Source organism: Esox lucius, chromosome 10, assembly GCF_011004845.1.
Source record: "Esox lucius isolate fEsoLuc1 chromosome 10, fEsoLuc1.pri, whole genome shotgun sequence".
NCBI lineage: Eukaryota > Metazoa > Chordata > Actinopteri > Esociformes > Esocidae > Esox > Esox lucius.
Window position 1 is genome coordinate 20,819,639 of NC_047578.1, and position 127,068 is coordinate 20,946,706.

The 127,068-nt window shown below is 45.0% G+C and overlaps 4 protein-coding genes and 1 long non-coding RNA gene across 11 annotated transcripts; 4 read left to right on the forward strand and 1 right to left on the reverse strand.

Moving 5' to 3' along the window:
• The first annotated feature begins 7,460 nt into the window (after window positions 1–7,460).
• erf (Ets2 repressor factor) lies at window positions 7,461–27,348 on the forward strand. Its single transcript, XM_010903260.5, has 5 exons — window positions 7,461–8,027; window positions 19,741–19,975; window positions 21,542–21,654; window positions 22,582–23,486; window positions 23,625–27,348. The coding sequence occupies exons 1-5, from the start codon at window positions 8,006–8,008 to the stop codon at window positions 24,237–24,239; spliced, it is 1,890 nt and encodes a 629-aa protein (XP_010901562.4). The 5' UTR covers window positions 7,461–8,005; the 3' UTR covers window positions 24,240–27,348.
• Window positions 27,349–29,892: 2,544 nt separating this feature from the next.
• Window positions 29,893–37,868, reverse strand: LOC117595011. The gene is made up of 2 exons (XR_004576294.1): window positions 37,790–37,868; window positions 29,893–30,255 (listed from the first exon to the last, which is right to left on the reverse strand). It is a non-coding gene; the product is annotated as an uncharacterized LOC117595011 (long non-coding RNA).
• A 229-nt stretch (window positions 37,869–38,097) lies between these two features.
• Window positions 38,098–67,509, forward strand: cica (capicua transcriptional repressor a). Of its 3 annotated transcripts, none has more exons than XM_010903261.5 (20): window positions 38,098–38,286; window positions 41,771–45,705; window positions 51,426–51,557; window positions 52,826–52,985; window positions 53,468–53,567; window positions 53,836–54,018; window positions 54,469–54,601; window positions 54,802–54,977; window positions 56,614–56,752; window positions 57,193–57,275; window positions 57,539–58,340; window positions 60,217–60,356; window positions 60,639–60,760; window positions 61,011–61,558; window positions 61,716–61,885; window positions 62,098–62,246; window positions 62,492–62,643; window positions 63,118–63,252; window positions 63,839–63,961; window positions 64,684–67,509. In XM_010903261.5, exons 2-20 carry the CDS (start codon window positions 41,931–41,933, stop codon window positions 64,959–64,961), a joined length of 7,500 nt encoding a protein of 2,499 aa, XP_010901563.4. In that variant the 5' UTR covers window positions 38,098–38,286; window positions 41,771–41,930; the 3' UTR covers window positions 64,962–67,509. The 3 variants fall into 3 exon arrangements, with proteins under 3 accessions (XP_010901563.4, XP_010901564.4, XP_010901565.4); XM_010903262.5 differs by having other exon boundaries at window positions 61,719–61,885; XM_010903263.5 differs by having other exon boundaries at window positions 57,539–57,977.
• A 6,154-nt stretch (window positions 67,510–73,663) lies between these two features.
• Window positions 73,664–92,497, forward strand: gsk3aa (glycogen synthase kinase 3 alpha a). 2 transcript variants are annotated; one of them, XM_010903264.5, is made up of 10 exons: window positions 73,664–74,029; window positions 78,914–79,101; window positions 79,570–79,653; window positions 80,659–80,769; window positions 80,939–81,069; window positions 82,502–82,706; window positions 82,834–82,929; window positions 83,182–83,368; window positions 86,565–86,636; window positions 89,533–92,497. In XM_010903264.5, the coding sequence occupies exons 1-10, from the start codon at window positions 73,855–73,857 to the stop codon at window positions 89,598–89,600; spliced, it is 1,317 nt and encodes a 438-aa protein (XP_010901566.1). In that variant the 5' UTR covers window positions 73,664–73,854; the 3' UTR covers window positions 89,601–92,497. The 2 variants fall into 2 exon arrangements, with proteins under 2 accessions (XP_010901566.1, XP_010901567.1); XM_010903265.5 differs by having other exon boundaries at window positions 73,667–74,029; window positions 89,536–92,497.
• Window positions 92,498–94,250: 1,753 nt separating this feature from the next.
• On the forward strand, window positions 94,251–105,921 carry LOC105029760 (zinc finger protein 574). 4 transcript variants are annotated; one of them, XM_010903268.4, is made up of 8 exons: window positions 94,251–94,339; window positions 95,282–95,370; window positions 97,774–97,907; window positions 98,610–99,360; window positions 99,480–99,951; window positions 101,394–101,491; window positions 104,364–104,758; window positions 105,256–105,921. In XM_010903268.4, the coding sequence occupies exons 3-8, from the start codon at window positions 97,782–97,784 to the stop codon at window positions 105,736–105,738; spliced, it is 2,325 nt and encodes a 774-aa protein (XP_010901570.2). In that variant the 5' UTR covers window positions 94,251–94,339; window positions 95,282–95,370; window positions 97,774–97,781; the 3' UTR covers window positions 105,739–105,921. The 4 variants fall into 4 exon arrangements, with proteins under 4 accessions (XP_010901570.2, XP_010901568.2, XP_010901572.2 ...); XM_010903266.5 differs by having other exon boundaries at window positions 94,273–94,587; XM_010903270.5 differs by having other exon boundaries at window positions 94,273–94,587; window positions 104,367–104,758.
• Window positions 105,922–127,068: the final 21,147 nt, after the last annotated feature.

Consider the following 127,068-nt stretch of genomic DNA (forward strand, 5'->3'; position numbering starts at 1 on the left):
AGGTTACACGTGTAGGGTGTACATTGTTTTAAAGTCGGAATTAAGGATATTTCACAGATCATTCTTTCATCTTACATGATTCAAATACTTATACATTGAGATTATTATGGCTGCTTTCCAGAATCATGGTAGAACATCATCTGTCAAAACATTTAGTACATCTCCCACACACCCCACTAATGGAAATACGATTAATGGCAATTGGATCACTGTCAAAGATGTGCATGTTCAATGTTCCAGATACTCTGGAGTTAGAAAGATGTGCATGTTCAGTGTTCCAGATACTCTGGAGTTAGAAAGATGTGCATGTTCAGTGTTCCAGATACTCAGGAGTTAGAAAGATGTGCATGTTCAATGTTCCAGATACTCTGGAGTTAGAAAGATGTGCATGTTCAGTGTTCCAGATACTCAGGAGTTAGAAAGATGTGCATGTTCAGTGTTCCAGATACTCAGGAGTTAGAAAGATGTGCATGTTCAGTGTTCCAGATACTCTGGAGTTAGAAAGATGTGCATGTTCAATGTTCCAGATACTCAGGAGTTGGAAAGATGTGCATGTTCAGTGTTCCAGATACTCTGGAGTTAGAAAGATGTGCATGTTCAGTGTTCCAGATACTCAGGAGTTAGAAAGATGGGCATGTTCAATGTTCCAGATACTCAGGAGTTAGAATCTAATTTTAAGAACACAAATGGTAGAAATAGGTTGGGTGTATGACTTAGTGGCTCTAGATGCTTGCGATGACTACAGGGTATGGGGGAATAAACAGTCCTCTCCCACTCATCCCATCATCCCTGCTCCAGGGCTGTGGAATTGCGTTCTAAGCTGGTTCCATCATTGGCCTGCCTGGACAGAGAAGAGCTTTGAATGGGCCGTGCTGGATCTCCCCTCCCATACGGTCAGGACAATCAGGAGACCCGAGGTGGCAGAGGTTTCCAATGCAGCTCAGTTGGTAGAGAATGGAGCGTGCAATACCAGGTTTGTTGGTTGGATTCTCATGCATCCCCGCATAAAAATGTATTCTGGTAAAGACAATCTGCTACATCCCCTTAAATGTACATGCAGAATGAAAAGCTCCTTATTTTGGGGTAATCAAACGGGTGTGTGTTGTAGTCAGATGTTTCTCTTTCCTGTCTTTGGTTAAGCTTGGCCAAAAAGCGGATACAACAGTGACGCTACCGGTGACGCATTTCCCATTTCCGATACACGCTCCATCCCAACTGGCACTGGTACTTCAACAGATGTGTGAACTGGAGCATTGGTACACTGCCGGAAGGTACCAGTCTGTCTGGAGACGAGACTATGGAGTTTAAGAAAAACTCAGAAAACAAATGTGGTGTCCCTCATGGGATGAATGAAAGAATCCCATAACTCTTTTCCCTGCTGTGAGATTACCAAATAACTAAAACCAAATGGACACTTGCGTCATCTTAATATGAGTGACAACACTCATTTTAAAATGATTCTTCTGCGAGGCTCTGCGTGGTGTCTGAGTGTAGCTGCTGGTAACAAACTCCTGATGTTATTGGTCTGGTGTGGTAGATCTGGGTGGCCTAGTGCTGTGGGAGTATGGGAGGAGTGTGTGTGTGTGTATGCGGGGCGGGGGGAGGCAGGGGGTACCGACGAGGGATCTTTCCAGTCAGTCCCTGCCCAGTCCTTACTCTCTTCTGGGAAATCTTGTTTATCCTACATGTGTTAACCAAGGAATCCATCAAGGGTTAGTTGCGAGTCAAACGAGAGCCTGCCAAGCTGTTGCAGTGGGTGTCTGTGTGTGTCTGCTATTGACACACCGATACCAATGCCTGGCAAGTGAGAATATTACCCCCCCCACACCCACGCCCCGTTCACTGACCATGAATAACCCTCTCTTTTCAAGCCCTAACATATTCTGCCACCCAGAGCCGAATGATATAGGGGTGCAATATAACAGAAACCACATTTGGATACTACAAGGACAACAAATTCAGTGGTCATAGTTTAGGTTGCTCATATGCGCATAGTGGAATAGCATAATATTTCTCCTCTAATGTTTATTGCGGTCTAAAATTCACCACCAGACACCACACACAGAGCTGTGTGGACCACATCCATGCCCAACCTGGTCCATTTAAATATCGAATGAAGCATGGAATGGTCCGACAAACTCCATGTTGTCATTGGCCTGCGCCTTGGTGCCTGATATGTTGCTGGCACTAACCATAACCACCACTAGATGGACACCTCTACTGTAGGTGGCCTGCGTCTAGGACTGGCAGTAAATCGTGTACTGCTGTCGCTTTTACACAAAAATGTTTTAATGTATGATTTTAAAGGGTACCTCATTGAAAGACACACTTACCGAGTCTTTTATTCACTCCTATATAGACTGGGGAATAAACATTTAAATAAATCACAGCAGTGCCTTCAGAATTACAAAGATTTTTGTCAAATATTTACGGTTTAACTGTCCATGTAGCAATAAAACCCGTAGAGACGCTTCATGCTGGTTTATACTTTGAATACATTTTTGAATTTAGGCAAACAAGTAGTTGTGCGGGTTAATGTGTACTCAGTAGGTAAATAACTGGGTTGCTTTCACTTTTCCATGGCAAATATGCGCCAATGTATATAGTGCCCAGATTACATTTAACCACAAAAGAAATTGCCCCATGTTTCCCGTTTGAAAGATATAATGCGGCTGCATTGTGCTAATAAATGAATCACGTCTTTGTGTAGTAAGTGTCATTGTAATAATGAATTAATCACATGCGTGGGTAGACCTATATTGACATCTAACCCACTTCATTCCGACCCGTCACATGAACTATCACGAAAATTATTGAATTATTATAGTAATTATTTACACAGTTGAGTCAGTAAGTTACCGTAGGCACACTCCCTACCATGGCATGAGGACACAGTAAAAATGAACCCTTCTACACAAAAGCTCAGGGCTTCAGTATAAACTGCGGTTATATGTGTGCTGAGTTTTTCCTTTCACTGAACAGGATGAAAACATTTATGCCCTAGCATGAGCTACTGTTAGTCTTTTGACGACCGTTATTGCAGACACTCGTAGTCCCGGTGACGCGACCGTCTGTCTGCTCAGTGTGCGGCCGCACGTGGTTGAGGTTGGCGCTTGCCTCTGGACCGCTGGCTGGCGGGGTCTCTGCTCCGCGAATCCTGGCACCTTCTGCCCACCGCCATGCCCCTTTTCTTTATGTGCCCGAAGGGAGCTGTAGCATGTAGACTCCACCCTAGCATAAGAAAGACAAAAATTACCAGAGGTGCAATTTAAGTTTGAGGCAAGAGTTTCTGTTCCACAGTCATGGGTTTCCTCCAATGGAAATAGTGGTGTGCTGAAATGCAGCCTGATTTCAGTGCTAGTTTACAAAAAGCAAGAGATGGAGTGTAAACTACAGACACTGGGAAAGAGCAGATAGAGAGGAGTTGGAGGGAGTAGTGGGAAGTGGTGCACATGGTGCCAATAGCAATAGGAAGGGAAAGTTCCTTGGTTAGATACAGGAGACCCTGTCAACACACACACTGTGCTCAATATAGACTGACACCGTTCCATGCATACCTCTGACTGCTGCCTCTCACTCTCCCTCACTCTCCCCTTTCTTCAGCCTTCTCTCTTTCACACACTTTCCCGTCACTTTTTCCCTCAGCTCCTCCCTCCCATTACTCTATAGCATAAACTTTCCCTTCCATTCTTGCCTGTCTCTTTCTCACTCTCTCAACTGTGTATATACTTCAGTACAGTATAGACTTGGCAGACAGCCGATTATAGATCAAATATAACTTTCACATTCCTCTCCGCAGTCTCTCTTCCTCAAGGATTCATTGTGGCCTCCCTCTCCTCTCTGAACTTACGCAATGCTTTATTTACATTTAATTGGGAGGTCTTGGTTTCGTATCTTTGATATTTGTGCCCCTTAGAAAAGTTTAGTCTACCAGAGCAAAAGGGAAGGTTTGCTGGACAGATAATTCACACAAATATATATATATATATATATATATATATACACATATATAAAATATTATATACACTGGGCTAGAGATTCCCTTGTAAAAATATAAACTTTCCTTCCATGAGCCTCCTGCAGTCTATTAACACACTTTGCATTGGGTCATTCTAGGCCCAATGTCTTTGTATTTTCTTTCAAGAATTGATACTTTTGTTTTCCTTGTCATCAACCCCTCCTCAACCTTCCCTTTCTAACCTCCCCACCCCCACCTCCCCCGTCTCTTCTCCTCCACGGCCTCACCATCCCCTCGTCTTTCCTCCATTCTGGGTCCCCTCTTTCCCCACTGCAAGAGTGTGGTAATCCCATTACACATGTGTGAATACCAGCTGGGAGAGAGAGGGAAGGAGCGCGGGAGAGAGGATGAAATGAACAGTGTGTGAGTGTTGGGAGTGTGCGTGTCAATGTCCCCCCCGATTTAAAGTACTTCATGTAACGTTAGGACGTGTTCCGATGCTGGCTGAGATGTGATCGGTCATGGGCCGGCCCAGTGAGGGGTAGGGGAGGGTTTGTAAGGTGAGGACGCTCGAAAGCAGAGACAGACCCGATGTGTTTCCTGAAGAGTTCAAGCGCCAAGAAAATAAACAAGCCTTTTGATCACAAAGGCCCCATTCACTCCCTCTCCCCGCGTCTCCCCCTCCCCCCTCTCTGTTCAGGGCCCTCCACTTAGCCTTGCTACTCTCACCATTAAATATCCACTCTCCCCCTCTCCCGCCCTGCCCGCTCTGACCCTTCTCTCTGTTTAATCCCCTCTGCTCCTTTAAAACCCTAACTCCCTCTCTTCCCTCCACTTTAACCCCTCTTTACCGCAGGCGCTGTGCCTCAGCTGTGTGTCTGTCACTTGGATGACTTGTCTATGGCTTTCAAGAAGTTCTGAAAATATGAGGGGGCCTAGATCCTGACATGGGGGAGGGGAGCCGCAAATTGTCCAGGAGCTCTTGAATATTGAAAATATCTTCGCCATCACACCCACAGGTAGCGGCAACAAACGCTGTCCTCGTGTGTGTGTGTGTTTTTAGTGAATGCACGAATGTCTGTGTGAATGGCCCTCTCTCCACATCAGTGTTGGCCCTTGTGTGTTCTGTTGTTCCGTGTGGGAGGTCACCTTGGGTGTGGTTCCTCATTCCATTCAACACCTAGAAATGTCCTCTTTACAAAGCAGCCTGAAATGAGAAAAACGCAAACAAATTAAATACATTTGAAGTAACCTCTGTAACCTCTAAGCATGACTTTTCAATCGTAGCCAGGTAGGCAGCTCACTCTATGTCAGCAATCCCACAGTATGGATAGGCTTACATTGCATAACACTTACTCTATTCATCATGAATGACTGATCACTACAGCTTAACGATGACGTGTCAAGTCGGTAATGAATAAGCCTTATGATCAATAAACCTCCATCACTTAAGAACTTAAGAAACTAGGCTCCCCATCTAGCTTTTGTTTACATTTCTTTTCATATGCGAACAGCTTCCCCTTGTATGGTATGAAGCCCTTATCAAGACCCTGTTGTGGAAACTATTTTCCTTGGGCTGTAAATTAATTAGGCATCAGTGGTTGTAATTTCCCTAAAGTTCCATGACTGCATTAAGGCCGGTTGTAAAACTAGTAAGCTGTGACAAACACAAGACCGGACAGAGAACATGCTAGCCTAGCAGTTAGATCGTTGGCCCTGTAACCAAAAGGTGACGAGCCAAGGGAGAAAACTGTCACTACACCCTTCAGCAAGGCACTTTGCCCCAAGTGACACAGAGTCAATGGGGAAACTTCTATTTCACACAGAAGTTTACCACTGACCACAGGATAAATAGAAGCGCCGTCCAAACTACCATCAATATTGAGTAAAGGCTTATTCAACACAGACGATTTGGAGAGTATAGTATGATGTTCAGGTCCTGAAAAAAATGCTCAGTCTCTCCATCTCCCCACCCTAACCCCTCCAGTGTCTGTCTGTCACTCTGATTAGGGACGCCAAGGTCTCTTCACAAAGGGAAAGAACCGTTAACATTCTGATCAAATGCCTCGCACCACACCTAAGACGGCTAACTACGACTTGATCGTAGAGATCAGAATAGGTTTTATGGAGGGACCAGTACTACTTGTCAATCGATGGCTCAGGATAAATGAGCTAAAGCACAGCAAAGCTGTTGGCTCAACAAAGAGGAGTTGGCTAAAGAGTGTCACGGTATCTATTGAGAGTCAATGATAAAAACAATAACCAGTTTGGATTAAAATGTTTATAAGTAATAGGAACATGGAAAAACAAGTGATGCCGATGGCTGGTAGCAGAAAGGACAGAGCGCTGGAGGAGCTACACTGGCACTGTTCTGTTACTCTGGCGCTTGTGTGTGACAACCTAGGAAATGTCATCTACTGCTCTTCAGTTTCCACAGACAACCTCTCAGGGGAAACAAGAGCTGTGTAGGGAGAGACAGACGGAGTTGAAGCGATGCAAACGAGAGCGAATAGTGGGTGAGAGGAAAGAGAGAAGGCCACCTACGATCCCCTCTCATGTTCTCCACTTCCCTCCATCTGATTCTACGACTCCACACATTTCATCTCCTCTCCAATGTTCCCCTTAGGCATCATCATCTTTTTATTTCTCCAGTAACCTCATTTGTCCTCTCTCCCTGATCTTTAAATGAATAGCCAACTCTATCTATACTTCATCAGACCGAATAGAATGAGGAGTGCAATTAGTGCATGGAACCCATCCAAGCAGCACTGGAGACCATAGACTGAAGATTATAACAGGCCATGTTTGGTGATGCCTTAACATTCATATTGTGGCCATAGTGTATAGTACCATCAACACACACCTGAAACTCTGCCTTCCACTATGAAATTGGGAGGGGGCTGCAGATTTCTGTTCATCCACATGCATGTACCAGATGATATCTCAGATACCATCGGCCCAATACTGATGAAACGGGTGTATGATGCATGCTAAAGTTAAGAATCTGCATTTAAACGACTAATAAACCATCAGAGTGGTTTGGTTATAACCCATGTTGCAAGACACAACATATGAAAAAACATTCCCATCAACCACATGGTGGCAAAATAACTGGTACATATCTCTTTGATCTGTTTGACTAATCACTGATTACATCTGGTACAGATGTTCAGGGAAATTAGTCTAGCTAACCAACTCCAAATCTCAGACCCCACTGGACGAAGGGGCTGTGATTATGCTGATATGTACCATTTCTAAACCATGTATCTGCTTTTCCAATAAGTACAAAGACTCAAAAGCCTAATACTGCGGTTATTTGATGCGATTAGATGTTCGCGACAAAATAGGATACATCAATTCCCCAGCGGCACCGGGTCTCCACAGCAACGCCGCGTGGTGTACTGACGCCAACCAGGCGAACCTCCTTCCCTCCCTCCCAGGTCCGCGTGGGCGGCCCCGTGTGGTAGGGAGAACGAAACACGACACCCCGAGAGGAAGGGGGGCCGGGGGTTGAGAATACGGTGTGAGTGGAAAAAGAAAAGTCTGTAGAAAGAGAAAGAAAAAAACGTAGTTACATACTCGATTTAGAGTTTTTCTTGAGATGTTTTGACTGCTGAAATGATGATGTGGAAGATTCGACCATGCAACATTGTAACGCGGGTAAACTGATTAGAGAATTGGAACCGAGTGTTACGAGGCATTCCCCCACTCTATCGGCACGACGGACTCAAAGTTCTACGCCATTCAGAGCAGACAAGAGTGGATTTATCTGAGGCCAGGGCAACATTATTAGTCTCAAACATTTGTGAAAAAGACCAGGAAAAAATAAAGCTGGAAGCTCAAAAGTAACTAGTGGACAATAGGGGGGCTGGGGTTTAGATCGCATGAAAATAGGGGTTTAGGCTGAGCTTAGAAACGGAAAAGTTTTAAGCCAACGAGGAGTTAGCGATTTTAATTTGCAACGTATCAAGAAGAACAACGAAGACTGAGTGTCGGATACCAACCCAAGAAACCAAAGAAAAACTGTCTGAATTGACCAGAGTCACCATGAAAACCCCGGGGGACACGGGTAAGTTATGATAATGCTTTCGGACAGGGACAAACTATTTTCGGAATGGAACTGTCTGTGTTCTGGTTGTTGTCCACGGGAAAGTGCATGATAAATTATGGCGCTCGACTGGCACTTGTTATTGTTTCACGTAACAACGCAATTTAATTCTCACATAGATATTTGTAATTACACAATTGATTAATGTACCTTTATGTGATACCAATGGCTACTGACTATCGTACAAAAAACTACTAGTAAGAAGAACTCGGCGTAACGAGACTTTGAAAACAAGCTAGGCTAGTAGCTACTGTAGCAAATACATTGCCGCAATTTCCTACTTGAGTCCAAGCAGAGTAGCTACCTAGCTAATGTAACTCGTCGGGGAAAGTTAATGAAATAACCATAGAAAACCCCTTTCTTACACATCACGGTCTATTGGTCAGTAAACTGTTTCCTGTCTATAGTCGTGTCTAAAAACTACGTTTCTTTTTATATTAGTCAAGCTAGTTTACTCTTACCAACTTCAAAACTTTCACATTGACTGGCTAGCTAGATAGCTAATTCGTCCAAAATGGACATTCCTGGCGAGTAGCGTCAGCAAGCTAACTAGTTAGCTACCGTGCTTACGCCATCAAACGTGCACGGACCTGTTGATAAACATGTCGTTCATATTATTTGTTTTAAGCATTTGTTAACTGGGTTGGCAGTTGGACATTGCGTGAAAATCTTTAAACATTTAACTTGTGTACGTTCGTTTGCTTTTCCTTGGTATTTTGTTGAACACTAACCCCTTCTTACGTGTATCAGATAAATGCCTGGTGAATGTGCTCCACATTTGTGGAATGTTTCAGTTAATAAAAAATCTAGTTATGTCAGCTTACGTTATACTAAGCAAAGGCGAGTTGAAAAGTAGATAATTGTTTTATTACTTATTGAGTAGCTTGGCATTAGTTCCATTTATTAGCGTATTACATCCTTTGTTTTCATGTGCACTGAATAGTTTGGTCCATAGTAGCGACCCTCAGCGTGGTTTTGATTTTGCCAAGGACCTCAACTCGTGAGATCTCAAGTTGATGAATGATCAGTGTTAGCGGGATTTGCTAACAACAACAACTTTAAGTCAACAGCAGACGAATCTTTTTAATCTGTCAATTCTGAAAACGCTTACATGTTTGTCCTGTTCATCCACCGTCCTTCAAGATGGTCCTCTATTTAATACATTATTTATATTATAATTATTTCATATATTAAATAATACATCCATAAGAATTTGCTCTCAGTTTCACTGTACACACATTTTATAATAAATTCACAGCTTATACGGTGCCTCCGAAAATGTATGCATCATCGGTTGATGGGCATAGTTGAGGAACAAAAAAATTGTAGAAGTCACTGTTTGTTGTATTCAATACATTTTATTTTATTAAAAGTATAAATTAAAGGGCTCTTTGATGGACAAAAGCTCTAGATGAAACCTTATTACATGTAATAATTTCTCTCAGTTTACATCTATCCTAGCGTCAGCGGTTGATGACTGCGTTGTTGCAACCAAATCCTGCACACATTGATAATTCCTCTACTCAAGATCAAAGAACAAGCTGAAGTAATCCACTAGTTTGGCTCCTGCCTGAGTAGCTAGGTGGTGTGGGCAAAACCAATCCTCGTTTTGGTTTATAATTTTATAATTTAATAAGTTGGTCGCCAGTGAAGTCATATTCACATGCATTAAAACATTAGCTGATTATTCCATTCCCCTCCCTCTAGCAGTCTCTTATACACTCGCACTAAGTAGCCTAACTTATTAAGGGTATGGAAATGTTTTCCATTTGGGAGTCAAGGAATGTCTACTCTAAATTGGTAGAGGTTTTCTTTTCTCCCAGCACAGCTAAATCTCTGGACATGGCCTCTGATTTGTTGTCTTGCATTCACAAAAACACGTACCGTTTATCCATAAACAAAACTATACCCCTTTAAATTTGAGTTGTCTCTTAAGAACCAACAAACCTGAAAATTGTGGGATTTAAGTTATAATTATTTGGAATTCCGGGAGACACCTTTTCACGTTTGCCTTAACACAGACATAAAGGATGATGGACTGTGTTAATCAGGTTGTACCAACATATGGGCTGAGGGAACAGAGGATCTGATGATCAAAAGGGGATTTTGTTTTCAGCCACCTTAATGGTATTGTGCCCTTGGGCCTTCAGTCAGCACCAAACCCTGGATCCTCTAACATGCAGGAATCCAGCTATCTCTTACGTCTTGTGGAAAGAGAGTTCGTTAGATGAGCAGTTGTACATCCCCAGGCCTGATTCTGTGTTCATAGTAGTAGGCAGGTCAAACCTGTTTTGGTGATATGTTATCATAGGAAAAATGTCCATCAGCGCACATTTTTGGACTCCACAGATGAGGTATAATGCCATTGGAAATGTGATGTTAAAAGTTGAATTTACATTCCTAACACTGAAGTAGAAACATTTTGGTGCTTTGTATGGACACAACATTTTGATAAATATCCTAATGTCAAAACAGTTTTGACATGGACAAATCAATCAACAATATGCAGAAAGTGATGTGTATAATAAACCAAAACAAAGAAAGTAGTCTTTACTATGTGTAACGGTAGTAGTATAACTTCTTTTTAAAAGCCCTGTGTAAATTGCACATAAACCAAAAACAAGCAGCTATAAATCAAGGCTTGCCACAATATTCAACTCTCCCAAATTTGTTTGGGATGCCACAGTTGTAAAGGGATGTTTGGAAATTGTTAGAATAGGAGGGGGAAAATTAATAAACATCCATTTGGTTCCCCCAGTTCAAATTGGTCAAAACATGATTTAGGCTACTTTATACTATTCCGTTTTAAAGGGATCCTATGTTGTGTTGAGATTTTGGTTGCCTGTGGATGCCAATTTTATTTACTCGGTTAGATTTGTAGTCTCTTGTTACATTAGCTAGCATTCAGAGACCCATGAGTTTGGATTCCTCTAAGTTGAAAAAAAGCTAACTCATTAATATTTGAATGTAGACTTGTGACAACATTCCGGCATAAAATCCACTGATATTTTTCTATGTCAAATGGCCATGGTGTTCAGGCACATGACTTGGAAACTATAGAATGACATGCATGTCATTAAAAATGAATGTCTTCGTTGACCTACAACATGTCTGTCCTGTGGGGCAACATTGCTTACAGTCTGCAGACCCCAGCCCAGGTGAAATAGCTCAAAGGTGCCGGGGCATCTGTCAACTGCACTGGGAGTCCAGTTATATGGGTCACACTCCACTCACATCCTACCAGGAAGTAAGCAGTCTGGCCCGCTAACTCCAATTTTCCACTTGTGTTACTCATTATATCAACAACCCGCCACATGCGAGACGTCACAGCTGTAGCCGGGCACATTTCGTCTTCTCCCGTGTACCAAGTAAAAGGACCCATACATGACAAATGGGCCAGCGCAAAGACCTCACCGGCCATGCTGCTTTATCACCAGTGGGAATGTTAAACACAGTTCCGGTCTGCATTCAAACAACATGAGTGGAGGGAAGCAAATCTGTCCATACAGTAGATTTAATTGTTTCTTGGCTTTGAAAGAGAAGCCTTCTTACCAGCATATCCTCAATATTTTGGCTAGGCCTAGATGACCAAAGTAAGGTGAAAGCTTGTGTCTGTGTTGACAAGTCTGTGTCGTCAAGGACTAAAAAGAAAAGTCGCCAGACTTAAATCGTCTAACTGGAAACCCGCTTGATCGCACGCGACCCTGTACTCTGACCCATGATGAGAGCGCACAGGAAGATCTTTTTTTTCTCCCTTTTCCTGGAAAGGGGCTTTGGCTGTGACCCCTACAGCGCGGAGAGAAAACCCCCGCCAGGCCCAGGTAACGCTTGTCAAGCAAAGGCACGCGCCGTAGTTCATTACCCACTGGCCAACTACAGTAAGCTATTCACTACTTCTATAGTGCTGCTCCCCCAACCGGCTCCTTGGTTGAATGGGCTCCTGCAGTGTAGATGAAACGCCAGGGTAGCTCAAGTGGAACCAAGAAATAGCTGGGCCGCTGAGCAGATAACATGTCAGGGCCTCTATCTGTGAGCACCTGACAGGATACAGAGGTTCCGCCTTTTACACAGGTTCACAAAGTTGGGGAAGGAGCTTCATTTGATCAACTGATTCATGTCGACGTGGGTCTGTTTTACTCTCTGAAATAAGCTTTTCTTCTCAGGATGTCCCTTAATGCATAGGCTGTTATAATGGGCTTTTTCCTCCTTTTTAATGTGTTGGACAATAGATTTTCTTTGACAGTTTTGCTCTTACATCTAGTTATTTTGTCTCCTGGTGACATTTGGGGTTTTCAAAATTTTCTAAATCATATCCCCAATCTGAAATACAGAATGACCAACAAAACCAGTTATTACAAGGTTATTACATTTCTTTTTAAGGAAAAGGCCCTGCAAAATGAAACATCACGTCATTCAACCTTAGCAGTCTGTGTCCCAGCGTTTAGCCAAGCTGTCAAAAGTGCAGGTTGCTCTGTCCTGTGGCTGTCTGTGGCTTGTGGACGGAGAACAGCAGCCTGGGTGTTTTGTCTGCTCCAGCCCTGGGTTTGGTGGGAACCCTGAGGTTTTGTCTCGCCTGTGTCTGTCAGAATTCGCCCTGGTTCCATGCGGCTTTGGCTTTTCTGTCTGTGTGTGTGTGTGTGTGTGTGTGTGTGTGGTTAGTGTGTTTTATTTCAAACTAATGTTTGTGTTAGTGGTGTACTTTCAGTAAGATTCTAAAGCGCATCTCCTTAAACATGAGCCTGTGTGTGAAGGCTGAACTTGTGAGAACATAGCAGTGCGGACCCCTCCTTTCTCACGCTACTTCACACAGTCCTGCCAGCTTGCACCCAATCCTTCACCAGAGTGAGATCAAAGCAGGTAAGGTGTGAGGAAAAAGAAAGCAGGAGGAGGGGCGGCCGCTTTACAGGCCGCGTTTGAGCAGAAGGGAATATCGGCCTTGTTCCTGTTGGCCATCAAATGGTTCCAATGTATTATAGGTGTTTTCAAACTTTTAGTTTAGTGTTTCTGTCATCTACTCTCCAGTTGGTAGGCTTTTCAGACATAAACCACAGCTCAGAGTTAATTAAGCTACAAGTTCATTCTTTTCCCTGCCTCAACAGAGAAAATCCCCATAACGTCACCACAGCTTATGTTTTAAAAGATCAATTGTAGAACTTCTATTAGACCGTCTGTACTTACGAGATATAGAGTATGTATAATGACGATGTACTCTGCATTTGTGCTGTTCTCTCACACACACAATCTCAAACTCCAACATGGTTTATTAGGGTGCCCAGACCCCACACAAACCAGTTAAACTGCTGATGTCTGTGTTGCATTAGACACACAAACACACAAGCACATGCAACACAGACTAACACACTCTTTCCCAGTTCTCACGCTTGGGCTCATGCTGGTTCCATCTTTGTGGGGACGCCACATTGGCTCCCGCTTTTTTATGTTTTTATCTAACCAATTTAGTCTCGGATGAGGATCCAGCTTTACTGTAATAAGGATTGGATTAAAACGAATGAGGAAAATGTGCACGCTAAGATGTTTCTCAAAGTGTCTGGGTACCAAATCTGTGGCTAGTGGATTCGACGGTATGGCCTTTAAATTTTAAAGCACCCTTGAGAATATGGGTTAACATCAGAAGTTTATAGGAACATCAAATTGGGTGTGTGAAGTAAATGCTAAGTCTATCTTTGTTTAATGAACTCAGAGATAAATTGTTGGAAAATGTTTTTTTTTTTTATTTTTTTTAAAGACTCTTCTAAGTGTATGAGAAATAGACCAAAATACAATACTTTTGAAGTAAAGACCTTCCCTACTTAGTTTTGAAGAAATCGTTTGCCTTTGAGATGAAAAATGTTTTGTGATCCTGTTGAGGGTCATGTTAAACAGTGATTCAACACTGACGTCAGTTATAGTGGTTACAGTGATTTTACAAATCATTTTTGTTTCTGAGTAGTTTACTGATTAATCTAAGTCTTCTTCTTTGACCAGGTCTTACCATGTTCTACCAAAAAAATTACCTCTTTTCCTTCTGAGTTTGACCTGGAACCTCCGTGATTGTGCTGTAAGCTTAATGACTGAAATGTAAATGATAATACACTACAGTAGATCACGCAAGTTTTATAGTATTGTTCTGAGCTATACTCTTCTATATTTCTATGTGCCGTACTAAACTGAGTACTAACCCCAATGATTACGGAGACACTTTGTCTCTATGGAAAGATGATAAATTAGAGCTGCATTAGCTGTCAGTGAGGGTATTGGCAACGTCAGCTTTGACTGATTCATCTGGTTCCCTTGGTTTGGTGGTTTATTCTGGGCTGTGGTGACAGCCGTCGGTTGGGGGACGGAGCCCTGATGTCGACTGTTCGCTAATCCCACAGCTGGAGCCACAAAGTTGTTTTCGGTCGCTGTTTGTATGCGTGTGTGTGTGGAGAAAAATGAAAGCAAAGACTGTCTAAGACCTAACCACAATACAAAACGTTGTAAATGGGGCAATTTATCGTTTGCATACCCCTGTCCCTCTATCTCCAGACCCCTTTTTAGCTCCCCTGGTCCACTTTTTATTTTATCTTTAGGGTTTCTCCTGAGCTTTTGCTCTGTCTAATCTTGATCTTTCTCTCACTGGCTTTCCTAATGTCTCAGTGCCCCGGTTTGCTCTCTTCCATTTCACTTTTTTCAGTCTTTCTTCCTTGCTTTTGGATGTTTTGTGAACTCACAAACCTGCGATTTCATACCTCGCTGAGCGAAGTGTGTAGCACGGCCCGTCTGATGAATCGAAGAGACAGAATTGGCTTAGAAAAAGCCAGACCGCTCTTGCCTACAGATGCCAAAGCCCTGTCTGGCTCCGACGGAGCACAGGCCAGACCTCTAATCGGCACTGCCTGGATGCCCCTGAGTTCAGAAACAGATATTAGTGCATCCTCGCCCTCCCTCGTAGAATGATACAGAAGACGACTAAGAAGACAGCCCGTCGATAAAAGGAGTGGCTCGAATCGGAGAACAAATAACTGATGCGAACAGCTGACAGTGGGCGCTTCTTCGCGGTTCTCCCGGCGTAACGCTTGTGATCCCCACTCTGCCTTGAATATCCTTCCCCAGAAGCCCGGCGCCTCCACGGCCACCAATGACCTGGGGCCCAGACGTCTGTCTCTGTCTCTGGCCACCCTCGGGGCTGTGAAAGGGCCAGCTATGCGAACAGACCCATCTGGTTCCACCCCACTGGGAGGCTGGCTATGCAGACTGGTGAGCGCCGACGTTCATCCCATTGCCTTCTGCAGAGGCCTATCCCCATTCACAGTAGGGGGCTAGTCTAAGGAAAAAGGCCAATCAGAGCTGATGACTTTCAGCCTCATTCCCCACCATGTCTGTGGATGTAGGATCTTGACCACCTCTCAAAACCAGGCTAGAGCATGATGGCGAAATGTCTGCCCTGAGCCAGGCTCTCTCAGCGTGACCCCCCCCCCCCCCCAATGGCTCCTTGGTCCTGCCCAGGTCACCGGCTCGCCCCCCTAGTTAGCCTGGATCACAGTTGTTTTAGTGGATGGGATGATAAGGATTAGATTAAGTGTGTGCAAATACCTCAAGGGATTTTTATGCGATTTCACTAGCCGCTCAGGGGCCTAACCTGATCGAGGAAATGCCACGGAAGTCTTCAGATTGGTCCATGCTTACAGAAGATCATAGCAAATACTTCATAGAGAAATTGAGTGCTGTGTTGGTTGTGAGTAACACACACAAACGCATGCGCGCGCGCACAAATCAATTTATTACGGTTATAAACACAACTCTGTTTCCTAACCCCAGGCCTCCGAGAGTGGTATTTAGGAAGTCTGTCCTGGGGATCTACTGCTGAGCGTGTAGACAGTGCAGGGCCTGTACAGGCATGCTCATAAACACTGGCTCTGGGTCGTCTCTGCACGGGACGAGGCCTGCACTCATACTCTGCAGCCCTCACATAACCGGAAAATTGGCGCAAACACGCGCCTCGTCTAACCATCTAGGGCTGATTTTAATCACCGCTTGCACCGCGCGGAACTCCCCAAGACACGTCTGGTTTCTGTCTGGGACGAGTTGGCCGGGGCCACACCTCAGAATCCGTTATGCCGCCACAGTCCGGCGCTGCCACCGCTCCGACTTGCTTTCATCTCGGCACCGACGACGGCGGTTGGCGTGAAGATTAGCTTGGCACATAGTGGCGCCGTCCTACGCTGGTGGCGTGTTTTTGGGACGTGAACCCCATGGCCGAACCACTTCTCCCGTTAAGCTACTGTCTGTCTCCCCCCTCTGGTTTCTCTCACTGTGCTTTGCGCTGATCTAGTTACCTGTCGCGCTCCCTCTGTCCAATGTGAGTGTCTTCCCGGATCATGTGGCGGCTGAAGGTTTGTATTGCACCCCCGCCGCTGAGACTTTCCTCTTTGATGCAGGTGCTTTTCTTAATAAACGTAATACTTTTAATACTCTTACACTTTGACCTCTCTTGTTTTTTGACCGTCTCTAATTTCTGGTGTTCTCCATGTACTCCGTTGGCTAACATGTTAGAATTCACTTTTCTGTATGAAAGTTTTAACCCGACTTTCAAAGTGTTCAGCCGAGTTAGTGTTCACTGTCTTGCAGTGTAACCAACCATTTGAATCAAGGCAGTGCTCTGTGGCTATCCCCCGTTCAAAGTCAGCTGAGGTTAGTCCAGTGGTGAAGGCCATCCGCCCTCGTTCCCTCTACTACCCCTTTGCGGCCGCGCAGCCATCATTAGCAGATGGAGGCCGACCTTTTCCTCCAGCTAAATATAGAGCCACCAAAGAATTGAAGGAAGGGAGGGAAAAGGGGGGGGATTGATGGAGGGAACAGGGTGAAAAAGAGAGGAGACGGAGCCCCTGTTTAGTCTCGGACCAGCAGGCCTTTAGGACAATGCTCACAATGATGGCTATCTGTTATTAAAGCTGCTATTATAAACACATGATGTCACAGACCAGCTAATAAAAGCAGCTGTATTGAAAGGCTCACATGATAATAGTTCTCATGTCGAGATCCTGTTTTCTGTTGGAAAGGTAATTCGGGTGCCTCAGATAATGATTTCACTCTGCTTGCCGCCCTAAAAATACTGTGGTTGTTGTTTTGCCACTGTTCTTTTAGTTGTTTCTGTTCTAGACAGAGGGGTAATTGTTGAATAACCAGGCCAATGGGGCCTCCTTTTGAAAAAGTTCAAAGGTTATGGTGGAGAGAGTGACAGTACAGGAAAATGCTCTCGTATAAAACGACTTTCTCCACCTGCGCTTCATTGAGGTAATTACCTTTATAGGGGTGGATACTAAAATAAACGTGTCAAGTGATTTAAACAACTTGTGTAGCGTACTACTGACGCATTCTTTTCTCAGGAAAAAACATGGGTATTTAAAGGGGTTTGCAGATTTCAAAACGTTTCATTATGCAGATCCACATTGACATGTATTAAACGGGAGTATATCTCCTTGACCACTTCCTTCGAAAGGTCTCCGGCTCGAGTTGGAAAGTGGATTTAGGATAAACCTTGACGTTCTGAGACAATGCCTGACTTACCGTCCCTCTAGACCAGGGGTTTCCAAACTTTTTTTGTCCGATGACCCCCTTTTGATGTCTAAAAATGATTGCGACCCCCAACCATCGTAATTTTTTTTATTTGAGTCAGTTGTAAAACATTCTCCCCCGACCCCTTTTTCATATCCGGTGACCCCGCATGGGGTTGCGACCCCTAGTTAGAGAACCTCTGCTCTAGACATTGTTGGTCGGATCATGGTGGCCTACTGTAAGCTGGCATCCGCCCATCACACCGTGAAGAGATTCACACTAGTCACTCGGCAGTTACATTTATCCACAAAGAATTCCAGTAGCGAGTGCCCACATCTAATATACTTTTCCCTACTGGCCCATCATAGGAATTTTACCCGGAACCCTGGCGTTGTACGCTATGTGTTCTACCAGCTGATCCACGCGGGACCGTAGTCCATAGACCCAAGTGATATCTGGGTTATTATGGCGCCTGACCATTAGTGTGTTTATCTGCGTGTGTTATTCCTTTCATAGTTACTGTCACCCGTAGGACCGGCGACGGTCCCAGCGGCACCACAGGTAGTTAGCACCATTAGAGCCGAAAACAGCCCGTAATGGCTGTTACACTGCACGCCTGTGTGTCTGTCTGGCGAGGGGCAGCAATGTCAGCGTTTGAGGCTTGTCGTATTGGTCTGAAACGCAGTCTGTGTGTGGTTTCCAAAGGCAGCCTAAAGCGCCGGCGGAACGGTGAACTTTCATATCAGCTTAACCACAGATGAAAAGTCACTCTTTCCTTTTGACGTCTCGCTTACCTCTTTATCGTGTTGTTTTTCTGACTACTTTCTGAACCTGCGGCAAAAAAAACATTTGGGGGGGGGGCATTTTAATTGAATTAGTTTTTATGTTCTGCGTGTTTCTGGTGTTTATTTATAGCCAATATGTCCTGTTGCTAGGCGACAGTGTCTGCGAGAGGGAAAGAAAGGGATGGCAGCGTGGAGGGGAAAGGCGTGCTCCATGTGAACAGGCCATGAGTCAGCACTGACGCAGACACAGTGGGCACTGCCGCTGTTCCTGCTGTGTGGGCTCCACTCGCTCACGTGTCTTCGTTCCTCGCGGCCCCGTTGAGCCAGGGCTGTACGTGTCGACACCGGCTCCAGGTGATGCGGACACTCTGGCAGGCCCGTTGGTCCTGAGGGGGGGGGGGGTGGCGGGGTAGTCTCCCGACATGCAAATCGTAGGCCCATCCTTCGGCCGCCGTTTAGTTTCAGGTGACGGTCCGGACGGGCCCGGGCGTATTAGGTGGGCGTAACGGCCCGGCCCTATCCTGTTACTTAATGAGTCACTTAGCGGTGTCCGTGGCTGTTCTACTGGGCCGGATCTGATCTTCCTTCACGGTGCCAATGCGTAGGCTTTCAAAGACCTTCAGTGACAATGGCTGTGACCGCATCGCCCAGGGGGCTGCCGTTTCAATAGCAGGAAGTAAAGGAGATTTACAGGGACTAATGTGGACTTGGGCCCCAGATGGGGGCTACCAGTCGCCCGTATTGCTGTGAGTGTTCACAAGTGTTTAGCACATGCAAGGACATAAAAGCCGTTAATGGCGACGTCCATGGGAACGTCGGCACCTCCTCTCCTTGTGCGTTGTATTGTGCCCATGTGTTTCTACAAGAGCCGTTTCTCAGCCTGATTGCCGGAGCACATCTGGTTCTAATGGGTTGTGTGTGTGCCTGCACGTGCGCGCTCGCCAGTCGGCCTGGCCTTGTTAAAGTGGTGTTGAGTTCTTAAGCACGGCCCCAATCTCCAACACACACTCCTGACTGTTCTCATGTTCTGTGTTTCTAAAAGCTGTTTTATCTTTATTTAGTCTTCCTACTGAAGGCTGCGTGGCTTGCCATGAATGACAAACCGATATGAAAGAGCCTATCCCTGTACAGCTTTGTTTGCGAACTCCCCTGGCTTTAACCCAAAACAATCCCAAGGACCTTAGTGGTCTACTTGTGACCCGCCACATCAAATGACGATCATCAGACAGACAGAGTAGTTTTGTGATCTATTCTTCTGCCTTTCTTAGCCAAATGCGCCATCAACCCCAGCATATGAACCTCCTATGCTAACCACCTAACACCCCCCCCCCCACCCCTCCGTCCTCCCCCAGGGTTTGCCTTCCCCGACTGGGCCTACAAGCCGGAGTCAAGCCCCGGATCGCGACAAATCCAGCTGTGGCACTTCATCCTGGAGTTGTTGCGGAAGGAGGAGTACCAGGAGGTCATTGCCTGGCAGGGGGACTACGGAGAGTTTGTCATCAAGGACCCTGACGAGGTGGCCCGGCTGTGGGGCGCCCGCAAATGCAAACCTCAAATGAACTACGACAAGCTGAGCAGAGCGCTCAGGTAAGAAAGGGTAACCACTTTCCTTGGATTGTGGGTAATATTGGATGGAGAATGAACTGGCCTCAGATTTTGTTCCATTGTGTCATTTGGGAGAATTTGCCCCTAGACCTTGGATAGAGGCATTTGGGGCGGGGGGGGAATACGTGGGGAATTGATGGCAGTCTTACCCGCAGAGCGACATGAGACCAGCTGGAATGAGGACGGTCGTCTCACTCCTCTGTGGAGAGAGGGGGAGGAGAGTGAAGAAGAAAGTCAGTGTGGTTCATCGCGACTTGTTGATCTCCGATGTGCGTGAAGATCCCTCGTTTAATATGCTCATTTTGATAACGCAGTCCTAAGAAACGAGCGCGCACACACCGGCTGCCGCACACACCGGCTGCCGCACACACCGGCTGCCGCACACACCGGCTGCCGCACACACTCTTAGCAGCCGGCGGTGGTCACACACTAGACAGCAACACCTCAAGAGTCGTAGGCTGGTGTGGGTCAGCTAGTGCTCATCCGCCCCGACGACTCGTCACAGCCCAGTCACTCAGCCTGCTCCGTCAGTCCTCCTCCGTCAGTCCTCCTCCTACCCATCTGTGTCCTGTTCGGTTTCTATGGTGAACCCGCCTCCTGAAACGGGCTCCTGTCATGAAGCTCTCGGATGAAAGAAGCATTCAATTCTGAAGCCATTGAAAGAAGGCAATGTTCTTTCCTTGTAAGAGTTTAGTATTGAGTTAGGGGGCTGCTTGGGTTTGGAAGTGTGCGCGTGTTAAGAATGTGTGTTCAGAATGTGCTCCTTTTAATGTGGCGTGCCGGCAGTAATAAGGTTAGCTATTTCTGCTTTGTTTGAAGTGTGATCAGATATTCTTCAAAGCATCGCGGAACCAACTCTGAGCCCTTTTGTGTCGCTGCATGTTTCGCCCAGCTCTCCGCCTGGGCACTTCTGTGTGTTTGTGAAGGCGCTCGCCATATATCACTTGGTGTTTTGCATGTGTTGGGGTATGCCCCCCCCCCCCCCCAAACACACACACACACACCTGTGCTCTCCTCTGTGCTCTCATGTTCTTCTTGTCTATGAACATCATGCTCAAGTCCAAACCCCCTGTCTCCACTTCACATTGTCTGTATCAAAGCATTCACCGGGCAGCATCCTTCTACCGCCATTTAGCGTGTGTATGTGGGCGGCCACTTTTCTCTCAATGCCAGCCGCTGTGGAAGAGGACGAGATCATTCATTGTTTGGTGTCCGAGCGAGAGGTTCAGCTGTGAACGAGCCTGAGCTAGCCACCTTTTGGGTTCTGGCTCTCTCGAGGGCTTCCTCCCACACAGTGTGCGAAAGAAGTTCTCAAGGCTACGTCTCCGTGTTTACTTAACCGATGTTTATGAAGGATTGTTTCATTGATTAAACTGCTTCATGAACGAGACCTGGCCATTTCTTCTGTTCTCTCATTCAGTGACGCCCCTGAATAAATGACTGGGGAACCACAGAGATACAGATACCAGTTCTATGAGATGTTTAACCCTGAATTTAACTGTGTAAGTTGGCCGACGGGTGAGTAACCATTCCGCTGTCATTCACCAGATACTACTACAACAAGAGGATCCTCCATAAGACCAAAGGCAAGAGGTTCACCTACAAGTTCAACTTCAACAAGCTGGTGCTGGTCAACTACCCATTCATAGACATGGGCTCCGGTGAGTGCTGCGCCTCGTCTGTTTACCGATACATCCAATGGGTATCTGTCCAAGTCCCTGTGTATCCTGACCATACTGAAACCATACTGTAAGAATACTGCCCCCGCCTGCTTGGTTAATCCACTGTTGCGCCATTTTGTCCCGGAAACACTTACGCCGACCGACAAGCGATGGCATGTGGACTAAACGCTCCAAACACTAATCTGTCCCTGTTGGGTTTCACACAGTGTAGTAATGTATACATATTACATACGTGTGTTTATCCTCTTTGTACAGAGGGTTCCCCTTGTCTAAATCCCCTCTAGCCGTAATCACAACCTCCCAGTATAAATAGGGTCCACTGGAAGCCTGATACTGTGTGACATAGCTGTAGCATGACGTTTTTATTATAGCCCATTTGTGATGTGGCCCGCAGGCTGACATGTGTTTTGATATGATGGTCGCACACGCCCATGCCTCTCCGACGTTAACTCACTCGGCGGTTCTGGGAAAATACGGCAACCCGACCCCTTGTTTGGTATGGCAAAAAGAACCACTTTCCAATATTTAATTTTGGCACGGGCGAGGACGCCAAGAATTTATAGTGTGCCACAATTTGGCAGCGCGGCGCAGGAAAGTAGAGTGTAACGTGGCTAGTGTGAGCAGCAATCTGTTCTCTCTCTCTTTCCTTCTCTACTGCAACTTTTACTCCCACCTGCTTTTTCTGTCTGGGTCTCACACCCTTTGTTCTGTTACCCTCCTCACACTTTTTTCTACTATACTGTTTCCTCTCTTTCTCTTTCTAATTTTCTTTTCATCTCTACCTAACTCACTTTCCCTCTCCTCCTCAATCTCCGCCTCTCTCTCCGCCCCCCTTTCCCTCGCTCCTCCTCTCTCTCATTACTGTTTCCCTCTCTAACTCCCTTGTCCTCTCCTCCCTCTGTCCAGCTAGGGGAGTCCCTCAGAGCGCCCCACCAGTGCCAACCGGGGGCAGCCACTTCCGTTTCCCCCCGTCCACCCCATCCGAGGTACTCTCCCCCAGCGAAGACCTGCGCAGCCCGGGCGTGTTCAGCAGCGTGGGACGCCGCCTGGCCCGGGGCTCCGTGTCTGACTGCAGCGACGGCACCTCCACCAACTCAGAGCTGGAGGAAGGGGTGGGCGTGGAAGACCGTGGCGGCCCCGGCCCCGAACGGGCCTTCCGAGGCCTCCTCCATCCCCGCCTCTCCCACGACTCGCTGTTCCGTGCCTATGGGGGTCCCGGCGGCCTAGGGCGCCCCCCGCCCGGCCACAGGGTGCACGGCGACCCTCTGTCACCCTTCCCCGTGTCGCCACTACCAGGGCCCGGGGGCCTCCTGGGCCCCACCCTCTCCCCGGCCCTGTCCATGACCCCGGGCTCCCACCTGCCCTACACTCCCTCCCCCTCCCTCTCCCCCATGCTGGGCTCCCACTTCTCTTTCAACCCGGAGGACATGAAGCGCTACCTGCAGGCCCACCACCAGAGTGTCTATAACTACCACCTCAGCCCCAGAGCCTTCTTCCACTACCCCAACATAGTGGTCCCCCAGCCCCACCGGCCCTCAGCGGCCCCCGACAAGCCCCCAGCAGCCCACCACCCGTCCCACCACCACGCCCCCCTCATGCCCACTCATTCCCATTCGCTGCACCATCACCAAGGGGAGGAGCATCAGCACCCTTCGCCCTTCAAGTTCAAGTTGCAGCCACCCCCGCTGGGGCGGAAACAGCGTGATGGGTCCGCCTCCTCGACCGGTGGCTCCACCTCCAGCATGGGCTCCTCCTATGCCGCCTCAGGGCTGCTTACAAACTCCTCCTCCGCCGGCCCTCCCAAAATCAAGGTGAGCAGGGCACTGATGAATGTGCTTGTTTTAGTTTGGGTGGATGATATGATTCTTGGAGATGGTCATTGTCCTGAACGGCCATTGGTTAGGTGTCACCTGTCTTGGCGCCTGATTATGTTGTCTCTTCTCGTCCAGGTGGAGCCCATCTCTGACATGGAGTCCGAGGAGGAGGTGGAGGTGACCGACATCAGCGAGGAGGAAGAGCTGCTTGACGAAGAGGGCGACGTTTTCGCCCCTCTTTACCCGACCAACGGGAGCGCCCCTTCCACTGTCACCAACGGCGCCCTGGGAGCCATCGCTGAGGACGACCTGGACGAGGACGTGTTCAAGACCCCTGCCGCCCCTCCCATGGGCCCCCTGACCCCCACCCTGCTGGGCTTGAAGTGCGAGCCGGCCCCTCCCATGGGCCCACTGACCCCCACCCTGCAGGGCCTGAAGAGTGATCTGGCCCCTCCCATCAGCCCCGGCGGCACCCTCTGCATCCCCCTCAAGCTGCGCTTTAAGCGCCGCTGGAGCGAGGACCAGAAGATGGAAGCCGATGGCGAGCGCGAAGACGCAGAGGACAAGAAGGTGCGGGCGGAAAAAGACGAGGCAGAACCAGCCGGGAGGGAGCCAGAAAATGGGGAGGGGCTCCGGAAAAGCCCCTCCCTGAATCTGGGATGTCCTCCCCCGCCGGCCCAGCGCAGAGCCAGCTCAGAGCTGCAGAGAGCGACGGCCCAGCTGTCCCTGGAGAACCACGGAGCCTGCTGAGGCAGGGACACACCGTAGACACACACGACATGGCCACACATTTCCCCTCACATAGCCAAGCACATAGACTAAAGTACTGGTGCGGAAGGCCTCTTTACTCCCAGTTTGAACCCATTGAATACTCAAACGCACAGCTCAACACGCTGCGACCCAGACACTAAGCACGGCCGTACACTGTATATATTGACATGTATGAATACTGACATCTAGTGTAAACCAGACCTGAACAACGCCTTAAGGGGCCTCCGTCTCCTCGCTGTTACCCAGAGCTCCTTAGCCTTTCAGGGATGCATTAACACCAACGGGAGAAGATCCCTGTTTAGACCCCGCCTCTCCCGGCGGGCCGCCCCGCGTTCTCTGGCGTCGGGGCGGTCGTGTCGCCTGCGCGCTTTGGGTCTTCGGCGACTGACCTGAAACGGGATTACAGAAGTGCCTGTATGTACGCACGATTGTTTACAAAGCGGAGGGGCCTCGCCGCCAACTTTTGTCAACCGCTCGGTCGCCTTTCGACGGCCGGAGAAGGATCTCCGGAGTCATCAACCAAGAGACCTCCCGGCTGCTGCCGCGTAATCCCGGCACCTTCCAGGGACTGACTCAGATTTAAAGACTGAGCGTGGGCCTAAGTGAGCACACTTTCTTTCACTTTGAAAATTGTCTCAAGATGTTTGCGCAGATCTAAATGTCATGTGGATGTATCTGGATCTGTAGAGGATGTGGATATACTGGCAGGCCAGACTTGAGACTCAGGGTTGCCTCTCATGGCCTCCCTGTCACTCAAGTGCTGATTGACAGTTCCCATGGCATCAATGCAGTAACCAACCAGGCCTTAATGGACAGCTTGTTTACTGTACAGGGTCCAATAAAGGGGAGAAGCGGAAGCCCCAAAAAAGATGGGACTACAAACTGGGACCCTACATTTTGGGGACCCTACATGACTGTTTGCACAATCTTATAAGGAGAGTGGAGATAATCTTTCAGCGTCATACCAAGAGTATGGATCAAGAGTATCTCAAAGATGTCCTCCTTTTCCCTAATTTAAGCCGCTCCTCTTTTTTTCCACGAGCGTGCCTCAAAAAGAGACAGTGTTTAGGAGAAGCAGTTAAGCGGTTTGCAGTGAAGGGCGGTTTAGATGTACTGTTATATGTGCTTAAACTGAGGTTGAATGAATTTAATTGACCCCCCCCCCCCCCCGCATAAAAAAAACAATGATACCTTGAAATGAATGTGAGAACCCAAGTAAACTCAGGCAAACCTTCACAAAGCCTTTTACATTTTAACAACTTTTGTCTAAAGAAAAGCCAATTTTAACAAAATGAGATTGTGCCTTTTAAAACTGACAGGTGACCTAAAATGACCCCGGCCAAAAAAGATCCTCATAGATACTCACACACGTGCGTACCCACACACACTCACACACATGCGTACACACACGAACACACACACACTTGTTTCCCTGAAATGCCTCCCCTATCACCACGCACACAGAAGAAGCTTCAAGAGCATACCGTTCTTTGATGAGATTTGTGGTATGGGCCCTTCATACACTGCCACTTTGCCTTCTTTTTATACCTTAAGATGCTAAAGAACTGAAACCAATACTACACATATACTATTTTATTTGAATATATTAAAATGCAAATGTTATATTTCCAAAAATATATAATTTGATATGAATCAGGAAATGCTATTTTTAATGATAAATATTTGACGGGCTTATATTTTGAGGGAGTCTCCTCTCTGACTTGTTGTACTGTTGAGCTGCATTGAAAAGGGCCCTTCTGCAAAAGAGTAATCAGAACACCTTGCTGTTAGTAGTGGGGGGGAAATGAGTCGGGAGGGGTGAGGGTTGAGAATGGGCCGAAAAACGAACAAAAAATGGGTCACCAAAATGTTCTCACCGTCACTGGAAAAACCCAACCCAGCCGATGTCGTCCCAAACTATATGACCAGCCTCAACCCCTCAGCCGCCCAGAAGTACCAGAAAACACAAGGACTGTTGAGGTCTACTGAAGCCACCTGAAAACACCATGACGTGTATTAGTGGCCCTCCTCAGCTACCCCCCTGAATGTGCCTATGTGAGAGAGACTGGGTCTGAGGGGCAGGGGTGTAGTAAAGCCTATGTGTGGCTACAGCAGGGTAAAAGGAGGGTGACCTCACTAATAATATAATCCTCCACTCGTACTCATCCCTCGTAACCAGATAAAACACCCATGCCCACGCAGGATATGACATCATATAACCTCCACGCGGAAAGGGACTTCCCGTAAGTTGAGAAGACACTGCGGGTGCCGTCTGGGCCCCTCCAGCCAGCTAACGCAACCAGAGCCTAGGGGAAATGTAAGACGCCCCCATAGTTTGTAATGTTGGTGTGGTGCGAGTGGTGTTGGAGTTGCTTTGACCACCGAGCTGTTCTTCTGTACCACCTCGCGTTGTGACGGACAGCTACCTGACTGGTTGCTTCGAAAAGAAAATCACCATACGTTTTCTACCATGTTAAAACTTGTTACTCCATATCACCATTGCTGTTTATTCTTTTTCAAGAATTATTACTGTCATTATTATTATTGTTATTATTAACATTATTTACTGATTATTTTCTACCCCTCAGGGCCAACCTCTTTTCCATGGCTATTTTGATCTCATATGAGTTTAGCTTAAGTTTTCAGTTTGTATTTTCCAGACAGCTACAACGTCTCTATCTTACTATTAGCTGAAATAAAATAGTAGTTTCAACTGAGCTGGTTGTATTTGTTATTATGGACAGACACATGGAAAAGAGGGGCTCACATAATCCTATCACATTACCGTTGTTTTGAAATACTCTCTTTTCTGGTCTTGTGTATGTATATATATATAATTTTCCTTTTTGGGGGACTATGAAAAATACATTGTATTGTTTTGATGTTATTATTTGAAAGGTGTCAATCTCTTTCTCACTCTCCTCTTATGTATTCTTTCTCTCCTTTCACTCCTCAGTGGTTACTTAACACTCAAAAGGAGAGATGACGATTCTTACCTTGAAACATTTATACCTTCTGTTTCTCTTGTATCCCCCCCCCATTTGTAATTAAATTGTAATCAGGGTTTATTAAAACAGGTAAAAAAGGACAAGTGTCTGTTTCTGAATGGGTTTGTTGTCAGTCAATTCTGGACAATGCCAGTTTACGTTGACGTTGTTGAGCAGACACTCTTCCTCCTTAGCTGGACTGTAGGAGCAAGGTTGTTACCTGGACATCTTTACTGCATTATGATTATGAATGTTTTTATATATACACCACCATTCAAAGGTTTGCATGAAAACATATGAAATGACTGAATAGAAAATATTAATAGGAAATAGTCAATGACAAGTTTAGACATTATATTTTATATGAAATAATTGTGTCCTTCAAACGTTGCTTTCGTCAAAGAATCCTCCATTTGCAGCAATTACAGCCTGGCAGGCCTTTGGCATTCTAGCTGTCAATTTGTTGAGGTAATCCGAAGCGATTTCACCCCATGCTTCCTGTAGGGCTTCCCACAGGTTTTGGAGCTTTTGAAACGGCACATGGGGACACAAGGATTGGCTTGATGAGCACTTCTTATGTACCATACAGTGAAGCTGTTCTCACAACAGCTCAATAGGGTAGAGATCCGGTGACTGTGCTGGCCACTCCATTATAGACAGAAAACCAGCTGACTTCTACTTCCCTAAATAGTTCTTGTATAGTTTGGAGCTGTGCTTTGGATCATTGTCCTGTTGTAGGAGGAAACTGGCTCCAATCAAGCGCTGTCCACAGGGTATAGCATGGGGTTGCAAAATGAAGTGATAGCCTTCTTCAAGATTCCTTTCACCCTGTGCAAATCTCCCACCTAACCACCACCAAAGCACCCCCAGACCATCACATTTCCTCCACCATGCTTGACCGATGGCGTTAAACACTCATCCTGCTTCTTTTCATTTGGTCTGCGTCTCACGAATGTTCTTTGTGATCTGAATAGCTCAAACGTAGATTTCGGTCCATAACACTTTTGCCCCCCAATCTTCCTCTCTAATGTCTGTGTTCTTATGTCCATTCTTAATCTTTTCTATTTATTGACCAGTCTTAGATGTTTTTTTCTTTGCTACTCTGCCTAGAAGGCCAGCATTCCGGAGTCGCCTCTTCCCTGTTGATGTTGAGACTAGTGTATTGTGGGTTTTATTTAATGAAGCTTCCAGTGGAGGACCTGTGAGGTGACTGTTTTTGAAATTAGACCATAATGTATTTGTCCTCTTGCTCACTTGGGCACCAGGGCCTCCCAGTCCTCTTTCTATTCTGGTTAGAGCCAGTTTGCTCGGTTCTGTGAAGGGAGTAGTACACTGCGTTGTATGAGAGCATCAGTTTCTTGGCATTTTCTCGCATGGAATAGCCTTCATTTTGAGTTAACCTTTTAAAATGATAAACTTGGATTAGCTAACACAATGTGCCATTAGAACACAGGACTGATGGTTTCTGACAATGGGCCTCTGTATGCCTATGTATATATTCCATTAGAAATCAGCCATTTGCAGTTACAATAGTCATTTACAATATTAACCATGTCTACACTGTATTTATGATAAAAAAACAAGGACATTTCTAAGTGACCTCAAACTTCTGAACGGTAGTGTGTGCATATATATATTTCTATGGTGTTAAATAGCGTCACTTCTCTGAACAATACCTCTTCTCATGTTGAGGTCTGTGCTATCACTCGTATACTGAATGTTTTGTAAGAACATTCTTTGTAGGACACATTCTCAATCTTTTTTCCCCCAGAATGTTTCACAAAGGACACCAAATTATTCCTGAGAACCGAATGAAAAGTATCCTTGAACAAGGAATTTAGTTATTGTAATGGAAATACACATGCAGTAGGAATTGTGTGTAGTAGTTAAGTGGTTCTTTTTAAGAATGTAACTGTCTGTTGAAATCATTTCTTCCATATATCTTAATGAGTGTCTATTCACTGTTCATTATCCTTGGATCCTTGTCCTCAAACATCTCATTGTGGACCCCCAGACATCTTACAGTTTAGTTGTAGGCCTGAACCAAGAAGTCAAGAGCTTGATAATTAGTTGACAATTTGATTCAGGTGTGCTAGCTCTGGAGTATAGTAACACAAAATGGCTGGGAGATCTCAGAAACGATTTGAAAGTTACTGCTCTAACCCATCCAATCATGAATAGATTTTAATCGCTGTGCTAAAATGCATCATACTTAAAAGCTAGCAAATATCATGACAAACTAGCTCTCCTCAGTGAAGGCCAGTAAAAATCTCATCCAACCAATTGTTCATAACAATAGATATGCATGCTGCACTGAAAGATACAGTAACTGGTCTAGGATTTATTTCCTGTAACATCAACTTGTCGACTGCTGCCCTCTGCTGGTCGTGTAAGGTACTGTTTTAAGATTAGTTCAGTTTTGTATTTCATCAGTGTCTAACCAGTAATGTCATACAGAAGGAGATATCACACCAATATAATGGTGTATAAACTAATATGTAGTTGTTTTACCCATTATTTTGCCTTGTATTTACATGACAGCACTTTAAAACATCCACTTTTTTGTTTCTTTCCTAAGAGGAATATGTATCCTTTTAGATTGGCATGTTACTTTAGCTTCACAAAATATAATCAAGTCTGGGATATACCATTGGGCATTTGGGAACATTTAATAGGTTGAAAGAAATCTAAAAAAATATGCATATTTGCCAAATGTTATCACTGTATAGGTTTTGTGAAGCAAGAACTGATGTTATTCACTTAATAAGCCTCCCAGACGAGCTCAACACATTCTACGTTCACTTGAAGCAGACAATACTAGGCAAATGAGGAAGGCTGTTGCTGCTCTGGGTGACCAGGTGTTCTTGCTCTGGGAGTGTGACGTCAGGAACCTTCATTGGAGTGAATGGTCACAGTTACCAGCCCGGGTGTCATTCCTGGTGGCGTCCTTAGTGTTGGTGCCAATCAGCTGGGAGGCATCTACATGGACCTCTCCAACCAGTCTCTGGCTGTAAGGGGATCAGTTACCAAGAAAACCCAAGTTAATTAATACTCATAACATTCCCCCCGATCACTCCCCAAGCACTTCAAAATGCCTTGTCATGGCCCACATTAAAGGCAGTTGGCCAGGATCACTGGACCCACTACCATGTGCCTGCCGCCTCAGCAGGTCAAAGTTAGACGCCATTTCCACTGCTAACTCACCAGGACAGGAACAACATCTCACTGACAACACTGAGCCCACACTGCACCCAGATCTGCTTCAGCAGAGCAACCTTGGCGGCAGACACTGAGTTCCTCTGCGTTCGCGTAGCGGAGGACTAGTGTTGACGGCAATCTTGTCAAGCGAGTGCAAGAGCTCCCTAAAGTACCTGAAAACGTTTTGGCTTGACACCCCGTATTCACCAACCAGCTAATGGCTGGCCTACACCGCACATGACCGCAAGGCCCTACAGGCACTAAGTAACTATGGCACAGCAAAGGCAAAAGTTAGGCTCAACCTGTGCCCTTTCCCATTGACAATGAATGCCCATCTCTCCACGACACCCTCCCCACGCACACTGATGGGCATGCATTATCCGTCTTTTCACTCAAAGTGGATTCGCCCCTTTAATCTGTTTTCATCCTTAGATTTCTCTTCACACTACATTTATCAATATTGTGTCTTTAATAAAATAATTTTCTATGTTACACTGTCGTGAGGGAAACGGCAACAAGGCATTTCGTTGAGTAACTTGGGTATCTTTGCCCATGAGACGTTTATATGCCCATGAGAAAAACACCCGAACAAACACAGGTACTCATTCTTGAATAAAAAGGCTACCTCACGGTTTGAGACTGTTGGTGAAAACACTACAGTGAATTGCCTCACATCAGAGCACTGTTAAGTGGCCAGGGTCTTACCGTTCTATTTTGACTAAAAGTACAAACTTGGTTGTGAATCAGCAGTGTTTATCTTGTACGTCAGTCACTGTATTAGCTGACAATTAGCCATGTCCAGCTTTCTTAACTGATATACAGCTAATACCTTGCACAATAACTGCACAGTGGTCCTGGACTCGGTAGTGCCCACAAGCATTTTGTCTGTCATTCTCACTCTGTGATCATATTAACATTGCATAAGTCAGGGGTTCACCATTCTTTTGGTCCATGAACCCTATTTGTTTGATAACCCCACTGTGTAATAAAAGGGATGTGTTCAATAACTGTTTACTTTAATATGTTTTTTTGGACTGAGTTGTAATAATATTTCATTTGAAGGAAGTAAGATTTGAAATGTATCAGAGAGCTTTGGAAACTGAGGACAATAACAAGGAAAAAATTGAGGCGATAACTATGATCTTTTGTGTAGAAAATATAATTAATGATGTTCTTTCTCCCCCAATCTGATTCACTGCCTAAAGGTCATGTCCACTCTGCTCTAAGGGAAACACCAATGTTTTTTAATCTACGTTATCAGGAATAGGGTCAAAGTATTGCAGAGTTAGTGACACTATTGTACTCACCCTGGGTTCTGTGCAGTATATTTTTCCAGGTTCTCCTGTAGTGGGGCAGTGCCAACTGAACGTTTTCTTTTTATTTATTTCAACAGACATCCAGTAGTAACCTGGCTGGTTTATTATAATAACTAACCTCAAAATATGGTGAACTGTAACAGGCTATGGATCCTGAATAGGATATCTTTATTCTTCAGTTTTGTCATTTCCCCTATGTGCCGTTTCAAAAGCTCCAAATGACACTGTCTAATTCAATGAGCTGTGAAAAGATTCCTATCAAATTCCTGCTTGTGTTTATCAATTCTTAAATGGTAGCCTTTGTCTAGCTGTGTTGCAACATGAGCTTTTGCAGAGATGTGGTCAGTCCCACAGCCATGCTTTTTTTCCTACCAGGTTTGCAATAAGTTAGGAAGATGTGGTTTTCCTCCTTTGACAGTTGGTTAATGCAGATTTGAAGTTCCATGTCTTTTATGAAATGTTCTAAACAAAATTGTTAGTTTTTCAAATCATATTCAAATCACAAGTGAATCTATGCCGTGGTAGGGACCACGATGATTCGACTAATTTAGAATATCTTTTTTAGAAGTCAATTACAACTTAGTCTGTAGCGCCATCTGTTGAGTACCTGACATAGAGACCAGGATGTTCATTTAAATGCCGAAATGTGGTCCAGTTATCTAACACACTAAGTGTTGGTTTCAGCGACAGATTAAGCTGAGTCCTCAACCAAAAATCTCATGGCTTCAGCCCCATTCAACATCATTCAATACCAAGCAATGGTTTTTGCAGTTCTACCGCTTGGTGTCCTACTCAGCACACAGAGCCTCTGCTGGCACAGTAGGCTACTGAAAATATATTTTTGAAAATACTATAAAACTGAATACAGATTTAACTTAGAAAACATGTAACGATGCATACATTCAAAAAGTACTATTCATGCTGTATATACACTGGCAAACGTAATAGGAAACTGGATTGAATTGGAGAAAACGCTTTAAAGCTGCAGCATTTTTTCTACGCCTATGGCTATGGTAAATATGTAGAACTGCACTACAATGTTTTTCCTCAAGGTATGGGGCCCCCACCAACTTGCGCCTCTAGCTTCAGGACCAGTTTGAACCACACGTAACCGTATCTCCTCTCTCCTTTCTGCTTTTATCTCTCTCATTGTCTCATTGCTCACTGTCACCTCTCATTGGAGCGAGATTTCAACAGGTGATCTCTCCCTGCTCTACATTTGCCTATCTTTCTCTCAGCCAATCGTATACAGAGCACCTCACAGGGTTGCGTCTCACAAAGGTTGATTGACGGGCCGCTTCGAGCTGCCCGCTGGGAGGGATTGTCACCCGGCCCTGGGGTGAGGTCAGAGGTCAACGTCTTGAGAAGAGTTAAAGGCCAGAGAATAAGACAACAAAGACTGCTAATTATCCTCTATTGTGAGTCTCTACGCTGAAAGAAAACAATATAACAGTCTCCCCTCCAGACTCTTTCTTACAAACAACACACAGACCTAGTGGGAATAAAAAACACTTAAAATGTATTTATTTATTAATGTTGCTTCGTGTGCATCAAGTTGTTGATATGCGAATTTTGCTGTGATTGAGCAAACTGTCAATAATTTGCTAAAAGCATATTTTAAAATTGTCTTCAGAGGTGGCAACTCCATTATGGTAACAACACAATATAGATTGATTTATATGTAGTGCAATAGAAAACAAGTTATTCACATAACATTGATGGAACATGGATGGGTTAAAACAGTGATTAACCTTTGAACATCATAATAAATATTCTCCTTCATGTGCTATAAAATAGAACATAGTTCATTGTCAACTTTGTGCAGGTCTCTAGGCTTCCGATTCGTTTCTACACAATAAACCTCCAGTCAATAGCGCACTTTCATCCTTGCATTTGTTGACATTCGTTCACGTAACATATTTGGTTCTGTGCTATTTTATAGCAGAATCACAGGTGCGTTTGCTATCTGACAACATCCAGTATAAAACATTTTTAAACAATATTGGGGCCAGTTCTCCTCAACGTCAAGTTTCCAGTGAATGTACTTTTAATTCGGGGTCCAGGGCAACCAAATGGCATCAGGTCCCTTCAGTCAACAGAAACTCAAAGCCCCAGAGTGTTGGCTGGTGCCAGGAGAGTATGCACGTGTGCTTGTGGGCATGCATCTGTGGGAGCACGCTTGCAGGTGTGCCTGTGGGCATGCATCTGTGGGAGCACGCTTGGAGGTGTGCTTGCGGGCATGCATCTGTGGGAGCACGCTTGCAGGTGTGCTTGCGGGCATGCATCTGTGGGAGCACGCTTGCAGGTGTGCTTGCGGGCATGCATCTGTGGGAGCACGCTTGCAGGTGTGCTTGCGGGCATGCATCTGTGGGAGCACGCTTGCAGGTGTGCTTGCGGGCATGCATCTGTGGGAGCACGTTGCAGGTGTGCTTGCGGGCATGCATCTGTGGGAGCACGTTGCAGGTGTGCTTGCGGGCATGCATCTGTGGGAGCACGCTTGCAGGTGTGCTTGTGGGCATGCATCTGTGGGAGCACGCTTGCAGGTGTGCTTGCGGGCATGCATCTGTGGGAGCACGCTTGCAGGTGTGCTTGCGGGCATGCATCTGTGGGAGCACGTTGCAGGTGTGCGTGCACTGTATGTGTGGGTGTATGTGCGTTGGTGTGGGTGTAGTTAGGGAGATGGATTGGCCTGGACAGCGTGTGATCCCTGTAATTAGGATCATGGGATCTCTGTAATTGGGATCATTACCATCATGTCATGTGAATAGAGCTGCTTCTCTGTCCTGGTCAGACTCATCACTGGAACAGCGCTAACACTAGCCTAGTTGGCTGCCTGTCAGTGCATGCTATATCTGCTCTGTGTCCACACAGAAATCCTCTGTGACTGCAGATCACAGAGAGTTGTTGCTTTTCCACAAAGCTGTGTATTTATGTAACATAGCTATAGGATCGGCACTTCCCTACATTCAATGTCATGCTTGTGGGATGAAAGCCCCACATAGATTAGGTGTAATTGTTAAAATTAACTTCTGGTGGTGTATTATTTGCTTCCCCTAACCTGGTAACAATAGCTGGTATGTGCTATTTGATTACACTCATAATTATTGCTTAACTAATCAATCTGATCATTTTAAAATCGAGACGACATTCTTTGTAATTTAGATTATTCTTTTGAATTAACCTTCAATGTAATTGTCTCCGGAAACAATACCCGCACACGTAACTTCCCTTTCAGAAACGTAATGTGCATCCCTGAGCTAAGATTTGACCCAGTGAATTGGGCACCGTGTGAAATATTGCCAGTATTGGCTTGTTGGACTTCACCGTCAATAATTGCATAACAGCAGTCTCTAGACAGATGCACTCAAGAGTATCTGGGAATGCGCTCTGGTCTACCCTACCAGATATAGCCGGATGTATTTATGTTTTGATATGACATAATAATGACATGTAATGGAGACAGATTTAAAGGTACAGGGATTCAGGATTCATTTTGTCTTCTTCCCCGCGGGGTGGAGTGGGATAAAAGCCTGTACTACATTTGGTGCGTTCTTAATCTCCTCCCGTACTACCAGTTCACCCACGACGGCGTGGCCGCAGACGATTCCGACACCATCGCCAAGTCTGCTGACGGCACAACATGTGTCAGGCCTAATCACAGATGAAAACGAGATGGCCTACAGAGAGGAGGTCAGGGACCCTGCAGTGTGATGCCAAGACAACAATCTCTCCATCTACAGGACAATCTTCTGTCCGTCAACAGCCGGCGTTGACAAAGAAGCTGATTGTGGAGTCGCGGAAAAAGAGGGATGAGCACGCCCCCCCCCCCCCCCCCCATCCACTTTGACAGGCCTGAAAGGGTTGAGAGCATTATCTTTGTACTTATCACTTGGAAATGAACCTGGTTTTAACACACATGCAGAGTTGTAAAGACAGCACTTTCGTGCCTCTTCATTCTCGGCAGGCTGAAACTATTTTTTTTTTCAGATACATTTTAAAACGTTTATGCTGTATTTATAGAGACCATGGGGGAAAGAGAGAGTTTTTCGTGAAAGCGCTATGGGCTGAATTCCAAACAATGCTGCAGTAGACTAGACCACTGGCCACCACTGGCCACACGCTGAAAGCATCTCGACTGGCACAGCTTCTACCCCCAAGCCATAAATCCGCTAAACATGACTTAAAAAATAAGACTCCATGTCTACCCAGACTATCTGCATGGTCCACTATTTTAGCTCATGGTCTTTATGCACACATACACTCACGCTCATTCCAACGTAACGCATACACAATCACTTTTGATCTCTGAGTACATTTACACCTACTCGGCTTACTGAAGCTGCATACAAACCTACCCCTTACACTCATCACACGCTTATCACATATGCTGCTGCTACTAAATGCTATCTGTCCTGTTGCCTAGTCACCTTACCCCAACGTAGATATTGACATGGTACTGGCACTGTATATAGACATGCTATTTTCATTGGTTGCTGTTGTTCATGAACTATTTTTTTTTCTCAATCCCTATCTCTTTCTGTAACTTTTTAACTCTACATTGTTGAAAGAATTATAAGTACTGTTTTGTTGTTAGTTTGCATCTGTTGTTTACAAAGCATGTGCCAAACACATTTCAATTTGCCTGGATATAATTAAGCAATAATGCATGAGGGGCTGTGGTATAGAACCAATATACCATGGCCTGTATATTAGGCCTAATGCATCGCGGAGTGCTTGGACACAGCGCTTATCCATGGTATATTGGCAATATACTTCCAACCCCCAATATGCCATATTGCTATTATAAACTGGTTACAAATGCAATTTGAGCAAGTAAAAATTGATCGGATGACATAATCGTGGCATAAGGTCTCATATACCACAGCTATCAGTGACTTCATATTCAAAGCACCCGGTTTATAAATAGTTATAACACATGCTTAGACTTGCTTGTATAGCATGTATAGCTCCTTGGTCATAATTCTGACTAAGTTGAAGGCATTTTTAATTAGTTGCATTTCATGAAGTTTCACTCGTAATCTGTTGTCCTACACTTCTGATGATACGTTGGTGCTGTGAATCAATGCCCATGGTTGAGAGACTGCAGTGCCCTACCCATCAGGACGTGGAACAGTGAGACGAATGAGAGAATGTGTGTGTGTGTGTATATATGTGTATAGTAATACCAACGTATGTGTGTGTGTGTGTGTTCACTTTCACACTGAAAGGTTGCAAAACACCTTTGCATGTTATAACTGCATGCTGCGTGCATGAATAACACACTGCAATGCCGCAGAATGCTTCACTATAGTGTTGACCACAACCCTTCGCTTGGCCATCTGTATGCAGTGAAAAGTGTCACACTGCTACTAGTAAACAACCCAAGCAGGCTATGTGTCATTATTATGAAATGTTTAACTTAAAACTGCCTATACAGGGATGTGTATGGGCCATTCCCTCAGGAATAGTAATCCTTGTTTAAGACTAATTTACTCTGGACCCTTCCTGTTTGGCTCAGCTGATGGCAACAAGCATGATGACCTCATCACAGTACTTGGTCATTGGCCTAGAGACCCTCTATCATTTGGCCAATCGCAGATTGATTTGGTGACGTTAGCTTTAAAATCTAGTCAGGTTAGATGGGGAGGCCGGCTCAAGCACGCGCTGACGTCAAGGATAGTCTATAGAGCGATGTGATTGGCTGAAATTGGTAATGTAAAGGATAAAAGGAAAATATCCAAAGAATGCAATAGGCTGGGAACAACAACAGATACCAAAAATGTTTTCAATATGAATAACAAACTATTATATTGTCTAATGTTACCTGCTTGAGCTTATTGATCAAGGCAAAGCTCTAAACTTTTATGTCCCTCTGTTTATTCACTTGCTTGCTGGTTTAACTTCATGGGGGCTACCTCCTCTTCTATGGTCTACTCATGTAAGCTACAGGTTAAATGTCGTTACAAAAGATGTCCGTATTACCTCAACGGCAAACCCATGCGTTAATGAACATAAAATACCAAATTACCCTTTTTAACGAGCTGATATCTCCGGTGTCAGTGCCGCTATACACGTTTGTAGATTGGTGAGTGCTTATTTTTCTTCCATTTGCCCGCCTACTCCCTGTCACCAGACCGCCCATAAAACCCTATTGGATGCCGCAGCCCAGGTCCCAAACAGCTGTTTGGTGTTTTCCCACAGCGCGATTCGACTAAACATGATGTCAATCAAATATACATTGACATACAACTCCTCCTCTGGTGTTGGATTCATGCAATCTACTGGCTACTGTATTCAAATGTGCACTGTGATTGGCTAAACGGACTAGTTGTCAGGGCTTTGGGCTTCATTCACCATTTTGCGACGGTAGTGTAGAATGTACAGAGCAGTAGTTTTTCCTCCTTTAAGTTGCTTTACAGAAGAAAAATAATGTGACAGTCCGTTAATAGTCAACCCTGGATTTCCGACTATACTATCAATTCTGCTACTGACTCGATTAAAATCTGCATTTACATTTTTTTGGTGGTGAGTAAAACCTACAAATCTTTCTTCTGCAGCACTGCAGTAACCTGTTTTGCTTTTGTCGATCTGCTACGTTGTACGTTGCCTTTAATAAACACTAGCGATACTAATGGCATTTTAGTATTTTATAATAATCCGCGGAGAGACATAAAGAGCAGATTGCACACTTAAATGAAAAGGGAGGATTGTCACTCTCAGCCTAAAACTTTTCCCCCAGAAAATATTCAACGCCATAACTACCATTAAGAGTGAGACTTCCTAGAAGTGTTTATCTTCCGTTGCAATTCAAGGCAGAAAACTGAAGCCATCTGCCTCTTTTATAAACAGTTAGTTTTTCTTTTCTCTTCATTGCTGATACAAAATGTATTTTTGAATTGGTTTTTCGCCGGGGCTTGTGGGCCTCGTCGCTACTTTGTGTCCACAATTATGACTTTAATTTTAACTTAGTAGACTACAATGTTGCAGTTTGCAGTCGCAGGGAAATATGATACTAAGTTAGGCCTAAATCCAGTAGCCTAATGGTAACATTTTACCACAAATGTCACGAATGAATTCGCAACATTAATACTTTGCTTGCTCTGTATTAGCGCGATTAAATTATCTAGATTTTAGTAGACATGTTCGTATGACCTTTTTAATAGTTTTTCTACAATAGTTTGTCATATTTATGAAAATAGGCCTTCAAATTGTTTATTTTCCCGTGTAAATGTTGCACGAAGAAGATTTTTCTTAGCGGCCTTGTATTGCAAGGCCTGCGTCACTGTACTTGTCGGCCCTGTTGTGTAGTAAGCTGATAGTAATCGCAAAGCACTACGACCAATAAGAGGGCTTCGTTGACATAAATATGGTACTATTCAGTAAGGTGTGACGACATTCTCACCATCGTTTGATTTTAACAGTAAGCCTACTTAAGGGTTATGGTTTATAAAATCTACATTTAGCCTTAGTACTTTAGGAGGTAGTCTACGTGAAGTTAGCCGTAATTGCACTGTCCATATTCTCGACCAGTTTTCTTTTTTAAAGTTGTGTATGTTGATACATTGTGACGATATTTTATATGTTCTTATTTATAAAACTGTTCTCACATTGCATATAAATTCTATAAAATAACAATACAGCTTGCTATATATAATAAAATATTAATATCGCAACAATAAACTAACAGTGATACTACACGTCATGAAACATTGGTGCAATATTTGTAAATGGATGGTGCTCATAAGGGAAATGTGGTGTGGCTTTTCTCGAAATTGTTATCGTTATGACACTCACCCACATACTTGCTGGTGTTCATAGTGCAATGTTGAGTAAACAATTTGCACACTACCAACTTAAAAACATCTAGGCAATATATAATTTTATAATGACAGTTCTTTGAATGTAATCTCAAATCTCCCGAATTGTATTTGCATGCTACAGATATTGGGTTGTTAGTGAACTGTGTGTATTATCAAATAGCTGTTTACATTGTGAGTTCACACAACATTACAGGTCTGTATTCTCGCAAAAAAAAAAAACAGAGAACTGAACTTAGGACATCACTTGAGCTACATTAGATTGTAACAGCTTAAGACTACATACATATTTCCCCAGGTATGTTGTAGCCTACACATCTCAAACGTGTGGCATGTAGCTGTGACATTAAATCTCATGTGACTACAGCACTACAAAAACTCCACAGCATAATTTCGAGTCTAGACTTTGATAACTGTCTTTGGTCATGCTTTGTTAGATCATTAGGATTTACTATCTGTTGAATCATTATGTTGTGTGGTCTGAATGTTTGAGGCTAATGGAAACTGTATGTGGGAACCAACAACCCATAATGCAAGCATGATGGGTCTACAACTTGGAGCAGTCTGTTTCAATGAGAAACCAAAACAAACCGTTGGTTTTCACAAAATGTTGGTCATTCACATAGGTCAGCAATCACTAACATGGATGTTTACTGTGGCAGTGAAACTAAGTGGTGGTGGTTGGTATGAAATGTAAGAAGAAATAGAGAAGTTATTGATGTAGCAGGAAGTTAAGTAATGCACAAAGAAATGCTGGACTAAGTATAATGAAATGTGGGTTATTTAGTTACCCAGCACTGGTTAAATAGTGGACAGACCACGTGTTGGATCATTTTGACTCAGCCAGCTGGGTTGGTTTTAATAGCCCAATATGTTGGGCAATTGGGATTACCCAAACATGGGTTAGTTGAATCATCAATTGGGAATTTCTTTAACTTTCATTCAGGGTTGGCCTAGCAGTTGGGTCCTTTTGAATGTAATGCTTAGGTTATTTCCAGGAGGAGGGACCTATTAGGGCCAAAGCCTTTGTGATAGATCCCATCCACCACCCACAAGAGAACATTTTATTCCTGTTCATCAAGGTACATTGGTATACTGCAAATATAACATTTTCTAAAATATGTTTATGTATGTTATTTTAACTGAATTTTAGTATCCCAGTACTGTGGATAATTATTTGTACATGTATAATTTCCATATCCCAACATTGAAATGTTTATATAGGCTGTTTAAAAACATGAGTAAGACTTATAGTGTTCAGTGATAACAATATAGCAGAACATATGTACTGGAATGACAATTGATATTACAGGTGTCCAAAAATAACTATGTGAAAGCCACACCTCTACTAAGCCATACCCCCAGAATTCTGATTTGACCAAGTGGGTAATAGTATCTGAATAACACAACATGAGCAACTCAGCACTAAGCATTAACTACCCCGCAGTTTTGAAAGAAAAAGAAATCAACGAAGTGACCCTACGCCTGCAACCTAGCATTTTTTAAAGTGCGGTCCATGACAGGATGTGCGGATTGTAGGGGCGGACTGCTCAGCTACGAAATAAAGGTCACCACCAAGAACGAGTGAGAGATAGAGAATGAGAATGAGAGATTGAGAAGGAGAGAAAAGCAAGTGAAGAAGGAATTCCCCCGCCTCCACTGCCCCAGCCAAGAAAGCAGAGAGAAAGACAGAGAGAGAGAAAGATAGAAAGACACAGAGAAAGAGTGAGAGGTAGTGTGTGTGTGTGTGTATACTTGTCTGGGCAAGCACTTCCAAATTAGTTAAAAAGATTTCTGCTATGCTATATTTTTGCATTGCTTCCTTCTGTTTTATTATATATTCACACACTGTGCTTAGATGTATAATTATATGTAATTTAGGCCATATTATGTAAGGCAGGCTTAGGCTATGCATTATATATTCATGTGTAATCATTTTGTAATGAAATAGTAATACCCATTACTTCTTCAGTTGGATGCTATATCATATAATCATTCATGTATCACCAAGGATGCAAAATAAATGGTTTTATAGAATGTATTTGCATTCCTTTTGAAAAACTGGGCCCAGTTTGGCATTGACATCCACTTCACACCACTGCTACCTTGTCCAGTGAATGGGCTTTGTGTAATGTCACAATGCGTTAGCCACATGAGTTACCCAGCCGTCGTTCTGCTCTGCTCTGTTTCAGGGTCTGGAATAAGGTGGAAAGAGCTGGAGTAACAGAAAGAAGAAAGAGGCGGGATGAGAAAGAGAGGACCTGGAAGAGCAGTGACATAGACGGAGTGAGAGACTGGGAGGATCTGGACTCTCCAGGACTGTAAATAGTTAAGAAAAAAACCAATGCAAAGATGAAGCCGATAAAAAAGCAAGGAAGGCGCTCGCCCCCGTCGACCCGAGCCAAAGGGGGGAAGAGACGGGGGGTGGGGGACAGTGGATCTCCAGACGGGGAGAAACGAGACTCGGATGAGAACAGGGACTGCTCCCCCAGAAGTCAGTCCTCACCGCAGACTTCATCACGCTCTGAATCCTCTCCAGAGGAGTCGATGACACTCATGGTGAAGGAAACGCCGGAGAAGGATGGCCAGAGACAGGGGCCCCGGCTCGCAGAGGCCTTAATGGCAGAGTCCCCCCCCGGGAAGTCGGAGGACTCCCGACCAGGGAGCGTCAAGTCATTAGGCGCCCACAGCACAGACAGCAGCAGCAGCGTGGCCAGCACCGCCAACAGCCCCAACCCCTCGTCCAACCGCAAGACGGCAACCTTCAAGGCCCGTGTCCCAAAGAAAAAGTACACCTCTGAGCACTGTGCCGCAGCTGCCGCTGCCGCTGCCGCCAATGCCGCCGCCAACGCCGCCGCCAACAGCGCCAACCACTCTAACCACGGCAACCCTGGCACGCCTCCACTGAATAGCAGTAGTGTTCATGGTGGCGTCAACATTCAGCTGTCGGGGTCCTCGTTGGGGCCTGGGTCGACAGCGAGTGAAGGCGGCTCACTCACGGACATCAACGGTCAGATCAGGAGAACGGCGGAGGACAACAATATGACCAGAGCTCTGCCTCGGGACAGGGAGAGCACGGCCCTTGCCGGAGGGGACAGAGACAGGAGAGGTCCAGAGGGAGGCCGAGAGATTTCCCCCAGCCCCGTCCGCTGCTCCTCCACAGACACTGCGAGTGAACACGATCTGGAAGTGAGTGAGCCGCGCCTCCCTGAGTCCCGTCACGGGGACTCCCGCCACTCCGACTCCGGCGAGGAGGCGCACGCCTTGGGCTCTGCGCCGCACAGCAGCCCGCGCATCCTCACCCAGCAGAGTCTACCCGACACGCTGGCTGACGCCCTGGCCAAGGGCCTAAAGAACCAGCGGGTCCTGGCCCGGCAGGCCAGGAGGAGGAGTGGCGGCGAAGTGGGAGAGGAGAACGGAGGAAGCGGCGGGGGGAGGGACAACATGGACTCTGTGTTCCGGGCGGGCGTGGTGAGGAGGGTTAGCGGTGAGCACGGCAGCCTGGAAGTGCAGCTCAATGGTGAGAAGGAGCTGTACCGCTACCCATTTCGTGAGGGCGCCCAGGGTCCGGTGGACATAATCATGGATGCCCCGCCACCCGGTTCGAAGCCCGTGGCCATTGGCACTCCCGTGTGCGTACCATTCGGGGGCAATGAGGGCGTCGATAGCACAGAGGCACAGCGCCAGTGGTACAGAGAAGGCCTGGTCACTCAGGTGGACTCTCATCCAGCCGTGTCCAACCCTTACAGGGTGCTGTTGGAGGATAGAGCTCCCCTGATGGACGAGGAGGGGGAAGGCAGGGCGGGCAACCCGACAGCCGTCTGGGTGTCCCGTCAGAGCCTCCGCCTGTTGGTGCCCCCTTGGGACCTGGACCTAGGACCCCCTGGAGGGGGCAGAGAGGAGAGCGAGGCCGCGGGGAGGGAGGAGATGGAGGTGGATCAGGAGCTGTGTCGACTCAACCATGGTCTGGGGCTCGGCACGCCGGCCGCCGGGTCCACGATCGGAATGCCCGTATACCCCGGCACTGCCCCGGCCTCCTCGTCCTCCTCCACCGTCAGCTCCCCTGTCACCCCTGGGTCTGTGCTCAGCCTGGGGCCTGGGAGAGACTGGGAGAGGGATAAGGACCTGGTGGAAAGAGAGAGAGAGATCCAGAGGAAACAAGAGAGGGAGAACCGTGAGCGTGCCAAGCAGCACCATCCATTTATGCCCCTGACCCCCGAGGAGGACATGGAGGTGTCCCACTTTAGCATGGTGCCCATGGGGGCAGTGACGGCGGGGGGCACCAAGAACCTGGCCGTATCCCAGCACAGGCACATCCTCTCCAAGCCACCCCCAGGATACATCAACTCCCACCTGTCTGTGGTCCGGGCCATGGGAGGTCCCCCTCTAGCGGGACCCCACCTGACCCTTAACCCACACCCCCCTCCGTCTCCCACAGTGCTGCTAGGCCTGGATCCCGGAGCTATGTCAGTGGGGACGGCTGTCATTGCCACGCCTCAGCTCCCTCCCCTGCCCCCCATGTCGTCCTCGTCCTCCCGTAGCTCCCTGGATAAGCCGGCCTCGTCAAGCTCCAGCGGCACGCCCAGTGGGGGCGGGGGCTCTGCGCCATCGTCGCGCTCCCGCACCCCGCTCACGGCGGCCCAGCAGAAATACAAGAAGGGCGACGTGGTGTGTACCCCCACGGGCATTCGGAAGAAGTTCAACGGCAAGCAGTGGAGACGGCTGTGCTCCCGAGAAGGTTGCTCCAAGGAGTCCCAGCGGAGAGGCTACTGCTCGCGTCATCTCTCCATGAGAACCAAAGAGATGGAGGCCAGCGGAGGGGCTAGAGACCGCGGGGGTGCAAGCAGCACGGGAACCCTGACCCCATCGGACCTGAGACTGGGCGGCGGCCGGACCAGTTCGGAGTTCGACTGGGATGATACGTCTCGAGACAGCAGCGAAGCGAGCAGCAGGGGAGGCGATTCCCGCCCACGCCTGGTCCTGCCCTCGCTCCTGCCCCAGGACCTTGCTCGCTTTGACTTTGACGAGTGCGAGGCGGCCACCATGCTGGTGTCCCTCGGCAGTTCCCGCTCCGGCACTCCCTCCTACTCGCCCATTTCCAACCAGTCTCCCTTCTCGCCCACGCCGTCACCCTCGCCTTCGCCACTGTTCTTCCGCCCGGCCACCTTCAGCCCCATCACGGCCCCACCCTCGCTCCCATCACGCCGCCACCGCCACCTGAGCGGCACCAAGATGGTCGCAATGGGCTCAGAGCGGGAGCGGGAGCGCCACCTGTCAGGCATCGTGCCCACGTTCCAGACCAACCTCACCTTCACCGTACCCATGAGCCCGAGCAAGAGGAAACTGGAAGCCCCTCCTCCTCCGCTGCCCCACTCTGCCCAGGATTATGCCAAGCCCGACCAGCAGCTAGGGGAGGCTGTAGGCCTTAGCCCGGGCGGCTTCAGGGTGCTCTCCCCTCAGAGCCAGCCAAACACCCCCTCCTCCCTGTCCTTCCCCAGGCCCCGGAGTACCACCAGCCGCCCCCCGTCCTCTGCCACCTCCACTCCCCCGCCCATGCTGGTGTCACCCACCCCTCCTTCGCCCCTGCCCCAGGATCCCAGCCCCCGTCGAATCGTTCCCCTGCGAGACTCCCCTGTCATCGTGCGGAATCCCGACGTCCCCCTGGCAAAGTTCACAGAGGGACCTCTGGGAAGGAGGGGAGTGGGGGGGCGCAGAGAGCATAGCCAGCCACAGCACCTTGCCACCGGCCTGCAAGCACCCGTGCCCATCAATGGCGCCACCACCAACGGGGCGGTCCTGTTGCGAAACCCGGCCTCCACCCTGGTCCTTGTAACCTCCTCCCAGTCCTTGACCCCAGCTGTCGCTGGACGCCCCGCTCAATCCAGCCCCGCCCCTAGTAGTGGCCCCTCCTCCATATCTTCTACTGGCTCCGCCCTCTCCAGCTCTGGATCAGACGGTAGGGAGCGGGAGAGGAAGCCCGGGGGGCATCAGGAGGCCATTGGAGGGGCTTTGCCCCAGCCGGTAGCCTGCCACCCCTCACCCACCGCCCTGCTTCCCCTTATTCTACCAGCAGACTCCCCTCACCCTGTACCCCGCAAGGACATCATCATGGGCCGACCCGGGACAGGTAAAACTAGTCATTACTGGCATAGATGTGGGTCATTACTGTTTAGAAAGTCACAGCACTTTTTACTGCTGTAATTATGTTAGAAACTGTTTCATATGTGCAAAATGGCATCTCGGGGGTTTGTGATGTATTGCTAATATACCACTGCTAAGTGTCCAGGGACTCCGTACTTCATCATGCTTAAGAACAGCTGTTAGCTGGGGTATATTGGCCATGACTTATTGCTTACATATAGTATATCCTCTACATCATTTAAGGAGCAGATTTCTTACATGGCCTGAAATTGACAATGCCTTTTGATCTATAAATAAAATATAATTTGTAAAAAAAAACTTGGACAAAGTAAAATAGTACAACATTAATACAGTAAGAGTGGACTTAAGAGAGTTCAAGTAAATGTTGACCTCTGAATGGAATTAATTATATAAATATGCAGGGCTCTACAGTGTGAACATTTATTTGCGTGACCTTATAAAGTTGCAAATCTACCCAATAAACTAACTGGGCTGGTGTTTCATTTTACCCTGCAAGTATCATACACTGCAGGTGTCCAGCTACTGTCTAATCAAAGTAAAACCTACCAATATACAGTGGGGCAAAAAAGTATTTAGTCAGCCACCAATTGTGCAAGTTCTCCCACTTAAAAAGATGATAGAGGCCTGTAATTCTCATCATACAAAATTAGGAAAAGAAATCCTGAAAATCACATTGTAGGATTTTTTATGAATTTATTGGTAAATTATGGTGGAAAATAAGTATTTGGTCAGTAACAAAAGTTAATCTCAATACCTTGTTATATACCCTTTTTTGGCAATGACAGAGGTCAAATGTTTTCTGTAAGTTTTCACAAGGTTTTCACACACTTGCTGGTATTTTGGCCCATTCCTCCATGCAGATCTCCTCTAGATCAGTGATGTTTTGGGGCTGTCGCTGGGCAACAGACTTTCAACTCCCTCCAAAGATTTTCTATGGGGTTGAGATCTGGTGACTGGCTAGGCCACTACAGGACCTTGAAATGCTTTTAACGAAGCCACTCCTTCGTTGCCCGGGCGGTGTGTTTGGGATCATTGTCATGCTGAAAGACCCAGCCACGTTTCATCTTCAATACCCTTGCTGATGGAAGGAGGTTTTCACTCAAAATCTCACGATACATGGCCCCATTAATTCTTTCCTTTACACGGATCAGTCGTCCTGGTCCCTTTGCAGAAAAACAGCCCCAAAGCATGATGTTTCCACCCCATGCTTCACAGTAGGTATGGTGTTCTTTGGATGCAACTCAGCATTCTTTCTCCCCCAAACACGACAAGTTGAGTTTTTACCAAAAAGTTCTATTTTGGTTTCATCTGACCATATGACATTCTCCCAATCCTCTTCTGGACCATCCAAATGCTCTCTAGCAAATCTCAGACGGGCCTGGACATGTATTGGTTTAAGCAGGGGGACACGTCTGCCACTGCAGGATTTGAGTCCCTGGCGGCGTAGTATGTTACTGATGGTAGCCTTTGTTACTTTGGTCCCAGCTCTCTGCAGGTCATTCACTAGGTCCCCCCGTGTGGTTCTGGGATTTTTTTGTGATCATTTTGACCCCACGGGTGAGATCTTTTGTGGAACCCCGGATCTAGGGAGATTATCAGTGGTCTTGTATGTCTTCCATTTTCTTATAATTGCTCCCACAGTTGATTTCTTCACACCAAGCTGCTTACCTATTACAGATTCAGTCGTCCCAGCCTGGTGCAGGTCTACAATTTTGTTTCTGGTGTCCTTTGACAGCCCTTTGGTCATGGCCAGAGTGGAGTTTGGAGTGTGACTGGTTGTGGTTGTGGACAGGTGTCTTTTACACTGATAACAAGTTCAAATAGGTGGCATTAATACAGGTAACGAGAGGAGGACAGAGGAGCCTCTTAAAGAAGAAGTTAGAGGTCTGTGAGAGCCAGAAACCTTGCTTGTTTGTAGGTGACCAAATATTTATTTTACTGAGGAATTTACCAGTGAATTCATAAAAAATCCTACAATGTGATTTTCTGGATTTTGTTTCTCATTTTGTCTCTCATAGTTGAAGTGTACCTATGATGAAAATTACTGGCCTCTCTCATCTTTTTAAGTGGGAGAACTTGCATAACTGGTGGCTGACTAAATACTTTTTTGCCCCACTGTATGTGGCAAATTATTTTCGGCATGTTGCGAATGCTTCTCCTGTCTATTGTTTTATTATCAAATAATCAGAGCTACCAGGCTTACCTGTGCACAATCCATACATTTTACCTCAGTAGAGCAGTTATACAGTAGAGTTGTACAACATTTAGATCTATTTGTTATTTGTATAAAATAGCAACAGCAGTTGGCTACATTTGTGATGACACACTTGTCTTTAGCTAGAAGCAATAGACAATTACAGTCCTTGAAAAAATATGTATGTTTTTCCAGACCTAAATTATTTTATTCTGATGTTATTGAATCATTACAAGTGTCTCCCATTTCATTTAAATATAACAGATTTTATGGACACCTCTTAAACAAAGTTGATTTATTCTTATTTCACAGGGTATATTGACAGAAAAGTTATTGAAGTACTTTGTCTGGTACAATAAAGACCTACTGTAGGGGACAGTTGGTGAGGAGATAAGAATGTGTGATATTCTAAGCCAAAAAAAGAGAGCGTACCCTCATTTCTGAAAAGGTTTGAGATTCCGCATGCGATAGATATTAATGTACAGTATGTTTTTAGCTCTCTGTTAAAATGTGTTACAATTCTCCTCCAAACAAAATGACTCCATATAGCCCTGATCTAGTATGACTAAGAACCACAATATGTGTACAAACATGTTTCTATAAATTACTGTATTATGATCAGTAATATACCATATAAACTAAATACAGTAAATCAACATCAATTACACTGCATTCTGTGGAGATGTTCTTTTATATGTATATACTTTTGACATTACTATAAAGTATAATGTAAAACACAATAACAGTTCACATACTGTATGTGTAAATATTCATGGAAGAATGCCACAAAATGCCTACTGGCTATAAAATCTAAGTACGTCCTTTGAGCAAACATGGACTTTTAAATTAGACGTAATATACCATTCCTACTTAAATGATACCTGCGTGGTTTTTATAATTGCATTGCTGTGTTTGGTTCCATGGGATTTTACAATATAAAATAAATGTACAATCAGAAAAGCACATAATAAAATGTCATTGTTAAATGTCAACCAACCACATATGTGATCCAGTACATGTAAAAAGCAGGCCCTAATGGAAATTAGACAGCAACGCTCCCCCTCCCCACCCCACCATTCACTATTGTTTTCCATGACAGACAACATGACAGTAACTGTGTTTGTACCATGCGATGCATTACAGTACTCGTAAGGGTACAGTCAGTGGATGACAGTAACGGCAATGGTGTTTTTTGAAACGTTCACTTACTGGCAGACACTTATTTGTAACAGATGTATTTTTCCAACCCATTTTCCACTGCACAATGTAGAATGATGGAATTATTTTGAGGGTATACAAATGTACACGGGTAGCCAACAATAGCACCATTTCAAGTGAGTGTTTGATAGTCAGATGAAAAGACCATGTCTGGTCATGTTTATCCCACAATACAAGGTAATTCATGAGAATTAGGCATTATAAATACATCATACATAGGCCTGTATTCCCATTTCATTTAGGAACTTATGTATGTCTATCATAACTTGATTCTAGTTGTATTATTATACCAATAACATGTTTTTATATATGAGCAACATGATATGGTCTCATATTGGTAACCTGTGCCTGTAGGTTACTTTACAATGACAACTCATAGGTTTTCAAAAAATAATTCACGTTCCATAATTTATTAATTTTGTGCTACACCAAAACACATTTAAAAAAAATCTCATTACAATCTTTTGGTAAGATCTATAAAACATTTTGTGTAACAAATAATTACCAATCATATTATTATCAATCATTAGTATTTTCAAAATACAGAACAATAGCCGTTATTATGCTAAATATTATATGTAGTATTAATATTAATTATATTATTTAGTATAAGTATTATATTTGTATAAAAGTAACTGTAATATGTTTTCCATTGACTAAAGTAAATTATTTATTATTTGTTTAAATTAGTAAGAAAAATATGACTGGAGTATAAATAGTCTACTAAATGAGTTGATTATGAGTAGTCTGGTGGTTGTTAAATGTCTGTATTACCAAATGTCTGTATTAACAGAGATGGACAATGGAGTGTGGTGAAATGGTATAACATGGCTGCTAGAATGCAGTGTCAGACATACTGTAACGTAGTACGCAGACATATATAATGTTTGTGATTCAGTCAGTCTGGAATGTCTTTCAGTGTGTGTGAGGGTGTGCCTGTCTATGTGTGTGCGAGTGCTTGTGTGTGTGTTGTTGTGCGTGTGTGTGTGGCAGGGTCAACGAGTGTGTGATAAGGGGTGTTGGTCTGTGTGCTAAAGTTTCAGTGAAACTTTTAAAGGGACATGTCTAGACATGCAACTCTATTGAAAGTGGACAGATGCATACACACACACACACACATACACACACACTGCTCATTATAGCAGACAATACACAACCTCAGGCAGAGCACCAAGGGCAAGACCAGTGGGTATTTTTTTTTTTTACAGAACAGAAAAGAGTTATCGTATTGCAGTGTTGTCATGGATACATTGTGTCTCGAAAGAATTAGTTCAGTTATGTGGAGAGTTTGAGCTGCTGATTGGATCGTGCTTCTCTTAGCTTTTCGATCAGTTATTCTCTTTGGGGCATTTCCTGAGTTTTAAATGGGCTGTATTGGAGAGCATTATGTATAAAATTAGTGTGTGTGTGTGGGGGGGGGGGTGTTCAGGGGGATTCACCCGTATAGCTTAACCCCTAACTTCTTTCCATGTTATAAAAGTCTATATACACCAGTCATGTTGACTGTATTGTTTTCAACGCTTCACACCCCACATTAATAATCAGACCCAGTTCAAAGCCATGCTCGTCCAGACCTGCAATCTCAACGTGTCTGTGTGTCTGTGTGAAATAACACGCTCTCCCATCATCACCTGACTTTCCCTCATGTCATGAGATTATCCAGGGAAGGGTCGCAGCAGTTCACTTTACTCGTGCAAGGAAACCGTCTTTCTCCTTTAACACAAATCATTTGCCTTGCTCATGCAGAGCCTCTCACCTGACCAACATCAAGGCTCCCTCGAAAATGAGGAGTCAGTCTCACTGTGATTCAAACGTCTTGAGAGGCTGCAAAGTTTAAGTAATATAGTTTGTATAGTTTAAGTAATTACGACCAACTAGGTTGTAACTTTAAAAGCGAACTCGTTATCAAGTAGCTAAATATTGGATTAGAAATAATTTTTTAACATATGCTAACCAAAACGATTAGTTCGAATTCTTCCTTTATACATTTGTGTTGGTTTTCACTATGTCTGTTCACCAGCGTGTTTTCTAAAATGGTGGGTCAATTCCCAGTAGGGCCGAGAGCGAGGGTCCTGTCGAAGGACTGGGCTCAGGCAGGAAATGTGTTGTTTTTCTCGAAGGTCACAAGGGAGTTTGTATGGCGGAGAATTCAGTATGGTCAGAGCACAAAGATGTTTGGGAACTATTGCAGTTAACCCTAATTATTTGAGAGTTTTTTTTCTGACCAACTATTCATAATATTTTCCTTGCCCCTTTCATTCTTCCTCCCACAGTATGGACCAATGTGGAGCCCCGGTCAGTGCCAGTGTTTCCTTGGCATTCATTGGTCCCTTTCCTGGAGCCCAGCCAATCGAGTACCGTTGCCCAGCCCGGTGATGGCCAACAGCTTGTCAATCAGAGCAAAGGTGAGGATTTGTTTAAACACATTTCTGGTGTGTTACAATACATGGGCTTATTCTAGCCTGGTTACATATGCAAATAATGTGATTTACTTACATATTTCGTGAACATATTTATTGGAAATGTGTACACTGCACCGTATTGCATTTTAAATTATTTGCACAAACACTTATTAAATATCCTTTGTATTACAAATAATAATTTTGTTTACAGTTGCATTACACAGTAATTATCGAAACACCCCATCTGTGAAAAATGTCCACATCATCTACTAATTACATTGCCATAGGAGACCTTGCCCTTGCTATAAAAAAAATACTTACAAATAATTACAAAGACTAAGTAGGGGATTCCTTTTTTCACATATAAGATGACACACACTAAGGTAAACATATAGTAAAGACATCAAAAAAGTGTAGATACCATAAAACAAAAAAACACAAAATGTTCTTCCACACACCCCCGCAATTTCCCAAATACGCACCAACCCCCATTGGGCCATTATTATGAGTCATTTCTCATGAAGGATGCTATCATACTATTTGTCTCGAGAGGGGGGGGAAATGTTTGCCATATTAGCTAACCCTGAATACACGTTAGCGGTACAGTTCAGTTGGCCTGCGGTGTGGGATCAACTCTTCACATCGGCCATTTGCACTTTTTTTTTCTTGTGCAGACCAAAAGCAGTAAGGTTAGCTAGTGTGACATCAGTTATCATGTTAATCAGTGTGAAACCCAGATTATTTAACATTACATGCTAGTTGTCCCTCAGCCCACTGAAGTGAGCCTGACTTCTTTTATCATTTTCTCTGTGCACGGCTGTTATTGACAGCAAACTAGCAGTGGCTATCGTTATAAGCTGTATCTCTCGTTCATGGGATACTCCACCCTGTTAGAGGAAACACAGGAGTTTGTAGGAGTTGACTCGGCCAGACAATGAACGTCAGCACAATTAAAGCTAGATTTCCAAACTCATTGTTTTGTAACGCGACACTTGTGTATGCCAGTGTGACAGTCTCTGCTATTTACTACTGAAAGCAAAAGCAACAAAACAACCGGATTAAACGGGTGAAGTATTTAATCACATTGATTGAAATTCCTCAATTTAACCACATTAACCGACTGTTAAAAAGATAGTCAACCAGGGGCTGTGCGTCTTACTGAAAACTGTGCATGCCCTGAAGATGATTGCATTGGCAGGTGGTCAAGTAAAAATAACGAGGCCGTTATTGGGGATTAAACCTTGATTCACAAACCCTCTCCCTTGTCTCAGAGCCTCGCTGTGGGGTGGCCCTGGTGAGTGACGGACGGACGGGCCCAGCAGACGCCGAGCGCTGGTCTCCATCCCGGCCACCCTCCTCCTCCATCGAAAACAACCCCCCGGCAGGAAGAGGCGGAGCGGACAGTGAGACGGAGAGCGATGCAGACGACCCGTACGTTTCCTGTTGGTTTGTTGGTTGCTTGAACGTCTGCCACCTGTTTTGCAGGTGACACTACGAGTTGGATGTTAAAGGAAAGAATGCTGACTGGTATATCTGAAAGCAAGCCAAAGGTTTTCTCTGATGGTGCTTTACAAAGGCGTGAATTGTAGTTGAATACAGGAAAGAGTGCTTTTCATTCAATTGCCTGTAACATTATTGATTGTTGTAACAAATTTATTGGAGGTTGGAGACCTACACAGGTTTTTGTTTTTGTTGAATTTACCAGTAGCACAAAATAAGCTTAGAATTCAAGTAATTCAAGGATGTAAGCGTTTTGCTCTCCCTCAACCTTTCCTTGTCCGGATGGGATTCTAAGGTCATGTTCTTCTGAAGAAAAAGCCATTAGCACAGAATTATTGAAGACAGGAAAACCTTCCCGTTTTAGCTGGGCCACATTAGTACGTTTCTTTCCCTTCACATTTCATTTGTTGCAGGTTCTTTCCGGGTGTTGCGAATGATCCTGCCCCATCCACGGGTCCTATCAAAAGGCGAACTCAGTCCCTCAGCGCCCTTCCCAAAGACGGAGAGAGGAAGGTGAGTTCTCCGCTTGTCTGCCTCGTGTCTCTATGAACCCAAAGCCGTTCAATAAAGGCACAGGTTTCCTTCATCTACAATCAGACGAGCCTACATCCAATTCTAACCATTCAGGGAGAGTAAAAACACGGCTGAAATCTATTACTGTGGTCTCAGCGCCTCTCTCACAGCCTCTCTCAGCGCCTCTCTCACAGGCTCTCTCACCGCCTCTCTCAGCGCCTCTCTCACTGCCTCTCTCACTGCCTCTCTCACTGCCTTGCCTCTGCAGAGGGAGAAGGATCACATCCGGCGTCCCATGAACGCGTTCATGATCTTCAGCAAGCGTCACCGGGCGCTGGTGCACCAGAGGCACCCCAACCAGGACAACCGCACGGTCAGCAAGATCCTGGGGGAGTGGTGGTATGCCCTTGGCTCCACTGAGAAGAAGAAGTACCATGACCTGGCCTTCCAGGTAAACACCCCGACACCGCCCACACAGATCAGTGACCAGAGAATATTCCCGTTTCTCTACATCCGTCCCTCTGTCCTTCTCAATGTTACGACTCCTCATCCATTGCTCTCAATTCGATTCAATGAACGCTTTATATGCACTAATGTTGTCGTTTTTTTACAATGTCGCTAATGCAATTCATACAGCTCTGCATAAAAAGCTATTCAATACAAAAACAACTATTGGCTCTGTTGTATAATGACAGGTCAGGACATAATCAGACACAGGATCTACTGTCTCTATGTTTTCTCCACAAAAAAAATGCTGATTTTCTCCTCAACAAGCAGTACAAGATATCCTGCAATTCTTGCTTCAAGTTTCAGAAGATACTAATCTGTCAACGGCCCTCCCTCCCTCCTTCACACCTCACTGTCTCCTTCTGCCCCCTCTCTCTGTCTCTCCCTCTGCCAGGTGAAGGAGGCCCACTTCAGGGCCCATCCCGACTGGAAGTGGTGCAACAAGGATCGGAGGAAGTCTCTCTCAGAGGGCCGAGGGACCCCGGGGTCCAAAGAGGCGCGGGAGAGGAGCGTGTCTGAGAGCACAGGTGCTTCACATGTCGTGTCTTGAAGTTTTCTGCCTATAAGTTTATTTCTTGGTTTCCTGGATACCAGACAAAACAGCAAGCCCTATGAGACTATGAGAACACCACCAAACATGCTTTTTAGTCCAGGTGTATGCTTAGGTTGCAGCCCTTTATGTTTTTACCTTGTTTGTGATTTCTTTCTATCTGCCACCCAACGACAGAGCCCGAGTCATTGTCTCAAGGCATGGACGTGAAGGGGGCAGAAGGCTCTGTCTGGGCGGGGGGCTCTGAGCGTGGCGTGGGGGCCTACAGTGGTCAGCTGCTCCGGCCCCGGGCCTTCTCCCAGAGTGCGGTTCACAGCCTGGAGAGGAGAGAGCGGGCCAGGGACCTGGAGAAGGTACAGAACCCTGATACAGTATGGCTATGTTTACACTGGCAGTTCCACTCTGATCTTCGGCCCAGTTGGTAAAAACACAGGTCGGATTCGTCAAAAGACAGATTTGGGCTGCCTGTATAAGCGCAGCCTTTGTAGCATAGGCGCCGATTTATGTTTTCCTCCGTGGGTGCTCATAGGCGCACGCCATTTACATATATATATATATATATATATATATATATATATACACACCTATATATACCTATATATACACACCTATATATACCTATATATACACCTATATATACATATATAAACGCACTACGCAGACCTATTATTAATAAAGCCGTAAAGTAGATCTTTCAAAATTGACCACTTATCACAAATACAGGATTGGAGATGAAAAGTTTAACTGACACGTAGGCCTAAACGCGATCAGTTCGTGGGAAATTAATGTTTTGCGCTATTATCTAAATATCGATTAAAAAAAATGACACATATAGTTTCTGGGAGTTTCTCCCTAATTTCTGCTACAAGTTTTTGATAGTGGCATTTTTTCATCTGAGAAACGCTGTGATTGGTGGATAGGGAGCACCCGGAGCAGGCGACTGGTTATGTCGCTGTCACTAACATCGACATAACCAATCACAGTGTGACAGACGCTTTACATATCACCAACGGCAAGTTTAATTTTAAATGAATGTAGCCTACTGGCGGTCTGGCACACGTGGGTGCTCGTGCTCGGTATTTTCGTGGGTGCTCGCTATTTTTCGTGGGTGCTCGCTATTTTCCGTGGGTGCTCCGGGGCTCGAGCACCCACGGAAAGTATCGGCGCCTATGCTTTGTAGTATCACTTCTTGGTTCTTTTTGTTGTGCTGTTTTTACTAGGCTCATCCTTCTGTTTTAAATATCCATCAGTTTGGTAATAGTTACTCTGCAAAAGATTGCATTATATTTCAAAGCACTAAAAAAAAATCTATCCCAACTAGCGCAACATATTGTGCTGGTAGGGATAGCCAGGGGGGATCTTAAGTATTTTTGGCACTAGCCAGCTGGGCTAGTAGGCCAAAATTTCCACTAGCCCGGGTAAAATATTACTAGCCCTGTTTGTAACTCTATTTACAGAGTAACGAACAAGGCTAGTAGTTTGTAAATTAATTTCTCTATGTATTTTATATGTATTCCTGTTAAATTAGTCTGTGCACAATATTATATAACCACTTAGAATAAGAGAACAGTTTTGTAACTGCAAGTCACCCAAAAATATTCAACCAAGTGCTATTATTGACGTGTTTCGTGGCTTGTGCAGAGACAAAAATATTGGAATACTATACAGTTGTGACTACTGTAACCAAGGGGTGGGGCTTAGCGAAGCGAGTGTGGCGGACTCATTATGAGCCTTATAATACAAGGGCTGATGACTCATTATCTAAGTCACCGCATTTAAAACTCCCTTGAATAAATGGACAAAGGTTCACGCCTGACGGACTAGTGGTTCTAAAATTAGACTCGCCCGAAATGTAAACTACTTGCCTGAGGCGAGCGGGCGAGCTTAATTTCTCGCCCTAGGGATTCATGCAATGGCGGCCATTTTGTGCCCAAACGTACACCCTTCATCACAGAGGAACTAACTAGTATCCCTGTATGTCTGTCTCAGTTGTGTCGAGATGGGGCAGGCTCGTTCCGGAGTCACCCCCCTACTCTCTCACTGGGTGACCACGGGGCGAGTGAGGATGTGACCAGCGACGAGGAGCGCATGGTCATCTGTGAGGAAGAAGGGGACGACGATGTCATGGGTGAGGTCATAGTCACATTTAGTGAGGCTACTCTTTCTCAAGCTGCTTCAGGCCAGTGGTTTTCTCCAGTGTGTCCATTTTTGACGACAAAAAAAAATCCTGTCACCTCAACAGTTTCTGTCCCCGTGCTGTGACCCTCAACAATCTGGCCATCTGTCCTATAGAGAGTAATCTGTAAATAAATCACCTGCACTGTACTAGATTCTAACTCTGTTTATCTCAAATTCTCAGTAAATTTAGATACACTATGTGTGTACTATGAGCTATTTTGTACTTGTGTATTCGGTACCTATAAGTTCAATATCACCCGGAGTACTGTTACCCGAAAACAAACCTGCACATCCAGGGTATGTCTAAATGTACCTCTGGTTTATTTTGCTCACGCATCTTCACTGTCCCGTCTTGTCTGACTGGGCCTGCTGGATCCTGTCTGTTTTCAGAGGACTCGTGCCCTGAGGGATCCATAGATCTGAAGTGTAAAGAGAGGGTGACTGACAGCGACGAGGATGAGCCGGACGGACAGGTACCTTGAACGTTCAAGCAGCTAGCAATTTGATTATGACGGGGGCCATGACATCTTAGGGGCAATGTGTACTTAGTGCAGTGGAGCGGCCAAATGGAATAGGATCGTCAAGAAGAATTGCAGCAGGCTTCTAATAGATATTGATAATACCTGGCTTCTGTCGTAAGATGGTGAGAGCCGTAGCAATCCACCCCTCCCCCCAGCCAGTCTAAATATGCAGGAGGATCCTTATTAAATCCTTTTCTTTGATCTCCCCCCTCCAGAGAGTCTTCCAGCCAGTGGCCCGCTCATCCCTCCCCTCCTCCACCTCCCACTCCGACTCCCCCTGCGACTCTGCTAAGGGGAACGGAGGAGGGGGCAGCGTCTCCGAGGGCTCAGAGAGGAAGAAGAGGCGGCCGATTGACGGGGGAGAGGAGACGGGGGGAGAGTCCGGTGGGGGGTTCGGTGGGGGGCAGGTTCCCTCCCACTCCATCCCTGGGTCGGCACCCGCTCTGGGTTACGGTCTCACCCAGGCGATGGGTGCGGCGGGGATGGCGCCCACCGTGGTGACCAACGTGGTTCGCCCCATCGCCAGCACGCCCATCCCCATCACCAGCAGGCCATTAGAAGGCTCCGTCGCCCTCGGCACCTTCCACGGGGAGAAAAGAGCCACACTTCTGATTGGAGGACCCGGAGCAGGAGGCATGCCTGTCACGGCCGGGGGTGGGTACTTGTCCTCGTCCTCCCCGCCGCAGGTCACCAGTCTAGTGCTGGGAGGAGCCAACCAGCCTATTCAGCTCATAGCCACGCCTCAGCCTCTCTCGAGTCCCGCCCACGGCACCCTGCCACTCCCCTTCCCACTGCTGCAGCCCCAGTTCCTCCCCACGGTCTCGCCCGCCCAGTCTGGCGGCGCCAAGCCTGCTCTCACCCAGGTGCAGTACCTCCTGCCCACCCTGTCGTCGGTCGGCGCCAACCCCAAGAGCCCGTCCCCCCAGCTAAACCAGCTGCCAACCGGCGTCCTCGCACCGCCCTCCACTCCGTCTGCCCATGTTTCACTGGCCAATGGAATAAATTCGGGGGCAAGAGGTGAGAGAGCGGAGAGATTGGCTGACAGGGATGAAACTGAGGGAGGTCCTTTGGAAAAAGGGGGGGCACTGTGGTACATAGAAGGGGGTATGTTTTACGACCATCCAGAATTCATAGGTCCTATTCGTATTCAATGGCCTAATTGTTATTTAATGAGAGGAAGTGAGTTGCTCCAATCATCAAGACCAGAATAAGCTGAACCTTCTAGACCATCCCTGCTTCTTAATGTGACCTGTCAGTGAGAATGTATCACCTTACAGTATCAACACAACTACTGCTCTTTCACTCTCACTCTGCCACTATCTCTCTCACTCTGCCTCTATCTCTCTCACTCTGTCTCTCTCTCTCTCTCACTCTGTCTCTATCTCTCTCACTCTGCCTCTATCACTCTCACTCTGTCTCTATCTCTCTCACTCTGCCTCTCTCTCTCTCACTCTGTCTCTCACTCTGTCTCTCTCTCACTCTGTCTCTATCTCTCTCTCACTCTGTCTCTATCTCTCTCACTCTGTCTCTATCTCTCTCACTCTGCCTCTATCACTCTGGCTCTATCTCTCTCACTCTGCCTCTATCTCTCTCACTCTGTCTCTATCTCTCTCACTCTGTCTCTATCTCTCTCACTCTGGCTCTATCTCTCTCACTCTGCCTCTATCTCTCTCACTCTGTCTCTATCTCTCTTACTCTGTCTCTATCCCTCTCACTCTGTCTCTATCCCTCTCACTCTGTCTATATATATTTTATCTCTCTTTTTTTCTCTGTTTTCCTCCACTCTTCCTCTGAGGACGTTTCCTTACTATGTTCCTGTGAGGATGAGTGTGTAGAACACATTTGACAGTCACACCCCCCCCAGACTTTATCACCTCATGCTTCACCTCCCCTGGAAACTGAGACTACCAATTGTTTTGTTGTGTAGAAACAGTTTACTCCATGCTGGCGCCCAACCAGTATTGTCATGCAGGAGTTCAACTGGCTGGCTGTCTACTTCCCATTTCGGCAGAACTGCATCGCTGTCAGGCCCGAAGGTCACTGTGCCGATTTTGTGAAACACCGATTTAACGCGACGTGTTTAGATAACATTCCGATCCCACTGACATATGCCCTTTAACGAAATAATGTTTATGTTTGAGGAATGACGAAGGGCCAGTTTGGTACGTGACATGGGGTACAGGGACAGAACAGACAGTTGCTCAGGCTACGTGCAGGCTGCTATGGCGCTCGGGGGAGGATATTTGGCCACGTTCCCCGATGACGCCATGATACAGCTGCCCAGTGGGTGTTCAACGGCTCTGTTCCCCAGTGGCAGTGATGTTAGCGAAATGTCACTGTGATATCCAGATGGTGACCAGTATCTTTACGGTTGTCCATATCAATACAAATTACTCTGAATTGCAAGTCCGTTTCTGTGTGTGTGAAGTCGATTTTCCACACCGCGCTGATAATTTGACCGTGCGGTGAAAAAAAGGTGAGGAGCCTCCAACTCTTCGTCCATCACACGATATCTCAGGCGCCACTGGCTCGATATGGATGACCTTTCCGTGCCAATCTGATCCGGCGTTTGCCAAGTGACACTGTTTGGCCCGGGGGGTGCAACATTGTAACTGCACCATTCACATGTTGACTGTTGTAAACTGTACAGTTACGGGGAGCCGTCATATTTATGTGCATACTATTCATTGAACCTCGCATCGGCACGCACTGCAAAATACGGACATCTGACAGTTGCCCTGTCTGTCGCACTTTGATTGATCCAGTTTGCATGGTTGGAGCACAGCTGTACCCATACTGAGAAACACTTCTCTCTTCTCCCCGTCGATCTCTGTCTCTCTCCCCCGTGTCTCTATGTCTACCTCTGTTTCCCTCTATCTGTTTCTTTCAACAGTCCAAACCCAGTCTCCAGTCTTGCAGAGCAAGATGTTGGTTCCCATGGCAACAGTGAGAACCGGCTCCACTCCTCCTCAGCCCGTCTCGCTGGTTGCTCCGCCCCTTCCTGTACAAAATGGCCCTCAGTTGGGGAACAAGGTAGCAGTTATTACAAACAAATATGAACAATAATTGTCAACGGTGTAATAAAACTGCAGCTCGTTGACCTCTTTCCCACTAAGGCTTGAACATGGCTCACACATGTAGGCATTTAAATAATGATAATGGTATAGACAAAACCTACAGGTCATATTCGTAAATTGTGTTTTTACTTCAGGAATACATCCTTGAATGTTGTCGGTGAAATCATTTTGTTCCTGGATGATCTGCGGGGTCACTGGCCTCCTGGGTTACCTGTTTCCTCTGTGTTGTCCTCTGTAGATCATCCAGATTGCCCCCATGCATCCTGGTAGTCCCTTCCCTGTATCTATGGCAACGGCCACTGTAATGACCCCGGGAATCACACCCCCTCAGAGTGTGTTGCTGACCTCGCCTCCAACAAGGTACTCAATTTTAACTCATTGCACTGTACATTCTGTATATTAAATGCTATCACTTGAACACGGCATGTTTTAAAATTGCGCTATACTGCATTACAAAATGCTAGGCTATGAAGCTAATCAGCTGGCCAATAAAGAAGGATGGGCTGACCAATCAATGGTCTACTTCCATGATTGTTTAAAATGACTTGTATTGACCACTTACACAGTCCCACACCATAATAGCTGACCTATTTTTCACCCTTCAATCTAGGATCACTTATGTCCAATCCAGCCCGAGAGTGGTCTCCACGGCAATGGCCCAGGCCCCTCCCCCTCCAGGTCCCACCTACCTGCCGGCGAGCCTGGGGTTCACTGCCGTCGCCCCGGCCAGCCAGGCCATTTTGCAGCCCCTGGTGGCGGGCCAACCCCCCCTGCTAGCCCCAGCCCTCTCCCCTGGTGCCCTGGGGGGCGGACATCAACTTCTCACCGCCGTCTACACGGCGCCCAGTGTCTCCCTGACAACGGGGGGGATTTCCATGGCCACCGTGCCTCCGAGTTTGTCTCAAGAGGTGTCCTGCCGGTCGTCCCCCTTGGGCGTCGGCCTCCAGGGTTCAAAGGACGTGACCCGGGCACACGACGAGGGGATGCCACGCCTCACCGCGGAGATGGAGCACAAGCGCCCGGCATCAGAGGGCCCGCCAGAGAGAAAGGCCAAGGCGCCGATAAAGAAGGAGAACATAAAGAAGGAGAAGATGGGCGAGGACGTTGAGGAGCCGATCAAACCTGGTGCTAACTCAACGGGAACCTGCATGCCAACAGGTTTGTCAGACACCTCCTCCCGTCCCCCATCTTGCACCCGTCCGTCTCCTCTTTCCCGCTCCTCGCTTTTGTTTTAAGGGCCTCTTTTGATGTGCTTCCACATTTAGTAGCATATATTATTACTGGGAGCCGTGAACTTCGATTGTGTCTTTACCAGCAGGGAGCGAAAAAGACGGCGGTCGAGCCACAAACCACGTGAAAGAAGAGAACATGGATGATGCCAGAGATTATATCAGGGACAAACAGATGAAGACGGAGAGGAGAACGCCCGAACCAGAGGGGTCCAGAGAGGCAGGGGACGGGCCCCATCAGAATCACGACACTGAGGTAAGGGACCCGGAGTGTTGACCCAGGATTGAAGCCCCATTGAAAACAATGGCTCCTGTAGACATTGCCAAAGCAATCCGAACTGGATTAACTGGATGCAAACTGCCATCCCGGCATAGATGGCCACCACAGTGCAAAATATAACACTGATACAAACAGTTTTCAAAAAGCAGAGCACAGAATTATCAAATGGTCTCTCTCTCTCTCTCCAGGCCGGAGCAAGGGAACCTTCCAACCCCCCAGCCACAGAACTGGACCCTCCCCTGCCCCCCCCACACACTGACAGGGACGCGGCCCACTCGGCCAAGAAGACCAAATTCCGCCCACCGCCACTGAAAAAGCCCTCAGACTCCATTGACAAGTGAGTGACGGGTGGAGGGGTTAACGGGAGGAAATAAAAACCCTGCACCATCAGATTTCCTGTCGGCGTGGTATCAGGCAAAATAGCATGATAGTAAACATGACGTAAACATACGAGTTGGGACCATGTTGAGAATCATTTGTAGCGTGTGAAGGGGCTGGTTGGAGCTTGGCGGTTACCACACCAGCGTCAAGGGTTTGGTCACAGCACAGGCCACATTAAAGCAAACTGTATTTCAACCACAGGGTGCTGTCAGGGTCCTATTTTGAGGAGCGCTTCGCTGAGCTGCCAGAGTTCAGGCCAGAGGAGGTGTTGCCCTCCCCCACACTCCAGAGTCTGGCCCCTTCCCCCCGAGCCATCCTGGGAAGCTACCGCAAGAAGAGGAGGAACTCCACAGGTGTGGAAGAGAGCTGGAGAGGAAGAAAAAGGGGAGAAAAGAAACACAGAAAGAAAGACAGAAAGAAAGACAGACAGAAAGACAGACAGAAACACAGACAGAAACACAGACAGAAAGTGAATGAGGGAGAGAGAGTTGTAGCTCAGGCTGAAGGGCTGTGTAGTCTGACTAACCTTATGTTGCCGAGGCAAAATCAAGGAGGATTTTTGTAAAACATTATAAGATCTCTGCAAAAAATTATTTTATGTTTGACATTAAAAGTTGAGATGTGTTAGGGTTCTTGCACAGCCACTAACATATATGTGAACAGATGTATTTCCATTATTAAGCCTAGAGGTACAGCATAATAGCATTCCACATTCTAGTGAATTCTGTGGTTGAAACACCTTCTTTTCATTCACCCCACCCATCCTTCCCTGTCCAATGTCTTCACCCACTCCACCACCTCCTCCCACTCATTCTTCCTCCCTTTAGACCGGGACTCATCTGCCGAGGACCCCATTTCTCCCAGGAGAAAGACACGCCGTCTCTCCAGCTGCAGTTCAGAGCCCAACACGCCCAAGAGTGCTGCCAAGTGTGAGGGGGAGATCTTCACCTTCGACAGAGCTGGTGAGTGCCGGGCTTTTCCCACCGTCTGTCCCATCAGAAATGGCTTGGTGCAGTGGCCTGAATTGCTATCTCGCGGTGCAGATGTATAATTGCGGACGGATGTTCGACGGGCTTGCCTTGTCTTAGTACTTCCTGGTTAAGTAAGCAGCACGTAAATGAGTGCAACATCATGGCGAGATGAGCGTCTTGATCTTCAAATCTCCCGAATTTGTCTCGGGAGTTCTAATGACCAGACACGGTGTTAATCGCAATTTGGACTTGGAAACAATTGGGCAGCATTTTATGATAGTACATGTGTCTTATGTTGTAAATGTCACACTACTCCACATATAGTGCACTACTATCAGCCCACTCTCTAGTTACTTGTCCCTTCCTCCTTAGATTCTATTCCTTCCTTCCTTTCACCCTCGTCAACATATGGTCTTTTCTCTGTTCCTCTCTTCTGCTGCTTAACTCATTCCCTCCTCAATTCTCTCATCCCCCGCCTCGCTTCTCTCCATGGCCATCTCTCTGTCACTCATCCCTCACTCTCTGTCGCTCATCCCTCACTCCCTGTCACTCATCCCTCTCTCCTGTCTACCTCTAGCTGAGTCTGAGGATGTCACGGGAGAGACGGAGAGAGTGCCCTCCTCTTCCCTGCGGAGGACTTTGGACCAGCGCAGGACTCTTGTCATGCAGCTCTTCCAGGAACACGGCTTCTTTCCTTCAGGTATCCACCCGGCACTGTCTGATTCTGTCGTTGGCAAGAGCAGGAGAATTGTTTACCCAGAATACTGGTTTGGTGGTTAAGTAAGATCCGACAAACATCTATATTCATCCATGTAGTCTCTGAAAGTTGACCCTAATTACTCCCTGGGTGCCCAGTCCTGGCACTGCCGACACATCTCTTCAAATTCGGGGTAGAGCTGGAAGTCCAATTTTGAACTTGGACCTTGTGTCAAGTTGACAAGTCGAAGCATTTATTTACTCATCCTTCAATACTGAATGCTCTGTGCTGTGGTCTAGTGTAGGGGTCTCCTCCGCTTCAGACTCTGGGCCGCACATATTTGAGCCTTGGCTCGGCTGACTGTCTGTGCCCCTTCCTGTCTGCCTACCTCAAGCCTCTCCCCTTCTGCTATCCTATAAAAAGAAAAAAATGGACCCCTGAATGGCACAGTGGTAAAAGCACTGCCTGATTGAATAAATTGTGCGATAAGAACTAGAATGGCATTGAAAGACACATATCTCGACATCAACTAAGCAGGGCCTTAGTTCGGAAATTGGACATCACTAAAGAAACGGGAGCAAAAGTCAAATAAATAACGAAAATAAAATACACTCCCCAAAATATACTGAATGTTCTCTGTTATTTATGTCCTGAAATTGTTTGTTTTGAACATTCTGAACTTTATAGGACTCATCTTATTTCCTTCTCTTTCTCCCGTTTCTCAGCCCAGGCTACTGCAAGCTTCCAGGCGCGCTACTCTGAAACTTTCCCCACCAAGGTCTGCCTGCAGCTGAAGATCCGCGAGGTGAGGCAGAAGATCATGCAGACAGCCACACCCGGAACCTCCGGGATGTCTGAGCCCGGCGGGTCGACCGCAGGGGTCATGGGTACAATGGACCCCGCCTCTGCCGCCCACGGCTTTTCCAACACCAGCGCTCGAGACGATAGGGGAGCGGAGCCGGGAGAAAGAGGGCGGAGTCCCGAGGAGCCCAGGAGCTCGTAAAAACGGAGAGGAAGACGGTGACGAAGGAGAAAAAAGGAGAGAATGGAGAAGATTGAGAGAAAAGGAGAAGAGAGAGAGAGGAGTGTCGTGACCCACAGCGTGTCCTTGGACATGTCGTAACAGGACTCTAGCACTAAGTCAGCCTGTTCCATACTGGCCATACTCTCAGCACATTTGTAGTCCTTTGTAGTTTGACACAGAAAAGGTCTGTGGTACATGCATTCTTTCTCTCTCTCTGTTGCACGCACACACGCTCGCATACACTCCCACATACAGACACACACAGACACGCACGCACACACGCACGCACACACGCACGCACGCACGCACACACAAAGTCAGACTGTTACTATGGGGCGGCAGTCACAAGCGCTGTCACGCAGATGACGACCAGACACAACGGCACTTTGTAACACTTTGTGCGGGTGCAGTTTGCCAGCCCGCTGTTGCCATTCACTTGACTTCCCTCCCTCCACTCCTGAGCACAGTGGCTGGGATGTATCCAATGTAACCTCCACGGAAAATTCCACAGCCCCTCTATGCTGCAACAGCAGACAGCACTAAACTGGACTGGACCCACGCTGCACACACACAGTCTGCCAGTCAACTCGACCCTCGCCTGACCAAGCCATTGGCCTGCACAGTTTTTAGCGATTGTACAAAGCGAGTCAAGCATGGGTAACATTGGCTCCCGGACAAAAGGGAGGCGGGACTCGGCGTGACCATCGGCCCAATACCTGGTCCATCCGTTGTCAAGGTCACAGGCAGATTGAGTTCCTATTGGCTGGGAGAGGATGTTGTATATCGGGGTTTCCCGTTGTGGATATGAAATATGTAAAGACTGATGGGTGATGCGTGGCAATGCAACGAACTCAAAGATTGATTGGCCGTTACCGAGCACAGAGAAAAGGTGCCTTCCTCTGCCCAGGCGTTTTTTATGCATCAGCGACCAGCATCATAGGTTATTGAGATCTGTCAGTCGATGACAGGGTGGATGATGAGGCACGCACCAATTGGTTGATGCGCGACGCCTGAGCAGGGGAATGCGACCAAATGCTGAATAAGGTGATCAGCTGATCGTTTGTCAAGAACTGTAATGGAGGCGGACTCCACGAATAAGGACACAGAAAGCAGACGACGCGACGAGACGGATCCCTTGGCCCCGAAGTGAATGTTCATAAGTAAAAGTCAATTCTTTTAACCAATGTCTAGGAGTCACCCAGTAGATATGTTGCTTTCTTTTGTATTGTTGCAGTGGAAATAACCCGTTTTCTGTGGCCTGTCTTATCACTTGTGGCTCTCAATGGTGTTTTCCAGCATAGACCTATAGAAACTGAGTTTTGGAAACAGCCCGTGCTAAATTTGACTTTGGGCCATTCCCCCTCTACCATGACTTCTCAGTAGGCACTTCGAGGAGGGGGCGGGGAGTTTGTTTTTAAACGTTGAAATCAGGTGTTTGCACAATGCGTGGTCTTATGACCGCCATTTAAATCAGGAAAGTATTGTTTTTAGAGATTGTTTCCTAGAAAAAACCTTGTTGTTTCATGTTATCAGTCCCCTCTTCTTCAAGTTGGAGCCCCGTTCCTTCCCCCACTCCTAACGCCACCTCTCCCTGCTCCACTATCCAAGTGTTTTTAGAAAGTGCCCTTAAGCACTGGTCCAGGGTCAGTTGTGTTATGTAGCTCAGAATGGTTCTGATTAAGGTTTAGTTCAGGAAAAACAGATCCTAGACCAGGCCTGTAGGGCATTCTCTGGAGCCCTCTCTCCTCCCTCTCTGCCACTTTATTTCGTTCCTTACTAAATGGTGCAATAGGACATTTTGAATGGGTGAATTATGTGAGTCTGTGCCATAGATACTTACAGTACAGTCAGAAGACCCATTCTAATAACTTTGGTATAAGAAGAATTCTCTGAAATTACTATTATTGAAGAGATCAGAGCATAACTAACTAAAGTAAATGAAATTCAAATAGCACTTTTTGCCTCTTCACTCGTTGTGTGAAGAGTCGGGGTAGTTATGGGTATACCTTTCTTTTTCTGTATTCAGTTGGATGTGTGCAAAATATATAGATATATTTCCATATGTGCATAAAGATGATGTGTGTGTTTGCGCACATGCATGTATGGAGTCGGCCACACCCTGTTTTCTTTCACCTACCATACAGTAAGACATTATCCACCATATTTTATTCTCGTATTCTAGACGCAGTATTTTTACAGTAACCAGGGCTAGTACATGCCACGTTCACTATTAGAATGAGATCAAACTCATAGATTTTCTCAACGATTTATCGAGTCTCGCAGCGGTGAGGCCTGAGACGTATCCATGAACATGCATGTGCGCACGCCAGCGCACAGATATACATACCCACACATGTATGCGTGGACACTGAATGATTGTGCTTAAAATAAACTGTCCTTACTTTGGAGAAGGAATTTTAGAATGAGAGAGATGAGTGTTAGCTCATAAAAAGGCATGTTGACCATGTGCAATATTTCTAAACAAAAAAAAACTAAATATTGAAAATATTAAAGACCTAACACAATATCACTGCGCCATGGACTCTGCTCTGAGCCGGATGAGTGATTATGAGTGTGCTGGTATGATGGAATCCATCTCTGACTGAAATGACAGACTTTATCTCATGTGGAGGTCTCAGCTCCATGTTGTGCCTTAAAGTCTACGCGCACACTAATATAAAACAATGCCTAAAAGTGAATCTGAAGACAATCTGAATTCAGTGAATGTGACTGCACTTCAAAACAGTAATGGTTGTGTCCAAAAAGTTAGATCGCTGCCATTTCAGCTTTCCATGTGTGAATAGAGTTTTTGTACGATCCTAACTGTCCTAATCCTAACTTTCATACCAGTCCATGAACTTTGTTAAAGTGGGATTATCTGAGATTACATGCAATGTCAATGTCAAAATCTGAATGATTGACTACCTAGGCTCACACTTTTTTAAATTCAAAATTACCTGTTATTCGCAGTTTCTTATTAATCTGTTAACCAATTCACGGAATAAGGATGTCACTAGGCTTTGTCCAAATATTCTAGTCCACGTAAATATTTTTTTCAAACAACTCTTATACAAATAGGGTATTATAATTATTTCAGAGTGATATCTCAATTTGTGGATATATCATTGAGAAAACCAGAAAATATAGATTTTGATTACAATGAGCATTTAATGATACTAACCTGCTATATTATATCCTAATCTTCTACATTAATGAATCTAACCTGCTAGCCTGTGCTGCCAATAAACCTAACCTGCTAATTTCATTCAGGTAGTGTTAAGTGAATTAAACATACCTACAATTTAAGAAAAACATCACTCCCAATAGACTACAGTAATGGACATAAAATATTTAACCATCACTACTTACAAAAAATGATCTAACCAACAGAGTAAGAATGTTGCTTTCAGACCAGGCCACCTGTTGATTTCAACGAATAAGGAAATTACAAATATTACAGCATTTCCAGAAGTTACGCAACAACAATTTCATTCAAAATAAAAGGGCTTGTGAGTGGACAATTTACTTTAGGACCTTCCTACCCAAATCCCAACTACAGTAACCGACAAAGTGCTACGGCCAGGCAAAATGAACCTCATTCTAAATAAATGCACCCATTATCTTGTTGTCTTGTGATCTCAGAATGGGCTTCTTTGGTTTTTACTACACACTGAACGATCTACGAAACTACCTTGCATCCCATCATAAATAATGACTCATTCAGTCACAAGTTACCTAAGATTCATCAATACTTTGATCCTTTGAACACAGCCACTAATTTGATCTTGTTATTTGCTTGCAAACTAAGAAATTATGGTTCAGTTTCTCTTTAACCCAGACATGCCTTTAACTTCCCATGCTGTAATCGCACAGGTACACATATGACACCTCTTTCCGTATCCATATTCACGCCTGTTTAAACAGACAGGAAGGGCTTGGGCCATACATCTTCATAAATATTCATTTTCTTTGATTTGTCTTTCATCAGCAAACAGAAATGCTTAAGTCTTCCCAAAACATTTCTTCCTTAATTGTCTTGTCTCCATTTGGAGCCATGTCTGGCAGTAATGTGATTCGCTTATAATAAATGATGACAAAAGCTTACAACATGACTCTACCCAGGCAGTGTTGAGGTCTGACAAGTCTTGAAATGGACAGGTACACTCACCTAAAGGATTATTAGGAACACCATACTAATACTGTTTGACCCCCTTTCGCCTTCAGAACTGCCTTAATTCTACGTGGCATTGATTCAACAAGGTGCGGAAAGCATTCTTTAGAAATGTTGGCCCATATTGATAGGATAGTATCTTGCAGTTGATGGAGATTTGTGGGATGCACATCCAGGGCACGAAGCTCCCGTTCCACCACATCCCAAAGATGCTCTATTGGGTTGAGATCTGGTGACTGTGGGGGCCATTTCAGTACAGTGAACTCATTGTCATGTTCAAGAAACCAATTTGAAACAATGCTCAGGTAGGCCGTGGCATTTAAACAATGCCCAATTGGCACTAAGGGGCCTAAAGTGTGCCAAGAAAACATCCCCCACACCATTACACCACCACCACCAGCCTGCACAGTGGTAACAAGGCATGATGGATCCATGTTCTCATTCTGTTTACGCCAAATTCTGAATCTACCATCTGAATGCCTCAACAGAAATCGAGACTAATTAGACCAGGCAACATACTTCCAGTCTTCAACTGTCCAATTTTGGTGAGCTCGTGCAAATTGTAGCCTCTTTTTCCTATTTGTAGTGGAGATGAGTGGTACCCGGTGGGGTCTTCTGCTGTTGTAGCCCATCTGCCTCAAGGTTGTGCGTGTTGTGGCTTCACAAATGCTTTGCTGCATACCTCGGTTGTAGCAAGTGGTTATTTCAGTCAAAGTTGCTCTTCTATCAGCTTGAATCAGTCGGCCCATTCTCCTATGACCTCTTGCACCAACAAGGCATTTTCGCCCACAGGACTGCCGCATACTGGATGTTTTTCCCTTTTCACACCATTCTTTGTAAACCCTAGAAATGGTTGTGCGTGAAAATCCCAGCAACTGAGCAGATTGTGAAATACTCAGACCGGCCCGTCTGGCACCAACAACCATGCCACGCTCAAAATTGCTTAAATCACCTTTCTTTCCCATCCTGACATTCAGTTTGGAGTTCAGGCGATTGTCTTGACCAGGACCACACCCCTAAATGCATTGAAGCAACTGCCATGTGATTGGTTGATTAGATAATTGCATTAATGAGAAATTGAACAGGTGTTCCTAATAATCCTTTAGGTGAGTGTATATCAGCTAACTATGTCATGGCTGTGTTCAATACATACAAATAAACCAAATGCAGCTCGGCACGTCATCAACAGCTTAATTCAAGTTTCAAGGTTTATTTGTCAAATGCACCAAACAACACGGCGTCATCCTGTGAAATGAAATTCTTATCACATGGCCCCCCAACAAACTACATAGTTAGAGTTAAGAGGAAGAGTGCATAAGCAAAAATATATCTAGACCGAAAATAATAATAAAATAAAGCAACAATATTCATAACACTGTACACTAGCAGCAATTTAAAAGAGAGTACTGTAAACTAGCAGCAATCTGAGTAGTATAATTGAAAATGTATATCTGGCAAGTATGGCAGTAATATACATAACAGTATGACCTAGCAGCAATTGATAGAGTTATTGAAATATTAGATACATATGAGTGCAAAAAGCTTATGAACGGTGACATAGCACACTACAACTATGTAGTGAGAATTAAGAAGAAGGCTGGCCCTTGTGGTCCGATCCAACAGACAAGCTACTGTAGCTCAAATTGCTGATAAAGTTAACACTGATAGAAAAGTGTCAGAACACACAAGTGCATCATAGTTTGTTGTGTATGGAGCTGCGTAGCCACAGACCAGTCAGGGTGCCCATGCTGACCCCTGTCCACTGCCGAAAGTGCTTACAATGGGCACGTGAGCATCAGAACTGGACCACAGAGCAATGGAAGTTGGTGGCCTGGTCTGATGAACCAAGTTTCCTTTTACATCACTTGGATGGCTGGTTGCGTGTGTCGCTTACCTGAAGAACACATGGCACCAGAATACACTATGGGAATGATGCAACCCATGCTTTGGGCAATGTTCTGCTGGGAAAGCTTGGGTCCTGCCATTCATGTGGATGTTACTTTGACACATATCACCTACCTAAGCATTGTTGCAGACCATGTGTAACCTTTCATGGCAACGGTATTCCTTGATAGCATTGGCCTCTTTCTGCTGCATAATGCGCCCTGCCACAAAACAAAAATGGTTCAGGAATGGTTTGAGGAACACAACAACGAGTTCAAGGTGTTGACTTGGCATCCAAATTCCCCAGATCTCAATCCAATCGAGTATCTGTTGGATGTGCAGGACAACCAAATCCGATCCATGGAGGCCATACCTCACAACTTACAAGACTTAAAGGATCTGCTTCTAAGGTCTTGGTGCCAGATACCACAGCACACCTTCAGAGGTCTAGTGGAGTCCATGCCTCAACAGGTCAGGGCTGTTTTGATGTCAAAAGGGGGACCTACACAATATTAGGCAGGTGGTCATAATGTAATGGTTGAAAATTACACTATACATAGCAGCAGTTTAAAAAGAGTAATGCAATGTAATTGAGTCTGGAAGTGGAAGTGCGTGCTCCGGTAGCGTCTACCAGATGGCAGCAGTGTGAACAGACCATAGCCTGGGTGGCTGTGATCTTTGATGATGTTCGTGTATGGAAGATGCCTTGCACAGAGGAGAGATGGCAGCCGATGATGCGCTCCGCAGACTTCACCACCCTCTGGAGGGACTTGCAGTCTGCAGTGGAGCAGCTGCCGTACCAGGCAGTAATGCAGCCTGAGAGGATGCTCTCAATGGTGCAGAAGTTGGTGAGAGTTTTTGCAGACATGCCAAATTTCTTCAGTCTCGTCTGGAAGTATAGTTGTTATTGGGCAGGTTTCACTGCTGAGTACGCTTGTCTGGACCAGGTGAGGTCACACAGGTGAGGTCACACACAGAGAAACTTGAATTCGGAGTCTCCACTTAAGCTCCATTGATGTGTATGGGGGCATGATCCCCTCTCTGCCGCTTCCTGAAGTCCACGATCATCTCTTTAGTCTTACAGACATTATGAGCGAGATTGTTGCCCTGTCACCATGTAGCCAGGTTCCTTACCTCCTTTCTGTAAGCGGTCTCATCATTGTTGGAGATGAGACCCAAGATGGTAGATTTTCTTTCTGTGAATTTGAGGATGATGTTGGAGCTGTGTGTGGCCACGCAGTCATGTGTGAAAAGGGAGTACAGGAGGGGACGGAGTATGCATCCTATGGGGCTCCAGCTCTCAGGGTCAATGCAGAGGAGGTGAGGTTGCCCATTCTCACCACCTTTGGCCATTCAGGAAGTCCAGGATCCAATTGCAGAGGGAGTTATTAAGTCCAAGGGGTCTTGAGCTTAGGAACAAGCTTGGCAGGCACAATAGTGTTGAATGCAGAGCTGTAGTCCGCAAACAGCATCCTCACGTATGTGTTGCCTTTTTTCAGGTTGGAAAGGGCATGTGGAATGGGATAATGTTGTTAGGGCGATGGCATCATCCGTAGGTCTGTTGGGGCGGAATGCAAATTGAAAGGGGTCCAACGTGTCAGGAAGGGTGGAGCAGATGTGAGTTCTGACCAGCCGCTCGAAGCACTTCATGATGGTGGAGGTCAGTGCTACAGGGCGGTAGCTGTTCAGGCAGGTGATGGAAGATTACTTCGGTACAGGGACGATGGTGGTCTGTTTGAAGCAGCAGATGAATGCAGGGAGAGGCAGGGAGAGGAGAAAACCTTTGCTAGTTGGTTTGCGCACCCCCTGAGGACATGGCCTGGAATGCCATCTGGCCCTGGTGACTTCAGAGGGTTCACTTTTTTAAAAACTCTCCTCCCGTCAGCCGTGGTTAGGGTCTGAGTGTAGTCGTCCTGGTCCTCAGCAAGCCTCACTGAAAGAATTGTGTTGGTTGCCTCAAACTGTAATTGACTGACAGATTGCGATTACATACTTCATGAAGCAATATTTAAAATACATTATCCAGGTTTTGTATCTGTCAGGTGTCAGCACCATCTGAGCAGAGGAAGCTTGAAGCAACATCCCACCACATCAACCAAATTAAGCAAACATAACTCAAAATCTTATCTTTGACCAAATGAAGCAAACGTATTACAGAACATCTTTTCTTTTCTTTGGTTATTGCCACTAAGGCCAAATTTGAAATGTTGATATTCCTTAGCTTGGGGCCCTGAATACCATGGTTGTCGTGACACATCTATAAATTGTCTTCAAGCACTACTTGAGATTGCTAGTTACTTGCCACCTCATATCATTGTTGTGAACAGACACCTAAGACCTTGGTTTGATTCCCAGTCAATCTGAAATATGCTACCATGGTGTCAGAAATGAGAGGGCAGGACTATTTAGCTCCTCTAATCTAAATCATGGGATTTGTAGTTCATGTCTCGCTGTAATCTCTTTTGTATCATGTTTACAGTCATGATAGGAACCAAGAAATATCAGACGGAGCGCCACCTTTGGTGAAACGGTATATTTTTATTTTACCATTGTAGTTCTTTCAGTCTTTCAAAGACATGGGAATAGACGTAAGCAGCAGACACGTCGAACTCTATCTCCCAGGAGGCAATGTAAATCTGTCAGTTTCTACGGTCTACAAGCTCAGACAGACAAGCGGCGCAAGGGAGGATTCATCGGAACGGTATCAAAATTGTCTGTCTTTTAACGATTATTGCAATCAAAAAAGGCACAATTGGAACTCACTTGGGTATAAATAGTGAATCCCAAGCCCCCCGCCCGCTACCCTTGCACATAGATATGAGCGGCAGCGGGCGGCCCAGAACTAGCTCGTTTGCTGAGCCACAAGGTGTTCCCGGAGCCGCTGCAGCATCCACCGGATCAGCCGCTGCCGTGGGGAGCAGCACAGGAAAGACCGGGGTCCCTCAGGCCTCGGGGAGCAGTTCGTCTGGATGCTCAAATTTAAAGCTGGCCAGTAAGTTTTTTTTTTTTTTTTATGACCTGCTAAATTTCAGTGAATGATTAAAAGACACACATTGTACAGTACAATTGGACACTACTAGGTTAGCTGCTGCCCAGTGTCCAATTGTACTGTGCAATTTCATTTACCCTACGATTGCCACGACTATTGCTATTATTTTTATGCTAGTTAGCTGTCTTGATTAAGTCACGTTGGCTAAACATTTTAAGGTGCCATCTAGTTAACGGTAGTTAACCTTATCTAACCCGCATGAACCAAAAAATATATAGCGTTTTTATTTAGCTAACGTTAGCTAGTTAGCTTAACCAGTCTGTTAGCTAGGTCCTCTTATATTAGCACGGTACTCTAGCTAACCTTCATGATCTGCATTGCTAACTAGTGTAGCTACCAAGTTAGCGTGTTTAAATGAAAGCATTAACAACGTAAACATCTTAGCTTGGTGTTTTAACTGATATGTTTTATTTAGCTGTAGGTAGGCTCCGATATATTATAGGTAGTGGCTAGTTGCTAGCTATAATAGACTGGATCCCTTTGCGTACTGTACTAACTTAGCTATAATACATAGCCACACAAGCTTGCTAAAGTAACGTTACAGAGACAGTTTTACGTTTCAAGTTGCATTCGATTATTAACGAAGGAGCAAACTACAATACGTGAAACACCAGAAACAACAAATTACAGTACAGTACTTTGTTACGCTTCTCGAGCTACGCTGTCCTACATCTGATTAGTTAACTTGTTAATTATATTGTATGATCAGTATTTGTAGCTGAACGTTGACATCTAAGGCCAACTTACCTTACCCGTTGTTGTTCATATTCAGTTTATAGTTGATGTCCTCGGTCAAAAGTCTTTACAACGCCATGGTTGTCTTCAAACTAATTCCCATGGGCGCCAGGTCGAAAATGTATGCTCAGTATTATGTCATTTTGGTTAAAACCGTCTATTGAACGTACAAATTAGAATAATATAAGTGCAGTGGTCTAGATGTGTAACCAGCCTTTAAACATTTCACTATACATTGAAGGTTAGGTGAATTAGGATGAACGTGAAGAGCCATGTAGCCATTACAATATTTGCTTACCCAGCAAAACAACTTGCTTTCATCTTTTGCAAAGGTTGCCTTTGTTTCCTTTTTTCCTTCAGTGTATGTTTTCGATGCATATGGAATGGGATAGCGTCATACACCAAGATGGTGCATCTGGGCATAAAGTCAAATTTTGTCCCAAGAAATGTATTTTCTTTTTCACATTCAAGTAATTTAGTAGACATTCCTATCTACACCAACAAACAGGTGGACACTGAGTTTTATTTGATGTGTATTCAGTTTGATTATTGGTCAGATGAGAGAACCACCAGGCTATCTGCTGTTATGTCTACTTCATAAGTCTATATCCACAGTTTAATTAAAAACACAACCCGTTATTGCTGCCCCCCCTGGTGTATCAGTGCCATAATACATTAACATAATTTCACAGATTCGGTTATCCAGAGCCATGGTTATGGGTGGATGCATTTTCCTCCCAGTCCCATGTGGGAATCAAACTCACAAGTCCTGATGTGGTGATCACCACGCGTTACTAACCACCTTCACATTTCAGTATGTAGGTCATTCTGCGGGCGCACACTATCATCTCTCACCTCTGTGGGAACGCATGTGCTTGCGCTCCTTTGTTTGCGGCAGACACTGTGAGATACGAGCCGAGGTGGAGCTCGGTCATTCTCAGTGCAAAGTGCTAAGGTCTCCTGTTCAACCCAGCTGCCGGGGTCCTGAATCTCACATGTTGTTGGCCTGCTGTAGAGAACTCTGACCCAAGCCACCAAACTGTTGTTTAAGGCGCCCAATCTGCAAGTAGATGAGGATCTATGGGAACACTATTGGATGATGGCCAGTAGCCTACTGTGTTCCTTGAGGTGCAATTATGTTCAAAGGAGCTCAAAAACGGGCCTAGACAGTGCTATTGACTCTTTCAACAAAGTGTGTTTTTGATAACACAATCCCTTGGTTGTGTTCCGTTAGACGCTAGAGGAAGATTTGCAACAACACTCAAAAATCCTATTGGGAAGAGTCTAGATCTACTGTGTCTGCTGCCTTCTTAAACTCTGTAAAGGCCTATTATCATTTGACCTAAATTCTGCCGATGCCAACAGTCTCTGAAAATGGAGAAATGTATCCGACATTTTATTGAAGTTAGGACCATATAGAGCAGGGATATTCCATTTTTACCTTACAGGGTCTGGAGTCTCTGTTTTCTGTAGTACCTGATGGTTAATACCACAGACCTGTTCTTGATTTAGAGTTGAAATAACATTTTTCTTAAAGTATTGGTTTTTGAGGTCCAGACAGAGTAGGGAAGTGGTGGGCGTATGTGACAACATTGTGGTGATCTTAAACTCATGCCATTACACGTGTGGAAGGTGATATTAACCACAACCATCTTTGACAACAAACCCTACACGTAAGTCCTTGTTCATGTCCCAATTTAAGAATATGCTACTAAGCCCACAGTTCAGGCCTACAATCATTTTATAAAACTTTCATATTTTAAAATATCTGTACAAAGGACCTGTGTTTAACTAACATTTATCTAGATTCTGTTCATGTTACATCACTTACTTTTTTTTTAATAAGTAATCAATATAGGTGCAGAGGTTTTACGTTTTCTGATTGTGGGGCCAGAATCTGACACCTATGTTTTTAGAGGCATTTACTTGGATCTTTTGGTTGTTTGTGTGACATTAGTGATTATGTGCGTGAGTTTCATTTCTCATATGTCCAGAAAGAGCACAGGAATGGACTTAATGCGCAAAACAACACCAACTAGTACGTCAGAACTGGAATTGGAGGGCGAGCGAGCGAGACCTAAAAATATGCAGTCATGTTTAATTTCATCTGGCAAATCCCACGACCAAGTCTTGTGTGCCGTCACTCTTGTCCTTGATTGTTAATGATCTTTCAGTGAGGTCTCTATTAGCAGACGCATTGATAAATATATAAGGTGGCAACATTTTTCATCATCTAGAATACAAATCTTGAGGCATAGCTTATATTGAACCATACATGTCTGAACCAGAAATAATTGCATCAGCTCCTTTCTCCTGCTGATGTACTGGTGAAACCTGTTCAAATACTGATTAAATAATGTATTTGCAAAATGCATTTGCACCACAACAGTTGTCAGGACAAACAATGTAAGACAATAGTTGATTGTGCCATGCTATTCATTTAAGTTTCCATCACAATCGGCATTGGTTAAAGACATGCCTTAGGTGGTATGTTTGCCTGCAGCTATAGGTTGTGGCAGCTCCGGACTCTGTTAAATTAGTAAACAAGTTTTTGTTTATGGATGCATTCATGTATGAAAAGTAGCAATATTTAAGTTTTATTTTGGTCACACTAGTAGACCTACTTTAACTTTCCACCACACCTCCCTAAAAATAAAAATTTATTATAGAGGTATAAACCTGTGCTTGGCTGAACCGGTAGAACAATGATTGGCATTCTATATCGGCTTCACAAGTAGATGTGTATATAGTAATTTTCTGCTGGCAATTACCACAACAATTATGGTCAATAATAGAGAGATGAAAACAGACCTTTTTGGGGGCTAGGTCTACTTTTTATGTAATGAAACATTACACTAGCTAGTATGTCTTTTGTTGTTGCTTTTATTTAGGCACTTTTTCTCCCCTGCATATTTTCCCTAGGTCTGTATTCTACAAGAGGAAGTGCTACACTACATTTTCTGTTAATATAACCAGACAAATAAGGGTTAACAAACCATCCTCACAAACTAGCCCTGTGAAATCTGTAAGTTCCTTACTGAAATTGTATTTAACCCTTTTCCCAGTTGACATTCTCCGGCTTCTTTTTTTTAAATTGATTGGGCCTGAAAGGCACTTCACACTGCATGTCAGAGCAGAAACCAAGCAATGAAGTGCATGGAACTCGCCTTAGACCTGGGGCATAGATTGTGTCAAGGTATAGCTCTGGGAAGGATTTTTGAAAAGTTGAGAAAGCATTGAAAGTTTGCATCCAATTAACGCATCAATTTATAAATTAAGTGGATTTATAACAAAATGGAGGGAGTGAAGGGGTCTGGTGCTTTTCAAAGGCATTGTACTCCAGAATTGATTTCCAACCTACACTGCTTGACATAGCCAGACTGTTTCACTGAAGTGTGCGCCGTGAGGGCAATTCTTTTCAATTGCATTTTGTTTGCCCAAGACAGCTCCTGTGATGTGAATGTATCAACTTGTGTAACATGCTGCTTAAAATTGTGACTCACCACTCACGGGAGCGTTGTGGTGCTTGAATGACTGACCAATCATGGCTCAAATATAAATAGCACAACCTTTTGTGTGTAGCCTTCAGTAGTAGACTTGAATAGAACAGGTAAGCTCAACTGGAATGCCAAAATATGTGGAAGTTTGTTGTCTGGCTGGGCTAGTGAGTGAGTAGATGCGGTAGCCCCATACTTCTGATTTTAATGTAGGACCCTGAAACATTTCTCCACAATAAACCTCCTCTCATACCGTGTCAATATTTATGATCATTTTGGATGTACAGTTCCAAGATAATATCGCATCATACTCTGATGTCGGGAACAGAATGGGTGTCTGTGTTACTTCAAAACATACACTTGAATGACCTTTTGGCTGATTTCCACACACGCCAAAATGAAAGACATATTTCTTTGTTGCCTTGTGGACACACAACAGTCTAAGACGGTTTTTGGATTGTGTGAACATTTGGAATGTTTTTATCGGTGAAACTCTGTAGGCCTACCACCCATTTTTGGGCCGTTCCCTTTAGCCTATGCAACCCAGGTTATTTTTCCTCTAATGAAAATTCCTGCCTGCTTCCTTGTTTCCCAGGGGACAGTGGGAAGGTGACGACGGTGGTGGCCACCCCCGGGCAGGGTCCCGACCGCCCACAGGAGGTGTCCTACACGGACATCAAGGTGATTGGGAACGGCTCCTTCGGTGTTGTGTACCAGGCGCGCCTCATCGACAGCCAGGAAATGGTTGCCATCAAGAAGGTGCTGCAGGATAAGAGGTTCAAGGTATGGCAGGCATTTCTCTTGGAAGCAGCGGTTTCTTTTCCAGGCTGTTGTGCACAATTTTCCACAGAGCTGCTTCTGCTTTGGGGTTTGTTGCCATACACAATTTGGGTATTGAGAGGCAGTATTATGACAACACTCAATTCTATTGTCCTTAGTCATCCTATGACCTCATGATGTTATCCTTTTCTGGTTATCTTCAATTCCAACTACTCTAGTCAGGAGCTTATTGTTTTTTTTGGATATAGAACATGCCTTTCAATTTCCTATGAATCTAGGGGAGTGTTGGTATTGCATTTATTTGTTTCTATGACAGATCTGTGTCTGTCTGGTGTACTGGAACAAACTTGTATTATGCACATTGTTAAAACAAAAAAATAAAAAAAATACTATAAATATCATAAATACTTGCAATTTTTCACTGTTCAATTTCAAAGTCTTTCGTTGTGTATAAATTCCTCTCCTACACAGAACCGAGAGCTACAGATCATGCGAAAGTTGGACCACTGCAACATTGTCAGGCTACGCTACTTCTTCTACTCCAGTGGTGAAAAGGTAGGCTCCCATATTGGTTTTGGCACATTCATGCATTGGTTCCCAAACAGCTGGGTGTTCAGGCTTGGGGACATGAAAGAGGATGGCCTGGGGGAAAATAGTTGGAAACTACTGGGTTAATGCAAAATGCAACTGCTGTACCTGACCCCTCGGTTTTAAGTCTTCGTCATACATAGTTCAACTTTCAGATCACAAAATGTGTATCCTTTTAGCCTTGATAGGCTGTTCATTGTTTAATGAAGGAGTTAAACGTATTACGTTTTTAAAGCCCTTAACCATACAAACAAATCTGTTTACCGTTCTGTCCAGAAGTATTGGCACCCTTGCTCTTCCTTCTGGTAACTCACATTGTTAATTTAGAGACCAAGTTCTGTTAATTTTACAGAACCTTTGCTTTTGATTCAGAACCTAATATATCATTTTAAATTGGAAATAAAAATGTTGATCAGATGGGAATTCCATCCTGCAAAAGTTTTCTAAGGCTCACAAAAATCTGTCTAATCATGAGTGGGAAGTGTAGAAACTAGAAGGGTGCCTCCTGACTGCAGTTTTAAGAACTCTCCTCCGGTTTCCATTGGGATTTAGATCTGGAGTTCTTGAACCATTTCTGTATTTATTTATTTTTTTAAACTGTGTTTGGGAGCATCGTCCTGCTGGAAGACTTTTGAAAAAGACCCAGCGTTATGACACTGTTTGACATTGCGCTCCAAAATGTCTTGGTATTCTCTTTCATGATGCCATGCACGTGTCTAACGAATTCAGTGCTAGTTTAGTAAAGGAACCCCAGATCATCACTGACCCTACATGTTAGACTGTGGGGAAGGGGTTCTTTGAAGGCTTCATTTTGTTTTCTGTAAACATAAAGGTTGTTTTACTAAAAGGGTCTTATCTCATTGGCCCGCAGGAAATTGTCCCCAGTTTCATTAGGTTTCTAAAAGAAATGATTCAGTATTTGCAGTCATTTGGCATATGTATTGATGCTCTGTCCTCTTCTCCCTTATACAGAAAGATGAGGTCTATCTCAACCTGGTACTTGACTTTGTCCCAGAGACTGTGTACAGGGTAGCCCGGCATTTCAACAAGGCCAAAAGCATCATTCCTATCATTTATGTCAAGGTAAAATCTTGTATTGTCCCAGTTTTGCTTGCCTACGCGTTAGTTCTGTGGAATTGAAGTTGGTAAACTATTAACGACAGGAAGACATTTTGTTTTGCCTATTGTCACAATGACCTACTTCTGATTTTATGGTTCTAATTGGTCTGTCTGCCATTTTGTGTCTCCCCAGGTGTACATGTACCAGCTGTTTCGCAGCTTGGCCTATATCCATTCCCAGGGTGTCTGCCACCGAGACATCAAACCGCAGAACCTACTGGTGGACCCTGAAACGGCCATCCTGAAGCTATGTGACTTTGGGAGGTAAACTGTGTTAACATGCAATTCATCTGCTATGACTCACTTGTCCCTAATGATGAAATAAACCGCAGGTCGTATAGGTCCTTACTGAACGGGTTGAATTAATAGGCTCAACCAGACTGTGTGAAATGCATCTATGCCCTCTAGAATGGTTTTGTGCAACACTGAGCCAGTTGCAATTTAAAATGTAGACACTCATCCCGAGCAGCTTGCTAATTGGGGTTAGGTTTCTTGCCCATGGAGACAACAGCAGATTTTCCACTTTGTCAGCTTTTCGGTTACTGACCCAACGCCCTCCCTACTGCCCAATTGCTGTCTATGTCATCAAGATGTCATTTTCACACCCTTTTTCTTCTATTTTGCTCATAGTGCAACCATTTTTGTTCACTGTTGAACTGTGCAGATCAAGGGCTGCTTCCTGTAGAAGGTGTACCCTTAAAAATATAATGTATGGACATGTCCAAGTATCAGTTTTAACTTCCTGAGACCAGGACACTGTTTTAGGCTTCCTGCACCATTTACCTCATTCTGCTTAACTTAAACGTATTGTCCTTATTAGAACACAGTTGTCTGCGCCATCATAGATATTTTACTTATCAGGTCCTAATAATCCGAAATGGCTAAGAGAAATTAAAAAAATGCTTAAAGTTCAGGAGGTTAAGGTATTTACATCAGCCACAAGCCTTCCCTGGTCATTCATTGTTTTGTCCTGTACTCTAGTGTCCATCAAATGTCAAAGGAGGGCGTGGTCAGTTGTCTCAGTCCAGCAGAATGGTTAACTAGTAGCCGGAGTGCCAAACACATCCATGATGACACCTGGCAAGATTTCCCTGAAATCATGTCCTGAAATGCTCACCACCTCCGCAGTGTTCAGAAATAAAGCTCACTGTAAACGGTAGTCTTTGTCAGATTATTATAGCTAGTTGGATGGAGTGCTGTATATTTACATTATTATGATTACATTTTGCAATCTCTCTGTGTATCACAAGAAAATAGCCTGCGTCAGAATCCCAGCCCCGGATAATTTCCTGTCTGTACAAGAGTATGTGAGCTTGTGTAATTTGTGCACTTTTTACAATGCCAATGAGGTAATTTCCTAGCATTCCCATGGAGCAGGTTGACAGCTGGTCATGCTACTACTAGTCTTCTAAATTATACAAATTGTTCTCTGAGCATTTCAGATTCTTAATGTAATTATGTTGAGCAAAAATATTACAGCAACGAGTTCAAAGTTTTTACTCACTTAGTTTGTATTATAAAATCAATCCGTTGATCTAAATTAGTTTGGACCTAATCAAGAAAATTCCCATGTGCAGTCTTTGAACGTCTGGCATTTTTTTAGCTCACAAAAATGTTGCCCAATATTTTTTTATCAATATATTAGCTGTTGTGTAGATTGTCAGCTTTAAGGTCTCCTGTGTGCTTCTGTCTGCAGCGCTAAGCAGCTGATTCGTGGGGAGCCTAACGTGTCCTACATCTGCTCGCGGTACTACCGCGCCCCGGAGCTCATCTTCGGGGCCACCGACTACACAGCCAACATCGACATATGGTCAGCGGGCTGCGTGCTGGCAGAACTGCTGCTGGGACAGCCCATTTTCCCCGGGGACAGCGGAGTTGACCAGCTAGTGGAGATTATCAAGGTAAGTACGCAGGAAGTGTTTCATTAATTTATTTAGCCGATGGGACATTTGTCTGTGTTAGGTACGTAGAAAACAAATAACAACATATTTAAAATACTAACTGTACATTTGTCTGTCGGAAACTCAGGTTTTGGGAACACCGACACGGGAGCAGATAAGAGAAATGAACCCCAACTATACAGAGTTCAAATTCCCCCAAATTAAAGCTCACCCCTGGACAAAGGTATGCTTTTTTTTTTTTATGTACTCCATGTTGTATTTGTACTTAGAATTTGGCTGCCTGTGTAGTCATATCACTTCCCCCACTGATTGACCGTTTCACCAATTACATCAGGTTTTCTCCAGTGCTGATCTGGGTAGTGGGATTAAAGTGAATAAAAAAAACATAGCTGCCTGTGAAAACGCAAGCTTTAATTCTATTTGTTGCAAACTAATTACTGGTGTTACAAATAATCGTTTGTTCCTCCTCGCTCAGGTATTTAAACCTCGCACCCCTCCGGAGGCCATTGCCCTGTGCTCGCGCCTCCTGGAGTACACCCCGGTCACACGCTTCTCTCCCTTGGAGGCCTGTGCTCATGCCTTCTTTGACGAGCTACGCCAGCCGAACGCCCGGCTGCCCAGTGGCCGAGAGCTGCCTCTGCTCTTCAACTTCAGCACCACCGGTCAGTAGCCTCTTATACCCTGACCTCTGGAAGGTGTTTATTCTACATCAATACAGGGAATCAATGAATCTCCAGTTGAGAATGGAGTTGGACCCGATATTGTTTTGTGACCCCAGTATATATTCTGCGGCCCATTGTTGGTTTATCTGTTACTCAAAGTTGATGTTGATATACAGTGCCTTGCAAAAGTATTCGGACACCTGACCAATTCACTCAAATTACTCCGATTTAAAATGTTGTCTTTTATTTTTTAAAGACCGTAAAGTTCAAAAGGAGTTATTGTATAGGTAATATTTTTAGGAAAAATAAACTGACATCGCTAGCATTACAATTCAACCCCTTTGCTTTGGCGTCTCCTAGTTTACACGGATGAAATTGCCCTAACGTAGACCGTTACTCCCATTAGCTTCCATGCATGAACCAGTAAGACTGCTGTCACGTTTTCTGAATTTACCAAGTGCATTCTACAAAGTAAAACTAATGCATGGATGCGAAAAAGGGTCCAAAATAATATCTAGGTGTTCAGATAGCCCTGTGAGCACAGTTGAATCAATAATTAGGAAATGGAAGCTGCAACACATCACCCAGGCACTGCCGGTCCTTAAACGTTTGCATTCAAACAAGATTTGTCAGGGAAGCCACAGAGACTATCACTTTGATGGAGCGGAGGAGTTGAGTGGCTGTGAGTAGAGTAATTGAGCACCAGTCAACCATACAACCAGCTCTGCAGAACCTTGGCCTGTATTGGAGGAGGACAGGAAAGTAGCGGTTACGCAAAAGGTACTATCTGAAAGCACGTCAGGAAGCATGAATGTCCCACTGTGGTTAGACAAGACCAGGATTTGGACAAAACTCTGTGCTCTATGATTGTAAATATAACAGTGCGCTACCCTACAGCTGATTTATTTTCATCAGCATAGACTGGACATCTTGTTGTAATTGAAGGAAGAATGGAAAGATAAAGAGACTTCAAGAGAACCTGGTTCAGTCTGCAAAAGAAACTGAAGCTTGGGAGGAAATGTGCCATTTAGCAGGACTATGATCGCAAGCACAAGGTCAAAATAACATTGGAGTCGCTCAGCAACAAAAAGATGAATGTCTTGTAGTGGCCCAGTCCGAGTCCTGATCTCAATTCCATTGAGAATCTCTTGCATTATTTTAATATTGCTGTCCACAGCCAGGATGGAAATTCGCATAGAAGAATGGGCCAAAATCAGTCCAACCCTGTGCGAAGCTGGTAGCCTGTATACTTACCACAAAAGGCTTAAAGCTGTTGCAGTGCATGGTGCAAAATATGAATGTTATGCTATTGAATACTTATGCAAACAACAATTATTTTGTTTTTGTAACTGTAAGTCACTTGAGAACCAATTATCACTTTCCAGAATGACCTTGCCTAAGGTATTCAAATGCTAAACAAGACAGTACACAGAATAACAATATACAAATAAAAACATTTCTTTAATTACAAATAGACTAGCAAACATTTAATTACAACAAATACACTGGGACAGGTAAAGATAGAAATGGGGGATTCAGCAGGTGTCAGATGGCAGGGTTTTAATTTTTGAAGGAGTAAGGTGAGATTAGTGTCGAACTGAAGGGTCTTTTGTAACTCATTCCAGTGATTAGGTGCAGCAAACTGAAATGCGAGTCAACCAAAGGAAGAATAAGCTTTAGGAGTGACCCGAGTGTTATCTACCATAGCACAGTTTGCTTTTGGAGTGACACATGTTAAGGTAGGGATGGCATTTACAGAAGTGTTTGTAAAGGAGTTGATCCCAGTCATTAAAGGGGACAAAAGGGGACAGAGGTTACTAAGCGGATGACAGAGGGGCAACGTTGTCTCGTTTCTGGAGGAAGTTTTTGCAGCAAGCCAAAAGACATCGCTGTAGTTGAGGATTGGCAGGATGGTCATTTTTACAAATGTATAATTAGTAGCGTTTGTATCGGGTGTGTTGATGCGGATTAACATACTGTTTTGTATTTCACTTTAGATTGCAGGAGCGCGATATGGGTATTGAGTGAGTGCACTGTCAAGTAAAATCTCCAGATATTTGTATGGGTTGACATACTCCAACTCAGGCCCATTCAGGGCAAGGATGTTTGGGTGGGAACAGATTGCGCTAGGCTTAGATTAAAACGCATACATTTATGTGTTTACGAGTAGATAGCGGTCGGTGAATGCATTTTGGCTGTTTTTAAAGCTGTGGGGTCGGTTTGTCTGCTGATATTACATTTATCATACCGAAGTGCTATAGGTATCTGAGGTGGTGCATTTTCAATTTTAGTGTTCAGGAGCTTTTTCGCAATCAAAATTTGCATGAGGGCTCGGATTCCTTGCTTCCCTGAAGAGTTACCTGTCAACAGGGCTGTTGGAGGCCAAAGCTATGTACCCCCGGGTAGGGGTTTACGGTGGACTAGTTCAGACAGTTCAGGGTCTTTAGCAGTTTTAATACAGACTTGAGCACATCCCAATTGAGATCACCTAATAACAGATACTCTGGGGAGAGATAAGGAGCTATAAATGCACTAAAGTTGGTGAGGCAGGGACAGGAGCTGTGAGAGGTCTATAGCAGACAGAAACGGTGAAAGAGATGTTTCTTGAGAGGTGGATTTTTAAAAGCAGCAGCTCAAACATGCAGTGGAGTTTGAATTTTTCTGAGACAGGATTCTGAAGTGAGCGTAAGCATCCGGTTTAGAGATATGGGTTAAGCTTGTGTTTTGGAAGGAGCCAGCAGATGTTCAATCGCATGTCAATGAACGTCACACAAACATCTTATGTTGAAGTTGTTTACGAGGGAGACAATGGGGCCTAATTTGAATGTACTTGACCAAAGATGACCAACAATAACACGACTGGAGATGACTGAATTCTGCACATAGGTGTAGGGGCCATGTCGGAGGTTGTGTATGACAATTAATGACTACGATTTAATAGAACTGCTTTAATAACAAACATAAAGACGGGTGCCAAGAACATTTCTGGATATGAATTCAATGTAAAGAGCTTTCAGTGTGTCAAACATAAAAGCTGCAAATTTCAATTTAACATTTGTATTTCAGCAGCTTTGGAAGGGTCATAATTCTTTTGCATGGCACCGCGTTAGGTGTTATAACTTTAGGACGCTGATCAAACTTAGCCCTGTATTATATAAAACAAAAGCTATTGTTGTGTTTTTGTCTATTGTTCCAGAGCTGTCAATCCAGCCCCAGTTGAACTCCACGCTCATTCCTCTTCATGCCCGCGCGCAGACTGCTTCCTCTGGTACACATCCCCATCTCACATCAGTGCATAGAGCAGTTGTCAGTCGTTCATGACCGGGCCTGCTGATTGGCTTGTAGCTACAGTGGGGAGAACAAGTATTTGATACACTGCCGATTTTGCAGGTTTTCCTGCTTACAAAGCATGTCGAGGTCTGTAATTTTTATCATAGGTACACTTCAACTGTGAGTGTCGGAATCACATTGTATGATTTTTTTAAATAATTAATTAGCATTTTATTGCATGACATAAGTATTTGGTCACCTACCAACCAGTAATAAAATGCAAATTAATTATTTAAAAACCATACAATGTGATTTTCTGGATTTTTGTTTTTAGATTCCATCGCTCACAGTTGAATTGTACCTATGATAAAAATTACAGACCTCTACATGCTTTGTAAGTAGGAAACACTGCCGATTTTGCAGGTTATCAAATACTTGTTCTCCCCACTGTATCTAAATCAGTTTGAACTCTAGATGGTGCTCTAGGCTAAATCTCAAATGCCCTTCATGGTAACCATTCACTGTAAGACAGCGAATCGGCCAAAAGCCCTCCAGTCCGAGAAGCACCAAATTTGGGAATGTCAATGCATACAGTTGAAAGGAGGTCCTTTCATTGGAAATGAGGAAAGTGTTCTATTCCGTGGAGCCCCCCCCCCCCCCCCCCCCCCCGTAGAGCTGCTTTGCTCCTAGTGGTTTACCCTTGCTGCACCAGCCAATGAAAGTGCGACAGTGTGTATATTAACAGAGCAATCCCACCATTCGTCCTCCCAAATACTTCAGCCGACTCCGCTGTTTTGAAGATCCTGACTCTGAAGAAAGAACCACGTAAATGTACATTTTCCATCTCTTGCTGCTGCGAGTTATTGTGCTGGGCGGCATGACCCATGGCCACTATGTGCTCTGTTGGGTTTTCACTGCGCCCAGGAGGCTCTTCAGCAGTGACCCTGTAGGGTGCTGTCTGCGTGCACCTTTCTATGTAGATGAGATGGCACAGTTGGCGCCATTTTTCTTGGGTGGGGCGTTCGCCGGCCGAGGACGCGCTCTATTTTTACAACCTTGTACTTGAGGTTTCTGTGAGTGAGCAGTTTGCTGACGGCGTTTGTTTGGAGGATAAAGCTTCCAAAATACCAGAGCTGTCTCACTGGGTTTTATTCTCCCATCTGTTTTGCCTCCTTTTGGAAGCATCGAGGGCCTCCTGTAATTGGTCTGTGGTAGGGTCATCGCCAATACTGGCCTTGCTGATGATATCTTTATCATGGCTCCCCACTGGCTGCGCCTCTCTCCTTCCTGATGAGATTGAAGGGACCACCGTCGCCAGTTTTCCGCTGAGCCGTGGCCCTGTAGCACGCAGAGAAGCTCGCCCTCCTTACGCCCTGCTCTCACCCTCTGTTGGTGACCGTGAGGTCGGAGAGTCTCTCTTACTCAATAGCCCCCGACCGACCGGAGGTGCCGTACTTGGAGGTCAGTACTTTGCTTGGTGGCGAGCTGTGGCGAATGCCTCTGCGCCATAACATTCTGTTGTAAACAGGAGGCTCAAATGGGCTTGGCCCATGTTAAGGCACCCTCTGTGGGCTTTGTTCATGGGATGGGCAGGCTGGTACACTGGGGTTTTATCAGCTGCTGTCCTCTACCTCTAAAGTGTATCCGGGGAAATATGTTTGTTTCTCTCGGTGTGTGAGAGACGTTCTACGGACCTGGTGTGCTGCGAGGTGGATGCGATTCTCGAGTTTATTTGCAACGTTGAATGAGGGGCTCTCTCCTATTAAAGAGTAGGCGTTGGTGATTTTGGCTTGTCATGAGGGCTTTGGTGGAAGTGCCTGTTTTTGGCCACTCACCGGTTGAGCGTTCCTTCTTGAGAACTTGTCGGCTGAGACCTGTGGTTTGTGCTGGAGTTCCCCAATGGGATTTGTCTTTAGTGCTCTGCGCTGTGTGCGGCACCTTTCCAGTCTGTTGATGAGATCTTGTTGAAAATGTTGTCGCTACAAACGGCTCTTCTACTCGCGCTGTCATCAGCTAAGCGAGTGTGTGATCTGTGCGTGCTGTCGACGCTCGAGGACTGTCTCCCAATAACTGGGGATTGAGCTGGGCCTCGTTACATCCAAATCCGGGCTTTCTAGCCGAAGATTATGTAGAGCTCGTTCAGGTCGCAAAAAGTGGATTTGTGGGCTTTTTCTCCATTTGGGGGAGAGAGGAGTGTCTCCATAAGGCACTGTCTAAACAGCGGCGGACTCTGACTTTATGGAAGCCATTAAGCTAGCTTATGAGAAGACTGGGCATCCTTTGCCTTTTGGTGTCGCTGTGCGTTCCACTCGTGATATGGCTGCTGCGGTTACAGCGTCCATGCATGGCTGCCTGCTTGTCTGTTGATCTGTGTTGTGGCGCTGTGGACATGATTAATTATTTTTGTGGGAAATGTCTGTGCTTTGTGTTTGCCGTACACGACCTGATGGCCAAACAATACACACAGGCAATGTCAGGGAGTACACCTTGGCAGCGCGTTGCTCTGCCCTAAACCACTAGGGTCAGATGGGGCGGAGCTCCACGAAATGTAACTCCAGTTCTGTGTGTGGAGCCCCATAGGGATTACAGGGCCTGCACAGGCTCCCATAGGTGCCTGAAGTACTTGGGAGGACGAATGCTGGGATTGCTCTCCAAATATATACGTTGCTGCACTCTCATTGGCTGACACTGAGAGTGTACATTCAAATTCTCGGGCTGACTGCCCCTAGTACAGTAAGGTGGTGCGGAGCACCACCAAATAGTTATTCTGATATGCATTAGGTAAATTCTTACTACACCATATTGCTTATGTTTTACTGTTTGCTCTTCACAACCCAATTCAAATGAATAATATCAATATCCAGTCAATGTATCTAACTCTCTCCCTCCCTCAGTAGATGGCTCTGGGTCAGATGGCTCCTCTCAGCACAGCTCAGTACCTGGATCACTCAACAGCACCTGAAACGTCCCTGCAAAACCCCCTGTCTGTCAAAACACACACACAGTATTGCTTCTTTGTCGCTGCTCGTTTATTCACCTCATTGGTTAGAACCATACCTTTTTGTACTGTACATGCATTGAACAAACCATTCATAGCTTTAGAGGGTAGCTGAAACTGACACGGTGGTTTTGTTACATTAAGGTGAAACTAGATAAGCACTACAGGCAGAGAGTTGGGAGACGCTCTCACACACATACATTGTCATGTACGGACACGGTTAGTGTCGTACCACTCCCGTGCTTCTCCTTTAACCCAGCTGTCCCCCTCTCTCCCTATGCCTGTTTATAACACTCATATTCCTGCTGTTGGGGGTGGCATTTTAAGGTTCAGTAGGTGGGGCAGGTCCTCTGTATATATATTTTTTTTTTAACCAAGGTATTTCTTTTTATTCTATGTTTATTTATTTGACTGAAGACTTCGAGTTCTTTCACCACAACAGTCTGACATTGTCTTCAGAGGTCTATTGAGGTGCATTTAAATATGTCATATTTAGAACTATTTTGTTGCATCGTTGACAATGGGGTAAAAGGTCATAGGTTGCAAAATGGGAGGATAAAGACGCTGTGGTTTTTATACTTTTTATGAAATTATATTTAAAACAAAAAAAGATAATGACAGCTTTTTTTTTCTTTTTTTTTTTTTTTTTACATAAATGTATTTATTGTTTAGTTTTTGCTTTGGAGAAGCCACTGTGAATTTCTACATTGAATGGAGGAGGGAAAAGGAGTTGCAAGCGAGTTTTTGTTGTGCGTGTGTCACATCTATATAACAGCATCACTCCAGACCCCCACTGACAGCCCCAAACTGAACCCTCCTTTACTGTCCATGGGACGACAATCAAAAACCTGAATCAAGGTCCCATTCATGGTAAGATGGCTGTGGAAGTCAAATGTCACCCTCCAACAGTTTTCACCACATGGCATTCCATTGATATATTGGATTGTGTGGTGACATTTGATTTTAAAATCTGCCAATTGTTTTGTATTCATAGAATTAATTCAGAATTTCTCATTTGTCAGAGGGTCTTTTTAAAAAGTGTTAATTTACACCAGGCTTTGTTTAGAAATGTTTATATTCACAGTAATTAAAGGGGGGTATATCCCAGCCGCCAGCACAGAACTTTGTGAGCATTGCTTCCATCTAGATTAGAGGACAAGTATGATCAAATATGGTTAAATTCCAGATGGATCTTGAATATGTCATGGAGTAGTTGTCCCTAGTTTGGACTTAGACCTAGGCCACTGCAGTTGATTTAATTCACTGGGAGGTGGTGTGTGCAAAGACGTGCTCTATTGCTGGTGTGGTATGACGGATACAGAGTCCATAGTTGTTCTGCAGTCTTGTTTTGTGTGCTTGTGGGACTGACTGAGAGTAGGTGATGAATAGAACAGGTTGGTAGAATGAGTTTGTGTGTGAGAATAATGTGTTGTTCATGTGAATACTCCTACTCTTCAATCCAATCTGCACAATTTAAAAAGCCAGTGTTGTAGGTTTAGATCAGTTCTCAATACTGACCACTTGAAAGCTTTCTAGTGCAAGTGTTTTATGATATTGTACCAACTCTGCCACCCCCTTGTATGAACAACGTGCATATTTGCTGGTATTGATTTAAAGGAGCGTTTTTTTTTATCCCTGCATCTCTGAAGCCATCTGCTTCCTAGCCGGGAATCCCAACTGACCTGCAGGAAATTGAGCATTATCAGTTTGGATTCCTTCTGTTTTCCACCCTATCCCGTGCCCCCCCTTGGTCTTATTGCACATCTGTAAATACCACCCACTTTTACTTTCCTCTTTTTAGTAGTGTTTACTTTCTGTTACTTGTTGAAGCCAGTCTTGACTGACTCGTTTCATTTCCATTGAATTGTGTAAATACAAATTTTTGTTTCAATGTCCTGATTCAAGATGTAAATACAGCAACAAAAAATTGACCACTTTTTTTTTTTTCTCTCCCTGTTCGATGTCTCTTTCTCTCCGTCTCTCTCTGGCTGTGTGCCCCCCATCACCATACAACTGTACTGTATCTTGACGCTTTCTAGTCCTCACTGGTGTTCTCATGTAAGGAGAGGTTAAGGCCCCTGACTGTTCTGTGGCTGTTATGTCAGATGTTTCCGACTATATATGTACTGTACTTGGCACTCACAACATGGTATTTTTAAAGCAAATTAATTTTTGAATGGGTTTAAAACTGAATGTTTTTTTTGATTGGAAATTTGTGTGTCTGTGTTGCGTGTGTGTGTGTTGCGTGTTGCAGTGGCCATTCGGTCACTGCAGTACCTTTTGTCCCCATGCATTACTAGTACCTAATGTAAGAGATCCAGTGTGTGGTAGTGACATACCGCTGGGATTCAGTGGAGCCACGATACCAGTTTTGCCCAGTGTAATGTGAAGGGGAAACGTGAGGGCCATGATGGCAACCCCGGGTAGGGTGATGCCGTCCTCCCTTGGCACTGCCTAAGCTCATCACGGACAATTTCAAAATTGCAGCCATGGACAAAATGCAGCGACTGCGGAACAAGCCAGTTATGAAGCCCTTCCCTGTGTGTGTGAAAGTGTCTCGATGTGGCGGCCTGACCGCTGGTTCCGTTAACGCATTCTCAGCGATGTTGGACTACTGTTTTTAGCATTTAAGTACCCCGTTTTGTGTGTCGCCATGCATACAGCGCCCCCAAGTGAGGTTACCGTTCTGTGAGTGATACGGTACTTTTTAGCTGTCATTTTCTGTTTCATTACAGTTTGTATTGTATCATCCTGACAGGAGATTGTCTTTTGGGGATGATTGAGGAGAGTTAAGGAGGGAGAGAACCCAACTGTGTCTGTATCAAATGAGCTCATTTAATAAAGTGATAAAACTGCTGTGAGTTCGTGTTGTTACTTTCAGACTGTAAAACAAGTTAGGAACATTTCAGAGGCCAAGCAATTGACAAGTATTTAGCTGGTATTACATTTATTAATCCCTTCACTGTCCTCCCCACTTGGACCAAATTGTATCAACAGCTGTCTATATTTAGGTTACTGATAACCAGTGTTTTGTCATTTAAGCTCTCCTGTTAAGATACAATAATTAGATAACCAATGTCAATTTGGGTGTGGTAATTTCAGAGGATTACATGTTGGTTGATTTGTGTTTGTGGTCTTTACGGAATCGTTCTGACACTATGCAATCTCAGATGTACAGACTACATAAACCAATTATGCAAGACTTCAATTCTGATGGAGCTGAGATGCATAGTTTGTTTAATAAGTTGCTTGAAAGGAACTGTTTACTTCCTGTGTTCTTGAATCCAAAACAAACATCTAGCCTTACCAAAAATGTATAAGAAAGGTTTAAAACACATAAATAAGCAACGCCCTGTTAATGTCAAAGTGCAAACAGCCTTGTAGCCTAAGTACAAGCTCTACAGTGGGTGACCAAAGAATACTCACTACAACAATGGAAACAAACAACCGCCTGACCAATCAGAAACAGGAGGTAGGTGTGGATGTATCAACCACTACCATACACAGAGGTGTTCACCTTGCAGTGTTACCTTTGTAATTCTGTTATTGGTGTTCACTAGTTAGCGTTGTGTGACATCCCTCCCACGCTGTCTGGTTTTCTTTTGCAGGGCTGGGAGGGTTGTCATGATTAAGCACCCCTGGACAAGGGGATGTAGGCATTGGCTCTCCGTATTGTGAGTTATGGTTTTAGCATTTCACCTGATGTGGTACAGTACCTAACCAAGTACAGAGTAGTTTAAAGAAAAAGTATTGTGGACAGATTAGACAGATTAACATGGACAAAAGTGATGCCAGGAGGAAATGTTGGAGAAGTGTTCTCAGCAATGCCAATTTATTTCACATGATCTGTGAGATATGGTTAAAAAAAAAAGGGTTATGCCTTGGCATGTATGGAAGCCACTGGAACTGGCTCGCTTCATTAATGATTTAACTGCTTATTGCAGAGCAGCAGAATTAATTGTGAAGTAAAAAAATATATTTTCTGAAAAAAGGACAAGCAAATGCCTCCCCACTCAGTGGACAGTGCTTCATCACACAGCAAGACAGTGACCTCAAACATCTTGCCATATCAGCTAGGGAGCATTTCTGGGCCAGGAAATGGTATATTATTGTCTTAAGTGAGACTAGACCACTTAGGAACACTGCTTAGCTTGATCACTGTTGGATTCCCTGTCATGAAATGGCTGACACAATTCTGCTAACTTTTCCACCTTATACATATTTTTTTGTACTATTCAGTGTCAAAATTCTATTCAGTTCATGTTGTAACACAACAAAATGTGAAAAAGTCCAAGGGCGGGGGGTGGGGGTGGAATCTCATGTAAGCTAGTGTTTGAACATAATATATTAGAAAAGTGTGTATGTTCTATTTAATATTCTATTTTATTTTTCTGTTTTTTTTATTTTAATATATCGTTTTGCTACTTATTATTGTGTCCGGTCTGTTACTGCATTGAAAGGAGCCTGAAGCATTTTGCATCATCCGGCTGTTTACATCTGCCAAACAGCGCAATAGACAACTTTTATACGTACTTAAACCCACTACCCAGCGCCACTTGTTTGCTACTTTGTAGCGCATAAATACTCCAAAGACGTTGCGTGATTGGTTGAGATGTCGCAGCAAATAACCAATCGAATAGAGTTTTACTGCATAGGACATCATCGACTGTTCTGCGGAACATTTTGATTGCGGTCGATGTGCAGTAAGTATCCAAATATTTCTGTACTTTTTTGAAAGCGCGTTTTTTGTTTAAGCTTATTTGAGAGGCAGCGTTTCATTTATATTGAATTGACCATGTTCTCGTAAGAATAAAATAAATTAAAGAATGGGGAGAACAGAAAATCGACCTATAATGGAGCGGCCATTGTACCACAGAAAGCACGAGAAAAAGAGCATTTCTAAGCTTGCTGGGATAGCAAGTAACTCCACTTGCCTGACTTGCAGTTGAAGGTACTGTTAATCCACAATAACAGAATAAATCAAATGCATATCCCTAAAGAATGGTGCTGGAGCACACGAAATCCGTATTATTTTGTCGTATGACATAAGATAACTGCATCAATGTTTTCAACAACATCGGGGAAACGTGAAACAAAAATTATTTTAACGAATATATTATAGGAATATTACCCACCTACACCAAGTCTTCTCTCTTTTCATACACACTCATCATTCCATTAACTGGGACTGTTATAAATAGCTCAATAGGGGGCGACATTGCATAAGATTGATGCATGATTCTACACCTATACCAGTCTATGACCTATACCCATAAGTGTTTGTTATTAACCTAAACCCATACAATGTTTGTTATTAAATAGTGCCACTTGTTAGGCATGGATGGATTTCAGACTCATTGAAGGTTAGACCACTGATTTTACAAGCGACCTGATGCACCATAAAATTGTAGTCAAATGTAAAATTCATGGATAATACTGCAGCATTTCAACATACCCAATTAGTTACCCAGACACCGTCTAGATTAGATTAGATTCAACTTTATTGTCATTAAACTGTACAAGAACAGTACAACGAATTGCAGTTAGCATTCCCGACAAAATTAAGTTTCAGTGTTCAGGGAAAATGTTTTGGACATTAACTGGAATGGTTTTACTGGAATGAATTGTTTTCTCTCCTTTTTAAGACCAGTATATAGCAGTCTAAATTGACTGTGCCACTGACGGACGAGAGGCTGGCAACCCCCATGGACGTATAGAAAACCCAAGCTTCCTGGTTAGTGAACTTGCCCTTACATCACCTAGTTTCAGGTCTTACTACACAGTAAACATTTGCCCCATTTCAGTATTTATGGGCATACATTTATGGGCATAGCTTGTTCTAACTCACACCTAACACACAACTGCTTAACATGGGCTAGCCTGCACCAACCCAACATAGAATGGCCCACCCCAAGTCCAACACAGACAGAACCACAACAGCCCTAGATTAGCTGGCCTTCAAAAGCACAACACAGGCTGGCCCACACCAAGCTCACACTAACCCAATACGGGCTAGCCTGCACCAGTCTGACAAAGTACTAGCCCACAAAAACCCAAGATAGACCATACCAAGCTCAGCTACTTCCAAATTGTAGTGGGGGGGGGGGGGGGGGGGGGGGGGGCTCATTCAAATATCCGGGGTGTGTTTTGCAAAACCTGCAACTCATGTAGTTTGGAAAGATAAGTTAAAACATTCACTGACACCATTGACACCCCCCCCCCCTTCCCATAGAACATAATAGCTCTATAGCCACAGGATCCTCATGTGTAACCATTACTGAGTGTCCTCTCAGTTTGTCTTGTGTGATGTCCAATATAAATACCCCATACATGAATGCCAGTGTGGGGGAAGTTGGGCTAATTTCGGGCAAGGTGAGGACTGCCCTCATCAGATATGGTCTGCCAACACAGGGGCAATGCCATGTAGGCCAGTGCAAAGCCAAAAAGCAAAGGACTATGCCGAGCCAATATGTTCGCCCCAAGTCGAGCCATCGTGGACATGTTTGCTGGGTAGGGGCAGAATGGCCTTCAAACAAAAGAAAATGTGGGAAGATCAAGGCTTGAATAATATGCCTATATGCCCAGGCCAAATATGGTCTATCTTTTTGTGACAGGCTTTTCCTAGGCCTGTGTGTTTCAGACACGCAATGACACCAGCAACTAAGGCCTACGGGCTAGTTCATTCCACGACTTTCAGGCGCTGAAATCCCGCAGGCCGGTTCAGTGTGTCTCTACTTAGTATGTAAAGCTGTGTTGCCAGGATACAACCTGTGCGCGCGTTTAACTGCCAATATTTTCCCTTAATTTGTTTTAATCAGTAAAAGAAGATCTACCCTCGAGCGTCGTGTTAGAGAGCACAAGGAAAATCGAGTGCCAAAGCTTTTAGGGGATTAAAAACAAAACGGTTTCATCTCCTCTGAAATCCCTCACCATTTGCACATTATAGTCCGTTAACCCCAGGGGCCTATGGGGCCCAATCCATCAGTATCGGCTCTGCTCACTGAAGGCTGCTTGGCATTCTGTAGCTCTATCAGCACAACAGTGTCCCTGTGAACCGCCGGCTATGAGACCCCCCCCCCCCCATATTCTTCACTAGTCTTGTGTTACATTCTACAAACACGTTTGGGAATAAAAGGAAAAGTGCTTGCTTGGGCTCTCGGTGTGGAGTGTTGGCTTTTAAGCTGTGCCGTGCGGCAGTCCACTACGGTCGGGGTCGACTCTGGGTGTCCTAGGTTAACATGCCGTCGGCAAAGTCAAAAGCATTTTGAACCGGGAAACATTACTATCTGCAATCTCTCATATCCCCTTGGAGTTGTGTTGGGCACTGCTCTCTCCCGCTACGTGATGTCAAGTCAGGAAATTACCTCTGTTCCACAGCGCTTAAAACCTATTCGTCTCCAAGACTCTCCTGACTCCTATCAAGGTCAGAATCAAAGTGGGAATGTTATTAATGGTATCGGACATATGGAGCCAGATCCTCATGCACGGGTCTCTCTCTTTATGTGTCTCTTCTCTCTCGCTCTCACTTTCTTTGTTATTCTCTCTCTCTACTTGCGCTCTGTGTGACTGTGAGCTTTTGGAGGGCCAAAGAGTTGAAACGACTATTTGGCTGGAAACCCCACCAAAACACACTCACACGGACACACGCGGACAGACCATCCAATCCGGAGGAAACCAAATGGTGCAGCATGTGTCTGTGTGATCCATCTGCTGTGAGGTTCGTTGTCGGTATTATTTGCGTGTGTATGAGTGTGTGTGGACGTGGAGGGGGTCCCCAGCCAGACAGTTAGTGAATGACCATCTGTTACACCCTCAGAAAGCTCACACACACACACCCAGAGAGTCCAAGTAGACAGAGGGAGAGACAAAAGAAAGAGAAACTCCCCGCGACTGTTTAACACCCATCGACCCCCCAAGGGGAACAGCCAATGTGCAGCCAGCCTCAGTCTGTCAGTGTCCCTGCATCATCCATCACTAAGCATGTAACGGGACAGGGAGGGAGAAAGCTGAAACGGTGTGTTTACTGGGCTGCCGTGTGGTTCAGTGTTTGGTGTAGTTGTGTGTGTGTGTGTGTGTGTGTGTGTGTACTGTGTTTTATTCTGCATTCGGTTGTGTGTTATTTGTGCCTTTCCCTCAGCTGCAGGAATGGACTCCTCCGCCCTCTACTTGTGCTCCAGCTGCTGCCAGATCTTCGACTCTCTGGAGGTGGTGGCTTCCCATCAGCTCACCTGCCAACCCGTCGACGCAGCGCCACCTGCAGCGTGGGCTAAGGTACCGCACTCAAAGGAGAAGCCAAACAAAAACGTTGGATAAATATGAGTGTACTCTGGTCGTTATCCGTAAGTCATGGATTCCACCGGCCTGACTGAAAAATATTTAGAGATCCAATAACCAGGCCAGAGTAATGTCTTGTTTTCTCCACTGTCCCTAGTTGTCCCTAGGTTTGAAAGGACCGGAATGGCAAAAGTAGACAGGTTTTGGAATCAATATTAGTGGTTTTATTTTAGTGGACAAATATTAAAGGATTCATGAATGAAACCAGATGAAGCCAGATTGAAGACATTGCATGGGTCTGACTTCTTGTTTAGCCTAGAGCTCTGCAAAGGGAATAGGGAATAGAGTGCGATTGGAGCCTCGGACCAGGAAGTCGTCTTTAGTCACTGACAGGAACCAATCAAAAACATGAACAAGCAGACCTGGTGGCCCTCGAGGACTCTGGTGTGTAACACTGCCTGAGCTAATGTGTAATGTTGCTGGGAACCAGTCCCTTGCTACCTGTCATCCTTAGCAACAAGCTAATCAGCTAGCAACAGGTTTGCTCTAAAGACAAGCATTCAAACGCCTCCGTAGCGTCTAAACACTACCCATTACCCATTCACAATATTGACTCAAGTGAATGTTTCTTTTTGACTGCTTTGATTGAAACTTCAAGAGTTCCTTTCAGTTCATTGCATTTCTCTGGTGATGTTCTAGAGCCCTGGAGTGGCACTTTACACTCCACATGAACCTGCTCAGCACCACCTGAGAGCCCAAAAGACAGTTAGCTCCAGGCTTCATCTAGGATCTTCCCTGTTCAAGTCCAACGGCGCCCAGACCCAGATCCAGAACAGCCCGGCCCTGCTCATCCGCTACCAGTGTCGGGAATGTGAGACCTTGTTTGAGTCCCTAGGACTGTGGCAGAAGCACAGCAAGCTGGGGAGCTGTTCAACAGCCACTGGGTCAGAACTGGTGGACCAGGATGTTGGTGCTGACTGTCGTTCTGAGATAATCAACGAGAAGGGGAGAGAGGGATGGCGCGATGGAGGGAGAAGGGGGACAGTAGAGGTGAAGGGGGACAGAGAAAGGGAAGACGAGATTGACGAAGGAGGAGGCACGGAACGTGAACATAGCGCAGAGACACGCTTGGAATCCGAAACAAACTCAGACTCCCAGAAGGCCCCCTCTACCACTCCCATGCCTATCAACCCCGTTACCTTTAGTTCCAATCCAGTTGCTTCCTCCTTTGGCCAGACCTTCTTCTGTGCGGCCTGTGGCTCCGGCTTTAGCACTGAGGCGTTGCTGGTCTTGCACCGCACGACCACCCATGGCCTGGTGGGGGCGCTACACCACTGTGAGGTGTGTGGGGAGGGCTTTATGAACACCACCAAGTACCTCTACCACCGCAAGCAGCACCGCATGGATCCGAACAAACCTAGGCCTCTTTTCCAGCTCGGAAGGATCAATGGTAGGTACTAAACACGGTTCATTGCAGGAGCTTGCCAAAACGGACTGCGTTCAGGAGAGTACAGTTAGCAAAAAAGCATGTTTATTGTTCAAATCACTGACTTGCATTATTTTTTTTAGCTGTGCTGAGTGATGGAGTCAAGATCCCGACCGGTCCACCCGTCACCCTGGCCACCACCACCCCCGACCGCGGTCCTTCCCGGCCCACGCCCGACCCCCCTCTCGGGCCGCGCCCGCAGTGCGGGAACTGCGGGAACGCCCACATCCGGGCCCACGCCGGGCTCGCACCCTTTAAGTGCGACCTGTGCCCCAAGGCGCTAGCCGACAACAGCAACATGGCGAGCCACCGCTTCGCCCACAGCGCCCGCAAGCGCTACACCTGCCTGCGTTGCGGCAAGAGCTACACGCAGTTGGGCACGCTGAAGAACCACCACGTGCTCCACGAGCGCCGGGACGCTTTGAGCCGAGGTGGTGAACGGTTGGAGGGGGGAGTCGAGGAGGAGGGGATGAAGAAGTACCCTCCGTTTTTTAGATACAAATGCCCAGATTGTCCGCGCTGCTTCCGGAGGTACTCCCAGGTGCCGGTTCACAGGTACGCCTGACCGTTGGTTGAGCTCAGTCCGCCTGGAATGAAATTCCGTTCGGTTGTTCTCCGTTCATCCCCTTCGAGGTGACGGGGGCCCCTCACTGTGCCTGCTGAGATAAGGCCTCTTAGTCAAGGTGTCTGCTTTAAAATACACTGGTAATTGCATTGTAATGCAGCACAATGCTAGGCTGATTGCCAATTGCTCTTCATTAAGAGCAGTACAATACTCAAACACTTTTTATTATTTGTTATCTAAGAGACAGTTAAGAAGGCTTCATCACGGGCACACGAGAGCATGATTGCAAACGTCCTGGCAAAATATACGACCACCTGTTGGTACATTTAACCAAGTTCCGTTTAATAAACAAACCGGTACGGTATGGTCTTGTATGGTCTTGTATGGTCTAGTTTTGCTGCGATGTCAGTGTTGAGTCAGTGGTACAATTGTAATAGTATTTACTTATATTAATATACAGATAATTATAATTCCACTTTGATATCACTAGTAAACTGAATAGATTTTCTGTATTTCATTCATATTTCAGCAGTAAAAGCCTTGCAATCAGATGACGTGTTAAGGGACATATAACCTATAATTTTTGTTTACAGGTAGAAATACTACTTATATCTTTGGGATTATGCTTTTTTATATAGTTTTATTTTTTATTTATGTGGATCTCAGGAAGAATTGACACTGCTTTTGCGAATGCTAATGACTGATCCGAATAAAAATATAATAGCCCATACACAAGGACATTAGAATGAGATTGAGAGACCTGTCTGGTGGACCTACCATTATGTTGCTACATGTGACTGCCTAGCCTATTAGCAACATGGCTGAAGGCTCTTTCCGCCCGTCACCGCCCGTCATAAACACCACGGGGATATTCATTATGGCCCGCTGTAGATAAATAGGATTATCGCCCGGAACACAACAAACAAGCAGTTCGTATTAAACTGGTCTAGACTGTCATTGCCCGTTTTAGTCTGTTTTCCTTTGTTTGGCGCCTAACGAACACAGCCCGGCACTGTGATGAGAAATAAAGCCCGTACTCCAGCATCCAACCTGCTCTCATTTAGTTACTGTGCGGGGGGCATGGAAATAATGACAGTCTGCCAGGACTCATTAACTTTCATTCAGAAGGTCTCTGATTGCATTAGACTTCATCATATGAGCACACGCACGCACTCACACACACAGTGTTCATTGTAAGGATTGACAGTCATAAAGGCAGGGTCAGAGGTTTTATATAAGGGTCATGTTGGTCAACAGAAACAATTGTATAGCGGTTGTCTGATTAGGTTTTTTGGGGGGGGGGGGGCAGGACTCTTTCTTGCAAATGTTGCTTTGGAAATGAGTGTTTTTTCATTTAAAATGTTCCATATTTCACAAGCGTCTTTAATTGTGGTTCCATTTCCTTTGTTCCCACCTTGTTTTGGGCAATCAGGTACTCTCACACGGGAAGGTGTCCATTCACCTGCTCCGTCTGTGGTGACCACTTCTTCCACAAGAGCAGGCTGAAACGACATGCCCTCACACACCAAGGTCAGAGTAATGCTAATAGCGCGCGCGCGTTCGTGTGTGCTTAAGTGTGTGCACGTGCGCTCCTTTGTGTGCGTTTGTTTCGCCGGTCTGCGCGTGTGTGTGTGCGTCTTCAGCGGTGTCTGTGCGGTGAGATCCGTATTTCATCGTTTATCTGAATGTGTTTTAATAACCCTGCAGGATTTCCATCTGTGTGTTAGTTAGTGTGTGTCAGACTGTGTGTTAACGAGCGTGTCTGACTGTGTTTACGACCGTGTGTTTACGACCGCGAGTGTGTGCGCTGTTTGAATGTGCGTGGGCGGCTTATCAAGAGCCTGCTTGCATGCCCTGCATGACTACGCTGGCAGGGTGCCTGTTGCTTTGCATATGCGCCCTCGTGGACGGAGGTTTCCGCGCCATACGCAACCCTCACATCCAGCCGGCATGGCTCCCTCGGCTAAGCGGCGGATCGTTCCACGCTCGAGCGCGCCAGCACACTACTATTAATTTGCATGAATAAAGCCAGCTAGCATTCATCGCCTTTCATAACCATGTGAGCCACTAACCTCTTTAGTAAAAGTGTAAGATGAAAGACTCGGGCAAATCCGAGCGGGGGGACCCCCCCCCAGTGCTATCACTGGTGTTGTACAGCAGCCTCTCTGTGTGCCACCCTGTGTCGAAACCCGTGATCTATTTCAATATGGCACGTTGTGGGCTTCACAGGCCATTACCCGGTGATTTATGTTGTTTCTTTTGTTCTCCGTTATCGTTATTAAATCATGCTGGGCCCGGCCCAGTAAGCGGGGTTGTCGAGGGCAACGATGAACCACAACTTACAGGGACCTCGTGCAGTCGCCTGGGTCTGGCGAATACTCCACCTTTCACTTTGACTAATGAAGTTAGCCCACCGTCGCTTTGTTCACCCCTTAATTGTATCCGTGGATCTGTTTAGTCACATTGGTTTGTCATACGTACGGGACTACAGGTTGCAATGAAACGCTAAGACGTCGTTGCCTGAAAACAGTCGATTTTTCCATCATATTTCCTCTTATGTGTATTAGGGATGAAGTATTTTTAGCCGTCCAATCCCCCATAGGGGCTGAACTCTATTGTTACCGTAGGAATTATGACATTTGAGTGTAATCTTAGATCTGAGACACATTTCGCCCTTTTTTTGTCTTAGCCCCCTAATTTTGTGTCCACTTGGTGACTATGGCTGTCTTACCACAACAGCTCAAAGAGGTAAAAAAAAAAAAAGGATGTGCAAATTGTCCAGAATTGCCACACTTGTTCCAGGGTGTAATTTCCATCTAGATGGTGTCTTGCTTCTACTATCCGGCTTGAAGGCCTGTTCTAAATATGTTTACATCGCCTTTTGAAGTCTACTGCCTGCACACACTGAATAATGTTAAATAACAGGGGAGAAGGAAGACTGAAAATATACAAATAAGCAACAAAAACCGAAACTGTGTTCCTTCGAATGAAACTGTCTTTTCTGATCCCTGCACGGGAGCATAAGGCATGAGTGGGGAACCTCTTCAGTATTCCCTGTAACATTCTGTCCGTGTCTTGAGAGTTTTTCGAGTTCGGAGAATCTGTTTGATGTCCAGTTTCTTTGACATTGGATTAGGATGTCGAGTGCGATTCACCATCTCTGCAATAAAAAAAAATGCTACCAAGTCCACCCTTACTGTTGGTGTTTCATGATCCTTTTGATGAACAGCATTCACTGCCTGCTGAAGTACATCCAACTACCATCTCCACCCAACGGCTCTTTCAACTGTTTCATACCGCCTCCACATAGGAGACCTGCAGTATAACCTTGATCCTAGCTACTGCAACTTGCTTCACCTTTACAGGAAACTCAGTATCGTGACTCTCATCAATATATTTCCTCTGACTTCAACCGCAAGTTCAACCACAACATACTTATTTATTCTACAAACATTCCACACGTGCAAACTTTTTAGATTTGTAACTGTCGTGGCTTCTGTGTGTATTGGTCTCGGCGGATATCTCACATATATCTCACAAGTTGTTGGGAGAACCTCTTGATCAAATGACACTAAAACCGCTAGGCTATCTTCCTTTTTTCTGTCTATGATTCCGGTCAGTCGATGTGAGTGTAGTACCTCAGGCATGTTTTCCCTAAATCACAAAGCCTTCATCCCTCGAGATGACTGTAACCCTCCAGACCTTTAAGTGGTGACCTACTTTGAAAATGATAGCTTTCCACATCATACATAGATAGTTTGTAGAGCCTCAGAGCTTCTTGCTTTAGCTTGTTTGACACACAGAACCACACAACACCGCTTCTGGTCATTCTGACCGATTCCACGTTGGCCAGTGTCTGTTAACATATGTGAACCCTCAAATGGGTCACCCAAAAACTCATCCTTGCTCTAACAATAAATTGATATTTCCTTTCCCAGATATTGCCCTTTTCAACACACCATTTTTTTGTTAAACAGTGCTTTAAGTTAGCTCTGCCATTACTCGCAGGCAGACTTCACCTTCCCATTATCCAATCCAATATGTCGCAATTGTAATTTCATTATTAAATCCTAATTGTTGCTAATAAAACACTGTTTAATGGTTTTTAATATAACTACTATAACATATTTGATGTAATTAATTTTGCTGAGACTCATTTGGCCCCTTGAAATGCTCAGTCTGATTGTGTGTGAGTCAGTAAACAAATTCAAAGATTCAGAGCTTTAGGTAGGTTACAGTTTAATTAGATTTTGTGTTATTGTTCATTGGAGACTTGGTTTAATTAGGACTTTGGTATTTTTTTTACCGATATTGCAATTTCTATATTTCTAAACCTATGCTTCAGCATATATGCTCACTCAGCGAGAGCTATGTCATTTCACTGTCTTTCCTGTCTTTAAAGGAGATGCGGACACAGGTCCGGCGGCGAAGGGAACGTGCCGGGGTAGAGGTCGTGGTTGGGGTCGAGGCAGACGGCGTGAGGGCGCCGGGCTTCTGGAGTGTGAGTTCTGCCGTCACCGCTGTGTCACAAAGGAAGGCCTGGACCTGCACAGGCTCTCGCACACTGGACAGACCCCCCTGCGGTGCCCCGTGAACCTCTGCAGGCGCCGCTACGCCGCGGCCGCCGGACTGAAGAAGCACCTAATCACCCACTGTCCAGCACCCGGAGACACGGTGGCCACCGCTGACCGCCCTAAGCCCCGCCCCTTCCACTGCCACCACTGTGGGAAGGATTTCACCACTGGCTCATCGCTCAGCGTCCACATCAGGGTCCACACAGGGGAGAGGCCCTTTCAGGTCAGAGGTCAAAGAGGTCAATGCGTTAGTCCCGGTTCACGGATCCCATTTGGAGGATTCCCATCCAGCATAACTCCCACGCCGAAGTTCCAACTGTGATTTATGAAATGCTGGGATATTTTTGTGATATGTTCTTTGCAAACCTACTTCACTGTGTGGGTCAAAATGTAATCTGAGGTGTTAGGACAATCTGGGTTAGTTGTTAGGCCAATTTGGGACAACCGAAATGCCAGTTTGAGTCAAGAAAATTGTCCAGCTTTAGTCCCCTCCGACAGTGAATCAGTGATTTATAGTGAGGAGTATTTCATGTTCAGGGTCTCAGGGATAAAGCTCTTACCAGCTCATTAGACCACCTATTAATCTCTGAACACTCAGGTCCAGTATCAAAGGTCCTAAAGCCTTGTAATTTCACTTAGAAGTACCTTTTCCCCTTACTGGATAATGTCCCTGCCATTAGCCGTAACGGACCCCCCGCCCCTCCCCTTCGTCTTTTGCAGTGCGCCCAATGTGGCAAGCGCTTCCGGCAGATCCCTCACCTGCGCGACCACGAGCGCCTGCACAGCGGCGAGCGGCCCTTCGTCTGCGGCGTCTGTGGTAAGAGCTTCGTCCTGGCCGCCCGTCTTGCCGAGCACGCCCGCACGCACAGCGGCGACAAACCCTTCTCGTGCTCGGCGTGCCACCGGGCCTTCCGATCCCTCTCCAACCTGGGCAAGCACCGCAAGACCCCCCTCTGCCGGCCCCCTCCCCCCGCACAGCCACCGAAGGACCAGGGGGTAACGGACCACGTGGGGGGTCAGTCGGGGTTGGGTACGATCTTACTGGTACAGCCCCAAACAGTCTCTCAGGAAGGGTGTCCACTCCCCCTTCATTCTTCCCCGCCCACACCCCTTGTCCTCCTTCACCCCTCCATCGCCGCTGGTGACGAGCCATGCGTCCTGCAGCACGCCATCGAGGTCATCGTGGAGCAGGCTGCTGAGTAGAGGGCGAAAGGACAGTGATCTTGTCTGTACTGAACTGTTCCGTTTTGGGGGGCTGGAGTCGGTTTGTACTATGATCCAAATGAATACGTCAAAACACACTTTTTCATAGTGTAAAACCATGAGGTCTGTTTTTTTTCCAGGATGTGCTACTGTATTCCATTAAAACCACTAGAGCTTACTGTATATACATGTTGTAGTCAAAGTACATATCTTAATTGGCACATTTCAAAACCATCTATATATATTTAATAATATATCTTTTTAACAGTCTTACATTTTCTGCCGAGGTTATGCCCCCATTTCTCACTGGTTGGAAGGGGGTTTATGCTCCTTGTGAAACGTGTTACAAATGTCCCTGTTGTATCCATTCAAGGTAACAGTTAACAACCTCTGCAAGTATGTGTTGATGAGAAAGAGCTTTATAGGCAGAAACACACATCTCAATTAGGCAGCGTCATTGATGCATTCTAAATTGTGAAATAATATTTAATACGACTTAAAATCCATCAACCCGCCATCTTGTAAAAACAAGTGAGAACTAATCTATGATCCTGAGAACCCACTTTTCCGACATGTCACCAAAGAACTAACCTCTAAAACAAAAATGTGCCATTGAAGTCAACAACTAAACATGATTTTTACAAAGCAATCTATAAATCTGTTCCTGACTCTGCAATTTGTGTACAAGCATTATAGCTTTACAGGTTTTCTCATCAAGTTCAAAGCATGTGAAGACATCCTACCTCCCATGTGATTATGAATTGTGCATCAGCCAGGAAACTTAACAGCCTGACCATTGTTCAATGTTAAACTTTTATGCCACTGGGTTTGAAACTAACTGGTCCCAAGACAATTTTTACTGTGCCCTCCAAAATCTTTACGGTCTCCCTCCGAAAGTTGTAGTTTATCAGTGTTACAACAAAACCGAATACTTTTAAGTTATGTAATTCTGTTAACATGTTTTATTGTTTATTACATACATCCTGGATATAAAAAACTGAAACATTTAATCACATTTCAAATGATTAAAAAATAAAAATGTAATTGTCAACAAAACCATTTACTTTTAGAACAAAACAAACTAACAGACCTCAAACATGACATGCTCTCCTGTTAACAACCATCTCTCTATCTGGCTGAAGCTGTACCACCTCTGGTCCTTCAATGCTAATATATAATAGTTTCCATAGAATTTCTACAGGCAGGCTGCTCCTCCAATCGGTTTTGATTATCTTCAATGCGCTGAATCCTCGCTCAATAAAAAATATAATACTTTCCGTCAAAATTAATTCAGCCTTAATCACCCTCCTCCATTATTATATCGCAAAATAAAAAATATATAGAATTGTAAAACGGCATTACAATTTTTTTAATGGCATAACACTGACTATCAAAACACACCGCGGTGAAGACAGCTTTTTTTTAAAGATTGGGACAAAACTAGCTAAATTTTTTTAACCATTATCTGACCGTCCTAAAAAATAATTAATAGACGTAGCTACTTGCCTTCGCCACACCACATCAGTATGATATTGATTAACCTTCTTCTGCTGTAGTTCAATGGCCCGGGCCGAGGCGACCGGCGGGTCTATCTTAGTTACGTGATATGCCGTTGTTATAAGTCGTGCAATGGCACAACGGGCATCTGCATTTAAATTCCTGACCAGCACGGTCAAGTGCCCGGAAGATGGATTCTCAGCCACCCAGTTAGCTGTCATGTAGACAAGATGCTGTCTGCTATTAGCATGTCTGGTCAGGGATTGTTTTCGAAAGTTGTCGGTGCCTGTGTAAAAAGACCCAATTTTGTTTGCTTTACCCAGGAACTTACGACAGACTACACAGTGCATGAGTTCCATAAAAGTCGACCCAGGTAAAAAGTTGCGCTTCCGTTTCAGCTCATAATTATCATTTGCTGCCATCTTCACTTTCAGTGTCTCCTGCAAGTTGTTTAAAAGAATGTTGAGATTAGAGAAATAACATTTGACAACCACTCGTCACATCACTACTCAAAACTCTTGATTGGCCAACGGTGTGCGCTGCAAAACAACTGCAGGATGTTGAGTTAATAACGCGATTTTTAAAACTTGGAATTTTTTTTTTGCACTGGCCCGATCGGGACACTGAGTTGCTAGTTCAACTGTCCCGAAGTCACTTTACTGTCCCCGGGCCGTCGTTATTGTCGAGCCCTGCTGACATACTGTGCCTACGGAAAATATTCAGACCTATTCACTTTCGTCACATTCTGTTTGTTGCCTTGATTGATTGGACAAAATGGCACGAATCTTTTGAAATTTGTGCCAGTTCATTGAAAATAAAAATGTATTCAGAACAGTCATGAATCAAATGTATTTATAAAGCCCTTTTTACATCAGCAGTTTTCACAAAGTGCTTTTACAAAACACCCAGCCTTAAACCCCAAGGAGCAAACTACAGTAGTGTTGAATTTCAGTGGCTAGGAAAAACTCCCTAAGAAGGCCAACATTTAGGAAGAAAACTAGAGAGGAACCAGGCTCAGAGGGGTGACCAGTCCTCTTCTGGCTGTGCCGGGTGGGGGGGTGGGGGGGTAAGCACAGTGGAAGCTGAAATCGTCAGGTATCGTCTTGATCTGCAACACAACCAGGAGGACTTTAGACAGGGACAGCAACAGGTCTTTCAAGCCTGGTACTCCTCAGGTTTGGGCCAAGACCTCATGTCCTAAGTTTAAAACGGCAGAAGACAGTGAACATTTTGAAAATGCATTCCTTAGATCTACAAGGATTTATAGTGGAGATGAACTGACCCTACTCCCACAGCACAATAATATAGCAGCGTAACACCATGGGGCTGAGACGGGGGGGTCTAGTGACACTGTGGCCCTATCCGGTGGAGGCCCCGGACATGGCCCAACAGGCAGGAAATCAATCCACCCACATTGCCAAGCATCAACCAAAGGGACACCCACCAACTGCAACCACCCTGAATAATAATAATAATACATGGGATTTATATAGCGCTTTTCAATGACCCAAAGACGCTTTACAAAAACAAGCAAAACAAAGAACACTGAGAAATAAAATATACAACAACAAAGGGGCTATGGGAAGGCTTGTTTAAACAGAAATGGCTTAAGGCGGAGGCGGAAGGTGTTAAGAGAGTCAGAGTCATGGATGGATTGTGGCAGTGAGTTCCAGAGCCGGGGAGCAACCCTGGAGAATGCCCTGTCACCACAGCTCCGTAGCTTGGATCTGGGGATGATGAGGTGGCCTGCTGTACAAGAGCGGAGTGAGCGTGAAGGTTGATAGTATTGAAGAAGGTCCGAGAGGTAGGGGGGGGGGCTGAGTATTGAGGGCTGAGTATTGCCAGCAGAGTTCAGCCCAATTGCACAAGTGCGCAACAGAGAGACTACAACAAGCCAGTGACTCCGCCCCCAAATGGCATTAGAGGGAGGGCATCCCAGTGGCGACGAGAGCCCACCCGGGTAGACCACAAGGGTGGACAGTATCAAGCCTTTCTGGTCACCTGTTTGTTTAGAAATTCTAGGTACAATTAAAAGGCCTGCATCTTGCGATCTATGGTTACGTGTAGGTATGTATGGCTGGATCATTTCAGTGAGGTAAGTAGGAGCAAGTCCATGTATTGATTTATAGGTTAATAAGAAAACCTTAAAATCAGCCCTAACCCTAACAGGCAGTCAGTGTAAAGAGGCTAGTACTTGTTCTAGTTAGGATTCTAGCAGCTGTGTGCAGCACTAATTTAAGTTTATTTATTGATTTATCAGGGTATCCGGAAAGAAGAGCATTGCAGTAATCTAATCTTGAAGTAACAAAAGCATGGATTTATTTTTCTGCAGCAGTTTTTGATAGAAAGTTTTTGATATTTACAATGTTTCGAATATGAAAATTAGCAACACTGGAGACATATTTTATATGTTCATCAAAGGAGAGGTCAGGGTCAAGGGTAACGCCAAGGTTTCTTACAGTTTTTTGGGATACGACCATGCAGTCGTCGAGGTTCACAGTGAGAGCTGCCAACAAACCTCTGTTTCTTAGGTCCTAAAACAAGCATTTCTGCTTTTCTTGAGTTTAAAAGCAAGACGTTTTCTGTCATCCACTTCCTAATATCTGAAACGCATGCTTCCTTTCTTCCTGGTGGCCCAGACTCAGTTTTTTCTATTTCTACACTAACATAATCCTTGCCTAACGTTTGCGTCAGAAGCCGAGCCTCTAACTCTGCTATCTTTACCTGAAGACGATAGTTCTCCTTCGTGTTGTAGCTACAACAATTACAATGAAAAGGCATAATAATGGTACTTAGCTTCAGGTGTTCAGGGGTGAGTAATACCCTTCATTATGTCCAAATAGATTCCCGGTTTAGAAAAGTTGGGTAAAAAGTCAACAGGTAAAAATATTGCGTTGGTACTCTTAAAGTAGACAATTAGTTTATAAAGAGTAAATTGGATTGGCAGGTAGCCAGGTAGGTAACAGCAAGCAGCTTACAGCACGTCAACAATCCCAAAATTCACAGCGACAGTTGCCACATTCAAACTCCAAAACATTTATTCAATAAGTTTATTTAATTCTTTGTAGAAGCGCCTTTGTGCCTCCCCGTCAAGCTCTGTCAGATTGGATGGGGAACATTGGTAATCTGATCTTCAGATCTCCTCACACGTTCAGTGGGTTTAAAGTCTTGGGTTTGGCCTGGTCACTCAAGGGCATTCACAGACTTGTCCTGAAGCCTTCCCATTGTTATCTTGACTCTGCTTTGGTGCCCTGCTGCTGACAAGCATCCCCATAGCATGATGCTCCCAACACCTCACTTCACTGTAGGGATGGTATTAGCAAGGTGAGCGGTGCCTTGTTTTCACCAGATGTGGTTCTTGGCATTCAGGTTTAATAGTTAACTTTTAGACCGTATAAACTTTCCTCATGCTGTCAGAGTGCATGGTATGCCTTTTAATCAGAAGTGGCTTCCATCTGGAAGCCGTTGATGGGGTGCTGAGATGGTTGTCTTTCTGGCAGCAGGTTATCAATGTTCTTTAGTTAAACTAAGAAACTCTGTATGAGTGACAGTTGGGTTCTTGGCCACTTCCCTGACCAAGGCCCATCTGGCCCAATTTGGTCAGACCGCCAGCTTTAGGAAGAGTTTTGGTGGTTCCAAACTTCTTCTGATTTATAATGGGAACTTATAATACTTTAGCAATTTTTTAAAATAACCTTTCCCAGATGTATGCCCTGACACAATCTGTGCCTTCCCAGATCCATGCCTTGGAGGTCTATGGAGAGTTCCTTGGACTTCATAGCAAAAACCAAGAAATGACCTGCACTGTGGAATTGTAGGACCTTATGTAGACAGTTTTCTGTCTTTCTAAATCATGTGCATTCAGTTGAATGTCCCATAGGTGGGTGGCACTCAAGTTGTAGAGACACCTTAAATGTTTAAGAACAATGTGTTTTCATTTTGTAATTATGGGGTGAAAAAATGTGGAGAGATTAAAGGGGTCTGAATACTTTACAAAGGCACTGGAACAATTCTTTCACAACCGACAAGGTCGGTAGTAATTACGAATGCTGAATTTTGAATGGCACTTTTCCCTCAGTACCGAAAACCAACCAGGACCCTGGAAACCCCAGTCCATACAAAACTATGGGTTTGGTGAACCGTCTAACCCCTCATAACTTCTCTGGTGAGGTTTCACGAGAGGCCAACAGGGACATATGGATTTATAGGATTTCTGAGACTTTTCACAATAGAAAAGGAAGACGAGGAGTCCTGGAAAAAGGACTTGGTGGAACTTTGATGAATTAAATGTGGTGGGAGGTACGGATGAGATACGGTTACGAGAATCTTTAGAGTTTTAGAGTTTGTTACTTCTAATGAAATGTTTTTAAGCCATGGTCAACATTATCAGCTTTCAAACTCAGTTTGACACAGCGTGCCTTTACAATCTGTTGAATTGCTTTTAATAAAATGTTATCTCTCCTTTTAATCTGCTTCCTTTTTGCGAGGCCACAGCGCACGGTTAAGTCGTAATCTGTCTCTCTCAAACTATCCAATGGGTTTTATTGGCAAGACAATAAACGCAAGCCAATCGTTGAAGTACTTGATTGACATAATTTGTCTGTAAATCCATTTAGGTTTACCCACTACAAGACAACAATCACCTGGCCTGCTTCTTGTGGGAATTAGAGGAGGGTGAACTGAAGGGTCTGTTCATTACCAAGCACACTTACCAGAAATGTCCCCAAAGCTTGGTAAACCAGGCCTCGGTTCAAATAGAGAGTTTGTTTGGCAGTGGGAGGCTATTTAGTGTTTTTGTGGCAAATCTATTGACAGGAGTTGATACGGTGGGGAGGGATGTCTAAAGATGCCAACTGTTGGCAGCTGTCTGGGATAGAGAGATGGCCAAGGCCCTAATGGTGTCAGTCCCCAGCCAAGCATTATTAGAATGCCAGAGAATTGTGACCCGAGGTTGGACAGGAACTGGAAGTGACCTGGTTACTGTTTCCTGGAGCATGTCTGCAATGCGGGCAGATGGGCTGCTAGGCAGTTAAGTCAATGAGACCCTGTCAAATGGAGCATCAAGTCACTTCCTTTTGGCTTGCATGAATGGTGGGGGGGTTGTTAACACCAAATGGCTATGGCACTGATGTATATCTGGAAGTTTAGCGTGTGTCTCTCATTTGCTTGGAAGTAAAACCTTACAATTTGTTTGGTGAGACTGACTGTATAAGGGTGAATATGTCCTCAGATATTTGTACCTAAGTCCACTGAAACCAATTGTCTTGGATATCTCGTCGTGTTGGATTATGTAAAGAAGTAAGTACATACCCTGGAAAGTTGTATTTTTTTCTACATATTTGGACTTTGGATATGTAATCATATTTCAAAAATGTTAGCAGATAAAGGTATCCTAATTTTTTAAAATTACAAATAAGAATATACTTCCATCGGTTATTAATCAAACATGAATCATCAATTAATTAGTTAATCAAATAAATGAAATTTCATAGCAGGGAAAATAATAAGTAATAGCCATTTCCTGTAATTGTATTACATTGACTGGGAGGAATTTTTTTCCCACTCTCCTTGACAGTTCAGCTTCAATGTTTTCATGTTTGATGGTTTTCTTGCATGCATGGCTCGCTTCAAGTCCACCCATAGCTTTTTGATACAATCATGGGTATTTATCTCAAATATCGGTCTGTCCAAATATGTGAATAGACCAGCCTGCCATTGTTTGGCTAGCATTGGCTCGGCTTGGTTTAGCTCAGTAGTATGAAAATCACTAAAACAAGATACAGACCATTAAAATATACTTATTTTGCATTGAAATCCAACAAACGTCGAAGACGAACCAGCAATTGTCAGCAATTCTTTAAAATATAATGATTTATTCCATTTACCAGACTCAGTCATGTGTGGCTGCATTTTACACATGGATGGTCCTGGAAATCAAACAGGCCAAGCCTAGCGTTCGAAGTGCCATGCTCTGCTAGCTGAGCTGCAGAGGGCCACAATCATCAGTGCCGTGGGACGTGGTGTAGTGCACTTGTCACTTGCTAAATGTGTCTACTACATTAGGCAGCAAAAGCATCAAACTCATGCCACGGATGTGATTTGTGTGACAGACAGTCAGGAGCCAGGAGCCCAACAAGTTCAAGCTTGGTTCATTTTCAGCACTCCTGAGGTGTGAATGAAACGGTTCTTTGTCAAGTAACTGTTTGTCAACTTCAATGTCAAGCAACTCCCTTTTGACATTTCAGAGATTCATTGAATTATTGGAGCATGAACACATTTTTAGTCCATTTCCTCTAAATCTTGTCTTTAGGATTGACATAATGGCTATTTGTCATTGCTACTTTATGTAGGTGTCTTTGCCCCTTGATTTTGGACAAGGAACAGTAAACACTACTCATATACTTATAATCTCATACTCACATACTCAGTCTCACTTACCTTTTGCAATAGTGAAATATAAAACAATGTAAACTTTAAATGTACAGGATATACTCAATATTATCTTCACATCGATTCTGTGTAGGTTGTCTACTGATTTCAGTACTATTTCCGATTACAGTGGTAGGTTTATCCAAATGTGCTTTTGTGAATAAAAGATGTCCGCGGCCGGATTCAGTTTTTCAGTTTGAGTCATGTAAAACACACTAAATCACAGTGCTCATGTCAGGTGTAGCCGACCACCTGGCAGGAATGAGAAAAAGGCACAGGCTTTAACACGTCACCCTGATTAGGCCCCCTACTATCCAGCCGCCACAGCTGAGACCTAAAATAGCCACTGTGTGATGGATGACTACCCCGTACGAATAAACAACCTCTGAAATATAGCCGCAGCTGAAAAAGCCCAAATCCTGCCTGGATGACCCAGCCAGTCCCTGTCGTCTGTGGATGTCTCTTTAGTGACGTGTCAGAGCTTTGTGTGGAACCTGGTTTGTGGGGGCATTTCTGTTTTAGGAGGACATGTTATTTCTGGTTCCCATCCTGTTGATCTTTTCTCTGTGCTTTTTTTAGTTTGGAATCATATTCCCGCATTTTCAGTTCCACATCAAATCTTGTGATTCCTCTTCTTCACTTACGGTCTACCAGCCAAGCTCAGAACGAGCACTCTAGTGTGGCATCTGGCACTGCTGAGAACTCACTGCGGTGATTCGCCGGGTGCGTGCGTGCGTGCGTGCCCGTGCGCGCGTGTGTGTACATGGATAATCACGTAAGTATGCTTTTCTCTCCTCACGGCAGATAGCTCAGTGGTCAGAGCGTCTAACTGGTAGTGGGAAGGTTGAGAGCTCAAATCCCTGAGCCGCAAGGTGAAAAAACTCACCCTCTGTCCTTGGACCGGACAGTTATCCCGCCCTAATTGCTCCCTGTGTGCCCGACGTGCCGGTCTCACCACTTTTCTCCAATTTGGAGGTGTTGGGTTAAAAGGGGAGCCTCCACTGAGGTCGGCCCTTGTGTTCACTTCGACGACCAAAAGTATTTCAGAGCCCCTGACCAGTAATTCCTTAATGATGAGAACGTGTATGAAGATGCGTTTGTTATTATGTTTTGCTCGCCCTGGTCGTGACGTGTAAGTGTCCCCCGAGCGTGCGCTCCTGTTCGTCATACGTCATGCTCGCAGCACCCCCCCACCCCCCAAACACTGACATCACCGCCCTTGCTTCCCTCCCTCTCCCATCTCGCACTCCGTCCTCTCCTTCTCGACCCCCCCTTTCAGTTCACCCTCGCTGTTATTCACCTTGCACAACCCCCCCCCCGACGCGTCCATCCTCTCTCCCCTCCTCTGGCTCTCTCTCTCTCTCTCCCTCTCTTAGTCAGTCAGTCACTCATTGATAGTGGAGCCGATGTGACCGGCATGCTGAGAGCCTAATCATTATTCTACCGGAGAGGTACGGCGCCAGGGCTGAATGTCAATTCTCTGCCTTCCTAACACCCACCCACCCCCCCATCTCTATCTAACGCTGCCCCATCCTCTCTGGCATTCCTCTTTGTAGTCTTCCTCCCCACCCCCCACCCCTATATCCACTGCTGTCTCATCCTCTCGCTCTTTCCTCTTTTTAGTCTTTCTGACACACCTGTCTCTCTCTCTCTCTGTCTCTCTCTCTGGCTTTCCCCTCATGGTTAACAGTAGGACCACACAGACTAGCCCTGAAAAGAGTGGACAGGAAGAGCTAACGAGGACCATAAAACATCACGTTTCTTATACGCGAAGGGAGGGACGTGTGGACTGCATTGCCCTAAAGCTTGGGAAGCTAATGTCAAGCTGTGTGTGTTTGTGTGTGTGTGTTCATGTTTTGTACGTTTGTCTGCCAAGCCATATAATTTCCATTACAGTCATTTTGCGGGCACCATTATCCAGAGCAACTTACCATTTGAGCATGGTTAGGTCAGACAGCCATATATCAGTGCTCGTAGTGAGGATACACGTTTCCTCAATTTAGATTGTGATCTGCAAATTTAGCCATAGTGAAAAAAAAGGTCCTGCTTTTATTATACAACCCGTTTCCAAAAAGTTGGGTTGCTGCGTGAAATGCAAATAAAAACCAAATGCAATAATGTGAAAATCATTTATCACTGTATTTAACTGAAAATAGTACAAAGACAACATATCAGATGTTGAAGTTGAGATATGTTATTGTTTATTGAAATTTTTTTCTAAAAAGTTGTGACATGGGCATTGTTTACCATTGTGTTGCATCTCCACTTCTTTTAATAGCACTCTAAGCATTTGGGAACTGTGGAGACCAATTGCTGTAGTTTTTAAAGTGAAATGTATTCCCATTCTTGCTTGATATAGGATGCTCAATAGTACATTTTTCGTTTCATAATGCGCCCAATGTTTTCAATGGGGGACAGGTCTGGACTGCAGGCTGGCAAGTTTAGCACCCAGACTTTTTTTTACTACAGAGCCATGCTGTTGTAATACGTGCAGAATGTGGTTTGGCATTGTCTTGCTGAAATAAGCAAGGCCTTCCTTGAAAAAGGTGTTGTCTGGATGGCAGCATATGTTGCTCCAAAACCTGTATATATTTTTCAGCATTATTTTCACAGATGTGCTAGTCATCTATGCCATGTGCACTAACACACCCCCATACTATCATGGCTGCCAGCTTTTGAACTATGCGCTGATAAGAAGTCGGATGGTCCTTCTCCTCTTTAGTCCAGAGGACGTGGCGTCCATGATTTCCAAAAATAATTTACAATTTTGAATTGTCAGACCACAGGACAGTTTTCCACATCATCTCAGTTCATCGTAAATTAGTTTGTGCCCAGTGAAGGCGTTGGTGTTTCTGGATCTTGTTTATATATGGTTTCTTCTTTGCATGGTAGAGTTCTTACTTGCGTTTGTGGATGCAGCGACATATTCTGTTCACAGCCTTTTCCCTTGCATACTGAGATTTCTCCAGATTCTCTGAACCTTTTTATGATACCATGTACCATAGATGATGAGATCCCCAAACTCTCTGCAATTTTACTCTGAGAAACGTTATACTTAAATTGTTGCACTAGTTGCCCGCACAGTCTTGCACAGAGTGGTGAACCCCTCCCCATCCTTATTTATGACTCCCCATCCTTATTAGGATTTTTTAATACAGAATTATGTTGCTGACCTGTTGCTAATTGAGCAAATGAGTTGTGAGATATTCCACCAGGTATAGTTTTTAGCGTTATACAACTTTTCCAGTCTTTTGTTGTCTTTTGCTTGTCCCAACATTTTTTAAATGTGTTGATGACATCAAATTCAAAGCAGGCATGTTCTTTTCAAGAAACAACATTTCTCAGTTTCAACATTTAACATGTTGTCTTTATACTATTTTCTATTGACTATACGGTTAAAATGATTTGCACATCATTGCAATCTGTTTTTCTTTACATTTTACGCAGCATCACACATTTTTTGGGAAATGGGGTTATACATGCAGACACCCGGAGTCCCCACAAAGATGCTAAACCTTGACAATTCGGTCCCCCAAAATCTTTTAACTGGTCCCCACTAGGAAAAAGGCTATGGTGTACAGTTGTAGAGTTGAGGTTACATTTCAGTTTACCATTATGGCTTAGAGTTAGGTGAAATCTAGGATTAAAGGTTCAGTTCTTGAGGTTAGGTTAAGGTTAGGATTAGGTAAGAATTAGGTTGAGATGTAGTGGATAGGGAACATGGAATGGGTCAAGTGTTATGAGGTTTACAGACTCATTAAAAGTTTTTTCCTAGCTAGATAGTTATATTTGGGTCATGTTCTTGTTTTTCACTCTTTTCAAATCCGTTTAAAATATATTCTGATGTGTGAGACATGGCATGTCATGTCTCACCCTTTGGAATGTCTAGGCAGTATCAACTTCATGTTTTTGGTGACTAAATTTCTCCTTATTTATCCTGTATTAATTCATTTCACCTCGCATTCGACCCCCCCCCCCCCCCCATTGTTCAATGTTTCAGTGTTTCTTGCTTTATTTCACTTTGTCGTTTGTCCTTCTCTGATATAAAGGTCTGCAGCTAGCTGTGTTCTTCATGTCAATAGCATCCCACTGAGTGCCTCTCATTTCCCGCCGTCTCCTAAGCACCCTGCAACAGTCGCACCATGTCAACCTGAATGAAAATGGATACCCGGATAATGCTGGTGCGCGCCTTTGCTTTGGGGAGCTTTCAATAGCCAGCTCTTTATTGGGATTTCTATATGCATGCGTGTTTGAATGAAAATGAGAGCTAGCGCCTATAGACCATTGCCCCAGGGGGTGTTCTGTATTGATAGCAAGAGTGAACTGAAGAAGGTAAATGAAATGTATTGTGAGGAACTGTACACTGTGGAGCAGGAGCCTCATGATAACCATTTCCCTATGTGATCATGCAGGGCCTGTTCTAGGCATAAGCGACATAAACGGTCGCTTAGGGCCGCTGACTCCTAGGGGGCCCCCAACCGGTAATGAGCCCCCAACTGGTAATGAGCCCCCAACTGATTGGGGAGAGGTGGCGCCATATAAAATTTTGCTTAGGGCCCAGAAAAGGCTAGAGCCGGCACTGTGGGATCATGCATTCCCTTTCCCTACATCCCAGGGGTAGACTAGACTCAGCTGCAGGGCAATTTTGGTTGGAGCGCATGGACGGGATTCCGGAGCAGACTGTAAGATTAATAATAATATCAAATAATTAGTACCCTACAAATTGACTGGAAAAGGGAATTGGGGGGAATTGGAAATTGGATGACTTGGTACCATATCATGACTGCATGATTTGAGGAAAGGCTTGAGAAAATATAGCCTTAATTAAAAAAAAAATTATCTCAAGTTCTGTTGATTTTTGTTGGGGGACCAAAGAAATTGCCTTGCAGGTTGGTTTTGGCCCACGGGCCACCAGTTGCCAACCTCTGCTGTATCCTTGCTGGATGCCCTACAGCCACATGCACACGCCCTTAGTGATTAATTATCTCACACAGCCTTTCATTTGTCTTACATTGTTTAAAGGATCATTTCACTTTTTTAGAACTTCATGTTAGACGGTTCCATACCTTGAAAATTGTGTGTGGATAAACTGTAGTCTATTGTTCAGTTTCTTACAAACAGCCATTGCACCTGTCAGCTAATTTTTGTCACCACTAGCTCAAAATTAATTGAAGTAATGAGAGTGAGTGAGCAGGTTTACAAAAACTCTAAACAATACTTGCAATAAATTATATTTTGTTTAATGGTAATTATATGTATTTGACCATTAAAAAACAAGATGCTCATTACTTCCACAGATATTTAGCCTGCGATGGCTAAAATTAGCTGACGTTCGACAAGGTTGTTTAAAGAAAACTTAACCTTGGATCAGTCTTTCTTGTGAAAAGTGAAATTGTCCTTTAGTTACATAGCTGAAGTCAAGGTGTGTGCGGGTAAGTGTGTTTGTGTGTGTGTATTTGAAGAGCTACACTTGTGAGCAGAGTACGAAATACAGCGTGACAGTTGGGGGGAGTGTAGTGTGTTTACGTGCGTGACATTTTTTGCAGGGTGGGTTCTCTGCTCCTGGAATTCATAGACACTATGGGCTGTGTTGTAGGGTTGATAGACATTGATATGCCTGTGAAAGCCTTGTTTTTGCATTGGATATCAGTATGTCAGTATGTTACTGTGTGACTATGTTACTATATGCCTGTGTTTTTTGAGTGTGTGTGTGTGTGTGTGGTGTGTGTGTGCAATTCTGTGTGAGACCGATTGATGTTTGTTTGACAGAGGGGATGAAAGGGTAGCCAGTTGATATTCGTTTTGGAGGGAACAGTGAGAGCGAGAGACTGTGAAAGATTCTGAAAGAGAGACACAAAGAAAGACAAAATGTAGAGAAATAGAGAATGTAGAGACAAACAGAATGCAGGGAGACAAGGAATGTTGAGAGACAGAGAATGTAGAGACAAACAGAATGCAGGGAGACAAAGAATGTTGAGAGACAGAGAATGTAGAGACAAACAGAATGCAGGGAGACAAAGAATGTTGAGAGACAGAGAATGTAGAGACAAACAGAATGCAGGGAGACAAAGAATGTTGAGAGACAGAGAATGTAGAGACAAACAGAATGCAGGGAGACAAAGAATGTTGAGAGACAGAGAATGTAGAGAGAGAGTGAGAAAGAAAATGTGGAGAGACAAAGAGAATGCAGATAGAGACAGAGAATGTAGAGAGAGAACAGAGAGAAACAGAGTATAGAAAGAGAGAGAGCAGAGGGGGCAGAAGTGCTGATTGGATTAGAGAGAGCTGAAGAGGTATGGAGATACAACGAGTGGAGAGAGAGAGACCGGGAGAGAGAGAAAGAGAGAGAGCTTGCTGGTGGTTGTGAATGCAGTGAGTTTCTTGGCGAGCCGCGCACTGTGGAAATACAGCGAGACCAATGCTGAAGGACGGCCGGACCAGAGGTATTCCACAGAATAGAGAAGAAAGGGAGACAAGGGAGCAATTCCGTGGCTTTCACTCATCTCCAAATGGACCAGTCTTTATGAACAAAAGGAGCACCACTGGAGATCAGAAAGGAAGGGGACTGACTGGTTTCTCTCCTCTTATGACGGCCTGTGGACCTGTAACTGGAGTGTCATTGCGACAGCATTTGCTCTGCGTGCGCGTGCGTGCGCGCGCGTGTGTGTGTGTGTGTGCGCGCGCGCGTGCGTGCGTGCGTGAGAGGGAGCGTGTGAATCCGTCTCCCTGTCAGTAGACTCTCCGGAGCTAGTGGTTGCTCCTCTGAAAGAAAGTGATCCATCGTTCTGTTTGGAAAAGGGATTTGCAGAGGAGCGGTTTCAGGGGGAGGATTCGGGAATGCTTAATGGACAGACCGGATGGTGAACTAGGGTTTCAGTTGCGTCGGCACCGTGCTCCTCTTCTCCGCTCCTCTATTTTCCCCCTCCTCTTCCTCCTCCTCCTCCCCTTCCCTCTTCTGACTGTCTTTTTCCCGGCGCTGGCAGACAGGCTCATAGTAGCCCCCCGCTCGGCATTCGGCTGAGGGCTCCGTCAATCGGTGTCCGTGGCAACAGTCAGCCGCTGATCTCACAGGGGCACGTCGTTCTTTCGCCCCATGAAGAGTGGACTAACATGGGTGAGTGGGTTTCTCCCCCTCCACCTTCTCCTCTCCTTGTTTTCTTCTCCTCTCTCCTCCTCTCTCGTCCCCCCCGCCACGTCTTTATATCGTCCTTTGTCATTTGTCCGCTGTTACCCCATCAACCTCCCCCGGCCCCCCCTTTTCCAAATCCATCACTGTCATCCATCAGCCATTTTACTCCCCCCCCCCATCTTCAGCTTCCCCCTCCTCTTGTCCTCCTCTTTCTCATTCCCTCGGTTCTCATCAGTCATTCCCGGCCACCCATCTAGGGCACACTGGAGCCAAACTGGAACTTGACCGACGTTCAACCTGAACCAAGGCGTTTTTGGGTCAAAAACCAGGGCTTGCAGCAAACTATCCATCCCCATTTCACCAGACAAACACCCCCTCACCCATCCCAGCATACCCCTCACTTCCCCCCAGGTCCTCTTACCCCTCTGCCACATCCATGACATCCCCACGTGCCTTTACCACCACAGCCACCATCCATGGGTACCTGTGTCTGTGAAACCTTGAGTAATCTATGAATGTGGGCTCATGTTAACTCTAGCCGTCATTCTGGGCGACGGAGGGTGTTGATGGCACCGGCTGCGCTCTGCTGTAGACATCGCCGTCAGTCCGCGAGCCTCGTCGGGTTGGGTTGTTGTGGTGGAGGCAGCACAGGGTGTAGGGTCGTGTTGCGTTAAGTTGGGTGCTGTAGGCGGCAGGCGACGTTTCGGGGATAGAAGACAGCAGTGACAAACTGGCGTCTGTTCGGTGACTCTAGCTACACCTCAGGGAATGTTGTGGGATTCTGTGCGCACACACACACATCTAACTTAGACTCACAGACAAGCACAAACATACACCTGTGAAAACACATATGCACAAAGGGCAACAGCACCCCCTCGTCACCCACACAGTTTAGTTAACAAGACACAAAAGCTTCTTTAGCTAGTGTGTAAAGATGCTCAGATGACCTGCTGTGACAAAACTATAACTCAACCGTAGTTTAAAAAATAATTGCAAAAAGGCAAAAAGACCTTTTCTAAAAACAAAGATGAATGGGTTTGGTAAGACAATTCTGAAATGGCATTGAAATAAGGGCTTGGGATGATATCAGAGCAAACCGGCACTTCTTTTGTCTGGGGCTCAATTTATAACCCGGATGATGTGACCATAGATATATCAGACAATGCTTCAGGACATTACTCATTTCTAACAGGCTCATCATATCAGTGCTGTATCTTTCCCACAGCAAACCCACACGCAGTAAAAGGGACTCGTACCGCAAGATCTCCCTCTTGCAGTTGCCCCTGAGCACGTATCCAGGGTTAGTTTTTCATCCCCGATTGGTTCGGTTAGGGCAGAGCTGATCCGTTGTAAGGGGCATCCTCTGCCCGGAGGCTTTCTCTTCATCCAGATAATTTGCCTGTCATCACCGTCACGCCACGCGAGCTGCCCGCTCCTACACGCCCTCTACACGCACAAGCACCGCGCGCACTTTCCTTCACTCCCTCCGTATAGTTGTCTCCCTAAGAGTTGAAAGCGTCCTCGTACACCCGCTCACAACAGGTACATCCCGGCTGATCTCTGCAGAGGCACTTTGAGCGGGAGTGTTGGGGTGAAGCTGGGTGTCTGAGTGCTGTAGTGAAGGGTAGTCGCAAACAGAGCTACGTCAGAAACATGGAGGCCACTTGACCGCCATCCCCCGCTGTGGCAGGTCAAGCTGCGGGGCGTTCGGCTCCAGCTGCAACTGACGCCCGTTGCGTAAGGGGAGCTAATGTGCGGAAAATGTTACTACGGCGTTGCTAGAACGTTAACGTACTTGTTGTTATAAAACTTCTCAGATGTCCAGGCGCTGTGGCTGTGCTTTCAAATACCACTGGTACCGCCTCTGCATTATCTAAAAAACAGACACAGTTGGTGGCAGTGTGTGTGGCATGACCGCGCTGGAAATGTCATTGCAACAGCGAGGGAATATTTGGAGAGCGTATGCTTGCAGCAGAGGTCTGTGCTGCCTTTGACTTGTGTTAGTACCCACTGTGGTTGTTACAGGGAGAATACACTATAGTCCTCCTCGGATTGAAGTGTAAATACTTATCTACAAGAGGCTACACATTTATAGCTGTGCCATTTTGGAACCCCAGAGCTACACACCTTGACAAACAGTCCAATAATAACTTTTATGATTTGTATACAACAGTGTTGACCATAACAGGATTGACCATAACAAGGATGGCCGTAAAGAAAGTTGACCATAACATGATTGACCGTAAAAGAGTTGACTGTAACAGGCTTGACGGTAAAATTATTGACCATAACAAGGTGGACTGTAATAGGGTGGTCCATGACAATGGTGGACCGTGACAGGATTGACCTTAACAGGTTTGACTGAAAAGGGTTGACCTTAAAAGGGTGGGCCATAACAGGGTGGGTGTAACAGGATTTACTGTAACAGGCTTGACGGTAACAGGATTGACCGTAACAGGGTTGACTGTAAAAGGGTTAATTATAACAGGGTTGACCATGGCAGAGTTGACTGTAACAATGTTGACTGTAACAGGGTTGACTGTTACATATTGGACTGTTACATATTGGACTGTTACATATTGGACTGTTACATATTGGACTGTTACATATTGGACCGTTACATATTGGACTGTTACATATTGGACTGTTACATATTGGACTGGAACACGTTTGATGATTGGAAGCTTGTTGTGTGCAACGGGAGTTGCATTTTAGAAAACAATTATTTGCTAAAACATTTCAAGCCTGCATATCTCTGAGAAAGCAACTTTAAATGTTAAGCTCAATCAGCTTTGTTTTCCCACACAAATCCACAGAAAATGACGTTTTGATGATATCCTATTTGATTTTTCCTTAAAAAGTGTAATTAAAATAGTGAATATCTTTTGTGTTAAAATAATTATTCAGTTTACATAATAGGGTTCATCTTAAAATGAGGGACGGATGTAAATGAATCACTTATCTCAAGAAACAAATTATCTATATTCATTAAGGCTTTGAACAGCTACTCTTAACTACTCTTAAAGTCATCCGGCAGAAGCTCTTATCCAGACCAACTTGCTGTAGTAAATACATACCAACGCTCTCCGTCCCCATCGGGGAATCGAACACACAACCCTGATGTTGGGAAAACGTTTCTGGGCATAAACAACAGTCTCACTAACAGCCCAATCATGTTTGTGCTGAATCCGGCACAGTGCGTCATGATTCACTAAAATGTATTCATTGATGTAATAATTAAACATGGCCCCCTGACAAATAAATGGAATAAGATCAAATGAAATCATACGACCATTCCCCCTAGTATAAAGTCTGGTCTACTTGGACTTTCAAGCCTTTACATTTTTCCGAGAGACACTGTGAATAATTGGTATGATGTTAAGAATTTTCAGTGTAAGTAGAGACATCGCACATATAACATGCACGCATACACACACACACCGGCTCACAGATAATTCTGTAGCACTCTACAAGTGAGGGCTTTTGGGCAGTAAAAGATGATTTACATTTACTGTAACCCTAACACCTCACCATAATCTGAATTCTTGCCCTAAACCTAACTGCTTCCCCTGAAATTGCCTTTCTAAAAGATTTTTCTGGTACTCACAAGCAACCATTGGTCACATTTTATCATTTAAATGTGTTTAAAAGTCTTGTTTATTCTGTGGAATATATGAAAAGAAATCTTCCAACAAACACCTCCACTTTCTGTCGTGGTTAAAACATTTATTTCTATGTACAGTATCTCACAAAAGTGAGTATATACCCCTCCCAGTTTTGTAAATATTTGATTATATCTTTTCATATGACAACACTGAAGAAATGACACTTTGCTACAATGAGTTTACAGCTTGTATAACAGTGTAAATTTGCTGCCCCTCAAAATAACACAACACATAGCCATTAATGTCTAAACCACTGACAACAAAAGTGAGTACACCACTTAGTGAAAATGTCCAAATTGGGCCAAAAGTGTCAATATGTTGTGTGGCCACCATCATTTTCCAGCACTGCCTGAACACTCTAGGGTGTTTCCTAATCCTGGTCCTCTGGACCCAAAGGGGTGCACATTTTGTTTTTGCCCTAGCACTCACACACGTGATTCAAATTAAAGACCTGACGATAGGTTGATTATGTCAATCGAGTGTGTAACATTCGAAACAAGTGTGTGAGCAAAACCAAAAATGTGCACCCCTTTGGGTCCCGAGGACCAGGATTGGGAAACACTGCTTCAGGGCATGGAGTTCACCACAGCTTCACAGGTTGCCACTGGAGTCCTCTTCCACTCCTCCATGACGACATCACAGAGCTGGTGGATGTTAGAGACTTCACACTCCTCCACCTTCCGTTTGAGGATGTCCCACAGATGCTCAAATGGGTTTAGGTCTGGAGACAAGCTTGGCCAGTCCATCACCTTTACCCTCAGCTTCTTTAGCAAGGCAGTGGTCATCTTGGAGGTGTATTTGTGGTCGTTATCATGTAGGAATACTGCCCTGCGGGCCAGTCTCCAAAGGGAAGGGATCATGTTGGCATTCATGGTTCCCTCAATGAACTGTAGCTCCCCAGTGCCGACAGCCCATGCAGAACCAGACCATGACACTCCCACCACCTGCTTGACTGTAGACAAGACACTTGTCTTTGTACTCCTCACCTGGTTGCCGCCACACACGCTTGACACCATCTGAACCAAATAAGTTTATCTTGGTCTCATCAGATCACAGGACATGGTTCCAGTAATGCTGAATCCAGTAATTTTTCCTTTTGGGACGACAGCTATGCAGACCAATTTGATGCAGTGTGCGGCGTATGGTCTGAGCACTGACAGGCTGACCCTCCACCCCTTCAACCTCTGCAGCAATGCTGGCAGCACTCATACGTCTATTTCCCAAAGACAACCTCTGGATATGACGCTGAGCACGTGCACTCAACGTCTTTGGTCAAGCATGGTGAGGCCTGCTTTGAGTGGAACCTGTCCTGTTAAACCGCTGTATGGTGTTGGCCACCGTGCTGCAGCTACATTTCAGGGTCTTGGCAATCTTCTTTCAGCCTAGGCCATCTTTATGTAGAGCAGCAATTATTTTTTTCAGATCCTCAGAGAGTTCTTTGCCATGAGGTGCCATGTTGAACTTCCAGTGACCAGTATGAGGGAGTGTGAGAGCGATGACACCAAATTTAACACACCTGCTCCCCATTCACACCTGAGACCTTATAACACTAATGAGTCACATGACACCGGGGAGGGAAAATGGCTAATTGGGCCCAATTTGGACATTTTCACTTAGGGGTGTACTCACTTCCTTTGCCAGTGGTTTAGACATTAGTGGCTATATGAGGAGTCATTTTGAGGGGACTGTAAATTTACACTGTTATACAAGCTGTACACTCAGTACATTACATTGTAGCAAAGCGTCATTTCTTCAGTGTTGTCATATGAAAAGATATACTCAAATATTTACAAAAATGTGAGGGGTGTACTCACTTATGTGAGATACTGTAACTACTTTCAACTGTTTTGACTCCTGTGCGGCATGAGTTAGCACAGAAGCCCCAAATCATTCTTTCTCTAGTTCAAGTGTTGTTCTGAGTCTGATAGTGTCTTGGTTCTAAAGGTGATATTCATTGATAACATTCAATAATCTCTGCCACTTTGCCAGAGGAGCGATATTAATCCTGCTGTAGCGTTGCGGCCAGCAGGTCAAACATAAAATTGAAATAAACTAGTTATTATGGTGGGGGGGGGGAGTTTCTTATTTGGAGTCTCTGAACATTCTAGTGGCGTTGCCATTACTGAAAAAACAGCCTGAAATACTTTTAAAAGTGAATGGTTTGCAACATGATGCTACGTTACACATACACATGCTTATACTTACACACACACATTACATTTTCCTATTTCTATTATTACAGATCCCAAATCAACCCTGACGACCTTTCCACCTGGCGTCCATTTCCTGCCCTGTCCTGCCAAAGGCCACACTTCCCACATGGGGCCAGTCATCTGTGTGAAAACCTCCAAAGTACCAAGCGTCCTTCACACCTAAAGGCTTTGCATCAAGCCGGCTTCCTTTGGGGGTACCATGGCAACCTGTTCTGTTCAAAGCCACAGTGTTCTGCTGCCACTCTGAATGAAGAGCGGATTTGGGGTCATTTTTATGTATGATAGCCTACAGCTTTACACCAGTGGATGTAAAAACCAAAAGACACGAAATCCATTGGGTGTCGTGAAACGATTTCCTGTCGAGGATTCTGTAACAGGATGTCTCACACAAGCTGAT

What these genes read in the sequence shown, in the direction of transcription:
- erf (XM_010903260.5), top strand. Translation starts at nt 8,006, where the DNA reads ATGAAAACCCCGGGGGACACGG. An exon ending in GAAAACCCCGGGGGACACGG is followed by an intron (nt 8,028 to 19,740) that starts GTAAGTTATGAT and finishes GTCCTCCCCCAG; the next exon opens with GGTTTGCCTTCCCCGACTGG. An exon ending in ATTCATAGACATGGGCTCCG is followed by an intron (nt 21,655 to 22,581) that starts GTGAGTGCTGCG and finishes CCCTCTGTCCAG; the next exon opens with CTAGGGGAGTCCCTCAGAGC.
- gsk3aa (XM_010903264.5), top strand. Translation starts at nt 73,855, where the DNA reads ATGAGCGGCAGCGGGCGGCCCAGAACTAGCTCGTTTGCTGAGCCACAA. An exon ending in CTCAAATTTAAAGCTGGCCA is followed by an intron (nt 74,030 to 78,913) that starts GTAAGTTTTTTT and finishes CTTGTTTCCCAG; the next exon opens with GGGACAGTGGGAAGGTGACG. An exon ending in CGCGCAGACTGCTTCCTCTG is followed by an intron (nt 86,637 to 89,532) that starts GTACACATCCCC and finishes TCCCTCCCTCAG; the next exon opens with TAGATGGCTCTGGGTCAGAT.
- cica (XM_010903261.5), top strand. Translation starts at nt 41,931, where the DNA reads ATGAAGCCGATAAAAAAGCAAGGAAGGCGCTCGCCCCCGTCGACCCGA. An exon ending in GAAGAGGAGGAACTCCACAG is followed by an intron (nt 62,644 to 63,117) that starts GTGTGGAAGAGA and finishes TCCTCCCTTTAG; the next exon opens with ACCGGGACTCATCTGCCGAG. An exon ending in CTTCACCTTCGACAGAGCTG is followed by an intron (nt 63,253 to 63,838) that starts GTGAGTGCCGGG and finishes GTCTACCTCTAG; the next exon opens with CTGAGTCTGAGGATGTCACG.
- LOC105029760 (XM_010903268.4), top strand. Translation starts at nt 97,782, where the DNA reads ATGGACTCCTCCGCCCTCTACTTGTGCTCCAGCTGCTGCCAGATCTTC. An exon ending in CACCTGCAGCGTGGGCTAAG is followed by an intron (nt 97,908 to 98,609) that starts GTACCGCACTCA and finishes GTGATGTTCTAG; the next exon opens with AGCCCTGGAGTGGCACTTTA. An exon ending in TCCCAGGTGCCGGTTCACAG is followed by an intron (nt 99,952 to 101,393) that starts GTACGCCTGACC and finishes TTGGGCAATCAG; the next exon opens with GTACTCTCACACGGGAAGGT.